The sequence below is a fragment of the Schistocerca piceifrons genome, chromosome 2, assembly GCF_021461385.2.
Source record: "Schistocerca piceifrons isolate TAMUIC-IGC-003096 chromosome 2, iqSchPice1.1, whole genome shotgun sequence".
NCBI classification, from domain to species: Eukaryota; Metazoa; Arthropoda; class Insecta; order Orthoptera; family Acrididae; genus Schistocerca; species Schistocerca piceifrons.
Window position 1 is genome coordinate 965,115,999 of NC_060139.1, and position 144,179 is coordinate 965,260,177.

Below are 144,179 nucleotides of genomic sequence, written 5' to 3' on the forward strand. Positions count from 1 at the left end.
ATCTGGCGATCTGCGTGGCCGTATCATTCTCTCGAACTGCCCAAAATGTTCTTTAAACCAATCGCCAACAACTCTGACTCGCTGACAATTCCGTCGTCGTTTGGGGTCATGGAGCTCATGAATGGCTCCAAATGGTCTACAAGTAACTGAATATCATCATTCCCAGTCACTGATCGCTGCAGTTCCACCAGAGGACCCAGTCCATTCCATGTAAACACATCCCACACCATTAGGGAGCCAATACCAGCTTGCACAGTGTCATGCTGGCAACTTGGGTTCAGGGCCTCGTGGGGTCTCCAACACACTCGATCCGTACCATCAGCTCTTACCAAGGGAAATCTGGATTCATCTGAGCAGGCCACCGTCTTTCACTAGTCACGAGACCAGAAAAGGCGCTGCAGGTGATTTCTTACTCTTAGCAAAGGCACTCGCGTAGGTCGTCTTCTGCCATGGCTCAGTAACGTCAAATTTAGCCACACTGTCCTAACAGATACATTTGCTCGTACGTTGCACATTGATTTCTGTGGTTATTTCAGGCAGTGTTGCTTGTGTGTTTTGGCAACTCTGCGCAAACGCCGCTGCTCTCGGTCGTTAAGTGACTGCCGCCGACCCCCGCGTTGCCCTCGGTGAGAGGTAACGCCTGAAATTTGATATTCTCGACACACTCTTGACACTGTGGATCTCGGAATATTGAATACCCTGGCGATTTCCAAAATGGAATTTCCCATGCGTCGTTGTTACTTCGATGTATAGATTGAACAAATGGTTCAAGTGGCTATAAGCACTATGGGACTTCACATTTGAGGTCATCAGTCCCTTAGACTTAGAACTACTTAAACCTAACTAATCTAAGGACATCACGCACATCCATGCCCGAGGCAGGATTCGAACCTGCGACCGTAGCAGCAGCGCGGTTACCGACTGAAGCGCCTAGAACTGCTCAGTCACAGTGGCCGGGATAGAGTGAACAGTACGGGTGAAAGGCATCCCTGTCTTATACCTTTCTTTATCCGAGAACTTCCTCCTCGGTAGTAAAATATGTGGTGTCACCGCCAGACATCACACTTGCTAGGTGGTAGCCTTTAAATCGGCCGCGGTCTGTTAGTATATGTCGGACCCGCGTGTCGCCACTATCAGTGATTGCAGACCGAGCGCCGCCACACGGCAGCTCTAGTCTAGAGAGACTCCCTAGCACTCGCCCCAGTTGTACAGCCGACTTTGCTAGCGATGGTTCACTGTCTATATACGCTCTCATTCGCCGAGACGACAGTGTAGCATAGCCTTGAGCTACGTCATTTGCTACGACCTAGCAAGGCGCCATATTCAGTTACTATTGGTATTGATATTGTGAATCATGTACCGTCAAGAGCGACGTTCGTCATAAATGGATTAAAGTTAAGTATCAACTAGCTACGTCCGCTTTCTGAATTCTCATTCCTTGTCATGTTCCTGACCTCACGTCAGTATAGTTCTTCCCTTCTCACGCCAGCCTGCGTGAGCTAAAACGCGTGCATTTCGGCCTCCACTCGTAACGCGGTGTTGGCTCTTCTGCTAACACAAAAAATATTATACACAACAGTCTTGAGCACATAAAAACACTTTCATTCATAACTGGTGACTGGTTTCAACCCGATATGGGCATCTTTGGACCACGTTTTAGTGACGACATGTTGAAACGATGGCACAGAGCAGAAACTTTTGAGACCACCCACTGATGTCGACTCTTTCTTGATCCTCCATCTTGCTTTTCTCGCTTGGTTCTCACACAAATTTTAAATTACCCAATTTTACCTACACCTTACATTTGTTTTCCAGGTAATTCCAACCTGTTGCAGCATATTACGTTGCCGAATGCTATATCTACATCGACAAATCCTGTGAACGTGTCTTGATTTTTCGTAAGTGTGGCTTCCATTATCAAGCGCAATGTTAGAGCTGCACCTCTGGAGCCTTTACATTTGAAACGTCCCCTTTGAAAAATTAATGAATTACTGTGCTGATAAACCTCTACGTTATTTGATTTTCGAACAGCTGAGCAAAACTGAACGTATTCATACATTACTCTCTTTACTTATTCTGATCAACACTAAACTGACACACAATATTTTTAGCGCAACGCAATCTGACTTTTAATAATCCCTACAAAAGAATGACCCGACTAAAAATAACCTATACCTTTCATGAATCACTTACCTCACAAAAGTCTTCGTTACTCGAACTACTGCAATACAGCGAGCGCCACTACTGCCAGCTAAATAAAAGATTCTGACTACTGAAGGCACTAACTCAGGGCCGGTCAAACGCTGCACAGTGTGCAGACGTGCGGAAGTGCTGCACATGTGCGACAGCGAGCGACAGCGACATCTGTTATTAGACATGCGTCCTAAATGAACGGCGACGGCTCCACTTCCCTGTTTATGTGGTACAAGCAAGAGCGTAACACACCCAGTCTCGTTTACCCCTGGTAACCGTAACCTTAACAGAGAAGTACTGAGAAATGGCAGGTACTGTGAAAAACCAAAGGACGGGAGATCTTTGTTCTCAGTCGTTTAAGAATGACTGGGAACTGCAATTCTTTTTTGTAGCCGTTGGTGAAAACTCACAGTGTTTGCTGTGACACCGAATAATAGGCGGCCAGCGTAAGTTTTCAATTGAAAGACACTACAATATATATCACAAAGACGAGTGTAGTGTACTCAACAGTGAAGAATGGCAAGCAAAATTAAATGTCCTTAAGAAAATGGATGAGACACATCAACTCGATTATCATTTCTCATGACGAGTGATAAACGTGTTTGGATTTATTCCTTTCATAATTAAAAATTATTGTTTACTAACTGTGTATTATTGCCTCATTCTGCTCCATGTTACATTATTATCAGGAAAGTTGGTCATTAAACCGATTGTTCCAATGTACACTTACATTTAGGGTTTTTTTATGTGTGAAGGGCTACGCTCAGCTGAAGTCGATAAAACATAACATTCATCTAATTGTCGGTTAGTATGCAGATTTCAGACGTAACTGATGAAAGATATAGCAATAATGATATTGAAATAACGGGTGATCATCGAGAGGTCTGCGGTTATGATTCTGTTCAGAGGTCAGTGAGACAGAAATTATGTGGGTGTAACTGAGGGCACCGAGAATTAGTTATAGGAAACCTTGCATTAGTTTAATGTTATTTCAAATCATGAATAAGTTTCGTTGGAAGTCGCTAAGTGCTCTCTTTCTTAAATAATAGATCAGAAACATTACGCGTATTTACGTGCCGTCAGTCAAGCTGCCTTAATAAAAACCCACGGTTTGTAACGTCTCCGCTCTCGCGTACGTTAACTCTTTAAAGCCTGTACTATGATAAGTTGACGGGCTTCACCTTATAGGAAAGGATTTTAATAAATATGTTGACCGCGTGTACCTAAATGGAAGCAAAACCGGACTTATACCCAGTCAGCAACAACAATGATACGTCAAGCAAGTAAAGTGCAACTACACATTAGGACGGATAATAAACAGACACTGCAGATGCTACCAATGGTTAATAATACGGTCGCCAGCCTAATTAGGCATTGAGTGAGCTTTTCCCTTGTACAAGTGGATGTACGTACAAGCATAGCCACACGTAGTAATACTGTATTATATGGTGAATTTTAGAACCAGAAAAATCTACTGAACTAAGATTTTCCCTTTCTGTACTAATTTGAACAAGCTATAAATACACAACATTACACTACAATGATTACTACGAACTGCGTTTTGCCTATTGATCCGACTGAAATCGGACATAGGTCACCCTAGAAATAGCACTTTTGACACACACACATACAATGTCAATTTTAATAATGGTAAAACACTGATAAATTTAGGTTTTATTTTGACTTTAACTTTGCTGGTCAAATCAGTGTAATCACTTCAGAATTTAAATGAATAGAAAAGAAAAGAGTGAAAGAGGGGGGGAGAGGACCATGAAACTGTTATGATCACGGTGTTGAAATCATTAACTATTGGAAACATAAATTACTCAAGATTTACAAAATATGAATTATTATTCTTATTGTCCAATTACTTCCTCATTTAACTACCATTATTTTTGTCTCAAATTAATTAAGCTTCCTTACTAAGCCAATTCCAAAATTATCTTAGTACTCCGTCAGACCTTTGCTCTTTACTTATATTTTCATTAACAATAAAGCTCCTTGAAATTCATTCTAGCATAAATAGGTCTGCAGTTAATTCTTATTAACATGAACTTTAAATCTTCATTTCGGGACACTCGGATTGCACAACATGTGGAAAGGACCCTGTCTAGGTGAGTGATTAGGATAATTCATTGATAGAACAATTCCGGTAAAAGTTAAGTTATTATTGAACTGTCAGGAACAAAATTAACACTGGTCCACACGAATACAATTCTAAAGATTCAACCTGTGCGAGTCGAAGCAGCGGTTGGCGGGCGGCGAGATGGCGAGGCGCACAGCACACATACAATCACAGCTATGGCTTTTACTGTATCGGCACTTGGCTTTTTCTTAGCGTCGCCCTCATTCTTAATCCAGTGCCATTAGAATATAGTCATGCTGTATAGTCGTCGGACACGGCACATCCGAGGCTCAATGGAACCACTTTTTCCAGGATAGCCTCCTCGATCCGGAACGTGTTCCTCCGACCGATGCCCAACTCCGACTAGTACCGCTGCTGAGCCCGTTATGCCGTGCCGCGCCCGTGTGCATTTTCCCGCGCTCGCCTGCCATCCACCTTTTTCCGCTCCCCTACAGATAGGGTATTCACCAAAGGTTTTACATTCCACATATCTTAATACATTACCTACGCATGGACCAGACGCACAATTATAATTTCAAACATGTTACAATAGATTCAACAGGGATTACACTTCAATTTTGTTGTAGTATTGCTTGAAATCTGACACAAATATTACTATTCACATCTTAAGTTGCTTACATTTTCTTTAACATAATAACACGAAAAGAAAAAGAAATGACATCAGAACATTGCTTATACTAATTTATCGAAAAATCCGAAGAAAAAAATTATTATATGTACAGTAGTTGTTGTTACAGGTTGTTAACTGTATTACTTGTCTTACTGGGTTAAACTGTTACCATAAAAGTAGACGTCTCAATGAGTAGACTGTGACAGTATTTTAAATCTTTAATACGTGAAATAACTTACCATGGTTGGCTTGCAAGCTGTGGAAAGAGCACTAGAATGCGCCGGTACAGAGTATCCCAGCAAGTGGATAAAGCGACATGTGTGCGTAGAAACATGCACTACATGAACGCTGACGGCTGCGGCGTGCACGCTGTGACCCGGAAGTTGCACATGTGCAGGAGCACCGCACGCGTGCAGAATTTCTGGCCAGCCCTGCACCAACTACTGATAGGCATAGTCAGCAAATGGAAGATTTTGATAAAGAACAAACAATGTATTTACCTTAATAATGTTCAAAAGTCATATATATAAGTATCAGTTCATGACATCCAGTATTACAAATTTACTCTTTCTGATGGACGCACGTCCAGATCGTCCGCTCTCAAAATTCTGCCATCTCTCTCCCCACATCCACCACTGCTAGCGGCTCACCTCCAACTGCGCAATGCTACGCGCTGCTCACATCCAACTGCCCAACACTACAATAGCAAATATTCCAACAATGCAAAGCAGCCACAGACTTCACACAGCACAGTCAGTGATTTTCATGTAGGGTGCTACGTGGCGTTACCAACATAAAAACCTAAACAGCCTACTTACACCTTTCCTAAAGCTAAGGCTAGGCTAACATATAAAAAAATCGTTGTTTTAGCGTCTCTCCCCCTCCACCCCGTTTCTCTCTTCTCCTCGAGGTAAATTTCTGCAGACGAGCGTGCTCTGACGTAATTAATACAAACACCAAGACGTAATAGGAAAAGTCGCCCGTTTGACGTCCACTTACTGCCGCCTATAAGCTACTTACTCTCATTTCTCCCCCGCGCCGTTGTCCTCTGGCTGACCTCTGTATGGAGTAAGCCTCTTTTTGTCCTCTTCTGGCGCCCGCTGCTACGTCTCGACGAAACAGAAAACAGCCTTGTTCGGAAGTGGGCTGAGGGGAGGGAGCTTTTAGCGCGATTGGCAGAGCAGAGAACAATGCCGGCGGCGGTGAGAAGCGGCGCTGCTTAGAAGGCTGTCTTCCGCAGCCCCGCTGAAAGGACCTTCTGTCTACCTCGCGACAGCGCTGGGCGCCTAATTTTAGGCTATCGATACCCGTCGTTGTGCCATGAATGCCCGATGTTTCAGTGAGAAGAAAGGAACTTTGAGATGAAATTGTATGACAATTCCACGAAATATTTATATTCGGTGAGCTTACACGACAACTACTGTTCAGTCTGATTGTTGTAGTATCGTATAACATTGTGACACGGAACCCCTTCAGTGCAAGGTCGCAAGAGGCCAATGATGTTTAGGGTATTCGACGTCCCTCGTACTGTCCACTGTACAACCACATTATTGGCTGGTAATGGTACATCTACTACATCTGAATCTACATTTATACTCCGCAAGCCACCCAACGGTGTGTGGCGGAGGGCACTTTACGTGCCACTGTCATTACCTCCCTTTCCTGTTCCAGTCGCGTATGGTTCGCGGGAAGAACGACTGCCGGAAAGCCTCCGTGCGCGCTCGAATCTCTCTAATTTTACATTCGTGATCTCTTCGTGAGGTATAAGTAGGGGAAAGCAATATATTCGATACCTCATCCAGAAAAGCACCCTCTCGAAACCTGGACAGCAAGCTACACCGCGATGCAGAGCGCCTCTCTTGAAGAGTCTGCCACTTGATTTTGCTAAACGTCTCCATAACACTATCATGATTACCAAATAACCCTGTGACGAAACGCGCTGCTCTTCTTTGGATATTCTCTATTTACTTTGTCAACCCGACCTGGTACGGATGCCACACTGATGAGCAATATTCAAGTATAGGTCGAAAGAGTGTTTTGTAAGCCATCTTTTTTGTTGATGGACTACATTTTCTAAGGACTCTCCCAATGAATCTCAACCTGGCACCCGCCTTACCAACAATTAATTTTATATGATCATTCCACTTCAAATCGTTCCACACGCACACTCACAGATATTTTACAGAAGTAACTGCTACCAGTGTTTGTTCCGCTATCATATTATCATACAATAAAGGATCCTTCTCTCTATGTATTCGCAATAAATTACATTTGTCTATGTTAAGGGTCAGTTGCCACCCCCTGCACCAAGTGCCTATCCGCTGGAGATCTTCCTGCATTTCGCTGCAGTCTTCTAATGCTGCAACTTCTCTGTATACAGGGGGGGGGGGGAGTCGAACGAGTGTTTTGTAAGCCACCTTCTTTGTTGATGGACTACATTTTCTAAGGACCCTCCCAATGAATCTCAACCTCAACTACAGAGGGTAGTTGAAATGCTTAATCGACGAGTACCTCAAAACGGTGTTACAGTGCTAGTGGTGTTAGTACGTATCAGAGCAATGGTAACGGCAAACAAAGGAAATATTGCATTATATCTGCCACAGTTTCCGAAGTTGACATTTCGTCAGAAAGTAACCTAAGGAATTTCGCAGAGTGAGAAAGAAGTGGCGGATAAAACATAAGCGTTTCTGCACAGTGAGTGAGTGGAATGTCTGGTGTCGTATACGCTCGACAATCCGGACGTTGTAGGTGAGCATTACAATGATGATGATACGTGCTTAACAAGTGAAAGTGATGTTGAAGCATTTGTCCAGCCATGCAGTTCATCATCCTTGACGGATAGGGAACCACAAATCCCATCTCCGATACTTTCAAATGAACCTTACTAAAGACTTAACTTCTGACCTCGCACTCAAGGGATGCCTTGTAAGATCAAACATAGTATGTATAGAGAAGACTGACACACGTGTCAACTTACGTGAATTCCTGAAACATCGATCATGTGAAACCCAACTCACACCTTTCTCCCATGACACCTTAAAAGTAATGGATCAAGCCAATCTGATGGAAGAAAAATTTCTTGTCTTACGAAAAACATTTGAAACTGTGCCACACAAATGCTTCTTGACAAAACTATGATCATTTGAGGTATCAAACGAACTCTGTGACTGGATTGAGGGCTGTCTCGTTGGACGAAGCATAGCTTTGGCTGAAGGTTCATCAACAGATTTAGGAGTACCATCAGGCGTGCCCCAGGGAAATGTAAATGGACACTTGCTGTTTCTGTGGTTTGTTAATGGCCTGGCAGAGACTCTTAAGTGTAACCTCAGATAAGTTACAAATGAAGCATTATCTGTGATGAAGTACTGACAAAATCGTCTCAAGTATACAGTCAAACCTTGATAAGATTTCAAGTTCTAAAAAGACTGGCTTTGCTTATTAAATGTACATAAATAACATAGATAAATTGTAATTAATAAGTAAAATATCCTTCAACTACAATGTCAGTCAGTTTGCACTACAATATCAATCAACCAATCAAATAACTGTGTGCAACGGTTTGTAAGTATATGAAATGGGACGTATGTCAACCAGGTGCAAGACTTTTGATAACTGGCAGGATACCGTGGAAACGTAGTCAGTCAACAAAGAGACTACTTAGTAAATACCTGTGGTCAAGTGTACAGGACAGGCACGAAATAGGACTAACAGAGTACACTGAACGTATAAAAATCAGCGCAACACGTATGACTAACAGGAGGACCTTGCGTAATTAATGAATTGGCAGACGATTGAAGATACACGCAAACTAGCGAACCCGGCACTGCTTCGCTATTGCTAAATACACGTGGGAATTGGATGTACGTCCTCATCTTCTTCTCCCATTTCTCTGCCCATCTCCCTCTCCCCCTACCTCTCCATTAACCCCTCTCCACGTTCATTACCCCGCCCCCCCTCTCCCCTCTCCGTCCATCTCCTCTTCCTCGCCATCTCTCTGACTTTGGGCCTTGTTTATTGTTACTGCCAATGAAATCTTGATTGGGAATTGAAATCGATTAAAATGAGTGGGTAAATCGGCAGGGATCATCGGTATACGGGATATCAGATACCTCTCCTGTTGCTGGATCTTTGAAGACAGTAGTTCCAACGACAATATTTCGTGTAATTTTAATCTGCAAATGGGCAGCGTCACCCTTTCGGACGATTTTGATCCAGTAGTAGAATCATAACCCAATGAGCCACAAACACAACTTTCCTGTTCTCTGTTCTGTGAGCAAGAAAGCAAAACAGTTTATCGTTGTGTAAGTAATTCTTGTATATATATCTCGGGGAAACAACGTGTCTGATGATTTAAATGCCCTGTTATCATAGTTGAAACTGACTAAGAGAAGAAAAACGAAACAGCACATTTTCCAGCATAGCATAGCACTGCATTGTCTTTCTCGCAGTCGGTTTAACAGAAAGCCTGTACATTAACGTTTAGAAAAGGTCATTAGCGTGTTTTGACAACTGTTGTTGTTTTCCGCAACCGCTCACTCCAGTCTGCTCCTCTTCTTACGTCCATGGCAGAAATTCAGCGCATCCTTCGACAGAAACGTGGCCGGTCGGCCCCTGAACGGAACTTTAAGTGAACATCTTTGCCACTTTCCCCGCACACAACTCATCTTGTTCACCAAGATTTTAAACTGTTGTCTCACGTTTGACCTTTTCCCCCCTCAGTGGAAACAAGCCAAGCTGATTGCGATCCCCAAGAGGTTCAAGGACCCTACGGTCCCCACTAACAACAGGCCCATCAGCCTCCTAAATACTATGGCGAAGGTCCTTGAATCTGTGATCCTTCACCGACTTTCCCAACCTCTTGCGGCAGCTGGGACGATGCGTCCTCATCTGCAAAAGTTTCAACACAGGCCAAGTCGACAGCTGTCGTTTTTCTGGACTTGCAAAATGCCTACGACAAGATCTGACAAGACAACGTCGTACACAAGATGCTGACACAGACCCCTATACCGGATTTTTATGTCAAGATCGTGGATGACTTCCTCCGTGGTAGGACTTTCCTAGTGGCTCAACGGGGAATGCGTTCTGGCATTCGCCAATTGTCGGCAGGCACTCCGCAAGGATCGGTGCTATCTCCCATCCTTTTTAATATCTATGTAAATGATATGCCGGTCATCCTCGAATGCCACCTTGCACAATACGCTGACGACACAGCGCTGTACACCACTGACCGCATTACTGACGCCGTCGTCGCCCGCCTCCAGCGACAGGTGGACGCCACTATCACCTGGTGCCGGACAAACAAAATAGCTCTCAATGCCGCCAAAACTACGGCAGTTTACTTCACGAAACGGCGCCCAGTCCTCCGCCGCAATATCTCGATTGCAGGTGTGCAGGTGCCCTGGTCCCCGACAACCACCTATCTCGGGGTCCAGATGGACCACAAGTTGCTCTTCCACTGTCATGCGGAGTATGTCACCAACAAGGGGCAAAAGCTAACCAGGACTTTGTACCCGCTCTTTCGCAGTAGGGAACTTAACCTGCATACCAAACTCCGCATTTACCGAACAGTCATCCTGCCTGCCCTCACGTATGGATCTGCTGCATGGGCCACGATTAGTGTCACCAGGATGCGGACGTTGCAGCGCCTGCAGAACAAGGTGCTCAGGTGGAGCCTGCACGCTCCGCCACTCACGAGAATTGTCACTCTCCACGAGGAAGAGGGTATCGTCCCCCTATAGACGACCATACGCAACAACGCGCGGCGGCTCTATGAGAAAGTGGATGCCTTGCGGGACACTGTCCATGGATTACGCCACGTTGGGACCACACTTCCACGCCGCTGGCATCGGCATCCGGTTCCCCTAACCATCCTAGAGGAATCGGATTCCGACCATGGCTAACAATAGGCCTGGCACGCCCACCATGGATGCATACTTTGGCGGGACTAGGCCCCAATTCTACGTCCAATACTTTCCCACCCTACCTTCCCACGTTAGGCTAAATTTTTCTGCCCGACTGATGGAGTACTGTCACCGTCAGAGGGTGGTACGGGACTACAAGTCCCACCGCCACACCTCCAAAGTACATTGCAGTGACGCAGTGTCACTGCCCTGTGGATAGATTTACTGCCTCACCAACACAGTTAGACCCCAAAAGACCGGTGATGCTGTATTGTAACAAAAAAAAAAAAAAAAAAAAAAAAAAAAAAAAAAAAAAAAAAAAAAAAAAGGCATGTGTTCTTATGAATGATGTTGGGTAAGACACAGTAATAGGTGAAACACGGTAAATAGTACGTTAAGTCACTACGTACCGCCTTCGAAGGGAACACGAAGCAAAGTTGTTGTAATCACAGGGAGCAGAGAAGTAGATACCTTACGCAGAAGGAACAGGAACAGTACGTGGTAAAGAATTAAGTACAGTGTATGGACGTAGATACGCTAGTTGTAGATAACACATAATGTCACAAAATACATGCCTATATATCATGAGAGTAAATGAAATTATATTTCTATGGCCACTATTTGTTGAAGCGTTTGGTATCTGATATTACAAAAGGACGCTGAGAAGTCTGGGGATGATATAGCACGAAACGAGAGATTCTTCGTGGAACTGGCGAGGAAGTGATAAATAGTTACTGAAACATTGGTTGGGAGTACAGCACGGATATAAAGCGAAGTGAGAACAACGTCTATAGTACTAGACAGCCATAGAGAGCAAATCTTGTAGGGAAGGACAGATACTGAAATACAAATAACAAATATGGAGGAACTTTTGTGTAAGTGCGACTACGAAATAACGAGATTGATATATGAGAGGAAAATCATGTGACCTCTCTGAAACCATTCAGAAGACGGTTGACACAGCCCAGCCATGCATCCATGCTGACTGGTGCTCGTTAGCGACGAAGGCTGGAATTTGCACGTCAATAATGCTACTGGACCCTGAGGGGCGACACGTGGCCTTTACAGACCAATCACGTTTCATGCACCATCGGACTGAAAGCAAATGACGTACAGAATCTGGACTGAGAGTAAATTGAAGAAAGACGAAAGTAATGAGAATTAGCATAAATGAGAATACCGAGAAACTTAACATCAGAATTGGTGACACGAACTAAATGAAGTTAAGGAATTCTGCTTCGTAGGCAGAAAGATAGCCCATGACGGATGGAGCAAGGAGAACAAAAAAAGCAGACTAGCACTGTCAAAAAGGGCATTCCTGACCAAGAGAAGTTTCCTAGTATCAAAGACGGATCTTAATTTGAGAAAGAAATTTCTGAGAATATACGTTTGGAGCACTGCGTTTTTGGTAGTTAAGCATGGACTGTGAGAAAATCGGAACTGAAGAGAATCAAAGCATTTGAGATGTGGTGCTACACAAGGATGCTGAAAATTAGGTGGACTGATAAGGTAGGGAATGAGGAGGTTCTCCGCAGAAACAGCGAGGAAAGTAGTCTGTAAAAAAACACTGTCAATAAGGAGGGACAGGATTACAGAACACGTTTTAAGACATCCGAAATAACTTCCATGGTACTAGAGTGAGCTGTAGAAGGTAAATACTGTATGGGGAGAAGGATATTGGAAAACATCAAGCAAATATTAAAAAAATTAATTTCAAGTGCTACTCTGAGAATTCAACGACAACCTTTGAGAGACCATAGGGCGCACAAGGGGACCATACACTGATGAGCCAAAACATCGCGACTGTCTGCTTAGTAATGTGTTGGATCATTTATCGATAGCAGTACAGCAGAGATTCAGCGTGGCTTGGATTCTGAAAGTCCTAGGTAAGTATATGATACGACATTCCCACACAAGGGTGATACAATTCCCGTAAATTGCGGATTGATAATTTCTGGGCTCAGAATTGGCGTGGTGTAACAAAAACGTGATTAATCCTTCCAGGAGTCACGTTTCCACTGATGTAGGTCCAGTCTCGATGGTCCATTGCCCACTACAATCTTGAGTTATTATGGTGTCGAATCAACATGAGAATTCGCATGAGTCGTTTCTGCTGAGTCCCGAGTTCAGCAATACGCGCTGAACGATGTGATCCGAAATAGTTGTGCGTGCATCAGTGTTGTTCTCTCTCCTCAGTTGCCACTCGGGGTAGTCGTACGGTCTGAGGCGACTTCTCACGGTTCGCGCGGCTCCCCCCGTCGGAGGTTCGAATCCTCTCTCGGGCATGGGTGTATGTGTTGTCCTTAGCGTAAGTTAGTTTAAGTTAGATTAAGTAGTGTGTAAGCCTAGGGACCGATGACCTCAGCAGTTTGGTCCCATAGTCCTTACCACAAATTTCGAATTTTTTTTTCTCTCCTCGGTTCTGTCACAGATCTCCGTCTTTCCTGCTTTGGAGAGCAAACAAGCCTCCGTCCACAAAGTTCTGTGACAAGGCGTGGACGTGCAACAGCCTGTCGCCTTCCCCTGGTTTTACCATCCTCCAGCCACTGCGTACGAAAAGACCACTGTCTTCACAGTCTCCGAGACGCCTGTCCGCAGGCTCCGTACCTTTACAATCTGGCCTTCGTCAAAGGGGCTTACGTCAGCGGATTTCCCTATTACCGGCCCATATCGTCGCTGGAATGATTCCCTGTTCGTTTCTCCTTCTCTTGTATACTTCCCTTACTGCATCACGGGCCTGTAACACCAATGTTCTGGATCATCGGTGTTCATTCCACGCCAGTGATTTACGTTTACATAAGGAAACAAATATTTGGCCAGAGTTTCTTGAAAGTGTTATTGAGACGTGGATGCCCCTGGTTTGCAAAAAAAAGGTCCAAATGGCTCTGAGCACTATAGGACTCAACTGCTGAGGTCATAAGTCCCCTAGAACTTAGAACTACTTAAACCTAACTAACCTAAGGACATTACACACATCCATGCCCGTGGGAGGATTCGACCCTTCGACCGGAGCGGTCGCTCGGTTCCAGACTGTAGCGCCTAGAACCGCACGGCCACTCCGGCCGGCTCCTAGTTTGCAAATAAGGCTCATGGGGTGTACGGATTTCCGTTGACATAAGCCTGTCACTAAATCATATTCAAACAATTAATAGTGCGTAGTGGATCGTGACGCTCTCTTGCAACCAAAAGCTGGCAATTCACAATGAACGCTTGAAAGCAGAACAACAAACAAGCTCACACATCGGGCACGATTGCTTCCTCCACTCGTACCTTTACCTATTACATAAAAAATAACTTCCTGAACAAAAAAATGCTCTGTTCGTGACCTATCGTATGTCTAAGTCTGTCGGCGAGATACTGAAATTCCCCGCATAGCAACAGTTCTGTGAAAGTGACAGGAAAAGGAACAAATTACGACTCGCAATAAGCAGTGAGACTGGAATGAAGCATTTGTTGAAGAGTGGTCTACGCCAATGCTTAATGGTGCATATTAGATGCTCCAAATGAACTGACGCTATGCAACTTGAGCGACCACATATCTATCGTATGTTACCTCGGTCGTTGAGACGTCTTTCCTCTTTCTTAAATACGTGAAGAGGCTGTATGGAAAGTAATCTTCAGAAGTCTTCATAGTAGAAATCGCCTTTGCACGCACCGAAGTTCTTCGGCAATCCACAAGTAAAAGTTCAGAGAATTCAAGGAAGGGGCCTAGTAGGACAGTGCACGAGAATGTCTCCCACTGTCCGTCACCCAGGAAGGAAGTTGAGATACTACAGAACGATATTACATGTCGGGCCTCCAAGATCACAAGGAAGACGATATGCGGTACTGCAAACGGAATACCGTCAAGGACTAGAAGCAATATATTTCACATGATTTCGAAATACGTTTAAGGGCTGTGGAATATCGACCGCTCAGCAGCCAGTATCGTCTGCCCAAATACTGGTGCTCCTCCACTGCTGATGTTATGTTTCAATCAATTAGTGGCCTTTGCTACTCCTCTGAGGGGTGGTACATTTAGCTGATAATACTGCCTCTCTTAAAAGGCCACTTCATCACTGAGAACAAATATTACAGAATGTGGAAACCCACAAGTAAAACCATTATCGTGGATAAAAACTCAGAAATATCCGTGCACTCATTATATAATGGTTTTGTCTTGTTGACCCTGTGATAAAACCTACCAAAACTGAAGCGTGACGCTTATTTATTGCGAGACAGTCATTCCGTCCAAATAATGCGGTTTATGGAAATTGTATGTTCTGCAGTTTGGGCTAAACTCAGCTTGGCGACGGCGTTACCTACATCGTTATTATGAGGCACTGGATGCGTGGTCGAACAAGGGGAAATACGAAAAACACGTTTCTCGTCTCCCGTTGGCTGTCTAGAACACGATCTCATGACGATGCGGTCCCTTTCTGTCGTTTCTGACTGACTAACAGAGCACACGGAGTCCAGAATAAGGTGACATGGAAGTGTGGTTAGACAGTCGGGACAAGAATGTGCATGGAGAAAGACAGACGTATTGTGGGCACGTGCTCTATATGAGAATCATATTAATTACGTTTAATTTCAATTGTGTGTGACTATTATCCGAAGTGATCGTAAATATGAGTGGTACACATTGCACAAGAATATTTATCGTGATAAAAAAGATGTGTTGACACCTGTAAAAAGCCGGACGAGTGCGATATGTACACAGATAGTTCATCTACAGGTTTCGATGGAAAAGACATCCACCTCCTTAGAGAAAACAGGACATGCACTGAATTTAAATACATACCCACAGCGTATTTGCTTAACATTTCCAACATAATTAGCGCAATTTTCAAAAACACTGTGATTAAATTCACTTTTCGCACTGACAACAATTTAAGAACGAAACTAAGTTTCGTAGTCCCCAGAATTCTCCATTACTCAGAACCAGGAATTTCCAAAGTCACATACGATAACTACAATAGGTTCTACATCGGTCACACAGGACGTAACTTCATCACACGATTCCGTGAACACGTAAGATTCGGTGAAAAAAACCAGTCAGATTTCTATCTACATCTAAAAAACGAAAACCACTCAGCACAAAATATCGAAACCTCTCCAAGTGTGTCACTTAAAATACCAAAAGGATTACAAATGAATATTTTGGAAGAACTTGAGACATATATTCACACAAAAAATATCCGAATGAAATTCTTAATGATCACACCGATTTCAAACACAAAAATTATTTGGATAACGTATTGACTTAATCGATAGAGGTTGAGAGCGAAAGAAATGGCTAAAGAAATTGTAATCTTTGACCAAAGTCTGTGCTTACGAAATGTAGGAAGAACAGTTATACCACAACAACGTTGACATAAGTTGAGAACCAAAGATAGGATACATACATTGGAGATACCTAAGGATATAATCACCTCTGACAATAGTCTGTTACTATATAAATATAAAACATCTGTGGTGTGAACTATTAAAAAATTACGGGATGTATTTAAAATATTATATCAAAATATTGTATAAAACAGCACAAAATCGACGTGAAAACGATATTTTAGATTTCTCGCGAAATATAACGAGATCAGTCACCACATGCAGTCACAGAACTTAGAAATATGAAAATTAATTACAACGTAATCGTTTGTGTAGTTCGTGATAAAGAAAAATATGACTGCACTTTCATTTATGCCTCAATAATTTACTAAATTCTTCACTTATAAAAAAATTAAGTCTAAAATTCCTATAGAACTACAGAACTTTGTAATTCGCAAACTTTTATATGTATGTACTTAAAAATGGAAATCTTCCGAAACAGCAGTAGTAATACTCATTCAATGTTTTAAGCAGTGGGACTGGAACCTTACTTACAATGTTTCGATGAGAGTTTGTGAGTACAGAAGTATGTCACGTAAATGGCCCTATCTTTTGATGCATCGATTAGAAGCTTCAATTTTTTACATCGACTTTAGTATTTGACATAAATTTCAACTTAATATGACTACCCGTTCCTGAGAAAAAGTAATCTTAACTGACGGACAAAAAGGACAACAAAGGGTACTACTGAGAGGTACGGAGCCCTAAAAATATTTAGGTTCGAATCCTGTCTCGGGCATGGATGTTTGTGATGTCCTTAGGTTAGTTAGGTTTAACTACACTCCTGGAAATTGAAATAAGAACACCGTGAATTCATTGTCCCAGGAAGGGGAAACTTTATTGACACATTCCTGGGGTCAGATACATCACATGATCACACTGACAGAACCACAGGCACATAGACACAGGCAACAGAGCATGCACAATGTCGGCACTAGTACAGTGTATAGCCACCTTTCGCAGCAATGCAGGCTGCTATTCTCCCATGGAGACGATCGTAGAGATGCTGGATGTAGTCCTGTGGAACGGCTTGCCATGCCATTTCCACCTGGCGCCTCAGTTGGACCAGCGGTCGTGCTGGACGTGCAGACCGCGTGAGACGACGCTTCATCCAGTCCCAAACATGCTCAATGGGGGACAGATCCGGAGATCTTGCTGGCCAGGGTAGTTGACTTACACCTTCTAGAGCACGTTGGGTGGCACGGGATACATGCGGACGTGCATTGTCCTGTTGGAACAGCAAGTTCCATTGCCGGTCTAGGAATGGTAGAACGATGGGTTCGATGACGGTTTGGATGTACCGTGCACTATTCAGTGTCCCCTCGACGATCACCAGTGGTGTACGGCCAGTGTAGGAGATCGCTCCCCACACCATGATGCCGGGTGTTGGCCCTGTGTGCCTCGGTCGTATGCAGTCCTGATTGTGGCGCTCACCTGCACGGCGCCAAACACGCATACGACCACCATTGGCACCAAGGCAGAAGCGACTCTCATCGCTGAAGACGACACGTCTCCATTCGTCCCTCCATTCACGCCTGTCGCGACACCACTGGAGGCGGGCTGCACGATGTTGGGGCGTGAGCGGAAGACGGCCTAACGGTGTGCGGGACCGTAGCCCAGCTTCATGGAGACGGTTGCGAATGGTCCTCGCAGATACCCCAGGAGCAACAGTGTCCCTAATTTGCTGGGAAGTGGCGGTGCGGTCCCCTACGGCACTGCGTAGGATCCTACGGACTTGGCGTGCATCCGTGCGTCGCTGCGGTCCGGTCCCAGATCGACGGGCACGTGCACCTTCCGCCGACCACTGGCGACAACATCGATGTACTGTGGAGACCTCACGCCCCACGTGTTGAGCAATTCGGCGGTACGTCCACCCGGCCTCCCGCATGCCCACTATACGCCCTCGCTCAAAGTCCGTCAACTGCACATACGGTTCACGTACACGCTGTCGCGGCATGCTACCAGTGTTAAAGACTGCGATGGAGCTCCGTATGCCACGGCAAACTGGCTGACACTGACGGCGGCGGTGCACAAATGCTGCGCAGCTAGCGCCATTCGACGGCCAACACCGCGGTTCCTGGTGTGTCCGCTGTGCCGTGCGTGTGATCATTGCTTGTACAGCCCTCTCGCAGTGTCCGGAGCAAGTATGGTGGGTCTGACACACCGGTGTCAATGTGTTCTTTTTTCCATTTCCAGGAGTGTAGTTCTAAGTTCTAGGGGACTAATGACCTCACGAGTTGAGCCCCATAGTGCTCAGAGCCATGTGTGAACCTAAAAATATTTACTCATTGACAACAGTAAAGCATCCAATTAATCATTTATAACGGCCCTCATTGGAGTCAAATTGAGTGCTATCAACGGAGCTACAACTATGCGGTATCTTCTGCAAAAGGGGACGCATCTATAGAAGACGCAGACATAACGGAAAGAACATTTAGGACGTGTACTTGAAGAGTATATGTCCACCTGCAACGACCGCGTGAAACGTCTGACTGTTACATCCAGTCAAAATTATCTCATTTATAGCAGCAGTAGCATGCAAGTTCATGTCGTAAGACCCACAAAAACTTTGATACCGGATACACAACACAGTATCCTGTCTTACATTATCACTAGCGGGACATTTTCCTAAACCCTCCACAGGCTCACTGACTTCTAACACCAGCTTACCTCTCCAGCGCAGGAACTTGAAGCGAGCGCCCATCGGTTCCGCGACTTGTATCAAATAGATCCACCTCAAACAAATTCACATGATTTTAGGATGAAGCTGCTACCATGCGTAAATTATTTGTAAATTTGTGCCAACTTTCGACAGTTTTTCGTCACCAATCAACACGTGAGTGTAATTTCAGAGTATTTCTGGTATGAGTTCATCACTGCGAGGGCGAAATATAATTCTTTGAACCTCGTATGGAAAGACTGTGTTTTTATTTTAAAAATTAAATCTTTTTTTGGTACAATCCATTTCTACGCAGTTGTTCTTTGTCCATTGATTTTCCGGTTTGTAGATTCCTCGTCTCGTGTGAAATGTTTCCTAATTATTCATTGATGGCTGACATAATCTTTTCATTGGACTCATACGTTTTCTAGGCACGAACTGCTTTATATGTGGAAAAAAGGAAGTCACAAAATCTGAATTCGGTGACGATGGTGCATGCTGGAACAGTTTACACTTCTAATTTTTTAAGCACCTTTATCAGTAAGTGTCGTATGTAGGATCTCAGTTGCTATCTTCCATTATAAGGGCTACACCATTCAGTGTTAGTGATAACGCGATATTCTGAACTCCATGTATCGCATTTCAAATGTTAGGTTCCATATTTGTGGCAGAATGAATAAATACATAATTTTACTTATTTTCAGTTTTGTATACGGCGTCACTTAAGTTACAATGGGGCACCTTTATGTAACAGCTAATTCCTTGTACCGGGTACAGCGTTACAATTAATGAACCATATGGAAACAAAAACGTAAATTAGTTACGAACTACGGCGTGTACACACTTTATTCAACAGGTAAACGTCACTGCAGATATTCGGCTTTAGGTTTTGACATGTTCGATAAGCCTGAGATCATTGGCGATAGTGTGGCACAGACGAATAGCGAAATTCTCCGTGACCCACTCAAGTGTCGCAACATCGATTCTGTCGAACTACATCTACATCTGCAAATCACATTTAAGTGCCTGGCAGAGGGTTCATCGAACCACCTTCACAATTCTCTATTATTCCAATCTCGTACAGCGCGCGGAAAGAATGAACACCTATATCTTTCCGTACGAGCTCTGATTGCCCTTATTCCATCGTGGTGATGGTTCCTTCCTAAGCAGGTCGGTGTCAACAAAATATTTCCGCATTCGGAGGAGAAAGTTGGTGATTGGAATTTCGTGAGAAGATTCCGTCCCAACGCAAAACCCCTTTCTTTTAATGATGTCCAGCCCAAATCCTGTATCATTTCTGTGACACTCTCTCCCATATTTAGCGATAATACAACACGTGCTGCCTTTCTTTGAACTTTTTCGATGTACTCTGTCAGCCCTATCTGGTAAGGATCCCACACCGCGCACCAGTATTCTAAAAGAGGACGGACAAGCAATCTCCTTAGTAGGACTGTTACATTTTCTAAGTGTCCTGCCAATAAAACGCTGTCTTTGGTTAGCCTTCCCCACAACATGATGATCTCCTGAATGACTGTTTTGAGCTCAGCAGTGGTCTTGGGGTTATTACTGTACACCTTGTCTTTAATATAGCCCCACAAAAACGAGTCAATAAATCGCATGTGTTCAGAGCCGCCGAATATGACGACCAGTCGAGGCCTATGCCAGTGGCCTCTGGGCACCACAGAGCCACAATGTGGTCCTTAAAGTGCTCCTCCAGTACATCAAACACTCTCCTGCTTCGATGGGGTCGAGCTCCATCTTGCATGAACCACAGCTTGTCGAAATCACGATCACTGTGGATAATGGGGATGAAATCATCTTCCAAGACCTTCACATACTGTTCGGTAGTCACAGTGCCATCAATATCGCACTGATTATTCCGCGACTGGACGTTGCACACCACATAGACACCCGTTAAGGATTCTTAGTCCCCGAAATACGCCAAATTTGCTTATTGACGAACCCATCCAAATGAAAGTGGGCTTCGTCGCTAAACCAAACCATATTCACATCAAACTGATTCTCATCACGGCCCGCAGCCAGCCGCGCAGTTTGAACGTCCTAAGGCAAATCGCTCAGACGTCATGATAATTTTATTTCATATAGTTCAATAATTCTCACCCTGTATACATTGTGTCAAATATTCATATAGAATTGTATTGGTCTAAACTAGAAAATGTGGTCATATAGGAGGATGACTGGGAACAAATACTTGTTGAGATAAGGCCCCGTCTGTCTTGACAGAAAACCAAAAGGTAAAAGATATGGTTTATGCACGACGCGGCATAACTTACAAACTCTTAATGCGCAGTGGATTGTGCTATATCTCCCAAGCGGAGACCCTTGGTAAGAATAATAAGACACAGGTAAACAATAACGAGAGTTTATCACCGCCACAGTAACGAAGGGAAAACTCTTCTCAATAAAGAAATAATACTTCTCAGACATTAACAGGCATTAGCCAAGAACACGCAGCGAATAATCGTACTGGCACGTGAAGACTATGCCACTGATTATTCCTAACGACGGTGGTTGAGCGTTCAGGGTTGCAGGCTGACTGGTGGGTCTCACGACATCCCTGGAAAGTCGTAGGTCTCGCTGCGGTGGCTTCCGACCGGGCTCTGACTCATGGGATGCTAAGAGCCGGCATATGAATTGGCCCAGAGCTCAGGTAGAGGGAACCGCTGACGTGTTGGCTTGCGCCGCGCTATATAGCCGGGGGCGCGGAGGAATTCGTGCCGATCCAGTTTCGCACACGTGACAGGGCGGAGGAAATAGGTCGCTGGCACAGAGGACTCTGGTGGCGCTTGTCCTGCCGTCTGTCGTCCTTATTCTGATCGACGCAGTCCGGATAGCTGACACCTTGTACATATGCAACCTTGTGATGCTTTAGTGTCTGAGGGGTTGCCGATTCCTGCAGGCGAACGGCGGGTACATGGCACATTGGTCGAGGAGATACGGTAGTATGGCTTCCCCGTTCCCTTGGTATTAATCCCTTAGATTTTGAGTATGATATCATTTAAGGACTTCGTTGTGTAGTACACTCGCCGACAATGTTCACACCTTACAGGAGCGTGTATCTAAATCTGTGTAGGCAGCCAGGTATATCCGTATCAGCTAGTGATTCATTGAGAAGAAAGTGTGGAAGATGAGTAGCTGTCAATGGTAATCATAACGAGCTATTTGAATAGTGTAAGCGAACAGATGGATATCATAGGACACAATGGTCAACAACTCACCAAGTATTACTTTTCGGGCATTATTTTTGTTGTTGTGGTCTTCAGGCTGAAGACTGGTTTCATGTAGCTGTCCATGACAGTCTATCCTGCGCAAGCCTTCACATCTCTGTATAACTACTTCAATCTACTTCATAAACTGTTTACTGTAGTTAATCTTGGCTCACACTTTTCATATTTTGCCGCCCATATTTCTCTCCATTACCATATAAACTATCAACCAATTCCTTCTTTAAGTATAGGTGTACCAATATTTATTTTCCCATAAAATTTCAGTATTTACTCATTAGTTACTCTGTCTACCCCTCTAAAATTCAATTTTGTTCTCAGCACCACTCTTCAAAGCTTCTATTCGCTTATTAGCAACTAGTTATCGTCCATCTTTCATTTAAGTACCCTGATGCACTTCAGACAAATACCTTCAGAAAATATTTCCTGGCACTTAAGATTACATTGAGGTGACAAACGTCATGAGATACCCCCTAATATCATGTCGAACCTTATTCAGCCTGACGTAGTGCATCAACTTGACGTGGCATGGATTCGACAAGTCGGAAGTCTCCTCCAGAAATTTGAGCCGTGTTACCTCTTTAGCCGTCAGCAGTTACGAAAATGTTATCGGTGACGATTTTGTGCACGAACTTACCTCTTGATTATCTCCCATGGGATTCATATTGGGCGATCTCCGTGGCCAAATTATTTATCTACTCGAATTGTTCAGAATGGTTTTCGAAGCAATCATGAACGGTTGTAACCCGGTGACAATTCCCTCGTTGTTTGGGAACATGGAGCTCATGAGAATGGCTGCAAATGGTCTCCATGTAGCCGAACATAATCATTTCCAGTCAATGATCAGTTCAGCTGGACCAGGCCATAACGGAGCCACCACCAACGTACACAGTACCTAGTTGTTAACTTAGGTCTGCGCCATATTCGAATCCTGTTATCACCTCTTACCAACTGAAATAGGGATTCATCTGTCCAGTTACTATTTTCCAGCCATATATGGTCCAACTGATGTGGGCAAAATTCCACGAGACACCTGCTGGTAGCAAAGGCACCGGCGTCGGTCGTCAGCTGCCATAGCCCGTGAAAGGCAAATTTCGCCATTTGTCCTAACGGATACGTTAATACATTGATTTCTGCGGTTATTTCACGCATTGTTGCTTGTGTGTTAGCACTTACAGCACTATGCAGACGCCGCTGCTCTCGCTCGTTAACTGTGTTGCCCATGGTGAGAGGCAATACCTGAAATTTGGTATTGTCAGCACACTATTAACAGTGTCGATCTCGGAATATTCAATTCCCTAATTCCATAATAGAATGGTCCACGAGACTAGCTTCAACTACCATTCCTCGTTCAAAGTCTGTTAATTTCCCGTGTGCGACCATGATCACGTTGGAAACTTTTTCACAAGAATCACCTGAGTACAAATGACAACTCCGACAATGAACTGCCCCTAATACCTGTGCATATCAGTATCCTGTGACTTGTCACCTCAATGTATATTCCATGTTTAAAATTTACTCTTTTCCATAATCGCATTTGTTGTTATTGCACTCTTCCTCGGCTGTCATCAGTTATTTAGCTGGATAAATAGCAAAAGTTGTTTAGTACCTATAACGTTTCTTTCCTAATCTAATGACCTCAAACGATTCCATTACGCTACATTACTACTGATTGACTTTTGTTGATATTCATCTTACACCTTCTTTTCAATACAGTGTCATCATCGTACCTCAAAATTTTAGTATCTTCTCTCTGAACTTTAATTCCCTGTCCAGTTTGTGCCTGGTGTTCAACACAGATTTCTCAATATTTACTTTTTTATTTTAACTTTTATTTATTTTTTATCTGGTTGATTTCATGCTACCCGTCAAAATTTCCTTCTTGTGCCAACCTAAGAGTAGCACTTATACCGTTCAACCTCAATCATTTGTCGCATATATTCCAATCGCGGTCTTCCACTAGTTTTTACCCCTCACAGCTCCATATAGTACCACGAAAGTTATTCACTGGTGCCTTAAGACAAGTCCTGCCGTCCTGTCCATTCCTCTTGTTAATATTTTCCAGATATTTATCTCCTTGTTGATTCTGCTTAGAACCTCCTTTTTCATCTGAGTCTACCTAATTGTCATTACTATCGTATAGCACCTCATCTCAAACGCTTCGATTCTTTTTTTCTCACCTTTCCTCATAGTCCAAGATTCACCTCCATACAACACTTTTCTCTAGACGTAGGTTTTCAGAAATTTCTTCCACTAATTAAGGTCGATGGCTGCTACCGGTAGGTTCTTTTGGCCAGGAATGTCCTCTTTGCCTGTAGTAGTTTGCTTTCTACGTCTTCCTTGCTTCGTACATCGTTGATTATTTTGTTTCCATGGTAGCAGAATTGCTTCACTTAATGTGTACTTCGTGGTCACCAATCTTGATGTTAATTTTGTCACTAATCTCATTTCCGTTACTTCTCATTACTTTTGCACTTTTTTCTGTTCGCTCTCATTCCACCTGTGTGCCCAGTAGACTGTTCATTTTGTTCAGTATGTCCTGTAATGCTTCTTCGTTTCAGCTGAAAATAGCAATGTCATCAGTGAATCTCATCGGTGATGTTCTTTCAACCTGAATTTTAGTCCCACTCTTGAACATCTCTATTATTTCCATCATTGCTTATTCTAAGTACAGGTTGAACAGTAGGAGAGAAATACTGCATTTTGCCTTACATCCTTCTTAATCCGAGCACTTCCTTGTTGGTCTTCTTTTCTTATAGTTCCTTATTCTTTTTATGCGTATTGTACATTACTCATCTTTCCTTACAGCTTATAAATATTTTTCCTGAGAGTTTCGAACATCTTCCATCATTTTACACTGTTGAACGCTTTTTCTTGGTCGACGAATCTTGCGAATGTGTCTTGATTGTTCTTGTCTTGCTTGCATTATCTAGCGCAACGCAAGATAAGCATCTCTGGTGCCTTTACCTTTCCCAAAACCAAACCATCACATAACAGGGATCCCCAACTTTCTTTTCCATTCTTCTGTGTCCTATTTTTGTCGATAGATTTGATGCATGAGCTGTTATGCAGATTGCACGATAAGTCTCTCAACTGTCCGCTCCTGCTGTCTTCGGAAACTTGTGGATGATATTTTTCCAAAAGTCTCATGTACTCTACACAACAAACCGCATAGTTGTTTCGATGACACTTTCTCCAATGATTCCAGAATTTCTGAGGGTATGATATCGATGCCTTCCGACTTATTTTCTTTCTTAAGCTCTGCTGAACTCCGACTGTATACTCCGACTCTCATTTCTTCTTCTCTCACGTTGTCAGACAATTCCTTCCCATCCTCTTTCTATGTACTCTCTCCATCTTTCCTCTCTCTCTTCTGCGTTTAGGAATGTAATTGTCAGTGCACTCTTAATGTTGACTCATTCTCTTTTAATTTCACCAAAGGTTGTTCCGATTTTTCTATGTGCTGAATCTCTCATTCTGACGACCATTTTTCCATCTGTTTGTTGACATTTTCCCTGCAAGCTTTAGCTTCCCTTCACCTACTGCTTATTTCATCCTAAGTGACTTATACTGAAATAGTCCTCTATTTTGCTGAGTATTTTTGTACTTACGTCTTTTGTCGACAAATTGAAGAATTGTTTTCTACTCAAGGTTTCTTTCCAGTTATCTTCCTTGAACCTATGTTTAATGTCCAACTTCTGTAAATGCCATTCTACAGAGGTACATTTATCTTCAGCTGAACTGCTTACTCTGTTATCCACTGTTCTAGCATCTACCGCCTAAGAGAACTACAGACGTATATTATGATTCATTAGCGTTATAATGACCCACTGCTTCCCAAGTTCATTCTCCCTGACTACTCTCTTAAACTTCAGCCTACTCTTCATCATAACTGAATTGTGATCTTAGTCTATATTTGTCCTGAGTACCCTATACCATCCAATATCAGATTTCGGAATCTCTGTTTGACCAAAATGTAAACCAGCTGGTATCTGCCCATGACTCCACGCATTTTCAAGTATACCAACTACTCTTAAATTTTTGACCACTGTTTTAGCTATTATGAGTTTAAGTTTACTGCGGAAGTCAGTAATTAGTCATTTTTCTCTGTCTTTCCTAATACCGATCGCACAGTCTCCCATAACCCTCTCTTCCATTCATTTTCCTACTACCGCTTTCCAACCCTACATGATTATTAGATTTTCATCTCACTTTAGGTACCGAATACCTGTTCAGCATCCTCATATACTTTCTCCATCTCTACGTTTTCTTCTTGTGACGTCATCCTTTATACTGTGATCTGTCTCCATCCTCCCTCAAACAATGAGTGTCCCTTTTTCTTCCACCATCTCCCGCCTCGGCCATTTGCGCCAATGTGACAGCAGACACCAATCAGGAAAAATTTTACTCCTTTACGCCAATAGCGTATCAGTGCCACATTCTACAAATTCCGACCTCGGAATGTCGTCAGTCACAGGATAATCGCAGCACATCTTCCTCTCGAGTTTGTCCTAGAAATTCCCGTCTGGCATCAGTCGGCGATGGAAGGCTCAGAGCGTAGTTCAACACCTCAGAATTTGCCCCGACCAAACCACATTCCCAGACTCGTAGTTTTCCCCCATAAATTGTGGTGTTCCAGCAAGCAGTTGAAAATGTTGCCCTAGGCTATTTCAAGTGGCGAGTCGTGCCACAGGCCGTTAACACAGACTTAGTGGAAAGGATCAGAAGATTCCGTGAGCTACTGGCGGTAGCCACTTGACATCCACAAGTCAGCACAAATATTTTAGTACGCACGACACACACGCCACATTCAGAGCAGTGTGTGTGCTGTGCATATCTCACGTATTCACAGGTTGGAACTATTAGCCCCTTTGCCGACGGCCACTGAAGTTTTATAAAATACGTTTACCCGTAATAAATCAACATAATGGAGCTTTAAGTAGATGCACCTAAAGTGTCCTGCCTATCGCCAGTCATGACAAGGGGCAGATAAATTTATTATAAATGAAAGGAGTCAAGCCAGATGGCTTGTAACCTCCCATAGCCTCCCCCTTGCAATAGACTTTTGAGTGGGAGTTGTCCTACCGAAGCACGGTAGTTAAGCAACTCCAAGCAAAATTCCTGAATAAAAAGCTACAACTTATCAAAACTGGTGGTAGTCTCTTATAAAACATTGAAATGTGCAGCATGGAACGGTATAACAGCGATGGAAGCAGAATAAAAACTCCACGTTCAACCACAGGGTACGCCCCTCCTGCACACAACTGGAATAATTATAAAATGGGCTGATGTCGTTGGTACACAGTATCTGCACCAGCAGACTTAACAAGTACAACAATACGAAAATAACGACGAATGGCTGCAAGTATAGCTACTAACTGTTCAAAGTTGCTGTTTAATACAAAGTTATCAGCTAGGATTCTGGCATTATTGTACATTCACAGTTTTGCAAATACGTGTATACTATAAAAGACCTATTCATACGACTTTACAATGCCAGATATTCTCGTTTAATTAAGTTACAATTTCTGCCTCTTTCAAATAGAAGAGCGACTGAAAAATTCTCTGATAAGCTGTAAGATTTATTGCTTACTGAAAGATGTGATACATGCAGTCACATACCACTGGAATGCAAGGTATAAAGAACGAGTTGGCCATTAGATTGGTTACACAAACATGATGAACAATGTCTTGGAAAATGAAGTCAGAGTTGAACAAAATGGGTTTGTGTTAAGTGCAGCAGTAGAATAATGTGATACAGGTTACATCATGGAGGGTTAAGTAGTGGGCACACAGATGACATTATGCAAATTATCTAGCATATAGTGATGAAATATCGCAAGTGTGACTGGGGTATTGGCTGGCGTATACATGATTTGAATTTAGTAAAGAAGACATGTTAAACTAATATTGTAAGGACATCTTAGGTTACATCAAAACGTACAGGGAACTGCACCATACTGAAGCAAATTGTTCGTTTACAGTATGGATATGAAATAGTCATATGTATCGATCATGGTCATTGGTTAGAGTTGCTTCTGGCAAGATTCTTGTTACACACATGTGCATCTTCATGTTTCATGTCCTAATGTGCTACATTTATGAACAATATACCGTAAATGATTTTAGTACTCTTTATAAAGGGAAAATTGTACAATTGTTCAGTGTGGTTTGGGAACTTATGGGCGCCCAACGGCGAAGTTATCAGCGCCCTAACAATAATAAAAAAAAACGAATGTAAATAAGAACGAAAACTGTCGTACACGCATGCACACAAAATGACCACACAATACTCCATCGCACAGGCACTTCCAGATGCACTAAAACCAATGAGGAGGCAAGATAGCTAATCAAGAAATCAAAACAGAGGGAAAACAAAACAGAGAATAGCTAAAAGAACAGCATAGGGAAATGTGACTGGCTGACTACTTACAAAAAACTTGGGTGAGCTAGCCATCCTGTTGACATATTAAAGACATCTCCCCAAAATCTTGTTAAAAACTTGGGACAATTCACAAAACTTTAAAACGCGAACCATATTAATTTGATCATTGCGTAAAAATAGACTACAGATCCGCCGGCAAATCCGCTGCAGTCCGCTGGTGAGCAAATAAAATGCAGTCCAATAAAATGTGGTGCACTGTGATCTGCACGCCAGAGCACCACACATTGGAGGGTCCTCTCGCCGGAGTAAATATCCATGCATCATAGGGCTGTGGCCGATGCGAAGAGGAGTAAGCAGGACCTCGTGCCGTCGACGTGGCTGGAATGAAGTAAGCCACGGCCGTGTTGTGGGCTTGACGACACGGAGATTGTTGTCGGTCACTTCTAGCCACTCATGTTCACAGCGACACAGGACTTTGTAACTGAACAGCGAGGTGAGAGTATGAAAGGAGATAGCACACTGAAAGACCTGACGGTCACGACGCACCTCCTTGGCTGCTCGATCAGCCTCTTCATTCCCCATAATTCCCACGTGCCCTGGTCCCCAGCAGAAAGACACCTCCTTCCCCAGTCGCTGTAGTTGGAGTCCTGGATAGTCTGGGTTACTTTATGTGCTGGAGACAAACGCTGGAGAGAGTAAAGGTCGCTCAAAGAATCTGAGCAGATGTGAAATATGACACTGGGAGAATGTCTCATCTGCTCCAGTGCCCGCAAGATTGCATATAATTCTGCGTCAAAGATGATAAATTCGGGAGGCAGTCTGACCCTGAGGACACAATCCGGGAAGACGACAGAGCAACCAACAGAGTCACCCTGCTTAGGCCCATGCGTAAAAACAGCTACATGGTCATGGTGCTCAAATAAAACGGCAGAATAGACCGCAGTAAAAACGGAAGCAGGAGTGCTATCTCTCCTCCCATACCTAGCCTCTGTGCTGAGGCGGGGGAACCGCCACTTACCATCCGGCGCCAGTTGCTCAAGGTGAGCCAAGCGTGTAAGTTTCTCGCAGCTCTAACTTCACCCGCACACCATACTGTTGTTCGTCCACATCTGGAGCGCCTTTTTTCCAACCGTCCACACGCCACAATGCCATTTGAGATCCGTGTGCAGCATGTGCTGGAGTCACTCGGTGTGGTGCCAGTGCGACCCCAGGTCCAAGTTTTAACCGTCTGCCACCCTGGTTACTGGAGCGGCCCAGAGTGATTTTAGATTTGGTGCGGTACAATTGTTCATAGTCTACTGCAGACTGAGACCTTTGTCTAGTATATTATGGAGATTGGAGGTGCCTGTTACTGTCACACGATCCCACTAAAACGCGTGGCTCACTACACTTGGGTCGGTGCGTCTTTTCACAGAGTGGTGAGATACAGGGCTGTGCGCTACTGTATGTGGCGTTGGAGTGAGGCGCATAGCCTCCATTGTTGTTGCATTAAGCGCAAAAGGTCTGGTTAAATGCAAGGCCTGCGATTTCACCGACAACTGTAGCAATTGCGCAACTACGTCCATCAGTAGTAGCAGCCGCTATGGACATCAGGATTATCCCCTGGTCGCTGTCCCCTCGGGGCGTCGAGTCTCTCCCAGGCCGGCAATGGGGTTAAATCGTTTGTATTGAGACACAGAATTGCTGAGAGAGCTCATGAGCAATGACATATGAAATGAAGCAGAGCAGGGTCCACATCTGTGTACACTATCTACGAAACCGTCATTGCAAGTAACCATTGCAGCGGGTCTCGTACAGGAAAATATGTGGATTCCCTGGAAAATCCAAAGTTGCAGGGCCACAACCTGACTGTTATGACGTTCTCCAAGGGAGAAACGCAACGGCACAGTCGTAGCGTCATACGTCAACTCCTCCTATTGAGACGCGATGCCCTTTACAGCAAGCAGTTTGCCGCGGAGGTCTGGATTAGTCGGCCACCGAAGTTATTGTCCTTTCCGTCACTTGCGTTCACGCCAGGGCGACTTCAACGTGCATCCGGGCCTCTGTCCATTGCCTGGTCCCCGCCACCGTGTAAAACCCCGATTATCGCGCCATTCAGATTGCCCTTGCCACGGTGCTGTCTGGCCAAACTTCCACGATGTTATAGCTATGCGTTCAGTAGCAGAAAATGGCATGACGGGAGCAGGATTTGTTATGAATACCAAGGTAGGTCACAGAGTGAGTTTTTGGGAACAGTCCAGTGATAGGGTTGTCGTCAGCAGAATGAATAGCAAACAAGCACCGACAACGATAGTTCAGGCATACACGTCGACGTCGCAAGCCGAAGATGAAGAGATAGAGAAATATATGAGGCTATTGAACGGGTCTTACGGGAGAATGTGGGTTTGGTACTGGGAATGAGAGACGAGAAAGGCTAATTCAGTTCTGCAATAAATTTCGGTTAGTAATAGCGAATACTCTCTTCAAGAATCACAAGAGGAGGAGGTAAGGGCCAGGAGAAGCGAGAAGATTTCAGTTACCTTACATCATGGTCAGGCAGAGATTCCGAAATCAGATACTGGATTGTAAGGCGTACCCTGTAGCAGGTACAGATTCACATCACAGTTTAGTAGTTATGAAGGGTTGGCTGAAGTTCAGGAGGTTAGCCGGGAAGAATCAAGACGTGTAGAAGTGGGATACGGAAGGCTGAAATCGTCCAGTGATTCCAGGAGGTGTGAAATGCAGTATCACGTCCTTTTTCAGAACGGATATTTTGCTCTAAAGGAATATGATTTTTATACTCAGGCCAGGTATCAAGCAAAAACAAGTTCTTTTGACTGGCTATTGGCCAAAAGCAGTGTTCATACCATAGCTGCAGCTCTCTCAAACACATTTTCCCATTCTTCCTCGCTGTGACGTAAATATTCCCTACTGCTCTTCAAGATTAAGCACACGAGAATGAATCGTAGGGGCCAGAGCATGTTCAACGCCTCGCAGCACAATAAATAACTTTTCAGTCAACTTACTACCCAGATTAACAGGCGGCAAAACTGTATGCGAATGCATTAAAGCTTGATGTTAGTTACTCTTGATACAACTCTCTTGCTACCTCTAATGTTCACGGTTCCTTTCATGCATTTCCTCTTCAAATCTCGATTGGTCGGAGATGGAAACAAATTCTTTACCGAACGATGGAACAATTTTTTTATTTCATCTACATTTATCTCATCTACATATTTTTGGGCGATTCCGCAGTTTGCTGTGCACCGACAAGTTGACACTTCGTTTGTAATTTCGTTTTCTTGCGTCTTTCAATTCTTTATCATTAGTTCTCTTGAAATCACTGTAAGGTATGTCTCACGCAGTTTGATGTACATGACGTAGTAGGTCATTATCATGCAAATCGTATAAATTGTATCGAGCATACTTGAGAGGCGCAAACAGTTTCTGTAAGAATGGCGCCTTGTCCTCCCTTCAATATCCGTAGTTTTTCTTATGGACTACACGGCCATATTGCTGCAAATTTATTCAAAATTTTTTCTTTTTTTTTTTTTTACTATGCTGTGGATTATCTTCCATGTACGTGATTATGTTTAGTACCAGTACCCGCTCCTAGGACAGCGCTTGTCCTTTTTTTTTAAAATTCTTTATTATTAAACCATTATAATTATACAAATTAACCCACTTCCTTAATTCATTAGTGGGTCCTAACAGTTATACATTTATATAAATTTTGCAGCTAGTTTAGTTTTAGTATGTGAACTACACTTATTAGTATAACAATGGGCATCTGTTATCTACATATACTGTTTATACCTAATTCCTATAACTAATTTAATTTGTGTATGTATTCTGCAGCGTCACATGTGTGCCAGTGAGGATATAAACCTACTTTGATATGCCTTGCTCTTCGAGCTAACCCCGAAGAGCATTCCCCTGGCACTGGGCAGGCCTCGATGTTAAATTCGCTGCAGTCCCTATCTTAATTTCCTATAACTAAGTCCTACAAACTAACTTATCCTACGTCATATTTGGTGTGTGTCACAATCGGTGGTTGTTCCCTACTCCCCCTAGTCCTGCACGTGGCGGATTCCCACTTAGATGTAGTCGGCCAGTCCACGCACAGGCAGCATGGGAATTTGGCTCTTGGACGCAATCGGTGGTTATTGTCATTATTTAGTGTATCTCGCCTAAATAGTCAATTAGAACTTTTCGAGATACCTCGTTTGCCAAGGTGTTTAAAGTCTGAAAAGTTTCTTCTCGTCTGAGTAGTTGGTATGTGTCTCGGTTGGGTAGTCTGTCTCGTAGTGTGTTTGCGATATCATTGAAGAGGGGACATTCGTAAACTACATGCTCGGGTGTACCCTCCATATCGCCACAGTCGCACGCTGGTGTTGCCCTCTTCCCAAATCGACATAAATAAGTCGGGTAGGGTCCATGGCCAGTGAGAAAGTGGATCAGACCTCGTGTAGGCTCAAAGTACTTCAGTCCAAGTCGTTCCCTCACATCAGGTAGAAACTGGAAGGTTCTTCGTCCAGCCTCTTCTACCTCCCAAGTCTCCTGCCAGAGCTCCTCTCCTCTTTTCCTTATCTCTCTTTTATCCCCAACCCTAATACCCATAATATCCGCAATCTCCTCATAATTTCCCTTCTTGGCCCAATACCAAGCCTCCTGTTCTCTTATCTTTATGTCCAGAGGGCAGAGCCCCATTATGACTAATAGGGCCTCCCCTGGAGATGTTCTATAGGCTCCCACAGCTCTTAATACCATGCTTCTCTGGACCCTTCTCACTGCCATGGCGGGTACAACCCTCGTGAGCCTGTGCGCCCAGACTCCCAAGCCATAGCCCACAACTGAAGTTAGGATACTGTTATGATAGAGTCTAATTAGGTGTGGAGGAAGATGGAATCTTTTATGGCCTATTGAAATGAGGTTATTTAATATCTGAAGGGCTCTCTGGGTGACAGTATCAATGTGTTTTCCGAAAGTCCACCTCTCATCAATGATAACTCCCAGGTAGCGTGTCTCATATCGTCGGAGAACTGGTGAACCATCTATTCTGACAGTCGGATTTCTAATAAGATGTCCTTTTAGTAATAGGTAGATGGATTTACTGGGCGATATCGTCATTTTAGTCGTGTGGCACCACTGTTGGAATTTGTCTAATGCTGTCTCTATTTTCGGTTCAATGTCTTCGCGGCTACGGCCACCAACCAACAGGAGGAGGTCATCCGCGTAGGCTATCACCTCTAGCACCTCATCACTTTGTTGTAATCTATCTAATAAAGGCTCCATATGGATGTCCCAGAAGAGGGCTCCTAAGACGGAACCTTGGGGACATCCTTTGGTAATCATCTTTCCAACTCTTTCGCTAGGTGATGATAACCAGACCTCCCGATCCTTGCAATAGCTCCTCAGGCAACTGTATAGCGGCCCTGGACACTCTTTCTCCCGCCAGCAGGAGAAGAGCGAAGGCCACCACAGTTTGTCGAAGGCGCCACTGATATCAACCATGATGCCAACCACGTATTTGTGCGGGGTCGAGCCACAGACCTCGGCCGCCAGGGCGATTGCATCAGATGCCGACCGCCCCGGCCCGAACCCGAACAGCCTGTCGCTCACCCCGCACAACACTCAGTGTGCTGTCAATCTGTCAGCCAACAATTTCTCCAGTATTTTGCCAAATACATCCAGCAAGCAAATCCGCCTGTAAGATTTCACTTCTGCTGGGTCCTTGTCTGGTCCTTTCTTTATAATATCTACATTTGCCATTTTCCATCTCTTTGGGAATTTTCTCTGTCTGAGGCATTCGTTGTATAGATGTGTTAGTGGCGCAGTCAGCTGAGGCGCCAGAAACTGCACCACCTCCGCCACAATGCCGTCTGGCCCAGGTGCTTTTCCTTTTTTCAATGATCTTATATGGGTTGCCACCTCCTCCTCTGAGAAGGGGTAGACAGCCGTCTCATTAACGTATACTTCTTGGACTTCATCTCTGAGTTGCTTCTGCCCAGCTGTCTCCCCATCCGCATTGTCGTCAGGCAACAGGGACCGGAGGAGGACCCTTACAGTCTCCTGCCAGGACTCCGTCATCCTGTCCCCGTACCTGACTGTTGATAGCTCCAGAGGAGAGCGGATTTTTTCCCTCACCAACTTATATGGAAGCCCCCATGGATCCGTGACTAGCTGGTTGAGCACAAAGTTTTCCCAGCTTCTCATCCTAACTTCGCGCAGTTCCTTTTGGAACTTCCGCTTTTCCTCTCTATATAGCATCTGCCACCTTTGTCGTTCCTGCCAGACGACACTGCGCTGGTAGTGCCTCCTCAGCCTGCAGACAGATTGACGCAGTTCTCCTAGTTCAGCAGACCATGGTGACGGAGAGGCCGCCATGGCCTTCGTCCTTGTAGGTACGGCTGCCTTCACCGCTCTTGTCACTGCATTCACCAGTTCCTCTGCTCTCTGGTCTACGTCCATGTCCAGGTGCATGTCACCTTCCGGTGATGGAGGAATGTCACACTCCCTCGCTAGGTGTTTCCAGTCAGCTCTTCTGTAATTTAGTTGCACCTCCCACCCCGTGGCCCAGCGGCACTCTCTTTCTCCCAAGGTTAAAGATATCAAATTGTGGTCGCTTGTGGTGGCATTCTCTGTGACTCTCCAGTTTTGAATAACGTTAGCTGTATTTGGAGTTACAAGGGTAACATTAATATTTGTGCCCTGTCCTCCTCCTGCAGCGTAGGTAGGAGGATTGCCAGGCCTGTTTGCCACCACAAGTTGTGATGCCATTATAAGTTCCTCGACTTTTTCACCGTTAGCATCTCTTGTGCCACTATACCACAGGGGGGATTTGGCATTAATGTCAGTTGTTATTACAACTTTTCTTCCCTGCAACGCCGTGGTAACTCTCGCTAGGTGGTCTATGTAGTGTTCTATGTTATCCCCATACTGAAAATACGGGTTTATGAGAGTTATGGTTCCCATGGGGGTTTGGAGCTCCACGACGTTACAGTGGCTAGTTGTGAACTGTGAGAGTGTGATGACTCTCAAGAGTTTATTTATGATTATAATTGCCGCCTTCGGGTCATCCCCTCTGCTGACTATTTGCCAGCTCGCGGCAGCAAAAGCTATTTTTCCAGCCAGGGAGTATGGCTCCTGTAGACAGAGTACATCTAGTCTCCTCTCCTCCACCTCCCTTCGGAGCTCCTGCATCACGAGTCTGCTGTTATGAGTGTTGAGCTGTCCAATAGTTATTTTTGTCATTAGGGGAAGTACGCATGTATTCGGTCATGTGGCCAGGTCTTGCTCCAGTCGAAAGCAGTTCGTCCATGTGCTATTACTGATTGTTTGTAAATGTCGTCAAGATAAAATATCTCACCTCGTCTTTCGAACACTTTCTTAAGCAGATCTCGCAAGGCTCCGAAGTCAGTGGGGAGATTCACTGATTTTAGCTGGATTCTTGTTGTAACAGCCTCCATAACCGAGAAGGTTATCTTCCTGCCGTCTTCATGTCCTACACGGACCACATGTCGTAAGGCAGTGGTCAGGGTAGCCGGCTGCTCTAGTCTGGATAGTTGCATGGTGTACTCCAAGTTGGGGTACACCCTAACCGGATCGACCGGTGGCAGTCTGACTATTGGTGAGCTTTGTACACTGGGGCCCGTGCATGAGCTTGTCACTGTATTTTCTTGGATGGGTTGTTTATTTGTATGATTGTCTTTAGGCGTTGCCACAGCCACAGGATGCCCTTGCCGTTGTTAGTGTAGTTCCGGCTTTGTTCCCCGGCTTCCAGAGGAGAGAGTTTCAGCCGTGAGGGGGAGACTGGTTTGTATGCCAATGTCCATTGTTGGAAATTCAGTCTGTATGGCTTTGTCTTTTGTTTCAATTTTAGTGGCGCCCGAAAGCGACCTCAAAAAATCCTTGAATCTGTTTGCCCTCATGGCATGCCTCCTCCTTTTGCTCGGGGACTTTCGCTATGGCATCCTGTTCGGTATGCCGGGCTCAACCATAGTCGGTTCTGGAGATTAATCTCTGCTCCAACATTCTGTACGTCGGGCAATTCCTGCCTGTGGCTCCGCAAGACTTCTTCCGTCGATTCTTGCATGGTATACAAACTGCCGCCGCCTTGCAGTCTTTTCGGCTATGACCGTTTTCCCCACACTTAGTGCACGCCGGTTCCCTGGTGCACAGCCTTAAGATGTGATCCAAGTCACCACAGTTGTGGCAACGAGGTATCACGACATAATCTCCTGTATTTATGGCGTGAAAGCCAACATATAGTCTGCCCATTGTTGTTATGTTCTTCCATATTGGCGCTGACACCTCGGCGACGTGATGAACAACATCACGACCCCGTGGCCCAGTCTTAAATTTTAGCTTAAAGCAGCTCTTAAATTCTTCTTCATTTATATCATCGAAGTTTTGTTTTCTAATTGTTTCTAGGAGTTCTTCGCTTGTCATGATTGTGGGAACGTCATATAGTATGACGAGAGAATTTCTTTTTCTCGGTGGTTCACATTTTACCACCGAGTTCAGTTTTCGGTTATTCAACAATTTGTTTTTGTCTTCCTCCGAGGCAACTTCGACTATAACAGAATTTCTACTCCTTTTTAATTCTAATTTTGTCTTTAACGGGGACTATATTTTTTTTAAATAGTTCTTGAATTTTCTTGACGCTTGTGTCCTGCCCAGGCAGTGTCCTGAGGAAGACAACTGTATCTGTTCTTTTGGTCAGTTTGTCAATAGTGTCTCTAGTCGTGCTTTGTGGGCGCTTAGTGGGCGCTTGCGCGGCCACGGCTGCCCACGTCTTTGGCGTTTGCCTCCTTAATCTATCATTCTCCTTTTCAAGCTCTTCCACTCTACCTTCAAGTTTAGCGTGGGCAATAGCCAGCTCATTCTTGATGATGGCAAGTCCAGCTTGGCTTATCTTGCCATTTTTTATTTGTTGCTCCATGAGTGACGTGATTCTAGAATATCTCTGCATAACTGTTTCATTCTCTGCCCGTCCCCGCTCGTCCTGGGGAGAGGGATCAGGCGCAGCGGAAGCCCGTTGAGGCACACACGCATCACTCGTTTCGTTTGTAGCCATGATTACAACGAGTGATAAAAAAGGTGGGAGCCCGTCTCTTGCCCCGGACCGGCTCCTCTGGCATGGGGGGGGGGGGGGGGGTGGACTTCTGCATTCTGCAGCTCGCCCACCGACCTCGCCCCTAGGTCAAGGGCACTTCCGAGCTGCCGGGTTCAACGCACCGTCGCCAGTGCAATGGTCCGCCTCGGTGACCCCGTCATCGACGATTTCACGCGACGCTCTTCGGCAGGTGCACCCCGACTCCGGAGAGGCGGATGCACCTCTCGCCCTTCGTCGCCTACTTGCCCGAGTTTCCACCTCTCGGCCAAGGACCCACTCCTACTCAGGTGGCGGGCCGGTCCCCCAGTCGTTCGCCGGTCTGGACCCATCTAACCTGGCCCAGGCGATGTCACCACCTCCTGGGTTTGGCAGAACACGCCCCGGCTACCCAGGGGCGCGGCGAAGCCCCCTTGCCGACTCGCACCGCGATCCCACGCCGACAAACGAGATCGCCGGCATGCAGAGCACGTGCTGGTGTGTGCCCTGCGAACAGAAGGGACTGGTGTTCGGTCCCTCGACACGGCTCCCCCTGTGCCACGCACCCTTCGCTTTCGCATCGGGTTGGGTCGCAGCTCTCCCTTTTGCCGCAAGGCAGAATGCCGAGCTTAATGTCTGGCACCACGGGAAGGCGGAAAGAGCCACTTGGGAAGGAGAGGCTATGAGAGACGCATCACTTCCCCTGCGAGGACTGCCGCGGCACACCCGACTGGAAGCGATACGCCCCAGTGCGAGCCGACAACGGGCGGGCCCGTGCTGAACGCACCGTCAAGCCACCGACCTCACGCTTGTCCTTTCTCTTTTTCTTTTTTTTTTTTTTTAAAGAATCTTTATTTCATCATTATCATGTTACAATGTAACCTACTACCTAAATACATTAGTAGGTCCTATATTTTACTATTTCTAAGTTCTATCTGCAGCTATTATGTTTAACACTACAGGTTTTTCTTACTACACTCCATCACCACTATGGGGGTTAATCTACCATACTCACTATTCTATGTTACTGTTAGTCTAATATTCCTAGATTTTAACGTGTTTTGTTGTGATACTACTTACTTAATTTTGCTTATTTTGTTATGATACTACTTGCTGATAGTTGTTATTATTATGACTACTCTACCTGCAGCACTACAAGTGTGCCAGAATAGATACAAACCTACTTATTGGCCGTTCCCACTGAGCTAATCCCAGTGGGAGAGCCCCTGGCACTGGGCTGGCTGGTAACGTTCTATACTATTTCTTTTATCCTAGTTTGATCTTATAACTAACCTTATGTCTAATGTCATGATCGGTGCATAGTCAAGTCCGATTTTGATGTACTACCCCCCAACCTATTCCGAAAACCGGGCGGATTCCAGCCGTGAGACGGCTGGCCAAGTCCACGTCCCGGCGGAACAGGGGGGCATACGCGACAATTCCGGTGTGTGTTTATTTATCGATTGTTACCAAGTTATTTTCTGAGGACTTTGCTCGATATTTTATTTGTTAAGTGGTTCAGGACGTTGAATGTATTTTCGTGCCCGAGCAAGTGGTACGTGTCGTTGTTCGGCAATTGTTCCCTAAGTTGTTGTGCAACATCGTCGAAGAGGGGACACTCGTACACTACATGGTCTGGAGTGCCCAGCACTGCTCCACAGTCACATGCTGGTGTTGCCCTTTTCCCGAACCGACAAAGATATGTCGGATAGGGTCCGTGCCCAGTAAGAAAGTGCAGCAATCCCCTTGTTGGTTTGATGTAGGTGAGTTCTAGCCGTTCCTTTATGTTGGGAAGCAGTTCGTGTGTTCTTCGGCCAGTTTCATCGCTGTCCCAGAGATTTTGCCATAATTCCATGCCCCTTTTTTTGATACTTTGTTTGTCCCCTACATATATCCCCATAATTTCTTCTATTTTTTCCCTTCGATTTTTCTTTATCCAATACTAGGCGGCCTGTTCCCTGATTTTTATGTCCAGTGGACATAGCCCCATCAGTACGGAAAGTGCCCCTCCTGGAGTTGTTCTGTATGCGCCCACTGAACGTAGGAGCATGTTTCGCTGCACTCTTCTTACGGCCACGGCAGGCATGACCCTCGTGAGCCTGTGTGCCCAGACCGCTGACCCGTAACCTATTATGGATGTGAGAATGCTGTTATAGTATAATTTAATAAGATCAGGTGGGAGGTGGAATCTTTTATGTCCTATTCCTATTAGGTTATGTGGTACTGTGAGAGATCTTTGTGTTGCTGTGTCTATATGCGATGCATAGTTCCACCTCTCGTCGACGATGACACCAAGATACCGGGCTTCACGGCGCCTGAGGACTGGTAGGCCATTTATTCTTACGGTAGGATTTCTTGTGAGTTGGCCTTTGAGCAGCAGGTAAGTTGACTTACTGGGTGCGATAGTCATTTTAGTTTTATGACACCATGTGGTCAATATTGTAATAGCTCTTTCTATTTTTGGTTCCAGATCTTCGCGGCTGCGGCCGCCGACCAGCAGGAGGAGGTCATCTGCGTAGGCTATGACCTCTAGCACATTTTCACTGCTCTTTAGTTCTTCCAAGAGTGGTTCCATGTTTATATCCCAAAAGAGTGGCCCCAGGACAGATCCCTGAGGACACCCCTTGGTGATTTTCTTACTGACTTTGCCGCTAGGGGCCGATAGCCAGACCTCCCTGCCTTCACAATAGCTCCTCAGACAGCCATATAGCGGCCCTGGGCATTCTTTCTCCCACAAGCATGAGAAGAGCGAAGGCCACCACAGGTTGTCAAAGGCGCCACTAATGTCCACCATGATGCCGACTATGTACTTGTGCGGGGCAGAGCCACAGACATCCACAGCCAGGGCGATTGCGTCAGACGCCGACCGCCCCGTCCGAAAACCGAACTGCCTGTCACTCATCCCGCACAGGACTCGGTGTGCAGCCAACCTGTCTGCCAGCAGCCTCTCAAGGAGCTTGCCCAACAAGTCCAGCAGACATATGGGTCTGTATGACTTGGCTTCTTTGGGGTCTTTGTCCGGGCCTTTCTTGATTATGACTACGTTCGCCTTCTTCCATATGGAGGGGAAGGTTCGAAGCCGTAAACACTCGTTGTACAGCTGAGTGAGAGGTGCCACCAGCTGGGGGGCGAGGTACTGTATCACCTCCGCAGTAATACCGTCTGGGCCAGGAGCTTTGCCTTTTTTGAGCGCTTTTATTTGGGAGTTTACCTCTTCTTCAGAGAAGGGGTAGACCGCACGGTTATTTTCATAGACCCGTTGGTTCTCTCTTCTTATTCTCTGTTGTTCTTCTGAGTCATCTTCCTCTCTGTTGTCTGGCAATAGGGCACGGAGTAGGACACCCGCAGTTTCCTGCCAGGTCTCCGTCATCCAGTCCCCACTCCTGACAGTAGATAACACCATAGGTGATTTAATTTTTTCCCTTACTATTTTGTAAGGTAGTCCCCAAGGGTCTGTAGCCAATTGGCTTTGCACATATTTCTCCCAGCTCCTCATCCTGACAGCCTTGAGTTCCTGTTGGATCTGTTCTTTGGCTTCTCTGTATATCAGCAGCCATCGCTGCTTTTCGTGCCAGACGACACACCGCTGGTAATACCTCCTCGCCCTCCGTACTACTTGGCGCATTTGCCCCAGTTCGGCTGACCATGGTGAAGGGGAGGCCGCGACGGCCCTCCTCCTGGTTGGTACAGCTGCCTTAACTGCCCTGGTTATCGCACTTGTGAGATCTCGGGCGTATTCTTCTATGTTGACATCACCCTCCAGCAATGCAGGGATGTCACACTCCCTAGCCAGCCGGTCCCAGTCGGTTTTGTTGTAATTGAGTTGCGTCTCCCACCCTATGTCCCAGTGGCACTCGCTGTCTCCAATGGTGAATGTTATGAGGTTATGATCACTTGTGGTAATCTGGTCCCAAACTGTCCAATTCGATATTTTTGTTGCAAGGTTTGGCGTTACCAGGGTAACGTCAATGTTTGTACCGTGTCCCCCCCCCCGGTGTAGGTGGGAGGGTTTCCCTGTTTATTAGCGACCATAAGTTGTAGTGACATGATGGTGTCGACAGCTTTTTCTCCTCGGTCATCTTGAGTACCACTGAACCACAGGGGGGATTTTGCATTGATGTCCGCAGTCACAAGAATTTTTTGTCCCCGCAACGCCGTGGCTATTTGCACGAGCTTATCTAAGAATTCATCTATTGGTCTTCCGCACTGGAAGTACATGTTGACCAAGTATAGTATTCCTGTGGGTGAATGAAGCTCCACGACGTTGCAGTGGTCATCCAAGAATTGTGCTAATACAGTGGCTCTCAATACTTTATTTGTGATTATGACTGCGGCTTTTGGTTCCCCTGCATTATATATTTCTTGCCAGTTGGCTGCAGTGAACGGGATCCGTCCAGCCAGAGAGTATGGCTCCTGTATGCAGACTACATCTAGACTCTTCTCCTCCACCACCTTCCGGAGTTCCTGCAGAACCAGTTTACTATTATGTGCGTTTATCTGTCCCACTCTTAACTGGCTCACGTGGGAAGTATGTATGTATATGAGACTCTGGCCATTTTTGCGCCAGTCGTGTGCTATTCTGCCGTTGGTGATGACAGATTGTTTATATAGTTCTTTGAGGTCGAACTTTTCATTGCGCCTTTCAAACACTTTCTTAACCAGGTCTCGCAGGGCTCCGAAGTCTGTGGGGAGATTCATTGTCTTGAGCTGTATTCTGTCTACAGCCTCCATCACTGGGAAGGTAATGTCTCTGCCGTATTCATGGCCGATACGCACCACATGCCTCAAGGCTGTTGTGAGGGTGGCCAGCTCTTCAAGTCTGGACAGCTGTAAAGCGTGCTCCAGGTTGGGATAAATCCTGGCAGGATCTATTCCTGGCCCTCGTTCTATAGGTGGGCATATTGGTGTAGCTATGTTTGTTGGTTCACTAGTGCTGCTTAATTTTGTTTACTTGTACTTGCTCTTCCTGACTTTTTGTATTCGGAACTTCTGTCACTGACTTTTTCCCTACCACAGGATGCCCGAGTGGTCGTGCTTGATCTTTAGGCGACCTTTGTCCCTGAATCAGAGGGGAGGGTGCTTCTTTCAGATCACAAGGATCTGTTTGAATACAGACATCTTTCATTGTGATAACAAGGTGTTGTGACCTAGTGATCTTCTGTATAAAATCTTTGAATTTGTTGGCCCTTAATGCATCCCTCAACCTCTTGCTAGGAGACTTTCTTTTGGGCTTCCTGTTCCCATTTGGGGACTCAGCCATAGTCGATTCTAGCTATGAGTCTCTGCTCAAGCATCCTGTAGGTAGGGCAATTTCTGCCGGTAGTGTTACATGGCTTTTTGCCTCTCTTTGTGCAAGGTATGCAAATTCCGGTTTTGCTGCAGTTTCTCCTTGTATGATCTTCTGACCCGCACTTGGAGCAAGCCAGCCTCCTCTCACAATGCTTATGTATATGATCTAGGTCGCCACAGTTGTGGCATCTTGGAACCACTAAGTAATCTCGCACGTTTATTGCGTGGAAGCCTATGTAAACTCTCCCCATAGTGGTGATTCTGCGCCACATCTTTCCAGAGACCTCGGCAACGTGATGTACGACGTCACGCTCCCGGGGCCCTGTTCTGAAACGTAATTTGAAGTCGTTTCTAAAACTTTCCCATTCCATATCATCGAAATTTTGATTATAAAGCGTCTCATAAATATCTGATTCTGTTAATGCCACAGGTATGTCATAGAGGATCACCAGCGGATTTCGCTTTTTAGGTGGCTCACATTTGACTGCTGTATTCAATTTGGTATTTTTTAGGATTTTATTCCTGTCACCCTCGGTTGCTACGTCAACTACTACCACGTTTTTTGTCGCCTTCACTTTATTTATTTTAATTTTATCCTTAGCAGGGTCAATTGTAGTGGTGAATATTTCCTGTACTTTTTTGACTGTTTGCCCGGGCAGGGGTCTTAAAAAGACTGCCGTGTCCGGCCTTTTGGTGACCTTAACAATTGTCTCTTTAGTGATTTGGGGTTTTGTGACTGCTTGTGCAGCCCAGGTTTTGGTTGGCTGCTGTCTTAATCTGTTGTTCTCTTTCTCGAGTTCTTCGAGTCGCCCCTCAAGCTTTGCACTTGCAATAGCCCAAGCGGCGAGCTCATTTTTGATTGCCAGGACTGCAGCCTGGCTGATTTTGCCGTTTTTCACACTCGAGTCAAGGATTTGATTAATTTTGGTATGTCTTTCGAGTGTGCTTTGCTCGTTCTGTTCCGCTTCCTCCTGTGAGGCAGGAACAGTAGCGATCGACGCCCTCGAGGTCGCACTAGAGTCACTCGTCTCTGTTTCAGCCATGTTTGTAGACGAGTGATGAAAGGATGGGAGCCCGTCTCTTGCCCCGGACCGGCTCCTCTGGCATGGGGGGGGGGGGGGGGGGGGACTTCTGCAGCTCGCCCACCAACCTCGCCCCTAGGTCAAGGGCACTCCAGAGCTGCTGGGTTCAGCGCGCCGTCGCCAGCGCACTGGTCCCCGTCGAAGGCCTCGTCGTCGACGATTTCACACGACGCTCCTCGGCAAGTGCACCCCGCACTCCGGAGAGGCGGATGCACCTCTCGCCCTTCGCCACCTACTTGCCCGAGTTTCCACCCGAAGGCCAAGGAACCACTCCTACTCAGGTGACGGGGCCGGTCCCCCAGTCGTTCGGCGGTCTGGACCCATCTAACCTGGCCCAGGTGATGTCACCACCTCCTGGGTTTGGCACAACACGCCCCGGTTACCCAGGGGCGCGGCGAAGCACACTTGCCGACTCGCGCCGCGATCCCACGCCGACAAACGAGATCGCCGGCATGCAGAGCACCTGCTGGTCTGTGCCCTTTGAACAGAAAGGGACTGGTGTTCGGTCCCTCGGACACAGCTCCCCCTGTGCCACGCACCCTTCGCTTTCGCATCGGGTTGGGTCGCAGCTCTCCCTTTTGTCGCAAGGCAGAATGCCGAGCTTAATGTCTGGCACCACGGGAAGGCGGAAAGAGCTACTTGTGAGGGAGAGGCCATGAGAGGTGCGTCACTTCCCCTTGTGAGGACTGCCGCGGCACACCCGACTAGAAGCGATACGCCCCAGTGCGAGCCTCCGTGCCTTACGGCGCGCCGGCAACGGGCGGGCCCGCGCCGAAACGCGCCGTCAAGCGACTGACCTCACGCTTGTCCTTTACTACATTTGACTGGAGACGGGATTTTTGGCTCCATGTCAGACAAGGATGATGAACTACGTGGATCGGTACCTGTTACGCGGGTCGCGTTGGCCGAGCGGTTCTAGGCGCTGCAGTCCGGAACCACGCGACTGCTACGGTCGGAGGTTCGAATTCTGCTTCGGGCATGGATGTGTGTGATGTCCTTAGGTTAGTTAGGTTTAAGTAGTTCTAAGTTCTAGGGGACTGATGACCTCAGATGTTAAGTCCCATAGTGCTCAGAGCCATCCGAACAATTTTTTGATACCTGTTTCAATAGCACTTTCACCTGTTAAGTGCGTATTATCATCGTTGTACTCCTCACGTACATTGTCCATACAGTCGAGCGCAGACGACACTACACATTCCACTGAATCATCTTGCAGAAACGCTAAAATTTCATCTGCCACATTTTCCTCACTCTGCGAAATTTCTTTTGTTCCTCTCTGACGAAATGACATATTCGACGAATGTTGCTGTAGATACAATGCAATGTTTGCTGCCCGCATCTCGTGGTCGTGCGGTAGCGTTCTCGCTTCCCACGCCCGGGTTCCCGGGTTCGATTCCCGGCGGGGTCAGGGATTTTCTCTGCATCGTGATGGCTGGGTGTTGTGCTTAGGTTCGTTAGGTTTAAGTAGTTCTAAGTTCTAGGGGACTGATGACCATAGATGTTAAGTCCCATAGTGCTCAGAGCCAGCCAATGTTTGCTTTGTTTATCGTTCCCATTGCTCTGCTTTGTATTAACACCACTAGCACTGTAGCACTGTTGTGAGTTACTCTCCGACTAAGAAGATCGAAAAAATGGCCCTGAGCACTATGGGACTTAACTTCTGAGGTCATCAGTCCCCTAGAACTTAGAGCTACTTAAACCTAACTAAACTAAGGACATCACACACATCCATGCCCAAGGCAGGATTCGAACCTGCGACCGTAGCAGTCGCACGGTTCCGGACTGCGCACCTAGAACCGCGAGACCACCGTGGCCGGCGGCTAAGCAGTTCAACTACCTTCTGTAGCCTCATCCTGTGCTCATCATAGTACACCTTCACTTCTGCTCCCTGTTGCCATTGGCAACCAGTCTTATGGTTGCCTGGTAGATAATGTGTGTGTTGTCGAATGCCATAAGCATCAGTGGCATTTTGCGACCTCGGACTCATGGGGTACATTGTTAGTAGTAACACGGGGATACTCCACGGGGGTTCATAGGACCATTTCATTTCACCATATATGTAAAAGACCTAGTGGATGGCGTCGGAAATTGTATGAGGCTTTGCGAATATAATGTTGCTGTTGACAGAGACGTTGCAACGCTAAAGAAAATCTAGTGAAATAACCTGTAGAGGATCGACGCTTAGTGCAGGAATTGACAGTTTAACCTTAACATAAACAGATGTAGCGAACAGTGCATAAACAGATAGAAATACCCTTATTTTTATTGCGTGATCACAAGACTGCAGAACTATCACTGGGTAATCCGGGGATATGGGTGCGGAGAAATGTGAAGTGGAAGTACAATATAATAGTAAGCGCAGTCAGATAATATTGCTCGTCGATCTGGAATCATTGCCAGACAGCATTGATAAAGGAAAAGAGAGGATCCAAAGAACAGCAGCGCGTTTCTTTACGTGTTCATTTAGTAAGCGCGAAAGCGTCACGGAGATGACGAGCGAGCAGCAGTGGCAGACGGTACAAGAGAGGCGTTCTACATCACGTTGTGGTTTACTTTTAACGTTCCGAGAATGTACGTTCCTAGAAGAGTCAGTCAATATGTTGCTTCCTCTTACGTATATCTCGTGAAAGGGCTATTAAGGTCAAATTAGATTCCAGCCCGCACAGAGACTTACCAACAATTTCGGCATGTCAAGCCTTGTTAAGTAGGAGGAGAAGACCACAGCCGATGGGAAAATTGAAATTTTCAACACTACTATCATCTGTAATTTCAATGTATTGGTAACCATTTCGACGATAGACTTGTCCTCATAAGGGCACGATGACCTCAGATGTTAAGTCCCATAGTGCTCAGAGCCATTTGAACCATTTGTTGGGTCATGAAATGTTCAAATGTGTGTGAAACCTTGTGGGACTACTAAGGTCATCAGTCCCTAAGCTTACACACTACTTAACCTAAATTATCCTAAGGACAAACACACACACCCATGCCCGATGGAGGACTCGAATCTCCGCCGGGACCAGCCGCACAGTCCATGACTGCAGCGCCCCAGACCGCTCGGCTAATCCCGAGCGGCGGTCTTGAAATATAAGTGGATGATGTAGGAATGACCTTACTACTAGTCAACACTTTTAGAATATGGTAACGTATGAACTCTACAATGTGAAAATCCGTATTAATCTACATTGACGCATTACATATTTTATTTCTGGGTGCAATTTTGCTTTTAATGTCATGTTGCTGCTATTTTGGTTGCTTTTATATTACTTTCAGGACCTGATAATGACGAAGTGTATCGTCAAAACCGGTTGCCAATAAACGTAATGAAATTACAGCTGACGGTAGTGTTTGAAAATTGTAATATTACCAACAACCGTTCGCCTCGCGTAACGTTCGTGAGTGGAAAAGGAAATGGCGAGGATAGGGGGGGAGTGATTGTTGTGCCCGAAGTACCCTCCACAGCACACCATAAGGTGGCTTGTGGAGTGTAGCTGTAGATGTTGAAATGGCCATAAAGATATCTAGAATTTTATCATGCATTTAGTTATTTTATGGTTTGTTACTGTCATACCTTTGGAAGTAGCTGCATCAGTGAGAGTATAAGCGGCGGCAAGACTCTTAGGTGAGTCACTTCTTGCCCATAATGAAAATAAAAAACAAAAAAGAGGAGAAGTTGAGTTTTAAATACGTGTATTTGTTCCTCGAGCTTTCCGTAGAGTTCTTTTCCTGTCTTTCCCAACCCTTCTCCCTCGTTCTTCTGCAGCTTAAAACATAGCTGTAAGTCTCCGTGCGCTGTTACATAGAGACCGCGTCACGCTACCCGAAGTTCACAAGATTTCACAATTAAAAAAGAACGCAGAGCGCCGCGAGAGAGACGCTTCGCCACTTTGGCCGCGGGCCACATTCCGCCGGAGGGCGGATAAAAAGACGCCGCCATGACCCAGTATATCCAGCCGCTGCGCGAGTACCAGCCGCGACTGCGGCGTATCGCCTCGTGTTCATCTCATTAAGTTCGCTGGCCGACTTCTCGACGCTGGCCGCTTTGTTCTCCGTGGCTCCTGACAGCCGACTCCACTACACACAATGGCGGTTCAGCCCTCAAAAACGCAGAGGGCATTTCAAACTCCCACTAATCCGGATCTTTACGATGGTTAAGTGAAAGTTGTGACACTACTCGTTTCTGCCAGACCAAACGTTACTCGGTAATTAAAAAAAAAAAAAAATCCGCCTGACAAAACGCTGAAATGAAGTGAAATGGTAGTGTGGCGTTGATGGCCAGGAGTCTCCGCCTGGGAAAGTTCGACCGCCGAGTTCCAAGTCTTTTCAGTTGATGTTGCATTGGGTGTCAATGATTACGAAACGATGATGAGGACGCCCTGTCCCCGAGCGGAGAAAATCTCCGATCCGGTTGCGAATCGAACCAGGGCCCGCTGCTGACCACAACATTCTTTTCTTTTTGTTTTTTCGTTTGGTGGAGGTTTACGTCACATGACACCCCTGAAAGTTCGTCGTTGAATATTTCACATTTTATGACCCAAGACACTGAGTTACCATCTGGATACCCACTGATCTGAGGGGGCGGACATGGACAGACGAAACGCTGTTTGGAAACTAACCCTCTTACCTCCATAGCGATATACAGCGTGTTTCCGTAAGAGCGTGCAAAAATTTATCAAGACATAGAGGATGCTCCACCGAACAATTTGAGGTAGGGAACCTGGAGTCGGAGAAGCCAGCTTAAGGAGATCTATTATAAAATCACATTACTGCCTACTTTTCTATTTACGTAAGTTACAGTTAACTGCAAATATCACCCAATGAACGTACCATTTGTACTGTATCGTACAAAATGTGCTGAAACTGACGGACATCAACGTCAATACAAGCATGACATCGGCAAACAACATTCTGACGCACCCTGACAAATATCCCTGCTGTGTTTCGAATCATATTACAGCCGTTAGAATTCTGGCAACTAATTCTTCTCGGTATCCACTGAGGTCTCATACGCAAGTGACGTTAGATATCGCCATAAGAAATAATCAAGGGGATTCGGGTCAGGTTGAGCTCGCAGGCCTCCTCTTCAAAATCGGGTGTGCGAGTAGTCCTCATGTTTCCAAGTTTCTCCTTTCCAATGAACCAGTTTCCCGCATTCGTCGTTCGAGGGAAATAAATGATGGATGATGCCGTTAGAAAAGCGTTACCTCTACAGCCTTCCAGTCGCGAGAGTATTGCAACGTACTTCCTCATACGCAATGTGCATGTCAGTGATTTCTGCGAAACTGTACCGGTGTTGCTCCATCGTATTGTACTGTACGTCTCCGTATAACACTGACTAATAAATAACTCTTTCTTTGATTAATAGCACATTCTGTCACGGGACAATCTAAAGCCGGCCTAAGTGGCCGTGCGGTTAAAGGCGCTGCAGTCTAGAACCGCAAGACCGCTACGGTCGCAGGTTCGAATCCTGCCTCGGGCATGGATGTTTGTGATGTCCTTAGGTTAGTTAGGTTTAACTAGTTCTAAGTTCTAGAGGACTAATGACCGCAGCAGTTGAGTCCCATAGTGCTCAGAGCCATTTGAACCATTTTTTTGACAATCTAAATGCGATACAACAGAGCCACCTTACAGACAAGTGAAGTAAACAAAACATGTATCATGACTTCCAAGTAACCAGGCTCGTCCTCCTTGTTTCCGTGCAGGAAATAGGGAATGTACACGTAAATAAACAGCACAGCACGTGTAAACTTGTACGCACGTTAGTTGCAAATAAGATGGAAAACAGTAATGCTAGACAAAGCGGTAGACAAGTTTACTTTCATATCTTCTTAACCTGGCTTCTACGGCGCCAGGTTCCCTACTTCAAATTGTTAAGTGGAGCATTCTCTATGTCCCGTTAATTTTTGCACTCTCTTGAGGAAACACCCTCTATAAACATTTGCAATAAACGACCTTTTCTTCAACTTCCATGTTTTCGGTCTGTACAGAAGGTCTTTCAAAAAGTGTCTGATATTCTACAGGAGATACTACATTTTATGAAATTTGATAAACATTTATCCGGAAATTAAAACGGACACGTAATTGCGGACAATATTGCGTAAATGGAAGATAGAGTAGATAAATATCAGATGGAAGACATGCAGCGAGAGGAATTTGAGAGAGCTCTAAAAGACCTGCTTCGAAATAAAGTACGTGAAGTAGATGACATTTTTTTCAGTTATTCCGATTCTAGGGAGAACATACCATGGAAGAACTATTTCATCTATTATGCGAGACATGAAACAGGAGAGGTAACCTTAGGCTTTAAGAAGGATGCAATAACTGCAGTTACAGAGAAGACACTTGCTTTAATAAGTATCATCATTATCATCCCTTTCCAAGGATCTGGTGTTGTATTTACTTTCTCTGTGTCATCCATCTATCCATTTCTTACGAGGTCTACCTATTTTTCTCTTCCCAGTCCACCGATAATTCATTATCTTTCACGGCAATCAATTTTCTGTCATCCTATCAATATGATCCTTCCATTTCATTATATTCTCTTCTGTCTTATCACTAACTGAGAAGTTAGGGCTATTATCTGTTTTTATAGAAGAACTTTCTTCGCTAGGTTTATCACACTATAAATTTCTTTAATCGTGTTTCCATTGATTTCCTGTTATTATACTGGAAGATTGCAAGCAATCTAGCTTTCCTCCTTTCTTTTATGCTAAACTTACTTCTCTTGGCACGACTGGCGATATGCAAAACACTTTAGTTGCATCTGCTTAAAGTCTCATTATGTTGATTCATAACGGGAAAATGTATTTTATAAAATTTCAGTGGTCGTTGGTTAAGGGGCTAATAGACTCAGTCTGTGAAAAAGTGAGAAATGCACAACCCGCACACTGCTCCGAATGTGGCAAGTGTTTCGTGGACACTCAAAGCTTTGTGCTAGCTTGTGCATGTCAAGTGGCCACACAAAGAAGCGCACGGAATCTACTGGTCCTTTTCACTAAATCTCGGTTAGTGATCTATGGCAAGACTCGCCTCTTGAGATGGCCGAGGACAACAGTTTCAAGTGCTTGCCACAATTTACGGCGGAAAAGTACAAATTTGGGAAGCAGGAGGCCCGCGTTCGATTCCTCGTCCGGTAAGAAATTTGAACATTCTCCATTGATTTAAATCAATGCCCACCAGCAGCTAATGTCATTAATTTCTTTTTGTGTTGACTTAGGTATCAGTCTCCCAATTGTACTGCTGTAGGATGCTCTATTAAAACATTTTATTTAATGAACTATTATAAAATAACGTACATACGATGTACATACTGTCTAAAATATCTCCACAGACTTATTTATTTGTATTAGACTTGAAAGCTTCAACTAACACCTCCTTTTCTCCAATTTTGAAAGAACAATTTTCTTTTTCCAAAAATAATTTGTCTGATGTAACACTGAATAATATGTGAATTAGCAATAGTATTTCCTCTAGGACTGAGGCTCAAGTTTCTAAAACTGTATAGTTCTTTCAGTATTACTGTGCCAATTATAAAATTATTTAAATTAAAAAGAGTCTGGCTCGAGGAAATTCTCGCGGGAAATGGGATATTATAAAGTTTGTGTTAAGCGTTTGATGTGAAAAGATACTATGCCTGACAATCTTTGATTAACTTCTTACCTGAAGGATACTATGCCGCTCGTCTGAAGCTGTTTGTCATTTGCCTCACTTGTCTACGGACCTGATGCTAATAGATGACGAAAAGGCGAAGAAAATGTGTTTCAAATATTACATAAGAAACCGACCTGAGAGGCAAGAGAAAAAATAAAATATAATTTGTCTGTGATTATATTTTTCCCACTATATTTTAGTACTACAAGAATTGTGAATATATAGACCCAAAATACAGTACCTTTGATGTATAACTTTGTTGCTTATCGATTAGATTCTATCGCTCCTCGTTGCTCACAGTTCTCTCACTTGTTCTTATGTAGCCTTTAGTTCCATGTTAGATATGATAACAAATTCATTCTGTCGCTGTTGCTGTTTCTTGACTGCTACCGTTGTTAATCCGAGAGACCCAATGACCAACACTTCTTTTATCCGATTTCAGTGCAAAATATTTCTTCGCTTAAGTAAATGTAAATCTTCAGTGCACAATATTAATCAAGTATGGAGTCAAATTTTACTTGTTCTGGTGCTTTGAATTAGGTAAGGTCCTGCTTGGTCACCCATATCACCATGATCGATGTTGATTAGGTGATGCAACAACTCAGTGCTTTCTACTCTTCCGTAAGAGGGTTCGAGTGCGATACTTCAGAGGTTAAGCATTTATGAGCCGGCCGGTGTGGCCGAGCGGTTCTACGCGCTTCAGTCTCGAACCGCGCGACCGCTACGGTCGCAGGTTCGAATCCTGCCTCGGGCACGGATGTGTTTGCTGTCCTTAGGTTAGTTAGGTTTAAGTAGTTCTAAGTTCTAGGGGACCGATGACCTCAGATGTTAAGTCCCATAGTGCTCAGAGCCATTTGAACCATAAGCACTTATGATTTTTCTTCTTTGCGTTCCAGTTTGTTAGAAGAACTGGTTCAAATAGCTCTGAGCACTATGGGACTTAACATTTGTGGTCATCAGTCCCCTAGAACTTAGAATTACTTAAACCTAAGTAATCTAAGGACATCACACACATCCATGCCCGAGGCAGGATTCGAACCTGCGACCGTAGCAGTCCCGCGGTTCCGGACTGAGCGCCTGAACCGCTAGACCACCGCGGCCGGCCTAGAAGAACTGGTAGACAGGACAGTGATACAGGTCACGAAGACATATCATCTAAAACGGGCTGTTGCTGTTGTGTAAGGAAGTTCCTTATGCTAAACGACCGGACATGTTCCTTCAGCATGAGTAGCTCTTGTGCATTACACAGTCAGGATATAACTGCACCGACTAATCGTCCGCATCAGGCATGCTAGTTTGCCACAGGTCTCACCGGACATTTATCCATTACAGATTTTTTGTGGGAGGGATAAAAAACACGCTCCAGAGACACAAAGTAAAAAGGAGAGACGATATCGGCACTCGCAGGCAGTATGTACGATGCATTGACAACTTCCTACGTAAGAGCAGGAAATTTTGTTAAGTGATAGTAACTAAATAAAGCAGAATCTTGATAAGTTTTGTGCACACTGTTAGATTTAGTGCTAAGTTATTTCTTCTTCTTCTTCTTCTTCTCCATCTTCCGACAATCCATGATTAGGCCTTGTGATCTGATCAGGCTTCATCATATCTTTCTAGGCCTCCCACACTCCTTCTTCCAACAGAGTTGTATTCCGTCGGTTGTCGAGGGATTTTCTGAGGTCTTACACGATCATGTTTTTTCCAATCTAAGGAACTTCATTTCGTATGTTTCAAGTTGTCTTAGGTCTTTTGATTTTAGCCTTCACCTTTCTGCTCCATTAGGTACTGTTGATAGTGGCATGACTATATAAAGTTGCAATTTGGTTTCCCTTTTCGTTTTACCCATTAATGTTTTTATCGCTTCACATGTATGTTGATAGGTGTTAATTTTCTTTTTTATGTCTTTTCCTTTGTTAAAATCTGTGACATCCTAGACACCGAAAATGTGACAGCTATTATAACAAAATGATAATTATCTTAGTGCTTAGCGGGCTGGCTCTGAGCACTATGGGACTCAACTGCTGTGGTCATCAGTCCCCTAGAACTTAGAACTACTTAAAGCTAACTAACCTAAGGACATCACACACATCCATGCCCGAGGCAGGATTCGAACCTGCAACCGTAGCAGTCGCACGGTTCCGGACTGCTTAGCGGGTATTTTCCTAAAAAGGGCATTGTTTTTTCTGTTATAGATAACTTCAGGTTATAATTTAGACCTATACTGTTTAAGCTAAATACCGCTAATTGCAATTTGTCTTCACTATCCTGTATAATTACCGTGTCATCGTCAAAAAGGATCGTATATAGAAATTTTCCTGTTCCAGTTCTTATGATCTCAGGTATTCTGTCCATCATCCATTCATTGAGCAGGTCGTCGATGTGACTCTTGAATAGTGCTGGTGATACTACAGCCTTGCCTTACTCCTTAGTTAATCTGTGTATCTGGTGCCAGCTCTTTGCCAGTATCTGTTCATATTTTTGTGTTTTATATAGGCCTTGGCATACCTTTATTAAGTGCCCGGGTAAACCTCTTATTCCATTACTGACCAGAGCTCTTTTTTGTGAATTCAGTCAAATTATTTTTCGTAATCGATAAACTCTAGGTGTGTTTCCTAGTTTCAAAAAATGATTCAAATGGCTCTGAGCACTATAGGACTTCTGAGGTCATCAGTGCCCTAGAACTTAGAACTACTTAAACTTAAGTAACCTAAGGACATCACACACATCCATGCCCGAGGCAGGATTCGAACCTGCGACCGTAGCAGTCACGCGGTCCCGGACTGAAGCACCTAGAACCGCTCGGCCACCGCGGCCGGCTGTTCCCTAGTTTAATTCTCGTCTTCCTTGTATAATTTAGTTCAAAGTGAAAACACAGTCAGCAAAGGATCTTCCTTTATGGAAGCTTGCTTGCTATTCTAATAAAAGTGAATCGGAAATGTTTCGAAGCCTTTCAGTTATTATTTTACGGTAGATTTTATAGTAATTATTCAGAGAAGTTGTTCCACTGTAATCAGTTGTCTCCTTTCTCCTTTCCTAAACAGTGAAACAACTTCAGCGCATCTCCATTTCTCTGGTACTTCACCTGTACGCCAACACGATTTATGGACCATTCTGAATTCTAAAAATGTTCAACGATATCTTGTCCGTTCTGAGGCAATTCTATCTAACCCGGGGCGCTTTTCTGTTTTCTGTTTTCTCGGGTGCGTCTTTTAAATTTGTAAAATATGTTATATTTGTTTCTTCCTCAGCTTTTCCTTGCACTGGCTGCTCGACCTCCGAATTATAGAGTAGCTGCTTACAACGATCTGTCCAGGCTTCTGATTGGTTGATTTATTTGGAGGGAGGGAACCAAACAGCGAGGTCATCAGTCCCATCGGATTAGGGAAAGATGGGAAAGGAAGTCGGCCGTGCCCTTTCAAAGGAACTTTCCTAGCATTCGTCTGAAGCGATTTAGGGAAATCACGGAAAACCTAAATCAGGATGGTCGAACGCGGGTTTTAACCGTCGTCCTCCAGAACCAGGCTTATGATAATTGTACTTGCAGCATTTTCTCTTTTTTTTTAGCAGTCTGGTTTGTTTTTATGCTAGTTCCTGTCTACTATGAATATCATAATTTACTTGTAAATGCATCCCATGAAGATTCATGTGGCTGTGTTACTATTTTTTGTTTTCATTTAAGATTTTATTATACTTTTCTTCAGCTTCCTCAGTCTTTTTCTACAAGAATTCACTATATGCTTAATTTTTGTTTTCTGTTGCATATTCTATTTCTATGCATGCATGAATGCCCAGAGAAAGGGTTTCTTCCAACTTTCCCGTAGCTGGATATTTGATTTAACGAGACAGTGGTCCGGACTCACGTTTCTCCCCCCATATACTCGAATGACTATCTAACACCGCCGCGCGGGATTAACCGAGCGGTCTCAGGCGCTACAGTCATGGACTGTGTGGCTGGTCCTGGCGGAGGTTTGAGTCCTCCCTCGGGCATGGGTGTGTCTGTTTGTCCTTAGGATAATTTAAATTAAGCAGTGTGTAAGCTTAGGGACTGATGACCTTAGCAATTAAGTCCCGTAAGATTTCACACGCATTTGAACATTTGAACACCTAAATGTAAGGCGATCAACAAGAGATCTGTGACTTCATGCGGACCATGTGCATTTATATATATCTTGCTTTTTTTAAATGTCTTTGTTACTTTCAGTTCATTAAGGACAACAGACTTCCTAAATTTATTCCATTGCTGTAAGTGGTATCTTCTCTATTATTACCGATCAACTGGTTGATGTGTTTTTTACCTATTCTTACGAGCGTAGGTTCCTATAAATAATGTCCCCTATCAAATATCAGTCTAATAAGGTTGATCCCTTAGTTTTCAAGGGGGTACTGCCACCGGTTATTTTGCAATTTTCTATCAGTACTGCCACTCCACTACATGCTCTTTACTCAAATACTCTACCTAGGCAGGCTGGCTTCATCACATCTGAAAAGACAAGAGAGGCCTCACAGCAGAAAACCGCCGGGCCAAAAAAGGAAGAGTTGGCCAATAGAGGCTGACCGGAATGAATACAGATGAAGTCTGACACCAGTAAGTAGAAGCAGTGACAGACTTAGCCTAGGGCCCATATGGTACATACTTCCAATAATGGAGCAACCTTCAGTGACTACTCTTTATCTGGTCTCTCACATACTGACCAGTCTAGCATGGATGACACTACCAGTAGCATATCTCCCGCCAGCATGGTTCTGTGTATCAATCAAAATGAGTGGACTAGCACACAGAGGGCACGTGAAGAAATTCTCTAGAATATGAACTAGAGGATGGCTGTTTGTGTTGTCACAGTATTCAGCCCTCTTTGCATTATTATTGTTTCCCACATCCATTTCAACATGCTAACTGAATTTTGTTCAGAAATTCACATCCCCTCCTTTCGCAACACCTCCCCACCTCTCACATCCCTCCATTACTAAATCGACTATTCTTTGATGCCTTAAGACGTGTCCTATAAACCTAACCCATCTTTTTCTCAAACTCTGCCATAGAGATCTGTTCTCGCCAATTAGATTCGCTATACATCTTGTTAGCCCACCTACATATTAAAATTTAAGCGTTCTTATGTAAAATTACATTTCAAACGTTCAGTTCCACATGCCACTTCCATATAAGGCTACACTTCCCATAATACTTTGTGAAAACACTTGCTAACACTTAAATCTACATTAGATGGTAAAATATTTTTTGTGTGAAGTATGTGTTAGTAAACGATTCTTTTCAGTGGAAGAGTCCTATTTCTGTGCGCTTATTTTGATCCTTTCTTCTTACACTAACTATGCAAACGGTCGAGTTGTGTTGCTTAATAAGAGCCAAAATCTTTGTACTCTATCACAAAATATTCAGTCATTATAATACTCTATGAGTTCCAAAAACAGTGATAATCTCTTGTGCCACCTCTACAAAGCTTTTATCAATACTCATTATGGATTCCACTGTCTGGACTGTAGTTATGTGACTGGCTTTTAATGGTAAAACCCTAGGATTATGCTTTAGTGTTATCAAATGATTTTCCGGAAAGTCTTCCCTAAAACGTTTTTGATCTAGAGGCGAGAAATTTGCTATCTGACATGCGATCAGCTTTTTTATATGTCAAACTTCGCTCAAGATATTCTGTTATGGCTAGCCTAGCATTAATCATGTCATGGATATGTGGAATGGACAGCGTCTTGAAATGAAGTTATAAGATAACCATCAACAAAACTGAATCGACTGCAGTCGATTTAAATGAGGTGACGCGGAATCAGTATATAAAACAAGGCACTAAAAGTAGTAGAATTTTCCATGTTTGGTTAGTGAAGCAACTGATGGTGATCAAAATGGGGATGATATTAAATGCAGACGATTAATAGCAAGAAATATGTTACTGAAAAGAAACGTGCTTTAATACCTAGAATAAATTTAAATATTTGGTTGTTTTCTGAAAATATTTTTCTGGTGTTGCAATACAAGACAATACAAGAGAGGCCACTTAATATACAACCTGTACAAGTGAGACTTTCCAAACAGTCGGATTGGTGTAGCTTAACTGGAGTATTTGATTCACTCAAAAACGGCTGGCCCATTTAAAGTCCGATGGACAGCAAGAGGAATTCAGCTCTCACTAACACCATAAGTAATTGACAAAGCCACAAGCATTCCCATTACAAACGGGTTGGTTCGTAGTGGAGTCACTGCTTTCTTGAAATCTAAGGAAACCAGACAAATACCTGAAGAAAGTCCTGGTGGCGCGCTCCCCGTCTGACCTCAGCCTCCACATACTACGCTAACACCAGCTCTGCGAGATAATCACCACCGACAACAAATGTCAAGCATAATGAAAGTAACCACAAGTCAGCTGCTGAGACACACTATAAGAGAGGAATTAGGTCAGGATAAATGAGTTAAGCCGGTCAGTGTATCTCCTCCAAGCTGCAGAACATGGAAGATGAAGGTTTTTGTGTATGTGGTACACTGATATGTGTCGAAGTCCTGCGAGTGCTTGTTAAAATACTACGTACTACCAGCTGAATAACGTCTTCTACTCCATCCACTGAAGCCGTGTGGGTAAATGTAATTTTTTTTCAATCTGCGTTATGACTACTAGTGTCTACCGTCTTACTGGCACTTTATACTTTATGAAGGCCGTAGTACTCCACACAGGCCTCTTAGCCAGTACCCAAGGCCACAACCGTACTGCAAAACCTAAGCAGTTGAGGCCACGGGCACTGTTGCCCGTGCAGTAACACATAACTCGCCGGTAAAACTCGATTTGTTTAGTCCATGCTGATCAAATATATTTCGGTGTTGTTTGTTAGAGTGCTGTGCGAGTTGACGTTTGTCAGACTACATAACAACTTCTACTACTAGGTTAGTTAGTAAACAAGTTCTGCATGTTTTTGAAACAATGTCCTGCTTGGTACTCCATTAGTCTCGCGCGTTTTAACTAAAATACGAATGAACACTCTTCAATATGTTGCTCTGCGGTCTGGCAGCTGTGTGCCGTACGCCGTACAAGCTGCAGGAGCAATTTTCATTACAAACCTGTACACAGCTACCGTATCAGGATACTCACCATTTACAAATACACTCCTGGAAATGGAAAAAAGAACACATTGACACCGGTGTGTCAGACCCACCATACTTGCTCCGGACACTGCGAGAGGGCTGTACAAGCAATGATCACACGCACGGCACAGCGGACACACCAGGAACCGCGGTGTTGGCCGTCGAATGGCGCTAGCTGCGCAGCATTTGTGCACCGCCGCCGTCAGTGTCAGCCAGTTTGCCGTGGCATACGGAGCTCCATCGCAGTCTTTAACACTGGTAGCATGCCGCGACAGCGTGGACGTGAACCGTATGTGCAGTTGACGGACTTCGAGCGAGGGCGTATAGTGGGCATGCGGGAGGCCGGGTGGACGTACCGCCGAATTGCTCAACACGTGGGGCGTGAGGTCTCCACAGTACATCGATGTTGTCGCCAGTGGTCGGCGGAAGGTGCACGTGCCCGTCGACCTGGGACCGGACCGCAGCGACGCACGGATGCACGCCAAGACCGTAGGATCCTACGCAGTGCCGTAGGGGACCGCACCGCCACTTCCCAGCAAATTAGGGACACTGTTGCTCCTGGGGTATCGGCGAGGACCATTCGCAACCGTCTCCATGAAGCTGGGCTACGGTCCCGCACACCGTTAGGCCGTCTTCCGCTCACGCCCCAACATCGTGCAGCCCGCCTCCAGTGGTGTCGCGACAGGCGTGAATGGAGGGACGAATGGAGACGTGTCGTCTTCAGCGATGAGAGTCGCTTCTGCCTTGGTGCCAATAACGGTCGTATGCGTGTTTGGAGCAGTGCAGCTGAGCGCCACAATCAGGACTACATACGACTGAGGCACACAGGGCCAACACCCGGCATCAAGGTGTGGGGAGCGATCTCCTACACTGGCCGTACACCACTGGTGATCGTAGAGGGGACACTGAATAGTGCACGGTACATCCAAACCGTCATCGAACCCATCGTTCTACCATTCCTAGACCGGCAAGGGAACTTGCTGTTCCAACAGGACAATGCACGTCCGCATGTATCCCGTGCCACCCAACGTGCTCTAGAAGGTGTAAGTCAACTACCCTGGCCAGCAAGATCTCCGTATCTGTCCCCCATTGAGCATGTTTGGGACTGGATGAAGCGTCGTCTCACGCGGTCTGCACGTCCAGCACGAACGCTGGTCCAACTGAGGCGCCAGGTGGAAATGGCATGGCAAGCCGTTCCACAGGACTACATCCAGCATCTCTACGATCGTCTCCATGGGAGAATAGCAGCCTGCATTGCTGCGAAAGGTGGATATACACTGTACTAGTGCCGACATTGTGCATGCTCTGTTGCCTGTGTCTATGTGCCTGTGGTTCTGTCAGTGTGATCATGTGATGTATCTGACCCCAGGAATGTGTCAATAAAGTTTCCCCTTCCTGGGACAATGAATTCACGGTGTTCTTATTTCAATTTCCAGGAGTGTATGTGCGGAATGCTTAAGGGGTACAGTAGAATTGGCCAAAAAAACATAATCACAGTTTGGAAGTTCAATTATGTAAACTAAAGTGCAGACATATGACTTGAACATTAAAATAAAAATGACAGACGATAAATAAATCTTAAAAAGTGGATTACCAACACCCCAGATGAAAAATAAGATCTCTAATTAGCTTTATTTTTGTAGCTGATAAAAACTGGATACACGTTACAGGGATTTTTTTGTTGGAATTATCCTATGTTGCCACCTTATAAAATAAACTCTAAGATAAAAAAAAGATATACTGCGAAGGCGTAATCCGAATGGGACGGAAATCGGTAGATGTGAGGCACATGCATGGACAAACAAATGATCACAATTTAAGGAAATTTGGATGATTTGTTCAAGAGAAAGAGCTTCACAAACTGAGCAAGTCAACAACGTGTTTGTCCACCTCTGGCTCTTATGTAAGTAGTTATTAGGTTGATATTGACTGGTAGAATTTTTGGATATCCTCCTGAGGGATATCGTGGCAAATTCGTCCAATTGGCGTCATAGATCATCACAACCCCAAGCTGGTTGGATGGCCATGCCCATAATGCTCCAAACATTCTCAGTTTGGGAGAGATGCGGCAACCTCACTATGCAAGGTAGAGTTTGTCAAGCACGAAGACAAACAGTAGAAACTCTCACCGTGTGTGCGGTGGCATTACCTTTCTGAAACGCAAGCGCAGGACAGTTTGCCAAGAAGGGTAACAAAAAGGGGAGTAGTGTATTATGAACGTACTGCTGTGCTGTAAGAGTGCTTTGGTTGAAAACCAAAGGAGTTCTGCTACGAAAAGAAATGGCACCCCGGACCATCACTCCTGGTTGTCGAGCCGTATGGTGGACGAGAGTCAGTTTGGTATCCCATCGCTATCCGGAGCTTCTCCAGACACAACTTTGACATGGGCTCTCATTACTGGAGTAGAATTTTCTTCAGTGATGAGTCTTGACGACTAGCAAAGACGCATCTGGAGTCTGACTGTCGCGCGCTATACGGCTCGACAACCAAGTGTGGTGGTCTAGGGTAGTAGTAGAACCCATTAGGTTTTCAATCACGGCACCCTTACGTTACAGCGATACATCTTTTATATACTACGCCCCATTTTGACGCCCTTCATGGCATACAGTCCTGGCCGGCCGGAGTGGTCGAGCGGTTAAAGGCGCTACAGTCTGGAACCGCGCGACCGCTACGGTCGCAGGTTCGAATCCTGTGTCGGGCATGGATGTGTGTGATGTCCTTAGGTTAGTTAGGTTTAAGTAGTTCTAAGTTCTAGGGGACTTATGACCACAGCAGTTGAGTCCCATAGTGCTCAGAGCCATTTGAACCATACAGTCTTGGTCTCACATTTCAGCATGGTAATGCCCGCCCCCATACGGCGATTGTTTCTACTGCTTGTCTTCGCTCTTGCCAAATCCTACCTTGACCAACAAGATTGCTGGACGTCTCCCTAGCTGATAATGTTTGGAAAATTTTTGGCAGGACCTTCCAACCAGCTCGCGATTTTGACGTTGTAAAGGTTGGTTGATTTGTGGGATTGAATGGACCAGACAACTAGGGCCATCGGTCACTTTTTCCATGAACTTGAAACCCCCACAAGGAATAAAAACAAACACTGGAGATGACAAGAGACGACACAGGACAAGTAACACACAGACAGAGACCAGACAAAAGGAATTAATATCACGCCGAGTGTGACAATGGTTGGCCGACCATAGAAACAAAAAAGGAAAAGCCAACCACCAAGAAACGCACTAATAACCCCAGTCTAAAATCGTAGGCGAAAGACCAGACTCAACACAAAAAAGGACAAACACTTTGATCAAGCTATAAAAAACCTCTACACGAATAAAACTCAAAACTGAATCTGCCATCGCAACGTCATCCGATAAAAGTGCAGGAGGCGTATCAGGCAGCGAAAACGTCTACCTGAGAGGAGTTAAAAGCGCGCAGTCCAACAAGTTGTGGACCACCGTCAAAGCTGACCTGCAGCGACATAAAGGTGGGTCCTCGCGGTGCAATAAATAGCTGTGTATTATACAGGTGTGGCCAATGCGCAGCCGGCAGAGGACAACAGAGTCCCTGCGAGAGACCCGCAAGGAGGAGTGCCATGCACCGGTAGCCTCCTTGATGGCCCGAAGTTTGTTGCGTGAAGGAAGGGTGCGCCATTCTTCACCCTAGGTGCGAAGCACCTTCTTCGGCCAAACTGACCTGAGGTCATTCTCCGAAAGGCCTATCTCCAAGGCTGGTGCACCGACAGCCTGTTTGGCCAGCGTGTCAACACGTTTATTTCCCGGGATGCTGACCCGGGGTCCACACAAAGACCACAGAGTGGCCGCAACGGGCAAGAGTATGGAGGGACTCCTGGATAGCCATCACCAGACGAGAGCGAGGGAAACACTGGTCGATAGCTCGTAAACTGCTCGGGGACTCAATACAGATAACGAAGGACTCACCTGAGCAGGAGCGGATATACTCCAGGGCGTGAGAGATGGCGACCAGCTCGGCAGTGAAAACACTGCAGCCAGCTGGCAAGAGCGGGATTAGCCGAGCGGTCCTGGGCGCGATTTACTCTGAGGCTCGTGCCGGCGGAGGTTCGAATCCTCCAAATGTTCAAATGTGTGTGAAATACTATGGGACTTAACTACTAGGGTCATCAGTCCCTAAGCTTACACACTACTTAACCTAAATTATCCTAAGGACAAACACACACACCCATGCCCGAGGGAGGACTCGACCCTCTGGCGGGATCAGCCGCACAGTCCATGACTGAAGCGCCTCTGATCGCTCGGCTAATCCCGCGCGGCTCGCGTCCTCCCTCGGGCATGGGTGTGTGTGTTTGTCCTTAGGATAATTTAGGTTAAGTAGTGAGTAAGCTTAGGGACTGATGACCTTAGCTGTTAAGTCCCATAAGATTTCACACACACACCAGATGGCAATGACTGTTGTTGATAATGATCCCCAAGAGTAAGAGCATAACCGACACGTTCTAAAGCGCCAATTGGACAGTATTTGGCACCATATTCCTGAGTAGGACATCCAACAACTCTATCAAACCATGCCAGACCGAATAATTTACTGCACAAGAGCCAAAGGCAGACCAAAGTGTTATTGATTTGCTCAGTGTGTGAAGCTCTTTCCCTTGAATAAATGATGCAATTTTTCAGAAATTCTAATCATTTGTTTGTCAGTACATGTACATCACATCTACCTACTTCTGTCCCATTCGGATAATTCCTTAGTGGCGCATCTTTTATTTTATTTATTTTTTTATCTTTTGTCTGAGAGTGTACATCTACATATACATCTACATCTACGTTTATACTCCGCAAGCCACCCAACGGTGTGTGGCGGAGGACGCTTTACGTGCCACTGTCATTACCTCCCTTTCCTGTTCCAGTCGCGTATGGTTCGCGGGAAGACCGACTGCCGGAAAGCCTCCGTGCGCGCTCGAATCTCTCTAATTTTACATTCGTGATCTCCTCGGGAGGTATAAGTAGGGGGAAGCAATATATTCGATACCTCATCCAGAAACGCACCCTCTCGAAACCTTGCGAGCAAGCTACACCGCGATGCAGAGCGCCTCTCTTGCGGAGTCCGCCACTTGAGTTTGCTATTATCTCTGTAACGCTATCACGCCTACCAGATAGCCCAGTGACGAAACGCGCCGCTCTTCTTTGGATCTTCTCTATCTCCTCTGTCAACCCGACCTGGTACGACTCCCACACTGATGAGCAATACTCAAGTATAGATCGAGCGAGTGTTTTGTAAGCCACCTCCTTTGTTGATGGACTACATTTTCTAAGGACTCTCCAAATGAATCTCAACCTGGCACCCGCCTTACCAACAATTAATTTTATATGATCATTCCACTTCAAGTCGTTCCGTATGCATACTCCCAGGTATTTTACAGAAGTAACTGTTACCAGTGTTTGTTCCGCTATCATATAATCATACAATAAAGGATCCTTCTTTCTATGTATCGGCAATACATTACATTTGTCTATGTTAAGGGTCAGTTGTCACTCCCTGCACCAAGTGCCTATCCGCTGGAGATCTTCCTGCATTTCGCTGTAATTTTCTAATGCTGCAACTTCTATGTATACTACAGCATCAACCGCGAAAAGCCGCATGGAAATTCCGACACCATCTACTAGGTCATTTATATATATTGTGAAAAACAATGGTCCCATAACACTCGCCTGTGGCACGCCAGAGGTTACTTTAACGTCTGTAGACGTCTTTCCATTGAGAACAACATGTTGTGTTCTGTTTGCTAAAAACTCTTCAATCCAGCCACACAGCTGGTCTGATATTCCCTATGGTCTTACTTTGTTTAGCAGGCGATACTTTGTTTAGCAGGCGACAGTGCGGAACTGTATCGAACGTCTTCCGGACGTCAAGGGAAATGGCATCTACCTGGGAGCGTGTATATAATATTTTCTGGGTCTCATGAACAAATAAAGCGGGTTGGGTCTCACACGATCGCTGTTTCCGGGATCCATGTTGATTCGTACAGAGTAGATTCTGGGTTCCCAGAAATGACATGATACGCGAGCAAAAAACCTGTTGGTATTCCTTCTGGTACTCCCTATGGAGAACAGGCGCGGATACATGCGGCTGTGGTATCGTTCGATTCCGGCATAGCAGTGGTGCGACGAGTTGCGGTCGGCGGAAGTAGCGCAGCTCGTTGTTGCAGCGACCGCCCTCATTAAATTTGCTCGCCGCCTGCTCCGCCAGTGGATTTGCACTCGGCACACGGTGCGCGCGGAGACTGCGTGGCCGCCCTCTTCCTCCAGGGAGATGTCACCACAAAGCTTTGCCCTCGGGCCGCGCCGCGCCTAATTAGAGTATCGACATTTCGCAGGCAGAACACACGCACGCGGGAACGCGCCAACAAAGGCCCGCTTCGAATTACAGGGCTAGAATATTGCCACACCGCTAAGCGCTCGCCGCATCAAAAGGTTTGCAATGCCATCTGTCGCCCCCTCCGTTTGCTGTACGTGAGCGAACAAAGTGTTCGCTTCAATTCGTCATTTCCTGCTCTGGTTGGATGGTTGGTCGGGTGTAGAAGGGACCAAACGACGCGGTCATCAGTCCCTCCGACCTTAGATTAACTAAAACCGATAACATGCCATATTAGGAGAGGCAACTACAACGTCCATAAAATGAGAAACTAAGGGAAGGAAGAAAAAGGGTGGAAGAAGATGTGAGGGAAAGAAAGTGATTAATGACATTGGCGGGAAGGAAGAAGCACAGGAGACAAGGGAGACGCTCAAGACATAACAGACCCCGTAACGAAAGGAGTATGAAGGCAGAGGGCCGGGGTGAACCACCAAATCCAGCTGAAGTCAATCCAATCAGGGCGAAAGGGGGAGCAAGAGGGCCTGCCATCCCCTCCACTCACCGATAAGGTGAAGGTCCCTCCCTTAAATATAGCGATAATAACCCCCCATCACGAATAAAACGTAAAACGTAAAATCCGCCGCTGAAGCATTGTCAGCCAACACCAGGGGTAGCGATTCTGGAAAGATAAAAGTCCTTTCTAGGGTGGCTAAATTGGGGCAGTCCAATAAGATGTGAGCCACAGTCGACATCGATCCACAACGGCAGATAGGGGGGTCCTCACAACGGAGGAGATAACCATGAGTCAAAAAAGTATGGCCGATGCGGAGCCGGCAGAGGACGACAGAGGCATTACGAGAGGCCCTTCAGGAAGACCGCCATGGAGTTACAGAATCCTTAATTGCCCTGAGCTAGTTCGGCGAAGAAAGAGTGCTCCATTCTGCATCCCAAAGGCCCAAAACCTGACGAAGTAATGCCGAGCGAAGGTCTATTTCCGGAATGCCTATAGCAAGAGATGGCCTGGTAGTAGCTAATGTAGCCATTCGATTGGCAAGTTTATTGCCAGGAATCCCAACATGGCCTGGGTTCCAAATGAAAACCACCGAGCATCCATGTTGAGCGAGGAGTGAAAGGGAGTCCTGGATAGCAATGACCAGCGGGTGGCGAGGGAAGCACTGGCCGATACGTGCAAACCGCTCAATGAATCACTACAAATAGTGAGGGATAGTCCTGAGAGGAGCGGATATGGTCCAGTGTGCGCAAGATGGCTAACAATTCTGCGGTAAAAGCACTACAGCCGTCTGGCAAGGAACGAAGTTCTGTGCGTCGCGCATAGGTATAGGCAGAACCAGGGTGGCCAGCAACCATGGAGCCATCAGTATAGATCACTTTTGAACCCTGAAAAGAACTGAGGAGAACTGGTGGTGAAGAGCTATCGGAGGGACAGAATCCTTTGAGATATCAAGACAGTTGCGACAGAGAGACGCACCATGGAGGGGTACGTGCGTGAGCGGAGAAGAGAGGTGGTAAAGGCAATTGCTGGAGCTCAGAAAAGAGCGACTGAATGCGGACAGCCACGGTAAGCCCACATCGTGGCCGCCGCTGCGGCAGGGGGATCTCCGTGTCTCGATAAAGGAGACCATAATTAGAGTGGTTTGGGGTGCAACGAATGCGGAGCGCATAAAATACCAGCTGTTGCTGGCGCAAGACTTGCAGTGGTGGAATCCCCGCCTCTGCGAGAAGGCTAAGTACGGGGCTATTCCAGAAGGCACCAGTCACAAGTCGGACCCCACAGTGGTGGATGGGGTCGAGTATCTGCAGTGTCGAAGGCGACGCTGAACCATAAACAGGACTCCATAGTCTAAACGAGACTGGACCAACGCTTGATACAATCGCAAGAGATCAGAGCGGTCTGCACCCCAGGTGGTATCGCACAGACACAGTTCCTGCTCTGCACCGGATTACGGAACAAAAGTAGAAAAACGGAATCAGGGTAAGGTACGAGGGGCGTTCAAAAAGTAATGCAACACATTTTTTTCTCGGCCAGTGTCGGTTAGAAAAATGCTGAATTTTGTGTGGGACATCGTGGAATATTCCAGTTTCAGCCCCCATAGTTCCATAAAGTTCCGACAGGTGGCGGCGCTATATGATGTCTTCAAAATGGCGTCTGTTACGGAGGTTTGTTCCAAGTATAAAGCTGCCACTGAGTTTCTTTTGGCCGAAAACCAGATATTCATAGGCGCTGGCAGAATGTCTACGGATACCTGGCAGTGAACAAAAGCACGATGAGTCGTTGGACAAGGCGTCGCTCATCGTCGCAACAAGGTCGCGCTCACCTGTCCGATCTCCCGCGTGCCAGTCGGCCGCACACAGGCGTGACTCCTGCAGTGTTAGAACGTGCGGACACTCTCATTCGAGGTGATCGACTTATCATAATTTAACAATTCGCCGATCAACTGGACGTCTCTATTGGCAGTGCTGACACACTTGCACACCCGTTGGGGTATTCAAAAGTGTGTGACCGTTGGGTTCCTCGCCACCCAACAGAATACCAAAAAGAGAGTCCATCTGTTTAGCTCAACGAAGGACGCTCTCTGCGTGAAGCAGTACGTGATTGATGGGAAGTTACTGATGCAGCAAGACGTTGACTCCACTGTCGACCAGTAGAGTGGTACCGTGTGGACACACAGGTCTTCGCAGTAAGGTGGCGTAAGGCCGTCGCATTGAACGGACATTATGTTGAAAAATAGGTTTTTGTAGCCAAATAGCCAAAATAGTGGGGAATAATAAGGTATACTGAAATCCTGAATAAAACCAACCGGTTTTCAGAAAAGGAAATATGTTCCACTACTGCCGGCCGCTGTGGCCGAGAGGTTCTAGGCACTCCAGTCTGGAACGATGCCACCACTACGGTCGCAGGTTCGAATTCTGCCTCGGACATGGATGTGTGTGATGTCCTTAGCTTAGTTAGGTTTAAGTAGTTCTAAGTTCTAGGGGACTGATGACCTCAGATGTTAAGTCCCATAGTGCTCAGAGCCATTTGAACCATTTGTTGCATTACTTACTGAACGCTCCATGTATACGGTCGTTACCTTTCCAACTTCAAAAATCGACAAGTTTATGAACATGCCGTTATATGAGCCCTCGAATTTGAACATGGTAAGAATTTTATTAGGTTACAATGATCACCCGTCACAATGAAGGAATCATTCACTGGTTCAGCCAAAGTGTGCAAAAGTTAATGATACTTACAAAAAATAAGAAAATAGCACTGTGGGGCTACAAGTAAATTTGGCACGTAACACATTTGGCACGTGAAGCTAATCCACACACGTATATAGAAAATTTTGGATTTGAAGATAAATGTATGTAATAATTATAAAAACAGCTTGTGAAAAGCTGTAACTGATAATCAGACGTAAAGGAAAAGGTCATCTGCGTTAGTCACGTGTTTTATTTACATAACTTTCGTTGGTTTATATCAGCATTTTCAGAGGTTGTAAAAACCACAGCCTTTTACTGCTTAGTGCAAAGCACGAAAGTCTTTTTTCTCAGAAGCAATCCAAACGACGAATAAGATACTGTCTCATCTTGCGCTGATATAATGAATCAATCACAGTCAGTTTTTTGAAAGCTCGAATCGAATATGCAGCAAAATTTTAGTGCTACTGAAACTCTGGAAAATCTTGTACTTGGTCGCAGTACTCAATCTATGCACCACCGGCTGTCAACATACTCCCCATTGCGTATATCTTATACTTCAATATGCTATTTCGCCAAACCAGAATCCCAAAACCTCAAACCAGCATCTTTCTACGAAGTTCAACAGATTGTATCAGCTACCAAGTTGACGTGCGCTTTTAGGCTTTCCCAGCGCATGATGATTTTGAAATGGTCCTGAGTATTCAGCCGAGTGGTTTCGTCCAAATGCTGAGATGCTGCGGTAAACTGCACATCCCGGCAGTCCTGATAACTAATCTTTTTTTTCCACTTTTCAGTGTCCCCTCTAACGACGTGGAGCGGGGTGTATGAGGATATGAAAAATGCCTTACTCAGCAAAATGTTGTAGAAGTACAATATATTTATTACGTATATTTTACAAAAGTGCTATTAGTAGTATTCACACATTAATAAATTGAAGGAATTCCACATTTAGTTTTGCTAAGAAGGAGGAGAACACTGATATATTCATAAAAGAAAGAACTTCAAATTTTCGTAGTAATAAAGGAAGTAATTACATTACTATAATAAATTATTATATCAAATTGACGTTTTCGCAGTTTTGGTAATCCTTTTACTTTCAATATAAAAGTTTTCTGGGTATGGTACCGTGTGATATGGTGAAAAAGTGTTACTGATGAAATCAACGATTTGGTGGCGGTTACGGAGCCCTTCTTCTGGGTGTACTGACAGAAACGTTGGTTTCACCACGACTGTTTTTAAAAATATGACGCGCTACCATACCTAGAAAACATTATGCCAGCTGACGTAATGCGGAAGCCTACGCAATTACACTCCTGGAAATTGAAATAAGAACACCGTGAATTCATTGTCCCAGGAAGGGGAAACATTATTGACACATTCCTGGGGTCAGATACATCACATGATCACACTAACAGAACCACAGGCACATAGACACAGGCAACAGAGCATGCACAATGTCGGCACTAGTACAGTGTATATCCACCTTTCGCAGCAATGCAGGCTGCTATTCTCTCATGGAGACGATCGTAGAGATGCTGGATGTAGCCCTGTGGAACGGCTTGCCATGCCATTTCCACCTGGCGCCTCAGTTGGACCAGCGTTCGTGCTGGACGTGCAGACCGCGTGAGACGACGCTTCATCCAGTCCCAAACATGCTCAATGGGGGACAGATCTGGAGATCTTGCTGGCCAGGGTAGTTGACTTACACCTTCTAGAGCACGTTGGGTGGCACGGGATACATGCGGACGTGCATTGTCCTGTTGGAACAGCAAGTTCCCTTGCCGGTCTAGGAATGGTAGAACGATGGGTTCGATGACGGTTTGGATGTACCGTGCACTATTCAGTGTCCCCTCGACGATCACCAGTGGTGTACGGCCAGTGTAGGAGATCGCTCCCCACACCATGATGCCGGGTGTTGGCCCTGTGTGCCTCGGTCGTATGCAGTCCTGATTGTGGCGCTCACCTGCACGGCGCCAAACACGCATACGACCATCATTGGCACCAAGGCAGAAGCGACTCTCATCGCTGAAGACGACACGTCTCCATTCGTCCCTCCATTCACGCCTGTCGCGACACCACTGGAGGCGGGCTGCACGATGTTGGGGCGTGAGCGGAAGACGGCCTAACGGTGTGCGGGACCGTAGCCCAGCTTCATGGAGACGGTTGCGAATGGTCCTCGCCGATACCCCAGGAGCAACAGTGTCCCTAATTTGCTGGGAAGTGGCGGTGCGGTCCCCTACGGCACTGCGAAGGATTCTACGGTCTTGGCGTGCATCCGTGCGTCGCTGCGGTCCGGTCCCAGGTCGACGGGCACGTGCACCTTCCGCCGACCACTGGCGACAACATCGATGTACTGTGGAGACCACACGCCCCACGTGTTGAGCAATTCGGCGGTACGTCCACCCGGCCTCCCGCATGCCCACTATACGCCCTCGCTCAAAGTCCGTCAACTGCACATACGGTTCACGTCCATGCTGTCGCGGCATGCTACCAGTGTTAAAGACTGCGATGGAGCTCTGTATGCCACGGCAAACTGGCTGACACTGACGGCGGCGGTGCACAAATGCTGCGCAGCTAGCGCCATTCAACGGCCAACACCGCGGTTCCTGGTGTGTCCGCTGTGCCGTGCGTGTGATCATTGCTTGTACAGCCCTCTCGCAGTGTCCGGAGCAAGTATGGTGGGTCTGACACACCGGTGTCAATGTGTTCTTTTTTCCATTTCCAGGAGTGTATATTAACAACCTTCAGATTTCCTTTTTAATCAGACATCCAAGAAAACAAAATGTTGATTAAGAAGTCATCCTCTCAAATTTCTATTCTCCAATGTAAGGGGAAGAAGTATTCTAAATTTGCGCCAACAGTTTCCCTCGACTAGTAGCGGTCTTAGTCCTCCAGGGCAGTGTTACTTTGCTTTTTCCACCAGTAGTCCTTTTGTAGGCTGCCTCAATGTTGGTGTGGGTGAGGACAGTATTGTCGACAAAGCACGTTTAAGAGTGCTGTGCGCAGTCTTTTTGGGAGAGCTTGCACTGTACGTCGATACGAGACCATGTAATTAATGATACAGATGAGGCTTCTGAAGAGATTTACATATTGATGAAGATATAGGTTTTCATTGACGATAATTCTATTGAGAACGAAGTACCGTGCGGTATTGGGAGAGAGATTTAATGGAATTATTGAAGTTTCGTTAATTTTCCAGTTTTTATCATATCAACATGCTAAACAGTAAACACACACGGCTAAGGGTCGTTAAAAAGAAGTGAAAGTGTGAAATATGTTCACAAACACCGAAAATCGGACATCCCGGTATGCACATGACGAGCAGGTACAATTCCAGCACGACATGGGTGTGATGATATCTCATGTATTGTAATTAGAAAGTGACTGGTTTATTCTTACGAAACTTGTATTCAAAAAGTTATATCGTACCTAAAAATAAAGAGAAGAACGATAAAACTGTAATACAGTAACGCATCTTGAATCACTATGTAACACAGTTATTATCTACACTGCTGGAAAAAGTTAGCACACCTGGAAAGACGATGTCGATTTTGATGCGATGTTGTCATATGCCCCCTGGGGGTAGTAAATGTACTGACAATGGTTTCACCGTTGTCGGCCAACGGACAGCGTAGTGGTAAAGCTATCAGAGGGCTATCTTCATCTATCCTTTAGTAGAGAATGTTCACAAGCAGAAAGCTTAGTGCGCTGCAAACGCGTGAAGCAGGCAGGCAACCGCACGTGGAGGATACACTCCTGCTGCCTACAGCCAACAATGAGTCTGATTTGGGTCAAAATGTGGTTTTGCGAGTGGTGGGATGACCCTTTCAGGAAATTGCCACACAGTGCTGGTGTCAGTGGTCAGGTGAATATTCTCAAACCCAAAATGAGATTTTCACTCTGCAGCGCAGTGTGCGCTGATATGAAACTTCCTGGCAGATTGAAACTGTGTGCCGGACCGAGACTCGAACTCGGGACCTTTGCCTTTCACAGGCAAGTGCTCCACCGTCTGAGCTACCCAAGCACGACTCACGCCCCGTTCTCACAGCTTTACTTCCGCCAGTACCTCTTCTCTAGAGCGCTTGCCCGCGAAAGGCAAAGGTCTCGAGTTTGAGTCTCGGTCCGGCACACAGTTTTTATCTGTCAGGAAGTTTCATTGTCAAACACGTAGAAGAGGTTCTGGACTTTCACGTAGCACAGACGCCCTCCAGGATCGTCGAACTGTAAGGGCCCCAGTGACAGGTCGTACAATTACTACAGTACAAATAAGAGGGCTTGTGAGCCTAGACGCTTCCACACATCCGTGAACCGGTTAACAGCTTCCACTGACGCCACAACTTCGACGAGCACAGCCCGACTGGTGCTGACAGAGGATCACTTGGAATTGCGCTCCGCGGTCTTCAGTTATGAAAGCAGACCCCCAACAGCACACAAGTGATGGTCGCTTGGGCTTATAACGTATACTTAGTGATCGCTGTCTGGCCCCACTCCAGGCCTCGTGGTCTGGGGTGCGATTAGCTACAACTCTGGTTCACCTTTTCTGAAGGGGACACTGACCAGGATCGGTAAGTGCAGGATGTTGTTACACCCATTCTTTTGCCATTCATGGAACATGCAGATGATGTGTTGTGCTCACCCACACACAGTCCGTGAAACTCAATGTACTCTGCAAGACGCACAGCAACTTCCCTGGACAGCACGATCCCCAGACTTATCAGCAATCGAGTACGTGCGGGATATGATGGGATTAGAAGTGATTCGTGTGACTGGTCAGCCAACAGTTCTTGCATGATTATGTGAACATGACGACCAGGCGTGGCGTAACATACCCGAGCACAGTATTCTATATGATCGACTGGATGCTAGTGAGTGCCTGCATTGCCACCTAAGGAGGCTGCACCATATATCGGTATCGGAGTTTCAGCATGGCTCGCCGGCCGCTGTGGCCGAGCGGTCCTTGGCGCTTCTGTCCGGAACCGCGCTGCTGCTACGGTCGCAGGTTCGAACCCTGCCTTGGGCATGGATGTGTTTGATGTCCTTAGGTTAGTTAGTTTTAAGTAGTTCTAAGTCTAGGGGACTAATGACCTCAGACGTAAAGTCCCATAGTGCTCAGAGCCATTTGAACCAGCATGGCTCGATACCTGGTACCTTAGGACCGCTCGTGGTACTGATCTGTAAATGTAATCATTTCATATACTCCATTTGTACTGTTGCATCAATAAATCTCGAATGAATTGTAAACATCTAAAACAATGTACAAATTTTATTCCCGCAGTGCACTTACAACAAGCATCTATTACAGGCAGTTGGAGATACTTCGTAAATAAAAGGAAGTGAACCGTGTATCCTATAAAAACAGACAGCCTTTATTTAATGACACAGACGGAACATACCTCAGAGAAGATAATGTTTTTCTAACGAAGTCTCCTCTTATGCGAACACTACAGCTTAGACAACCACTTGCACTCCATGTCCTCATGTATTTGTTGGATGTATTCCAGTCTCTGTCTTCTACTACTTTTACCCTTTACAGCTCCGTCAAGTACCCTGAGGTCTTAACACAAGTCCTATGGTCCTGTCCCCTGTGCTATCGTCTCAACGTTTTCCACATGTTTCTCCCCTCGCCGTTTTGAGGAGACCCTCATTTCTTATCATATGATGCTAACCTAATTTTCAACGTCCCTGTACAACAAAACGATTCAAACCTTTAGATTCACTTCTTTACCGGTTTTCCCTCAGTATATGATTAACTTCCATACAATGCTGTGCTCAAGACGTTCATCCTCAGAAACTTCTTCCTCAAATTGATGCCTATGTTTGATACTAGCAGACTTGTAGTAGCATCGCCCTCTTTCGCTGTCCTAATTGGCGTGTTAAGATATTTGGTTTATCGAATTTTTAAATGTTTACTGGATATCTGAATATTCTTATGTCATGTTACTTTTGTTTCACTTTTCATTTTTTAAAATAATTTGGGGTATTGAGAAGGAATTTTGAGCATTGTTCAAATGGTTCAAATGGCTCTGAGCACTATGGGACTCAACTTCTGAGGTCATTAGTCCCCTAGAACTTAGAACTAGTTAAACGTAACTAACCTAAGGACATCACACACATCCATGCCCGAGGTAGGATTCGAACCTGCGACCGTAGTGCCGGCCGCGGTGGTCTAGCGGTTCTGGCGCTGCAGTCCGGAACCACGGGACTGCTACGGTCGCAGGTTCGAATCCTGCCTCGGGCATGGGTATGTGTGATGTCCTTAGGTTAGTTAGGTTTAAGTAGTTCTAAGTTCTAGGGGACTTATGACCTAAGATGTTGAGTCCCATAGTGCTCAGAGCCATTTGAACCATTTTTTGCGACCGTAGTGGTCTCGCGGTTCCAGACTGCAGCGCCTAGAACCGCACGGCCATTTCGGCCGGCGACCATTGTTGTGCTGTATATTATTATTATGGTGTTTCACAGGCTGTCTGGAGATTTAATAATTGAATATTTTGTTGGACATTTTGTTTGCTAGTTGTATAGAAGAATGACTTGTGATTTTTTTGTGAACTTGTATGGCCTGTTGTGTTAGTTTGAGGAAATCTATCATTCATCGGTGCTCTTGTTACTCATCTCACAATGGAAAAGCCAATTACGACTAGGAGGGGTTGTGTTGAAAGTATTCAGGACAGGGAAGGGAGGTCTAGGGTGATGAAACGGTATGCGTCTAGTGATGTTCTATCTAACGCTGTTACCCAATTTGATGACTACTTAGCTTTTTCTTGAGGATCAAGAAACCGCGTCAGCTGTATTTGATCTTATTATTCTCAGGCCACGACTGGCTTCTTGGGACTGAAAACCACATCCGTAGGTGACTTGTAACTAAGTCATAAGAACTAAGTGGGTTTCAGTGCCACAATACCTGTTGTGATCTGATAGTAAAAAGGTTAAATACAGCTGAAGCGGCTTCTTAATCTCCAAGATAACTAGTTACAGATGTCATTGCCGTGCCTACAAGGTTTTCTGCTTGGCTTGTAGTAACTTAAATAGTATGTCAGTTATTCAGGCAGGGACTAATGAAATTAGTGGTGTTGATATTGAAATTCAAGAAGTTAGTGGTATTGCTACGAATGAGGGTACAGCTGATTCTGAAGCGGTGATGATCTGTGACTCTGATAGCACTTGTCATGTCTTGGCAGTAGATACTGTGATTCCTGCCACTTGTAATGTAAAGGTTCAGTAACAAAATTTACTGTGAATAAAGCCTTTTCAGTAAGTTGGTAGCATCGACTGGACACAAGACAGGCTTGCGTGGAGGAAAGCAAAGCTAATAACAGAGGACTGGTTGAGAAATTGCAGATGAGAATAGAGCTTAGTGCAAGAGAACAGAAAGAGAATACAGAAAATTCAAGGGGGAACTAGAGGTAAATTCAAAGGAACAGCAAGCTACTATTAGTGCGTCAAGAATGTAAACCCAAACTTTGGAGCAGAAATTTGAATTCGTCTGTATAAGTGAATTGATAATGTTCTAATAATGAACGTATTTATATACATGATTTAATTATGCTTTGCTTCGATAGATTCCTTTGATTAGCTGTGTTGGCTGGTTAAGTTAGTGCTGCACAACTTAATACATATATTCTGATATTCAGTGAGCTGCCTGATTGATTTTTAGCTACCTGTATATTTTTGTGTTAGTCATTTGGCAGTGGAGCTGTTTATATGATTATTATATTATTTAGTTGCATTATGCAAAGCCATGTTTCTTTTTTCTCATCGTATTTGTCTATTCCTGGGAAATACATTTATCTTGTGGATGTTGGTTGGTTTGTTAATTAGGAGGAGGGACCAAAGATGGAGGTCATCAGTCCCTGCTTATGTATTATATGTATTGAAGTTATACCTAGGAACCTTTGCTCTTTCGTTTAGGTTATAGAACCATTTATCATTTATACATATTAATCGTCTGTGTTTTGTGACTTGTGTAATGCTAGTTCTAGATTACATGATATTTAAAACATTTATTTTGTTTGTGTACACTGTGTATTGCGAGATTAGGAATATTTCTGATGCAGTTGTGTATTGCTGGTCATGGAAATTGTGACTGTGAATCTGTCATCTTGTGGACGTGCATCACTTGCAGATGCTGAAGGTTAGACTATTTTGCTTTATTCATCACTATGTGCTATTTTTAATTATATGTTGTTTTCAGTATGCTCTGTTCATGAGTAAACTTTATATTCAACAGTTTTTTAAAGGATGTGGCAGATGAAGAAGTGATAGACTCAATAAAAATAATTTGTTAGCTTTCAGATACGAAGGAAAAATGAAAAATTTGTTAATAGATAGAATATCACAAGTGGAGCTTCTACAAGTGAAGTTTTGTCATCATAATTCAAATATGTACATACATATGCTTATACTTCATTTTCAGTAATATAACGTCTGTTTCTGTGTAACCTGTTTTCTGTTTCGAACGAGGTCCATCAACAAAAGAGACGTTCACAAGAAATTAAAATAGATGGGGCATATGTAGTATTGATAGTAAAAAAGGATAGTTACGTATGGTACTTTGTAGAGTAGAACATAATAGGGGATAGACGATATTGTTTTGATAGTTCGTGTATACATGAGATGGGTTTGCAAGGATCATATTGGTTTGTGACCATTAATACTGTGGATCTACAAAATACCCCATTTTCTTACAGGATTTGTTTAATGTGATGGTGACTGATGTTTGTGCATTTGCACAGTATAATTATGAGCCTTTAATGAGTAAGTTAGTCTGAGCAGCCATAGCAAGTGCATTACTTCTGTTACATTCTTGCTTAGGCTGCACAAACCTGAGAAGGTGTGTTTGTGCGGTAGTGATCGCAGAATAAGCAAATTATCATATGTCGTTCTTCCGAAAATAGAAAAATTTGTCATGTTTTGCGCCACAGCAAGGGTAGACGAGCTGGACCAAGAGAAGCTGACTCAGCTAAGGGACTGTCGGTGGTACTTCACACTGAATTTTCTAATCGACAAAACAAAACAGAAAATGTTAGTACTACTATCCCACCTCTGGAATCTAGTGCAGAGGCACAGGACGGACAGCTACTGACATCTCGAATTTGGCGTCGAGTCTATTCACTCAGACGCTACGATCGAGCTGCCGGTAGTTTGGTAGATTTTGGGTGACTAAACAGTGTGACAACTGTCCATATTATCAAGCATCCATGAAGAAGATAGTCCAGCGAAGCAGCGACATAAAGCGACCAAGGCATTCCCATGGGTATCACTTTGGATCCGCGATGAAAAAGTCCAGGAAGGACAGCTGTGAGGTAGATCTGAGACCCTAAGGCCCCAGATTGTCCTTTCCACTCAGTATATATTGTAATTCTTCTTCACTTTCACTCAGGACTGCAGTGTCATCAGCGAATCGTATCATTGATACCATTTCGCCTTGAATCTTAATTCCACACCTGAATTTTTCTTTTATTTCCGGCATTGTTTCTTCGATGTACAGATTGAACTGTAGGAGGGAAAGACTACATCCATGTCTTATCCCCTTTTTAATCAGAGCGCTTCGTTGTTGGTCGTCTACTCTTATTATTCCCTCTTAGCTCTTGTACATATTCTTTATTACGCGTGTCTCCCTGTTGCTGACCACAATTTTTCTTAGAATTTCGAACATATTGCAACATTTTGCATTGTCGAACGCTTTTTCCAGATGGAAAAATCATATGAACGTGTCTCGATTTTTCTTTAGTCTTACTTCCATTATCAACCGCAACATCAGAATTGCCTCTCAGTTGTCTTTACCTTTCCTAAAACCGATGTGATCGTCATTTAGCTCAGCCTCAATTTTATTTTCCATTCTTCTGTGTTCATCGATACTGATTAGCAACGACCAGTACAGGAATTACTGAAAGGAATGATGATGAAGTATTAGAAGTGTCATTCAACAAGCATGTTTCATCACCATTTCGCAATTGAGTGGAGAATATCGGTAATGTATCCAGAATGAGATTTTCACTCTCCAGTGGAGTGTGCGCTGATATGAAACTTCCTGGAATATTAAAACTGTGTGCCGGACTGAGACTCGAACTCGCGACCTTTGCCTTTCATGGGCCTGTTCTCTACCGTCTGAGCTACCCAAGTACGACTCACGTCCCGTCCTCACAGCATTGGCATAAGCACCCATAAATAGTACATGCAAGTGCCAGTGCGGTGGGCTTGTCTGGTCTTGCAAAATGAAGTGTTCAGAAAGTTCTCGCCAGATGGAAAGGAACTACATCTCCTACATATCCACCTGTGGGTTTTCTGTAATAATCATATCCACAAAACTCTCGGAGAACGTCGCAAACCACATGTAGCTTTCGAGAGTCTTTCTCTAGTGCTCGAAGGAGGTAGATGACAGTGTTCCCCATATTAATTCGCTATAGCGATCCGCTTTCCAATTTAAACGGAACGTAGCCTCCTTACGTAGAAACATGAACGGAATTTGGTATCTTTGTTCTGGACATTCAGAGTGAGCTCGCAGAACTCTGCTCATTGCTGTTTGTCGCTATCGTGAAAGATTTGTAGCAACTGAATCCTGTATGTCTGAAACACAAACGTAACCGGAAAACACGCCAGACAGACACATGAGGAATGGCTAAGTGTTGGTTGCCACGACGCGTAGACTTCTATGGACTACGTACAGAATTCCGCTGAATGAGCTCTACGTCCTGAACGAGCACTTGCGGGACCTGTGGATGTCACGAGCAACCAGTGCCTTGAAACTCCTGGTGCCATCTTCGAGTGCTCTGAGCAGGAAGTAAGATCAGAGTTTAAAGTGCCGTCAACAACAGGTCCTTTGTGACGGATTGAGCTGTAAGAGATTTCGCTGCTGTAGTTTCGGTGTAAATTTCGCTGCACGGTTGTAACTGGATTGTGTCTGTTGAAACGGAGAACGCAAGAACAATGTATAACTAGGAAAATGCTATTTCTTCATTTTTTCACGAGGGTAATTTACAGGTACCGTGAAACAAAACTGCAAGCATTACTGTCACTGAATTTTGCATCAAATTCATTTGTATCATGAGTTAACTAATGTCACTTATGTTATATTTCTTTGAAAATCACAAATGTTACTCAGAATTTACAATACCAGAAGTTACCACAGAAGAAGTTCTTCTACAAACAATTTACGTGATGAGCTATAATGTTGTAGCCATCAAATATGTGTCGTGCCACATATAAACGAACATTTCTCTTTTATTGAATTTTTTTATAGGTGAATATAAATCAAGACAGGAATGTGCTTGTTTAAGTGTATGTGTGTACCCTTCTGTTGTCCGTCCCCGGTAGCTGAGTGGTCAGAGCGACAGAATGTCAATCCTAAGGACCCGGGTTCGATTCCTGGCTGGGTCGGAGATTTTCTCTGCTCAGGGACTGGGTGTTGTATTGCCCTAATCATTATTTCATCCCCATCGACGCGCAAGTCGCCCAAGTGGCGTCAAATCGAAAGACTTGCACCCGGCGAACGGTCTACTCAACGGGAGGCCCTAGTCACACGACCCTTCTGTTGGTAACTTCACGAAATTAGTTATGAATATGTAACATCTTCTTATTGGAGGCTGAAAACAAATGCAGACACGAACTATTTGCAATTTTAAACTACGGGCCATTAAAATTGCTACACCAAGAAGAAATGCACATGATAAACGGGAATTCATTAGACAAATACATTATACTAGAACTGACATGTGATTACATTTTCATGTAAATTGGGTGCATAGATCCTGAGAAATCAGTACCCAGAACAACCACCTCTGGCCGTAATAACGGCGTTGATACGCCTGGGCATTGAGTCAAACAGAGCTTGGATGGCGTGTACAGGTACAGCTGCCCATGCAGATTCAACACGCGACCACAGTTCATCAAGAGTAGTGACTGCGTATTGTGGCGAGCCAGTTGCTCGGCCACCATTGACCAGACGTTTTCAGTTGGTGAGAGATCTGGAGAATGTGCTGGCCAGGGCATGAGTCGAACATTTTCTGTATCCAGAAAGGCCCGTACAGGACCTGCAACATGCGGTCGTGCATTATCCTGCAGAAATGTAGGGTTTCGAAGGGATCGAATGAAAGGTAGAGCCACGGGTCGTAACTCATCTGAAATGTAACGTCCACTGTTCAAAGTGCCGTCAATGTCAACAAGAGGTGACCGAGACGTGTAAGCAATGGCACCCCATACCATCATACCAGGTGATACGCCAGTATGGCGATCACGAATACATGCTTCCAATGCGCGTTCGCCGCGATGTCACCAAACACGGATGCGACCATCATGGTGCTGGAAACAGAACTTGGATTCATCCGAAAAAAATGACGTTTTGCCATTCGTGCACCCAGGTTCATCGTTGAGTACACCATCGCAGGCGCTCCTGTCTGTGATGCAGCGTCAAGGGTAACGGCAGCCATGGTCTCCGAGCTGACGTATCACCTGGCATGATGGTATGGGGTGCCATTGCTTACACGTCTCCGAGCTGATAGTTCATGCTGCTGCAAACGTCGTCGAACTGTACGCGCAGATGGTTGTTGTCTTGCAAACGTCCCCATCTGTTGACTCAGGGATCGAGACGTGGCTGCACGATCCGTTACAGCCATGCGGATAAGATGCCTGTTATCTCGACTGCTAATAATACGGGGCCGTTGGAATCCAGCACGGCGTTTCGTATTACCCTCCTGAACCCACTGATTCCATATTCTGCTAACAGTCATTGGATCTCGCCCAAGGGGAGCAGCAATGTCGCGATACGATAAACTGCAATCGCAATAGGCTACAATCAGACCTTTATCAAAGTCGGAAACGTGAATGTTCGCATTTCTCCTCCTTACACGAGGCATCACAACAATGTTTCACCAGGCAACGTCGGTCAACTGCTGTTTGTGTGTGAGAAATCGGTTGGAAACTTTGCTCATGTGAGCACGTTGTAGGTGTGAATGCTCTGAAAAGTTAATCATTTGCATATCACAGCATCTTCTTCCCGGCGGTTAAATTTCGCGTCTGTAGCACGTCATCTTCGTGGTGTAGCAATTTTTATGGCCAGTAGTGTAATAAATTATCTACCAGCATATAATTATACGATTTATATCACTTTGAATCGTTCTCAATTTCTTTATAAAAATTCTATTTCCAAGCGGGCTGCCTTTCTCGTACTTCTCTTTCATTTCTTCGTACCGCCATGTGTCTGAGGGTTTCCTATCGGCATTTAGTAACATTTGGGATTGCAGAGCGACCTGGAATTCCAAAACCTCTCAAAAGTGATGCAAAAACTCGTAACAGGAAAACGTGGTACCAACGCCATAAAAACTCGACTGTGGAGCAGTGGAAGAATGTCATTTGGTCGGATGAGTCTTGTTTCATACTCTTTCCATCTTCTGGCCGAGTTTACGTCCGAAGAGTGAAACATGGTGGGATTTCGGAGATGATTTAGGGAACGTATCGTGGTGTTCCATGGGCCCCATGGCTCTCCTGCAAGGTCGCATTACGGCCAAGAGTTATGTGACAATTTTGGCTGATCAGGTCCCTCATATCGTACAATGTTTGTTGACCATTTCCTATGCTGAGTTCAAGATAACAGGGCCCCTGTTCACACAGGTAACATCGTCCATGACTGTTTTGGTGAACACGAAGCTGAATTAGCGCATTTCCCTGTCCACCACAATCACCAGAGATCAATACACTTGAATCTTTGTGATCTACTTTAGGGAGATGTGAACATGATGGCTACCCACCTTCACCATCGTTACCTGATCTTGTCACTAGTTTCTGGAAGAATGGTGAAAGATTCTCTTTAAAACCGAACAAGTCCATGTTTAACCATCCCGGGACCAGTGGAAGCTTATTTGAGTAGCAATGGTTTTCCTGTAACGTATTAGGCACGATACCTGTAATATGTTGTGTTTCTGGTGTTTCCGTATTTTTGTCCACCCCTGTATTTATGTCTGCCGTGCCCACCTAAAATGCCTGAAATTTGAGTTAAAAACTGTGTGAGATGCTCTGTTCAGCGATTTATGTCTGTTTTACGTACAACGTGCAGTCGTCTTCTGAAACTCTGGAGGTACTTAGAAATAACCGTGTATTTTATCGACGCATCTGTTTACTATCAGCTCAGTGTCTTAAAAAGGAGCTTTCACCACAGCAAAACAAGTTGATTTATCAACATTTTTTCGTAGTTACGTTTGTAATAAACTAGCTGATTATACCGTGAAAATGTCTTCAGTGTCTTCCAGTTACATATTATCCAAAGATTCGATGTTCACTCTTCTTTGGTTTGAAACGCTGTTCATTAAGTGTGAGGATATCAGTTGGAATTTAGCATCTTGTTGTCTCTCATTTCATCAGAGATGGACTACAAGTATGACCTGAACAAGAATAGTGTAGAATATCGGTCATGGTCAATACGTGGGTTTCTGGTTATCCACATGTCTGAGAGTAGGAAAAAGTGTGCGTAAATTACCTAGACTGTTACAGCAGTAGCAGTGCAGCTTTTTAAAGATTGAGTAATGTATGCGGCACGGTCTGTTAATCTAACCACTAATGCTGATCATATGAGGCGAGTTAGGTAGTGCAGTAGTTAAGGACAGGAAGGATTGCATTTCGTCGGGCCTCATGTTAGAAGCTAATTTCATACTGATTTATTTAGTTGAGAACTGTGTTTGAAGTTAATAATTAAAAGGCAATAGCTCCTGATTGAGGCATTCGCAGCTATTTCCATCAATAAAGGGATTATTACGGTTCGTTGCAAGGAATGATTTTATGTGAAGATTAATGTTCCGTTTCGGACTGTAGCTAATTATGTTCAGTTGCCCTTTCGAAAATACATAATATTTTTCCATAACTAAAGCTGAAATAAGAAAACAATAATAAGTCCATTAGGAAGGCCTCTGTTTCAGCTCCTTTCAAGAAATTATGACATTTAATGATTAACTTGGCATCATTTGGTTCAGCAAGCTGTTTGCCACTTGCTTAACATACAGTCAAACTTGGGAGAACTATTTTGTAAGGAACATACTTTATTAGTTTAATTTCCTTAGTACGGTATCTCCTATCAGCATCTTTTGTTGCCCTTTACCCATATCCTAATCATGGTTTGCTATCTATGTATGAATCTGTGGATAATTTCAAGTGCATTTCCTACCACAGAATCAGAATAAACTTCTTGGCCTTGATGTAGAGGTGTGGGAAGACCCCTGAATTTAATTTATAAAACTGGCTTGTGGCGTGAGTGGGCCAGAGGCAAAGTTGGTCCAGTTATTTTTAAAAGGGGCACCTCGTGGTTGGTCTATATCTACATCTACATCACATTTTGCAAATCACATTTAAGTGTCTGGCTGAGGGTTCATCGAACCACCTTCACAGTTCTCTATTATTCCAATGTCGTATTGCTCGCGGAAAGAACGAACGCCTATATCTTTCCATACGACCTCTGATTTCCATTATTTTATCATGGTGATCGTTTCTCCCTACGTAGCTCGGCGTCAACGAAATATTATCGCATTCAGAGGAGAAAGTTGGTGGTTCGAATTTCGTGAGAAGATGGCTTCACAACGAAAAATGCCTTTGTTTTAATGATGTCCATTCCAAATCCTGTTTCATTTCAGTGACACTCTCTCCCCTATTTCGCGATAATACAAAACGTGCTTCCCTTCTTTGAACTTTTTCGATGTACTCCGTCACTCCAAACTGGAAAGGATCCCACACTGTGCAGCAGTAATCTAAGAGAGGACGGAAAAGCGTTGTGTAGGCAATCTCCTGAGTAGGAGTCACTGCTACGTCTCCTTGGCCAAAAAAGGCTTCTACTGGGTTTCCCTATGACGTAGGTTCTTGTCTGTCTCACTCGCATAGTACAGCGCTTAGGCCTCAATATACAATAGTCGCCTGTAGGGTTCCCCATCTCGTGGCGAATCTGCGCCCTTTGTGGCACACGGTCTTGGACGGCAGGGTCCGTTTCACAATTCCTGTAGGCTGATCCTTTCGGCCATATATTTAAATGAGAGCTCATTGCTCGTTAACTTACAACTGTTTGTGAGTAGACTGTTTTCCTCGAGGTAATTCATAATGTTCGAACGCAATATATGTTCCAGAATCCTGCTGCATATCGATGTTAATGATAGGGGCCTATAATTTAGTGGGTTACTCCTACTACATTTCTCGAATATTGGTGTGACCTGTGCAACTTTCCCGTCTTTGGGTACGGATCTTTCGTAGAGCGAATGGTAGTATATGATTGTTAAATATAGAGCTATTGCACCAGCATGCTCTGAAAGGAGCCAGAAGACTTGCTCTTATTAAGTGGTTTAAATTGCTTCACTACTCCGAGGATATCTACTTCTACGTTACTCACGTTGTCTGCTGTTCTTGATTCGAATTCTGGAATATTTACTTCGTCTTCTTTTGTGAAGACATTTCGTAAGGCTGTGTTTGGTAGCTCTGTTTTAGCAGCACTTTCTTCGATAGTATCTCCAGTGCTGTCGCGCGGAGAAGGTATTGATTGTGTCTTGCGGCTAGCAAACTTTACATACGACCAAAATCTCTTTGGATTTTCTGCCAGGTTTCGAGACAAAGTTTCGTCGTGGAAACTATTATAAGCATATCGAATTGAGGTCCGCGTTAGATTTCGAGCTTTTATAAATGATCGCCAATCTTGGAGACTTTGCGTCTGTTTAAATTTGGCGTGTTTTTTTCGTTGTTTCTGCAACAGTGTTATGACCCGTTTTGTGTGTCAAGGAGGATCAGCTCTGTTGTTCGTTTATTTGTTTGGTGTAAATCTCTCAATTGCTGCCGATACTATTTCTTTGAATTGAAGCCACATCTGGTCTACACTTATAGTGTTAATTTGGAAGGAGTGGATATTGTCTCTGAGGAAGGCGTCAAGTGAATTTTTATCTGCTGTCTTGAATAGGTACATTTTTCGTTTATTTTTGGAAGATTTGGGGTTTACAATATTCAATATCGCTACGAAAACCCTGTGTTCACTAATCCTTGTATCCGTTTTGATGTTCGTTATTAACTTAGGATTATTTGTGTGTTTTCACCACAGTTTACTATTCGAGTGGGCTCATGAACTAACTGCTCGAAATAATTTTCAAAGAAAGCGTTTAGCACAATTTAGGATGATGTTTTATGCGTACCACCAGAATTAAACATGTATTTTCGCCAACATATCGCGGGTAAATTAAAGTCAACACCAACTACAATCGTATGAGTAGGGTACGTGTTTGAAATCAAACTAAAGTTTTCATTGATCCTGAATTAGGAGGTCGGTAAAAGGATCCAATTATTATTTTATTCCGGTTGCCAACAATGACCTGTGCCCATACTAACTCATAGGAAGTATCTAATTGAGTTTCGTGACAAGATAAACTACTTCCATCAGCAACAAACACGCCACCGCCAACGATGTTTAGCCTATCCTATCGAAGCACCCACCGTTAGGTTCATCGCAAAATTTTCGGCTGAGTTTATCTCCGGCTTTAGCCAGCTTACAACGCCAATAACGATTCGAGCATCAGTGATTTCTATTAGCACTTGGAGCTCTGGTACTTTCCCAACGCAGCTACAACAGTTTACAACTGTTATACCGATGGTTCTCGTGTCTATGTTCTTCCTGTGTTCGACCTGCACCCTTTGTGACAGAAGCCCTTTTTGTGTTTTCCCGAGACCCTCTAACCTAAACACCGCCCAGGCAGACCTACGCGCAGGCAGACCTACGCGCAGGCTGTGGAAATTTCCGTTGACCTCTTGTTCAAATTTTGTACAGTTAACGGGTGGGAGGCTTGAGCACTGGGCACTGGCGCTTTTAGTATCCATCCGATTGGTCAAAGCTCCTGGCACCTCCGTGTCCTAGGTTGACGACTGGCTGCCCTCCACAACCACTCAGGGATGTTACATCAGACCTCAGTGTCTGGGATGTTATAGAAAGTTCCTGAGTTAGTTAGTCTCATGGTATGGTGCTCCTTTCGATTGCACTGAGAATAAAAAATTTTGTTTGTTATATTGGTTTACTGATGACCTCAGATGTTAAGTCCCATAGTGCTCAGAGCCATTTGTTATATTGGTTAGTTGATTCTTTCCGCAATTTACTTCAACCCTTTAGTAATTCAATTCAGTTCTTAAGGAATTTATGTAGCTAAGTTTTGCTTTTGTCTGTTTTATCGATTTCAACTTAGTTTCTGCAAGGACAACTTGATTTCATTACCCAACACTATTCTTTTCATTATGCTCTGCAGAGTTTCTTGAGTAGACTTAGTAGTCACAAACCGGTTTTGGCAGCAACAGCTTGCATTTCGTAGAAATTATTCGGATTTTTTGTGATATGGTGAATATATCTTCAAGTGACTAACTTACCCACCTGTAGCAAATGTTTGAGTTTTAGTGCGTTCACAAGAATACCTTTGTCCGGTCCAATTTGACGACACGATTCTTTGCTGAGATAACTATGTCGAGCGAGTCTCTTAAAGACCCGCCTCCCAGAAAGCGACCATATTATAAAAGATGAATATCCTTTGTTAAAAGAACAAATGATAAACGTCTTTCTTCATGGAATATAATTTGTTAGTCTTTTCCCTTACGTGCGTTTCACCATTCTCCCCCACTTCCTGTGATTTTTAACAATCGCAGTCCCGCACGAGAAATGTCTTTTTAAACGATTACTGAAATTCATTCGCCAATCAGTCGCGCGCAAGTAGTTAAGATTTTGTTGCGCATTGCAGAAACGTCTCTAGCTCAAATTCCATAAAATTCTCTGAGTGACTTAAGATGATACTGTTCTCAGTGGAACTTGCAAACAGAGTTCAATGTCTACTCGTGATAAGAAGTACAGTGACTCCATTAAGTCCATGGTATATATCAAGAGGGGTATGCGGGTATTTTAATAAAATCAGAATCAGACAGTAATTAATGCCTTAAGTAACTTCTATAGAAAGAACACCGGACATATTTTGTATTTTATTAATTAAAACCTCTCAGAGTTTCTTTTCGAAGATTTCTGCTTATTGCTACTCTGGGAAAAATGGAACATTGACAGGAGGACTATGATAGGAGTGCTTAGTATTTGTTGTTACCATGTGATCATCAGTCTTTCGTTGGCATCAAGTGATTGCGCATCACAATCAGCTGACAGCATCTCTGGGTCAAGAGAGTGGCTGTGATTGTCTCAGGGCAGTAGTTGAAGGTTGAAGTACCTTACATCCGGTTTAAAAGCCTAACAACCATTTGTCACTCAGAAAGGCTAGCATCGATCTCTTCCCCCCCCCCCCCCTCCTCCTCCAACCCCCGATCAAGCATTCTGCATCATTTTCTATACCCATGTCTATGCGCTTAGTAGGCGACCTCAGAACTTTCGTACCGTCATCTGAATCAGTTACCCACTTTCGTAACCGTTCTTTCCCCAAGGTGAAAGTCGCACACTAGAAAATAAAATTCCTGCTACACAGTACTCCACACCTATCTTTGTATTCATTTAGATATCTCTGGTACCTGCAGACCCAGTGTCCTGTTGATTCCGCAAATTTCTGGATCATCTTTAGCCAGCCAAAACACAGGATGGGTGCGCATTTATCTCATCCTGTCAGACAATTATGATTTCATATACCCTTATAGCGACACCATCCATCCATCTAGACTCAGGCAGCTACAGCCCCTTGTGTCTTGGATTGGATGGGCACCCCGTTTGATCATTACATTACAGGATGGGTTCAAAATCCGGATTTTTTTCTGTGTTTTCCCCAAAATTTATTGTGAGTGTGCAAAGAAGATTTGTTAGAAAAATGCATCGTCTGTTTGTTTCCTCAGTTTTCTTCAGTCCATGCTTGCATTCCATCTCAAATGACATGGTCCTCGACAGGACGTTGAATTTTGATCTTCCTTCCTTTCTGATCACATCAACAATATGTTTTCATTCGGATGACCGCTGGTAAAGTCTTCACTGGTTAATCATTTTAAGGAGCCACTCGCTGAGATAAGCTAATAAATCTTTTCATCTATCATTTTGTTCAGTATTGTTCTCGTTCTGGTAACTGAACGTTGTATCCTGTCCCATTATCACATAAAGAAATAATAACTTCTGATTTGGGTCAGCTATGAAACATGTACTTAGTTGTTCAACAATCATTTCTCCACTTCGCAGTTGGACATGAAATCTTGTTAAATGTAATTGGCTGAGGGCACTGTTAGTTACTTCTGTTATGGTTGTATACTGCTTGTAGAAGGTAAAATTTTTTCCTGACGTACGTTGCTGTGCAGAAAGTGAAGATGTGCCTCATACTTAATGTTCATAGTTGAGTATTCCTTACATTGTCAGGACAGTTATGAAATCTTTCAGCGAGTAGCGGATGTAGTGAGACTACTCGTATTAAACTTCTACACCGACTGATGCAGGATACACCATTTTTTGTGACGAAATTTGTCCATAAATTGCCATCAGAAGTTATGGAAAGCTGCGACTCTTATTAGGAAGCAAGGAAGACGAAATATAGCATTTGTAATCAACGCTAGTTTGCGTTAAATCACAATACTTAAGAAAGATTCGAACTGAGGGAATTAAATTTTGTGTGTCCATCGCATAACAAAATCCTCTTATTTTCCTACAGATATACGTTATTAATATCTTTAGGACAGATCAGTCAACAAATAAAGAGGAAAACGATTCAGTCATTTCCTTTACTTTTTCTTCGTCATTCCAGATCTACATCTAAATTATTATTCTGCATCTCACATAAAGTGGCCGGCACTGGTTCATCGAACCACCTGCAGGCTATTTATCTACCGTTCCACTCTCGAACAGCGTGTGGTAAAAATACTCAAATCTTTTCGTGCAAGCTCTGGTTTCTTTTATTTTATCATGATAACTATTTCTTCCTATGTAGGCGAGTGCCAACAAAACTCTTTAGCATTTGGAGGAGAAAGTTGGTGATTGAAATTTCGTGAGAAGATCCTATTCCTGTGTTTCTACTCTACGAAAAACTAAGTTTTCAGTACATGATTTTATACAGAAAATTTTCCACTTCTGGTATCAATAATTTCACTCATTCTGCTACCGATAAGTTTCCAAATGAGTCCGAAACTTCCTAAGCCATTCAACCTGTATTTAGGCGAAACATTGGTTACGTACTCAACCAATTACATTCAGGACGCTTCTAATTCTACCCCTCATCAGATTATAGTCATCTCCTGTACTGCAAATAACGTAAGTTGATAATGTATATATTAGAGTAGGAAATCCTCATCATTTAAACTCATACCTTATTAGTAATCCTGAGATCACTAAATTAGTCATAGTTTCAGCACTATAAAGTACAGTACAGTAACAGAGCACAATTTTATTCGTTATGCAAAATGGGCATTTGCTAGAAAAATTCTTCTCGTTCATTTAAGTGTGCATTCAGAACTTTATCACAAATTTAAAAGTATCGAACAGTGTTATGAAAACAGTTTCTTTGCACAAAACGTTTCTGAAAATCTCGGAAAAGGCAAGGAGGTAAATAATTTTTGTTCATTGTAAATCAAGCCTCACTCTAATTCACATTATGATTTATTAATCTTTTTTTACATAAGTAGAAGAGCTATTGGGGTAGATCTACATTATGCAAAGAAATAATTTGACTATATATACTGTGGTAATTCAGAACAACACAGGCACATTTACTGAAAGAATTAAGTGAGTAATTCCTGTAAAATTTGACATATTTTGTTTAAAAACAGCAAAAACTTTGTCATTGTTTGCTTACTATATATTTTTTCAGTAATTTCTGTGCAACCACACACAAGCAGGAATCATAGTTGAGATATTTGTCTGTTGATTATTAATTACAGTAACATCTGAATATACTCATTGTCTTGGGAATCAGAATTAATTTAAAAATGGCAAACAAAATTATATTACATTCTCTTCCTTACCCTTCCAATAAATGCATATACACAGGTAGTGAACTCGTAATTTCATATTAGTTAACTACTAATTACAAAATCATCTAAGTATTTTAATTTTTCCAAGATCCTTAATCTAAATAAGTGTTTTGAGAGTCATAGTGAAACAAAGAGAAGTAATTCGCAAATATATCAATGAAATAATTGTCTACACAGTTGAAAATAAATAACAAATCTTTCAGTCCATAGATTATTTAGATGCATCGTTACATGTATTAATTAAATGATTATAGTGTGTCTAAGACAATAATCTTCTTTTACTTTACATTCATTCATCTTGACATAAATGGTGGTGCTGCCACTTTTCAGCTATACTGTACTATCATTCAAAATAAATTTTTACTTTTCTTCATACAACTCCATTTCACTTAATCCATAATTATTAGCCTTTCATTTTAAAAAAATTCACATTCATGCACTTTTTTAGATATCTCTTCTTTACTAAATTTCCACTTTTGTACTGGAGAAATCAGGTACTGGTTTTAGTAACACTTTAAAAGTTGGAACATTTAAAAAAAGCATAAGAGTCATATTACTGTAAATGAGGTAAGTGTTTTACAGGATGTTATACTCCGAATTAATAAAATTTTGAGACATGATATTTGCATTTTGTTGCAAGACTCAAACATCTGACACCAGACTCAATTTCTTAAAATTCATTTGGAACAGTTACATAATATCCTTCTAGACATGATCTAGTATACATGTCATGTTTCCATATGAAGTTATTTGGTTGAAAATAGCCTTTTACAAACATTATGGTAATACTCCACCGAATTTCTGGGTCAGATATCACATATGTTGCAACATTTTTATCAATGTATATCTTACATCAAGAACAATTAGCTGTTGAAACATTCACAAACACAAGTGCAGAAGATGTAAGATCGTATTGAGAATTTTAATGTCAGTAAGTATACACAGGTAGAAAATAATAGTTATGTCTACAGGTGCCACATATCAGCAACATCTTTTCAACACCTGTATTGAATAAAACTCTCCTATATAAGTTTTCAGTAGGATGGGCCATCTCTTCTAATCATAAGAAAACTTCCAGCTTTCATCACACTACTCTCACTGCATATGCCACTAGACAAAGCTGCTCCTATGACAATAATTTCATTTGTTGTTAGCTATAATTCACATTAAATGCATGAAAATGTAGGAATTCTAGAAGATACATTTTTCTCTTTGAGAGAAGTAATTAATATTACAATCCTGAAAGATCAATTGCTCAAACCTATCTTGAGATTTAAGTGTTAAACTGATTAATAAAATAGTAGTGCACATTTTATATCATTATTAAAAATTTGACAGGTATTCAGAATGTATCAAATGTGATTTGAAAACTATGAAAGAATTAGTAATATTGTAATCTTTTAAGATCAGTTAATCAAAAATATCTTGATAATAAATTGTTTAACTGATTGGTAACACATTAACACATTTTATAGCATTATTGAAAATTTGACAGAGATATTGTGAATGTATCAAATGTGATATGAAAACTATGAAATTTCAAGTACACCTATCTTGAACTTTCCTGGCAGATTAAATCTCTGTGCTAGACTGAATCTCTAACTTCTTTGCCTTTTGCAAACAAGTGCTCTATCAACTGAGCCACTCCAAACACAACTCATGAGCCTTCCTCACAGCTTTACGACTGGTCTATTTTTGACCAACTGTTATTCAGTTAATCTGTGTAAAATGTTATCTGCCATGTTGCATAATGATAGCTGCTTCAGTGCATATGTCATTTTGTCAGCTATTCAGAAATGAGATGAAAAGGAAACAGATGTGCTTTTAACATGCCTCAGGATATACTCTTGAAATTAGCTTGAAAAAAGAAAAAGATCTGTTGCATTCATATTCAGCAGCTCATACTACTGTATGTACATTGAATGATAGTTAGCTGTCATTTATTGTAAGAATAATAACGTCACAAACACATAGGAAACATTGAACAACAGAATGTTTGTTTCTCTCCTTAACTATGTAAATATGTAATCTGCATGGTAGGCATCTTCGTTGTTTTTCCAAGAAGAAAAGGTGTATTTGGAGACAATTTTAAACTGATAATAATAATAATGTGATGCAGCTGTTGCAACGAGGAAGTCATCTCTCTCTACGGGAACTGAAAGTACAACATAGAATATATTTTAGATATCAGGTCTACAGATTTCTTATTCATCAGACATCATAAACAGAAAGTAAGTTGACACTGTTTGTTAAAAAATAAGCAATACAATTCAGTGAAACAGAACAGGTAAGCTAGTAAAAATTATTCACAATATTTTATTATGTTGCTTCTCTTTTACCAACACATCAAATGAGGTTATTTAAAAAAATTTTAATTCACTAAAATCGTCTAGTATACAAAATGTCAACTAGAGAGTGTATAATCTTGAAACGGCTATTTCATGGATTTTCCGATACTGAAAAGGTGAAAACTGTAAAAAACTGAGCACTAGTCTAAAATTTGTGATTTACACCAGATTTTTGTGATTGACAGTCATTAATTTTTGATAAAAAAAAACATGGTCCATATTAATTCTGAATGCGCTCATAACTCCTTGCAGAAATACAAAATCAGTGAATGCACGTAAATGAAAATTCGAGAGGATCGAAACATCCTACTACACCAATAACACCAATACGTATATATATCTTCGGTGTGATCACGTTTTGTTATTCATGGCTGCACCTATTTTGCGCTTAATTGGGTTAGCAGTCATCGTAGAAATCTTATGTCATCATTGTTATTTCTGAAATTATCGTAGAGAATATTAGGTGTATTGTAGTGACAATATTGTGTTGACAGTGATACAGTTCGATGGTAGAATCGATAGACACATGTATGCAGATACTCCACAGTCCTGGGTGAGCTTCATCACGTGAGGATAACGACAGTGGAGAACACGGATGCCCAGGACGAAATGGCGCTTGTGCCTGGGCAAAACGGTCGCTGTTGCCAAGTGGTCTGTACCTTCTTCCTTAGGAGCACGCGGCCAGCGGAGCGTTCCCATCGTCAGGAGGAACAGGCGTACCAACCCCAGACGTCGAAGCCTGTCACAGAGCCACGCAGGCGATGACACAGACGACCATGGCGAGCAGCAGCGGCGCCCTAGCCGGCCTCAGCGCCGCCTGCTCGTTGCAGCCGTCCGACTCGCAGATGCCGCAGTAGTGGAGCACCACCTCGTTGGTGGCGATCAGCTTGTACGCGTCGCACGGATGAGTCTTGCCTAGTGCTGGGCCGGCACACCCTCGCACCGTCACGCGCTGGCCCATTACTGTCCAGAACACAAGATAAGCACACATACACTTACACGCGCACTCACGATATTGTTATAGGAGGATGACACCCACACCCCCACCCACCCCCAAATAAAGAGAAAACAAAAAGAAAAAACGACCGAATAGTATGTTGTGGGGGAAGGTTGACCGATACACTACTGACCATTGAAATTGATGCACCACGAAGACGACGTGCTTCAGACGTGACATTTAACCGACAGGAAGAAGGTGCTGTGATATGCAAAAGATTAGCTTTTCAGAGCATTCACACAAGGTTGACGCCGGTGGCAGCAACCACAACGTGCTGACATGAGTAAAGTTTCACGCACAGCAGTTGACCGGCGTTGCTGGTGAAACGTTGTTGTGATGCCTCGCGTAAGGAGCAGAAATGCGTATCATCACGTTTCCGACTTTGATAAAGGTCGGATTGTAGCCTATCGCACTTGCGGTTTATCGTATCGCGACACTGCTGCTCGCGTTGGTCGAGATCCAATGACTGTTAGCAGAATATGGGATCGGCGGGTTCAGGAGGCTAATACGGAACGCCGTGCTGGATCCCAACGGCCTGGTATCGCTAGCAGTCGAGATGACAGGTATCTTATCCGCATGACTGTAACGGATCGTGCAACCACGTCTCGATCCCTGAGACAACGTTTGCAAGACGTTTGCAGGAACAGTTCGACGACGTTTGGAGCAGCATAGACTATCAGCTCGGAGACCAAGGCTGCGGTTACCTTTGACGCTGCATCACAGACAGGAGCGGCTGCGATGGTGTACTCGACTACGAACCTGGGTGCACGAACGGCAAAACGTCATTTTTTCGGATGAATCCAGGTTCTGTATACAGCATCATGATGGTCGCATCCGTGTTTGGCGACATCGCGGTGAACGCACATTGGAGGCGTGTATTTGTCATCGCCATACTGGCGTATCACCCGGCGTGATGGCATAGGGTGCCATTGGTTACACGTCTCGGTCACCTCTTGTTCGCATTGACGGCACTTTCAACAGTGGACGTTACATTGCATATGTGTTACGACCCTGCGAAACCCTACATTTCAGCAGGAAAATGCACGACCGCATGTTGCAGGTTCTGTACGGGCCTTTCTGGATACGGAAAATGTTCGACTGCTGCCCTGGCCAGCACATTCTGCAGATCTCTCACCAATTGAAAACGTCCGGTCAATGGTGGCCGAGCAACTGGCTCGTCACAATACGCCAGTCACTACTCTTGATGAACTGTGGTATCGTGTTGCAGCTGCATGGGGAGCTGTACCTGTAACACGCCATCCAAGCTCTGTTTGACTCAATGCCCAAGGCCGTTATTACGGCCAGAGGTGGTTGTTCTGGGTACTGATTTCTCAGGATCTATGCAGACAAATTGCGTGAAAATGTAATCACATGTCAGTTCTAGTATAATATATTCGTCCAATGAATACCCGTTTATCATCTGCATTTCTTCTTGGTGTAGCATTTTTAATGGCCAGTAGTGTATTTTTTTCAGGAAGCAACCCGTATCCTGAAACATACAGCTTGGGCGCTGGAGAACGTCGAATTCTGAGGACTAACAGTGCGGCGGTTTGTTTCGATTTGTTTTAGTGTCTAAATATGGAAGGTATTAGACCTTTAGCCACCTTAATACCGCAGAAGGATCATCTGATACTAATGACATTTCTGTGCATGCACTACATGCACTACATTCCTCCCTACAGCTCTTGTGCCTATCCTACTGTGGTTCCTATGTGACAGCAGTGCGACATGTAGTTTTCCACACAGATATACGCCGCATCATTCTACTTTCGCTGCCATCGAGAAACGCCTCAGAGAAGCCAGAAAGCTGCACAGAGGTATTTTCTGCCACAGATGAGTACATCGTAAACGTAAATTAGTAGCACTTTGTGTTTGGTACTTGCAAACGGTATCCCCAGACTACGGATAACTGCCAGAACGTGATGCGGGTCGTCCACATTCAGCTCGAACACTAAATTTGGAGGAGGATGTGCAGATAATGTTGGGAGAGGACCCACCCACCAGCACTGGGCGGGTACACAGGGGTTGCACACTGGTTAATGTGCTGAGTGTTGTGTTGTCCATGAACACTGCCTCCGATACCATCTGCAGAAAGTCCAGGCATTATAGGAGGAAGACTATCCACAACGATACAGTCTGTGCAGTGGTATTCACAACGATACACACTCCAGTCACAATTCTCGAGCTACACTATGTGATCAAAAGTACCTGGACACTTGGCTGAAAATGACTTATAAGTTCGCGGCTCCCTCCGTCGGTAATGCTGGAACTCAGTTTGGTGTTGGCCCACCATTAGCCTTGATGACAGATTCCACTCTCGCACCCATACGTTCAGTCAGATGCTGGAAGGGTTCTTAGGGAATGGCAGAGCATTCTTCACGGAGTGCTGCTCTGAGGACAGGTATCGATGTCGGTCGGTGAGACCTGGTACGAAGTCGGCGTTCCAAAACATCCCAAAGGTGTTGTATAGGATTCAGGTCAGGACTGTGGAGGCCAGTCCATTGTAGGGGTGTTATTGTAGTGTAACCGCTCCACCACAGGCCGTGTATTATAAACAGGTGCTCGATCGTGTTGAAAGATGCAGTCGCCATCCCCGAAATGCTCTTCAACAGTGGGAAGCAAGAAGGTGTTTGAAGCATCAATGTAGTCTTCTAGTGTCATAGTGCCACGCAAAACAACAAAGTGTGCAAGCCCCCCTCCATGAAAAACAGGACCACACCATAACTCCACAGCCTCCGAAGTTTACTGCTGGCACTACACATGCTGGCAGATGACGTTCACTGGGCATTCGCCATGAAGTCGGCAATCGAAAATATCCCAAAGGTCTTCTGTAGGAATCTGGTCAGGCCTCTGTGCAGGCCAGTCCATTACAAGGATTCTATTGTCGTGTAACCACTCCGAGCAAGTCGTTCATTATGAACGGGTGCTAGATCGTGTTGAAAGATGCAATCGCCATCCCCGAATTGCTCTTCAACAGTGGAAAGCAAGGAGGTTCTTAAAACATCGAGGTAGGCCTGTGCTGTTGATAGTGCCACGAAAAACAGCAAGGGGTTCAAGCCCCCTCCAAAGAAAATATGACCACACTATAACACCACCGCCTCCGAATTTTACTGTAGGTACTACACACGCTGGCAGATGACGTTCACCGGGCATTCACCATACCCACACCCTGCCATCGGATCGCCAAATTTTTTACCGTGGTTTGTCACTCCACATAACGTTTTTCCACTGTTCAATCGTTCAATGTTTACGCTCCTTACACCAAGTGAGGTGTCGTTTGACATTTATCGGCGTGATGTGTGGCTTATGAGCAGCTGCTAGACCGTAAAATCCAAGTTTTCTCACCTCCCGCCTAACAGTTTAAGTACTTGCAGTGGATCCTGATGCAGTTTGGAATTCCAGTGTGGTGGTCTCAATATATGTGTGCCTATTACACATTACGACCCTCTTCAGCTGTCATCGGTGTGTGTCAGTCAACAGACGACGTCGGCCTGTATGCTTTTGTGCAGTATGTGTCCCTTCACGTTTCCACTTCAGTGTCATATCAGAAACAGTGGACCTAGTGATGTTTAGGAGTGCGGTAATCTCGTACACAGACGTATGATACAAGTGACACCCAACCTCCTGACCACTTTCGAAGTATGTGAGTTCCCTGGAGCGCCCCATTCTGCTCTCTCACGATATCTAATAACTACTGACGTCGCTGATAAGCACTACCTGGCAGTAGGTGGCAGCACAATGGATCTAATATGAAAAACGTATGTTTTTGGGGGTATCCAGATACTTTTGATCATATAGTGTAGGTGCTAGAGAAGGAATAGTAAATCTGCACAACATGCATGTTTGGGCAGTCGTGCGCAGATGATTCGAAATCACCAACACAGGCTCAATATTAACATATGGTCCAGGGTAATTGGTGACCATATCATTGGTCCATATCTACTGCCAAATAAACTGCACCAATCTAGTTCAAATTTGTGAGAGATGTTTTGCCTACCATACTGGATGCAGTGTCACCAAATGTTCCAATGAACAAGTGGCTGCAGCACAATGGAACTCCATCACACTTTGATGCCAATGTGTGGAATCACTCAATCGGTGGATGGGTAGATGGCTAGTATGGTCGTTAGATCTGACACCTCTCGACTATTTTCTGTGGGGTCGTGTGAAGAGTATGGTGTATGCCACTCCTGTAACGTCATCTGAGGACGTTATTGCTCAAGGCGATGAAGCGACTGAAATACTTCAAAGACAACCGCATGTATTGGCTCATGTGGGTGAGGTTCTGCATTGCATATGTAGGCTCTGTATTGACGTAGGGGGTTTGCAGTTGAAAGCCCGTTTGTAATGTAGACAGCATGATGTGCCAATCATGTTGGGTTTATTGATGAAATGTGAAACACGTAACGATCTCAGACTTCGACGCTCTCCAGGTTCCAAACTGTGTATTTCTGGATATGGGTTCCTTTTTGAAAACCTATCAGTGCCATATGAAAGCCAAACGACACTATCTAGCCTGGGCCAAAATCTTGAGTATCATCTGCGGAAACAATAATTATCTAGTGCTAAGCGTTTTATTAAGTTCTCAAAGCAGCAGTTTTTTCTTAGAGAACCTTATGTACACTTTCAAAGAATGGACGGAGTTTGTCAGCAGGAAAATTACTTGAGCATGAAGACATTTAGTATGTACTGATAACTTTCACTTTTTACAGTAACACGTTTAAGGCAGATTTGTTGTTTTGCTCAACAGTCCTACGGTTGCTTTGATACAGCTCTTATTCCTGTAGCTTGCCATCAATCTGTCTTCATTTCAGCACAACTGTTGCATCTACCATCGCGTAATAATGATTAAACGTATATGTAAAATTGAATATTTGACTCTGATTTAAAGACTGGAACAGGACCACACTATGTGTATGTTGAAATACACCATACAACACATGTAGCGTTTCAACAGAAAAAAATTGAGTGAGATGGCGCTGTGATTAAGAAACTGCACCAATATTGAAGAGGGCATTAGCTTCAATTCCCAGGTGGTCAACAGGATTTAGTTTCTTGTTAAACTGCTCCATGTTAATTTCAGACCTGTTCCTTTGGAAAGTAATTCCTCCATGCTACTTTGAAATGACATCTTTCTCGACGGTTGTCAAATTAAATCTCCCATCCTCTTTCTTATTTATTATATTTTGTTTTATTTTATTTTAAGTTACAAACTTCGATCGGTAAGTACGGGACCCTTATATTATCACTTTGTAGTCCTTCCGGCTGCGGAGTCGCCTTTTTTCCAGAAAAGGATAAAGCTGCCAACTTGAAAACTTGAAATTTATGTCAAATGCGTTGTAAGCTTCTAAATCAGTGAAATCAAAACGTACGGCCATCTATGTCACGCATTTTGATACTCGCAAACTCCTTCATCAAAAGCGGTAAGGTACTTCCCGTTAACGTAGAACAATGAAATTTGGCAAGTAGCGAGGTTTCACAGTATAAATAAAGGAAAAATTCCGAAAATTGTTAAATTGTAATTATATCATATGAAAAGTATTTTTTGTCATTTCTCGGTCCGTCGGTCTGTGTGTTAAGCCTCCATTTTCTCATTGCTATCTCGTTGTGGGTCATCGCCATTTCCTCATCTCTTTTGCTTCTATTTTTTTTAATTTCCCTGTTACACTTTTTAACCATAGCTTAACATGCTCCGCATAAAAGTCTTAATGAATTGTTTTCTTGATTCTATACTAAAGTAGTTGCAAACTTGTTTGATCATTTCAATTTTTGTTTTAATATCCATTACACTTCTATTAGTATCTCTTATTTCACTTCACGGACCAAGAAATAGTAATATCACATTTTTTACTTGCATTAATTATGTATTTTGCATCTTGAAGTTGACCCTGACTTATCTGTTTGATTTACCTACACTACCTGCGAAAGAAAGAGAGGGACTCAGAAGATGTCGTCCGTTGTTTAACTTCATACACATACATCATAGGCAAGTACGTAAAAGATTAGAGCTGCAGTTATGTGTGACTGGTAGAACGGCCCTCAGAATACATTAGTGCTGTCGGTGTTTGCTATCGTTACCGGACCTTGTAGGATACATAAAGCTGTCAGATGTCCAGTAATGATGTCAGATGTTAAGGAAATGGAGATGCTGTGTACTCGTATGAGACAGCGTTATCAGTATGATGGAGTTTCAAAGGGGTCTTATTGTGGATCGAACCTTGAGACACCGAGATTTGTGAGACAACTGGAAGTGACAGTGCCCCGATGTCGGACTGAATGTGAATGTGAGAGCAGGGCTACTCGTCGTAAAGGATGTGGTCCACCACGCCCGACGGGGATGGCCGTATGTAATCCTTCACATCTGTGCCGGCCACGCGAGAACAAGTAATGAGCTCCCTGCAACGTTCTGTGTCATCCCACAACAGCAGAGAGTAACAGCAGCCGGACTAGGACATTATCTTATTTTCGGGCGAGTCCACAGCGTATAATACGTCAAATAAGACATTATATAATGAATAATATCAGGTAATTTGCAATAGTTTGGTTAGTAATGTTTCTTCTGCACTACAAGCTTCTTTTGTCTCTAATAATATTTTCAAGTAAACCTACAGTGTTACCTTTGCTGAGTATACTTACATTTACGAAACTTTTACGTAAAGGCCTTCGCCGGCCGCAGTAGCCGAGCAGTTCTAGGTGCTTGAGCCCGAACCGCGCTGCTGCTACGGTCGCAGGTTCGAATACTGCCTCGGGCATGGATGTGTATGATGTCCTTAGGTTAGTTAGGCTTAAGTAGTTCTAAGTCTAGCGGACTGATGACCTCAGATTTAAGTCTCATAGTGTTTAGAGCCGTTTGAAGCATTTGTAAACGTCTGTTTGCATACACTAAGTGGTCAAAAGTATCCGGACACCCCCGAAATCATACTTTTTCATATTAGATCCATTGTGCTGCCAACCACTGCCAGGCACTCCACATCAGCCACCTCAGTGGTCATTAGACATCGTGAGAGAATAGAATGGGGCGCCCCGCGGAATTCACGGACCTCAAACGTGGTCAGGTGATTGGGTGTCACTAGTGTCATACGTCTGTACGCGAGATTTCTACATTCCTAAACATACCTAGGTCCAATGTTTCCGATGTGATAGTTAAGTAGAAACGTGAAGGGACACGTACAGGACAAAAGCGCACAAGCCGACCTCGTCTGTTGACTGACAGACACCGTCGACAGTTGAAGAGGGTCGTAATGTGTAATAGGCAGACATCTATCCACACCATCACACAGGAATTCCAGACTGCATCAGAATCGACTGCAAGTACAGTGTCAGTTTGGCGGAATGTGTGAAAACTTGGAATTCATGGTCGAGCGGCTGCTCATAAGGCACAGATCACGCCAGGAAATGCCAAACGACACTTCGCTTGGTGTAAGGAGCGTAAACATTGGACGATTGAACAGTGGAAAAGCGTTGTGTGGAGTGACGAATCACTGGGAACAATGATGCGATCCGATGGCAGGGTATGGCGAATGCCCGGCGAACGTCATCTGCCAGCTTGTGTAGTGCCAACAGTAAAATTCGGAGGCGGTGGTGTTCTGATGTGGTCGTGTTTTACATGGAGAGTGGTGGAACCCCTTGTTGTTTTATGTGGCACTATCACAGCACAGGCCTGAATTGATGTTTCAAACACCTTCCTGCTTCCCACTGTTGAAGAGCAATTCAGGGATGGCGATTGCTTCTTTCAGCACGATCGAGCACCTTTGGATAATGCACGGCCTGTGGTGGAGTGGTTACACTTTAATAAAATTCTTGTAATGGACTGGCCTGCACATAGTCCTGACCTGAATCCTGTAGAATACCTCTGGTATATTTTGGAACGCCGACTTCGTGCCAGGCCTCACCGACCGACATCGATACCTCTCCTCAATGCAGCACTACGTGAAGAATGGTCTGCCATTCCCCAATCCAGCACCTGATTAAACGTATGCCCGCGAAAGTGGATGCTGTCATCAAGGCTATGGGTGGGCCAACACCATACTGAATTCCAGCATTACCGATGGAGGGCGCCGCGAGCTTGTAAGTCATTTTCAGCCACGTGTCCAGGCACTTTTGATAACATAGTGTATGTACTTACATCTCATTCTCAATAGACAGATTTTATTTCCGTCCAAGGGGACGAAATTTTAGCATCGAAGAACCCGAAAGAAATTGCGAGTGCAATCAATTAAGCTTTTACCTGCATCTCAGAAACCAAAACTGCAAAGCAGAACATATCGAAATTGCATTACAATTTATACACAGAATGCCAAACAGGCATGCCATGAACATCTTGGAAGAACTCGAAATACGGACGCACACAAAAAAATCATCCAAACATTATGCTTAGTGAACAAGTCGATCTCAAACATTATCTGGAAATTTTATTGATATTTTGGAAACAAGAACGGATAAAGAATGAAGTAAACAAAAAACAAAAGATAATGGTACATATGAATCATAACAACATTATAATATCAGTGAAATACAAATAACATAGTGACTAGAAAAGATTACACTGTGAACATAAAGCATCATAGAGAATAAAGTCAGTCCATTTGTCAAAAGTATTTCACGAAAATATTGACTAGAAATAGAACTTACGTGATGATAACAATCTAGCAACAGGTAAACCGTCGAATATGTAGTTACTGACGCAAGACGGGCATCTATTCCAACTAGGTTTAAATGTATTTGTAAACTGGACTCTATGCACAGTTTTTGTAAATCTAAGTAGATTCGTCAAGTGTAACAGCTACAGGTTTACTTGAGAATAGCACTATAGTTGAAACAAGCTTATAGTAAAGAAAAAAACATTACCAAATAATCTACTGCAGCTTACCTGGAATTATTCGTTACAGTGAACTAAAACAACTTGCGTAGGCTGTTGTTAAGACCACAACACAAACGGCTGCGTTTGGAATGGTGCAATGACAAGGGAGCATGGACTGCTGAAGAACAGCGTCGCTTTGCGTTCAGCGGTGAACCGCGGTTGCACAGACTCCAGATGACCTTCACCGACGAATAAGACTGTGACCTATGAGAAGGTGACATTCTTCCTACGTTTTGCAAAGGCACAACAGTGTTACTCCCTGTTTCAGGATGTGGGGAATTATCAGTTGCAAGTTATATCTGGTACTGATTGAGAGAAAGCTGACGGGACAACGGTAGGTCACGGACGTCCTCAATCGCTACCACTAAAGCAACAGAATCGTTGTGCAATTTTTCAACAAGACAACGCTTGCCGTACATAGTACGTGTCTATGTGAACTGCCTACGTGGTGTTGAGGTATTCTCATGGTCAGCAAAATCCCTAGATCTCTCCCCGACAGAACAAGTGTGGCATCAACTCTGACGTCAACTTCGTCCCAGTGACAATATCCATGAGAGCATTTGAGGGACATTTTGCCTCAGGAAAGAATACAACGGCTTTATGGGATGCTTGTCAATCGAATCAGTGCGCGCATTCAGGCCAGAATGCATCATACTGAAGTCTGGGCTCACGTTGTCAATTTTTTCGTAAGTTTGACTTCATTTTAAAATCACTGTAATAACATAACAAACTGTCTCATGTCTTGAAGTTTCATTTCGTTTATTAATCTCCCCCTAGGTGCTTCAGTTTTATTGTCAGACAGTGTATTAGACAATGTGATGTGCACGACTGCACGGGGAACTATTGAAACAACGCTCACAGTGGAGTGGACAGTATGGAGTAGTGTGGTGGATGGAACACAGGAAAATAAATAAGTAAAAATAAAATACATCTTTAAAAATGGGTAAAAATAAAATACATATTTAAAAATGGAGTAACAAGAAAAAATTGTATTCTCATTTTGTGGTACTATTAAAAATTGCATACCGTACTTTACGCAGTATAAATCGTTACGTACTATAAGACGCACTTTAACTTTTAAGCTGTCTTTTTTAAACTGACGTTTTTACCACTTTTATTATTATATTGCATAGCCAGACAACAAGTAGTTCTTAGTTTATAAAACCGAACTGACCTTCAAAGCCGGCCGCGGTGGTCTAGCGGTTCTAGGCGCTCAGTCCGGAGCCGCGCGACTGCTACGGTCGCAGGTTCGAATCCTGCCTCGGGCATGGATGTGTGTGATGTCCTTAGGTTAGTTAGGTTTAAGTAGTTCTAAGTTCTAGGGGACTGATGACCGCAGATGTTAAGTCCCATAGTGCTCAGAGCCATTTTTTGACCTTTAAATCCCTGAAAATCGTCACCTGATCTTCTTCTTCCTCTTCGTCGTCATTGTTGTCCTCTTCATATATAAAATGGTCTTCAGTGCCATCGAGAGCGTTCCTTATGCCGCAGTTGTTGAAAGATTGAACGATAATGTCTTCTCTCACTCTAGACCACGACTATTCTACCCTTTGACACACTTGTTTGATTGTAGATCTTTCTAAAGCTCCCTTCTGCAGGAGTTCATACTGGGTTTCATCCATCGTCCATTTGTTCCATTCCTCTCTCATATACACTTTCAATGGTTTATTTATCGAGACATCAAGAGGTTGAAATTGTGAAGTAAGTCGTCCCACATTCTATTAATCCACAATTTCAAACCAGCCTTCTCCTTCCAACCCTCGTCATGTACATGAACAACATCTCCCACTGTTTTTCGCTTGAAAATGATCATTGGGTTAAGTTTAGTACCATCAGCACAACATGAAATTACAACAACGTAGTGTATTTTTTCATGTCCACACGTTTTTATATTTTCAGAGTTTCGTCCATATTAGCTATTTGGCTTAGTTCCACAATGGTTCTTTCGATGTTGAATAATAATGAGACGGAAAAATAATATTTCCTCTTCATATTCTTCTGGCATTTAATGAGATATTTTGGTTTTGGTTCAGATGCTAAGTCCACGAAGCTTCATAAATCTGTAGCACCAACCAACTCAACACTTAAAGCTTGTTAAGTTCTACGGTAGTGCTAGGTTACGAGCGTATATTTTATTAATTCCAATGCCATTTTGACGGTATCCTAGAATTCATTCCGATACATCATCTTCTAGTTTTGGCCATTTTGCATTCAGTCCTATATCTGCACATTTGGCCTTACTCATTTTTTTCAGTTTTTCTTTACTAGCCCGCAAATCTCGAATGTTTTTCTTTTTTTTTTTTTTTGTGCTGGTGTAGGGCCAAAATGCCACTCAGCTGCTCTGTTTCCATGTTCTTTGTATATGTTATTACTTTCAATTCATAGTCTACGTCATATGAATACCTTTTTTTTCATTACGAAACCAGCGACTAACAGAAATATTGTACTGTTATTGATAACACGAATCACTTTCAGTTCAAGTTCAGAGGTATCATAGGCGGCCATGACGAATCGTAGGCTAGATAGTGTTCTGGGTCTATGATAGCTGGGCGGTAGGTAGACTGCTGCTGCCAGTTGAATCAACAGTGCTAGATAGTGACAGGTTTCCCGCAGCATCGAATATATGGTCATTTTTAAAACTGGAGTGAATTTTAAATCAAACGCTGGACATTTTTGTATTAATTTGGAGTAAAAGACGCATTTAAATTTTGGGGGCAATTTTCCAAGAAAACAGTGCGTCTTACAATCCGTGAGATACGTATTTTGTACATGGCCTGCTGTAATTGCTCTATTAACCGTTATAGTGCAATTACAACAGGTCATACACAAAATATATGCAATTATTTAATAGTACCACAGAAACGAGAATACAATCCAAATACTTTGTCATGTAATATAGGAAATTATAAGGAATTACTCCTAATCCCGGAATCGAACTGTCCATCTCGATTATTCTAACGCAGACCTCAAGACACTGCATTCTTTTTTAAATCCCCAGTACCTCCCCCTCAGTCCTGCCTTTTCTTCCGCTTCCCTTGTTGCATGCCTCTCCAGGTTACTAGGTTCATCGCTACTTGTTAAATCAAAAATTTTTCTTCTTAATAGGACTGTGTCTTCCTTATTTTGTATTAGCCTGTAAAGAGAATGCAGGGCATGCAGCTTTACTGTATGTTTAAAAGAAACCATATGGCAGTTATAAGAGTCGAAGGGCACGAAAGGGAAGCAGTGGTTGGCAAGGGAGAGAGAGAGGGTTGTAGCCTGTTATTCAATCTGTATATTGAGCAAGAAGTAAAGGAAACGAAAGAAAAATTCGGAGTAGAATTTAAAATCCACTGAGAAGAAATAAAAACTATGAGGTTAGCCGATGACATTGTAATCCTATCAGAAACAGCAAAGCACCTGGAAGAACAGTTGAACGGTATGGACAGTGTCTTGAAAGGAGGATATAAGATGAACATCAACGAAAGCAAAACGATGGCAATGGAAAGTAGTCGAATTAAGTCGGGTGATGCTGAGGAATTATATTAGAAAATAAGATACTTAAAGTAGTAAAGGTGTTTTGCTACTTGCGGAGCAAAATAACTGATGATGGCCGAAGTAGAGAGGATGTAAAATGCGGACTGGCTATGGCAAGGAAAGCGTTCCTGAAGAAGAGAAATTTGTTAACATCGAGTATAGATTTAAGTGTCAGAAAGGCATTTCTGAAAGTATTTGTATAGAGTGTAGCCATGTATGGAAGTGAAACATGGACGATAAATAGTTTGGACAAGAAGAGAATAGAAGCTTTCGTAATGTGGTGCTACAGAAGAATGCTAAAGATTAGATGGGCAGATCACATAACTAATGAGAAGGTACTGAATAGAATTGGGGAGAAGAGAAATCTGTGGCAAAACTTGACTAGAAGAAGGGATCGGTTGGTAGGACATATTCTGAGACATCAAGCGATCACCAATTTAGTACTGGAGGGCAGCGTGGAGTGTAAAAAAAGTAGAGGGAGACGAAGAGATGAATACACTAAGCAAATTCAGAAGGGTGTAGATTGCAATAGGTTTTGGGAGATGAAAAAGCTTGCACAGGATAGAGTGGCATGGAGAGCTGCATCAAACTGGTCTCTGGACTGAAGACCACAACACAGAATAAAGAAATAAAACAATGGTTCTTCAACGAAATATTTTTGCCTGATACAATAAATTAAAAATTCTTACACTTATAATATTGATCGCAATTAGAAGTAAAAGTAAAATTTAAAAAATATTCTTTCCGTTCTAGTTCATGTTGTTAAACACATCTAACTACTTTCAAAACAACAGTACTCTCATTGAATAAACTTCCTTTATTTTAAAATTAAATATTTATCGATTTTTGTCGGCAAGTTGTTTTATAAAGGAAGTTGTAGCACTGTTTTTCGTAGTATATTCCGGTCTGCTGAATTCTGTGCTCTTCCACGAAGTAAAATACGAAAGCTGTTCGTTTCTTAACGTTCGATTGGTAGTGGAATGGATATTACAGTGAAAATCTGATGAAGCTTTGCATAGATGGGTTCGGCAGTGTCTCCAGTATGCTCGTCAAAAGCGTCACGTCGCTCTTTACAGTTCTGGGCACATAGTGGACGTGTAAAGACGCCAAGAAAATAGTACTAAAATGTAAACTTTCACGGCCGGAAATATCATGTCCATTATAATTATCCAGGCTGTTATGCCGTGGTCTGTTGATGAAAACTGTGGTGATTCCCAACGTTTCGTCTCCGACTGCGGGAGACATCTTCAAGGGGGTCCGTAGCTTGATGGAAGGTCCAACACACAAACTGGCTCGCTACTGACTGCCGCTAAATGCCGTGTCCGCGCGCCCCCGCGCCGCGGCGTGACGTCACGTGTTTTGAAAACGTCAGTGCAATTGGCCGCTGTCCGTCGCCGTCGATCGCCGTTGCCATCACCCAGTAGTGGACGAGTGGTGCACATCTTCTTTAACACCGGTATCCATATACCGTTTAATTTGACGCCCTCCTCCTTTCGGTTGAAATTATTTGGGTGTTTAGCGATTTCGATTGCCTCCCTGTTTAGCCTTTCGTAGTATCCGCTCGTGGCCGCTAGTACTTGCGTCTCCTCGAAACGAATATTGTGGTTCCCTGGCTGGAAAGCATGCTCCGCAACAGCTGATCGTTCCGTTTCTCCTCTTCCACAATTTCCCTTGTGCTCTTCCAACCGTTTAGAAACAGTTCTTTTGGTGGTACCCACATAAACATCACCACAGCTGCATGGGATCCTATACACTCCAGATTTTTCCAATGGTTTGCGAACGTCCTTGGCAGGCCTAAGGTGTTCCTGTATCTTCCTGGTGGGCTTGTAAATTACGGTAATCAAGATCCTCCCTATTCTTTCCGTTAAATTTTTAACAAGCGGCAGGAAACCTTAGATTTTGCAGTAGCCTGTACGTCAGTATGATTTCTGCGTGGCTGCCTCAACGCACGTTTTATTTCGGCGGACGAATATCCGTTCTTCGTTAGTGCATTGTGGAGATGTTCCATCTCAGCGTCGAGCAACTCAGGTTCACAAATATTTCTAGCTCTGTCCGCTAACGTCTTGATAACACCCCGCTTCTGTTGTGGGTGGTGGTTCGAATCCCGGTGCAAATAACGGTCCGTGTGCGAGGGTTTGCGGTACACTGAGTGGCCCAAACTACCATTTTCGTTTCTAAACACAAGCACATCGAGGAAATGTAGTTTGCCGTCTACCTCCTCCTCCATTGTAAACTGAATTCTTGAGTTTATACTGTTCAGATGTTCGTGGAACCGGCTTAGTTCCTCCCTACCATGTCTCCACAACACAAACGTGTCATCCACGTATCGGAACCATACATTTGGTTCCTTTCTGGCAGTACCTAAGGCATGTTCTTCGAATTTCTCCATAAAGAAGTTTGCAATTACGGGACTTAGGGGGATTCCCATAGCCACGCCATCCGTTTGCTCATAAAACTGTTCATTCCACTTGAAGTATGTGGTCGTCAAACAACACTTAAACAGCTCTAAAATATCGGCAGGAAAAATTCGATCCAGCTGTTCCAATACATCATTAAGTGGAACCATGGTAAACAGCGATACCACATCGAAGTTGACCAATATGTCCTCCGGTTGGACCACTATGCCATTCAATTTGCTGATGAAATGTGTCGAATTCTTTATATACGAGTCCGAACGGCCCACATGTGATTTTAACAGCGATGTTTGTGTGGGTACCACCAAAAGAACTGTTTCTAAACGTTTGGAAGAGCACAAGGGAAATTGTGGAAGAGGAGAATCGGAACGATCAGCTGTTGCGGAGCATGCTTTCCAGCCAGGGAACCACAATATTCGTTTCGAGGAGACGCAAGTACTAGCGGCCACGAGCGGATACTACGAAAGGCTATACAGGGAGGCAATCGAAATCGCTAAACACCCAAATAATTTCAACGGAAAGGAGGAGGGCGTCAAATTAAACGGTATATGGATGCCGGTGTAAATTCAGATGTGTACCACTCGTCCACTACTGGGTGATGGCAACGGCGATCGACGGCGACGGACAGCGGCCAATTGCACTGACGTTTGCAAAACACGTGACGTCACGCCGCGGCGCGGGGGCGCGCGGACACGGAATTTAGCGGCAGTCAGTAGCGAGCCAGTGGGTGTGTTGGACCTTCCATCAAGCTATGGACCCCCTTGAAGATGTCTCCCGCAGTCGGAGACGAAACGTTGGGAATCACCTCAGAATTCATCAACCGACCACGGCATAACAGCCCGGATAATTATAATGGACATGATATTTCCGGCCGTGAAAGTTTACATTTTAGTATCAGGCGCCTCTACGGGGAGGAGATGTCAAGAGAAGTGCGACGCCTGGAAGGACTCCAGAAGAAGAGAGTGCAGCTTTTGTGTTCCCTCACATTCGGGTCTCGTTGCAGAGCCGTCGGCGCTATACCCAAGATTCTGAAGATAAAGCGACTGTTCTACTCGGGAAAGGCACAACGCATTTTTAAACGGACTGAGGAGGCCTTACTACGAGAGCGCATTCAGCAGACCCGACGGGTCTTGGCAAGCACAAACTGTAAGTTAATGTCTCTCCATATTACGATCAGTAATAAACTGTGCAGCGGTGACTGGGATAAAATTGATAGACTACTGCATGATACCATGGGGAAGCGTATGTTGACGACGTCTAGTAGACAGAAGAAGAAGTTTGATAATTTGCTACCTAATCAGACTGTTCGGCATTTAGACGTTTCCCGGACCGTTATCAATTTGTCCAAACGTTCGTTATCTGACGATGAGACATCTGTGCTTGCCAAGGGAGGAAAGTTTGCTGTTAGTCCGCGTTTTGTGCCCTCGGAAGAAATTATAGCCAATGTAGAAGCAGGAATTCGCAGTGTAGATTCTGTAACAGCTGAAGAAATCCGTATAGAAACAGTGACAATATTAGCCAATGCAAAACCGCCGAAAAGTAATATAACTGTGGGTGAGAGAAGTGCTTTAAAATTCCTGAATGACGACGATAGTATTTTGGTTCTCCCAGCTGACAAAGTAAGCGCAACGGTGGTTATAGATGTGGCCGACTATCAGAGAAAAATTACGGATCTACAGGATCCGCAAGCATATAGGAAGCTGAATAAGGACCCCACTAACAACGTTCTCAGAACTGTGTCGCGGTTAATAAAAAAGTCCTCCATTGAAGAGAGTGTACAGAAAGGTCTCTGCAGTTCGGTTGCGCTACCACCGAGGCTTTATGGATTGCCCAAAATTCATAAAGAAAATGTTCCGTTAAGACCGATAGTAAGTGCCATTGGTTCGCCCACCTACTCGTTAGCCAAGTTTTTGACTACGCTGTTAAAACCACATGTGGGCCGTTCGGACTCTTATATAAAGAATTCGACACATTTCATCAGCAGATTGAATGGCATAGTGGTCCAGCCGGAGGACATATTGGTCAGCTTCGATGTGGTATCGCTGTTTACCATGGTTCCACTTAATGATGTACTGGAACAGCTGGATCGAATTTTTCCTGCCGATATTTTAGAGCTGTTTAAGTGTTGTTTGACGACCACATACTTCAAGTGGAATGAACAGTTTTATGAGCAAACGGATGGCGTGGCTATGGGAATCCCCCTAAGTCCCGTAATTGCAAACTTCTTTATGGAGAAATTCGAAGAACATGCCTTAGGTACTGCCAGCAAGGAACCAAATGTATGGTTCCGATAGGTGGATGACACGTTTGTGTTGTGGAGTCATGGTAGGGAGGAACTAAGCCGGTTCCATGAACATCTGAACAGTATAAACTCAAGAATTCAGTTTACAATGGAGGAGGAGGTAGACGGCAAACTACATTTCCTCGATGTGCTTGTGTTTAGAAACGAAAATGGTAGTTTGGGCCACTCAGTGTACCGCAAACCCTCGCACACGGACCGTTATTTGCACCGGGATTCGAACCACCACCCACAACAGAAGCGGGGTGTTATCAAGACGTTAGCGGACAGAGCTAGAAATATTTGTGAACCTGAGTTGCTCGACGCTGAGATGGAACATCTCCACAATGCACTAACGAAGAACGGATATTCGTCCGCCGAAATAAAACGTGCGTTGAGGCAGCCACGCAGAAATCATACTGACGTACAGGCTACTGCAAAATCTAAGGTTTCCTGCCGTTTGTTAAAAATTTAACGGAAAGAATAGGGAGGATCTTGACGAAGCGGAATATTACCGTAATTTACAACCCCACCAGGAAGATACAGGAATACCTTAGGCTTGCCAAGGACGCTCGCAAACCATTGGAAAAATCTGGAGTGTATAGGATCCCATGCAGCTGTGGTAGTGTTTGTGTGGGTACCACCAAAAGAACTGTTTCCAAACGTTTGGAAGAGCAAAAGGGAAATTGTAGAAGAGGAGAAACGGAACGATCAGCTGTTGCGGAGCATACTTTCCAGCCAGGGAACCACAATATTCGTTTCGAGGAGACGCAAGTACTAGCGGCCACGAGCGGATACTACGAAAGGCTCTACAGGGAGGCAATCGAAATCGCTAAACACCCAAATAATTTCAACCGAAAGGAGGAGGGCGTCAAATTAAACGGTATATGGATGCCGGTGTAAATTCAGATGTGTACCACTCGTCCACTACTGGGTGATGGCAACGGCGATCGACGGCGACGGACAGCGGCCAATTGCACTGACGTTTTCAAAACACGTGACGTCACGCCGCGGCGCGGAGGCGCGCGGTCGCGGAATTTAGCGGCAGTCAGTAGCGAGCCAGTGGGTGTGTTGGACCTTCCATCAAGCTACGGACCCCCTTGAAGATGTCTTCCGCAGTCGGAGACGAAACGTTGGGAATCACCACAGAATTCATCAACCGACCACGGCATAACAGCCCGGATAATTATAATGGACATAATGGACAAGAAAATAGTGTCTCTCCCCATTTATGAGTGCCTGCTGAGACGTTTTGCCTGATTTCATACAGCTGGCATAGTGTAAATGTCATGGATTTTCTTCTTTGTAGCAAATGTCGGCCGCACAGTGCATGTGCGATGAGCGCGTCACTGCAGCCTTTTCGATGGGAAGTGTTTGATCGCCCACCACACAGCCCGAACTTGGCTGCTTCTGAGTTTCATCTCTGCTCACACGTAGTCTGGCTATGAAGACAACATAGTGGCACAGGTAACGAGCTGCATATCAGCGTAAATTGGCGGGAAGCACAGGCGACTGCCTTGTATGGCGAGGCTATTGGAAAGTTGGTACAACGCTAAGACAAATGTTTAAGTCGGACCGGAGGATATATAGAGCTGTAATGTGTGACTAACTATTATAAATAAAACATTTTTTTATTTTCATTGTGGTTTCCATTTCGCGACCGATTGGACCTTAACAAACGAACACCCCTCGTATGTACTCAAGGAGTGTCGAGGATTTTGTTCCAAATTTAGCAGTTGTTTTTCGTCCTCCGGATACTTTCCGATTCGGTTTTGTAATCTGCTACAGTTGTGACTTTCTCATTGGTTCTGTTGATAATTGTCAACATTTTCCTGGTTCCATGTCTCCGTTCCCAACAAATAAAAAGGTACAGGAAGGAGTCGAATAATTAACACTTCGTCTGTCGAGGTGAAGTTCTTTTATACTGTATAGCCTTTCTCTTGGAGGCATACACTAACTGGGCAGCACAGCTAGAGGATATTGGATGAAGACACTTATATGCTACTACAATACTGCCAAACTGCCTTTGCATTAAGTCAATTTTGTAATGGTTCAAATGGCTCTGAGCACTATGGGACTTAACATCTGAGGTCATCAGTCCCCTAGACTTAGAACTACTTAAACCTAACTAAGGTCATCACACACATCCATGCCCGAGGCAGGATTCGAACCTGCGACCGTAGCGGTCGCGTGGTTCCAGACTGCAGCGCCTAGAACCGATCTTCCACAGAGGCCGGCTCGTCAATTTTCTACCGAAAATACGAATAGTGTGCAAATGATAAAACCTAAAAATTTTTTCTCAGAAACGGAAACGTGCGGTTTGTTTCAGAATAACCTCGCACTCTTTGTGAACGCGTGACAGAGATCTCATCACTGTATGGCACACGGAACTCTAGCAACAGCGGCGTGACTAAAGAATGTTTTTGATACTTAAAATGACGGCGTTTTCGTTACAAGAACAGCATGTAATCATTTGTTTTCTCCATTAGTGTGGTGTAACACGACTGAAATTCTTCGTCAGGTGAGTAAGAAATGTGGTGCTGGTGTTATGGATGTGCTCAAAGTGTGTTCGTGGGTATGAGGGCGTGACAGTTCAAAGAAGGCAGAACGTCATGAGACAAGAAACCGTGACAGTCTCAGCCTTGCACTAGCCGGTCTGATGATACGATCGGGCGAGCGAAGGAACTGGTTTTGGAGCATAACCGAATGGTTTCCAGAGCTGGAATTTCCATGGGATCTGTGCACACAATCCTGCATGCAAACTTGAAAATGTGAGAAGTGTCCTGCAGGTGAGTGCCACGAATGGTAAGGGACAATCACAAGGCTGAGCATGTGGCATGTTGTCGGGCACTATTGACGCATGATGACAGCATGAACGGCACTTCCTTTTCACTTATTGTGCCAATTGATGAGACCAGTTGCCATTTCCCAATGAAAAAACTAATCACCACTCATATCAGTGGAAATTCACACAAAAATGAGAGCGGCTATGTCGTGGGACAGCGATAGAGTAATCCTTAACCGCCGGCCGCAGTGGCCGAGCGGTTCTAGGCGCTACAGTCTGGAACCGCGCGACCGCTACAGTCGCAGGTTCGAATCCTGCCTCTGGCATGGATGTGTGTGATGTCCTTAGGTTAGTTAGGTTTAAGTAGCTTAAGTTCTAGGGGACTGATGACCACAGCTGTTAAGTCCCATAATGCTCAGAGCCATTTGAACCATTTTGAAACCTTAACCATTGCATTCCAGAGGGAATCCTATCAAGATGTTTTGAAGAACAAGCTCCTTGTAGCAATGTTTGAAAAAGTTTGGGAAAAGGATATAAATCTGCTATTTCACCAAGACAACGCACAAGGGCATCAGGCAGATACAACGCTTCATGATAACAACTTCGATTTCTCATGCTCCGTATTCAGATGACCTGGCTCCTAGACATTTTTAGCTGCTTCCAACAGTGGAATACACTGTCAGGTGTCGCAGATTCACTATCCGAGCCTCTACTGCAACAATGATTTTCCAGTGGTCAAAGTAGACTCCTAAAAAAGTGTCTGCAGTGACCATGGAACTATGGCGTTGATGTTGCGAAATACTTGTAGTGCTGCTGGGAGATTAAGTCGAGAAGTGAGAAAAGTGAGACAGTTTTTGTGTGTTTCGGTTCTGAGAAAAATATCTAAGGCGTATATGCAGAATCGAGAGACGAATGACAATTTGTGCCAAGTCCATAATTTGAACCAGGTGTCGCATTTACTATTCAGATGAGGTAACCACTACGCCACCAGTGCACAGTGACTTTGTACAACTTCGGGGACTATCCTAGCACGCCTTCCTCCTCTATCCGATTTCCGAATCACAACTCACTCCTCTTAGTATTCCCTCTAAAGTCGAACAGCATTACAGATGTCTCGAAGTATATTGGAAAAGCTCCTCAGGAATCCTGCCTTAGAGTAAGGCAGAGAGCTTTAATCCAATGACACTATATTTTCATTTGACTGTAAGACCTATGCCAAGGTTTTAGGATCTCACGTTTCGAGCGAAGCTGAGGACGTACTCCAATACAGTTGGAGAGCCTCCGCAATGCTGTTCGAGTTTACGATGGATATCAAGTGGACTGACCTGTCATTGGGAGTTTGGATTGAGGATGAAGACGTGCCAGGGTAGGCCGTGCAGTTCGTTAGGATGGCATAGTGATTAGCACATCTGCCTAGTGATAGCGACATTTGGGTTCAAAATCTGGCCTTGGTACAAATCGATATTCTTCACTTCAGTCTGCATACATACATTATAAATGTTTGAGACTTGAAAAGATCTCTGGAGCCATACAGTTCCATTCAATATCAGAAATGTAACTTGAATGCACGTCGTATGTAGAACATAAAGATTTTTAGGCATTTTTTTAGTGTTAGTATGGTATCAGTTTAATAAGTCACAGCTGCAAAATACTAACGCGAATTCTTTACAGACGAATGGAAAAACTGGTAGAAGCTGACCTCGGGCAAGATCAGTTTGGATTCCGTAGAAATGTTGGAACACGTGAGGCAATACTGACCCTAGGACTTAACTTAGAAGCTAGATTAAGGAAAGGCAAACCTACGTTTCTAGCATTTGTAGACTTAGAGAAAGCTTTTGACAACGTTAACTGGAATACTCTCTATCAAATTCTGAAGGTGGCAGGGGTAAAATACAGGGAGCGAAAGTCTGTTTACAATTTGTACAGTAACCAGATGGCAGTTATAAGAGTCGAGGGACATGAAAGGGAAGCAGTGGTTGGGAAAGGAGTGAGACAGGTTTGTAGCCTATCCCCGATGCTATTCAATCTGTATATTGAGCAAGCAGTAAAGGAAACGAAAGAAAAATTCGGAGTAGAAATTAAAATCCATGGAGAAGAAATAAAAAACTTTGAGGTTCACCGATGTCATTGTAATTCTGTCAGAGATAGCAGAGGACTTGGAAGAGTAGTTGAACGGAATGAACAGTGTCTTGAAAGGAGGGTATAAGATGAACATCAACAAAAGCGAAACTAGGATAATGGAATGTAGTCGAATTAACTCGGGTGATGCTGAGGGAATTAGATTAGGAAATGAGACACTTAAAGTACCAAAGGAGTTTTGCTATTTGGGTGGCAAAATAACTGAAGATGGTCGAAGTATAGAGGATATAAAATATAGACTGGCAATGCCAAGGAAAGCGTTTCTGAAGAAGAAAAATTTGTTAGCGTCGAGTATAGATAGAAATGTCAGGAAGTCGTTTCTGAAAGAATTTGTATGGAGTGTAGCCAGGTATGGAAGCGAAACATGGACGATAAAAAGTTTGGACAAGAAGAGAATAGAAGCTTTCGAAATGGGGTGCTACAGAAGAATGTTGAAGATAAGATGGCTAGATCACATAACTAATGAGGAGGTATTGAACAGAACTGGGGAGAAGAGGAGTTTGTGGCACAACTTGACAAGAAGAAGGGACCGGTCGGTAGGACATGTTCTGAGGCATCAAGGGATCACAAATTTAGCATTGGAGGGCAGCGTGGAGTGTAAAAATCGTAGAGGAAGACCAGGAGATGAATACACTAAGCAGATCCAGAAGGATGAAGGCTGCAGTAGGTACTGGGAGATGAAGAAGCTTACACAGGATAGAGTAGCATGGAGAGTTGCATCAAACCAGTCTCTGGACTGAAGACCAGAACAACAACAACAACATGCTAGAAATTCGGCAGTGACGTCGGGTGCACGAATTTTGGTCCACCTTGTGTACATACGACGTGTTTCCCTAGTTGCTACCCACCCGGGTGTTCGAATGTTACCTGCCAGCAGTGGATTAAAGTTAGAGCGTACCTGTGAGGAGCAACTTTATGCAGGAGGGCGGCGGCCCCTCGTCGGGTTCGTCGGCATCGCCGTCAGCCGGCGGCGGTGGAGGCGGCGGGGGCGGGAGGCCCGAGGGCGGCGGCAGCTCTGGCGCCTGGCCCAGCCTGGTGAGCTGCGTGAGCACGGTGTGCAGCGCGGCGCGGGCGCCCGCCTCCTCGCGCGGCGGCTGGGGGCAGCCCGCGGGCCCCCGCCACGCCCCCCACGACCAGTTACCACCCGAGAAGGGGTCCGCACAGCCAGACTCCTGCTGCGAGCTGCACTCGTAGCACTCCAGGCCCCACGCACCTAGGCAACACAGCACGACGGGCATACGTGTCTATAGGAGCCCACAAAAAGAGCACACATCAGTCAACCAAGATACTATTGCACATGGAAATGAGGAAGCTTCGGTGGGAATATCTTTATCACAATATCTGAAGAGGAGACGCTGAACTACACTACTGGCCATTAAAATTGCTACACCAAGAAGAAATGCCGATGATAAACGGGTATTCATTGGACAAATATATTATACTATAACTACCATGTCATTACATTTTCACGCATTTTGGCTGCATAGATCCTGAGAAATCAGTACCCAGAAAAACCACCTCTGGCCGTAATAACGGCCTTGATACGCCTGGGCATTGAGTCAAACAGAGCTTGGATGGCGTGTACAGGTACTGCTGACCATGCAGCTTCAACACGATACCACAGTCCATCAAGAGTAGTGACTGGCGTATTGTGACGAGCCAGTTGCTCGGCCACCATTGACCAGGCGTTTTTAATTGGTGAGGGATCCGGAGAATGTTCTGGCCAGGGCAGCAGTCGAATATTTTCTGTATCTAGAAAGGCCCGTACAGGACCTGCAACATGCGGTCGTGCATTATTCTGATGAAATGTAGGGTTTCGCAGAAATCGAATGAAGGGTAGAGCCACGGGTCGTAACACATCTGAAATGTAACGTCCACTGTCCAAAGTGCCGTCAATGCGAACAAGAGGTGACCAGGACGTGACCAATGGCACCCCATACCATCACGCCGGGTGATACGCCAGTATGGCGATGACGAATACATGCTTCCAATGTGCGTTCACCGTGATGTCGCCTAACACGGATGCGACCATCATGATGCTGTAAACAGAAGCTGGATTCATCCGAAAAAATGACGTTTTGCCATTCGTGCACCCAGGTTCGTCGTTGAGTACACCATCGCAGGCGCTTTTGTCTGTGATGCAGCGTCAAGGGTAACCGCAGCCATGGTCTCCGAGCTGATAGTTCACGATTCTGCAAATGTCGTCGAACTGTTCGTGCAGATGGTTGTTGTCTTGCAAACGTCCCCTTCTGTTGACTCAGGGATCGAGACGTGGCTGTACGATCCGTTACAGGCATGCGGAAAAGATGCCTGTCATCTCGACTGCTATTGATACGAGGCCGTTGGGACCCAGCACGAAGTTCCGTATTACCCTCCTGAACCCGCCGATTCCATATTCTGCTAACAGGCATTGGATCTCGACCAACGACAGCAGAAATGTCGCGATACGATAAACCGCAATCTCGATAGGCTACAATCCGACCTTTATCAAAGTCGGAAACGTGATGGTACGCATTTCTCCTCCTTACACGAGGCATCACATCAACGTTTCACCAGGCAACGCCGGTTAACTGCTGTTTGTGTTTTTTGCTTGTGCAGTCAGTGTCCCACTGTAAATTGCCCGAGAAACCGGAAGGTGTGAACCTTCCACAACCTGACTGCGGATGTATAAAGCGCTTCATAACCTATGCAGCGTTTTTTTTCTATTAGTTATCCTCATGTCTGTTACTTATAAATAAACAGTATTTGTAGAAACATTGGAACTGTCAGTGTTTAATTCAAATTTTAGTCGAAAATTGTTGATTTGTAGCGTGAGACAGAGGGATATAGTAGCAAAAGCAAATGAATACAGATTTATCATTCAGCGGAAGATAACGCAATTTCCTCAACAAAAAATATAAAATTAAAAAAGAACACAATCCAAAAATAGACATTGCTTCAATACTTAGTCGAGCTCAGATAAAACACGTTTCTGTCATTCATAAACAATTTCGCATCAGTCAATAGCAACAGGACACTCTTGGCTTTCATAATGATGAAGAAAGTTCTACCGAGTACAAAAAAAAAAGAACCAATAGTCATAGAGATTTTATGTTTGTGCATATAAACTCTACTTGCTTCAAAATTAATTGCTTTGGTTTCATAAAAACGCAATAGCTACGCAATCAGCTAATTTTTATTACCTATAAAGAGAAATTTATATTCTGGAAGGATATGAAATACCCAACGGAGTAATACTGAATGATGTGCGGCTATAATAACGCTCAAAACAAACAACGACATAAAATAAAAATAAAGAGAAGTCGACTCCCTCTTCCTCTCTTACACATGCATTACATTTCTTTCCATACCTATGCTACCAATACTAACGATAATCCTACCATTTACTACGTAATTCATGTACTGTACCAAAACTACCAAATTATAGTTTTGGTAGAGCGCAGTTCTACACCGAAGTAAATTCCAAAACAAGCAACCTCGTCTTACAAGAGAATGGCGCCTATCCGTCATCACCGACTTCGTGCAAACTTATGACATATGCAGGGCATGGCCAAAAATAGAAGTAACTACAGTGTTAGCTTTAGATGGCCAAGTATTTGGGAAAAATAGCAATTTTTGACGCGTGTCTAGCGGTATACTTGTGTCATTGCATTTTCCAGTCAGCGGTTGGAGCAGCGGAATGGGTACAGAGCTGTAATCTAATGTCCCTGGGGTAGAGTTCTTATACGGAAACTAATTTTTATTTTCAATTTTTACTTTACTTAGGTTGCAAATAAAGCGAAATATTGTTCAATATATCGCATTTATTAGTATTTTCATAAAAGGCATAAAAAGAAAGCCAAAGGAAAGTTCAAGATTGCAAATAAACTTGCATGAAGGGATTATACACTGAAGAGCCAAAGAAACTGGTACACTTACCTAATATCATGTAGGGCTCCCGCGAGCACGCAGAAGTGCCGCAACAAGACGTGCCATGGACTCGACTAATGTCTGAAGTAGTGCTGTAGGTAACTGACACCACGAATCCTGCAGGGCTGTCCATAGATCCGTAAGAGTACGAGGGGGTGGAGATCTCTTCTGAACAGCACGTTCCAAGAGTTCCAAGATATGCTCAATAATGTTCATGTTTGGTGACTAACGTGTTTAAACTCAGAAGAGTGTTCCTGGAGCCACTCTCTAGCAATTCTGGACATACAAGGTGTCGCATTGTGCTGCTGGAATTGCCCAAGTCCGTCGGAATGCACAATGGACATGAATCGATGCTGTTGATCAGACAGGATGCTCACTTACGTGTCACTTGTCAGAGTCGTATCTAGACATATCAGGGATCCCATATCGCTTCAACTGCATACGCCCCACACCATTACAGAGCCTCCACAAGCTTGAACAGTCCCCTGATGACATGCAGGGTCCATGGATTCGTGAGGCTGTTTCCATACCTGTACCTCCTCGATACCATTTGAAACGAGACTCGTCCGACAGGCAACACTTTTCCAGTCGTCAACAGCCCAATGTCGGTGTTGACGGGCCCAGGAGAGGCATAACGTTTTGTGTTGTGCAGTCATCAAGGGTACACGAGTGGGCCTTCGGCTCCGAAAGCCCATATCGATGATGTTTCATTGAATGGTTCGCATGCTGACACTTGTTGATGGCCCGGGATTGAAATCTGCAGCAATTTGCCGAATGGTTGCACTTCTGTCACGCTGAACGATTCTCTTCAGCCGTTTTTGGTCCTGTTCTTGCAAGATCTTTTTCCGGCTGCAGCGAGTTGATGTTTTACCGGACTCCTGATATGCACAGTACACTCGTGAAATGCTCGTACGCGAAAATCACCACTTCATTGTTAACTCGGATATGCTGTGTCCCATCGCTCGTGCGCCGACTATAACACCATGTTCAAACTCACATAAATATTGATAACTTGACATTGTAGCAACAGTAACCGATCTTACAAACGCGTCAAAGACTTGATGTCTTATATAGGCGTTTCCGACAGCAGCGCCGTATTTGGCTTCTTCACATATCCCTGTGTTTGAATATGCTTGCCTACACCAGTTTCTTTGACTCTTCAGTGTATCACGTACACGACAAACTCGTGTACGAAATTAGATGCTTTTTTTATTTAGCAGTTGATGATATACACGTGCTGGGGTGATATTCATCGAAAAAACATGGGAAGCAGTAATTTTCTCGGCATCTTGCACACGTTGTAAAACACTGCGTAGTTATCACTGCATGTTGTTTGCAAGTTTCTGTAGAAAAGCAAAGTTCTCTCTCAGTGCCCAATTCGGTAATAAACCACATACAATGTAAAATTTCCACAAATATTGCTGATTATAGCTGGTGATGTATAAGGGAATGTATTTTGATGCAGCCTTCTCCAAGGTCAAAGTGAAGCTTAGACAGTTTGAAGCCCTGGATGTTTTAATCACAATCCCTTCTTGAAATGTTATTTGCAGAGTCCTCGTCGACGCTATAAGTACAATCATTTTGTACTAGTAGAACTGTGGCAGGCGCTCAGTGGCAGGTGCTGAATGTTTTTACTAGACATAGTTACAAGCTACCATTTATTTACAATCATAATAACCACATTGCATTTGGTAGAAAGAGCAATTACACAACCACAAATCACGAGCACATTTAATCGCCATTTGCATTTGGGCACTTTAGTTAATAAGTTAAACAAGTTTGTGACCTTGGGTGTCACCAAGAACTTTTACAACTCAGTGCCTCACGCCTTTAGCAAAAAAACTCTTTAACACACATGTTACAAATATATATTTTAAAAAAAACTGTATCAAATTACGTCAAAGAAATATTTCACGTCTCACTGTCTCTCAGCTATACCAAGGTACAAAACACTTTCAAATAACCAAACGGATCTGCTGCCACCACGCAGAAACATCACATTTTCTTACGTCACTTAGACTATATCCGCGTAATGAGCAAAAGGGAAGGCAAGCTTATTATTAATTAAAAATGGGGGTGGACGAGGAAACGTCTTGTCATTGCAAAGAAACGTCACACTTACGGAATAAACAATTCCTGTAACGGATATAATTAAACAAGACACGAATCAATAGCTGACGAGAACTACTGCAACTCCACGTAATACTAAACGCAAACATAACCAAAAGACACCACTGACAAGGGCAACAAGGCATTACACAATAAAACTTGAAGCTATGTCACTTTTACAACGATGAACCAAAAAATCTTGCGGGCAGCGTGACTTACACTGCTGCGGCAGCATGCATCAGCAAAGAGGAAAACAGATAGCCTCTCCCAGAAAACACACCGGATGCAGCACAACAAACCGAACATGACGTCATTCTCATGGTCACTGGCATGGTGGCTATTTGTCCACAAGAAATCACAGCGGCAAAGCATGTTAACATGTTCCCGTCCCCTCCGCAACCATCCGAAAGTGACAAGCATAGCATGAACCGGCCCACCGTATTTACTACACGGCACCAAGAAGATGGCAGGCACACGGCCTGCACTCGTGGCCTGCAATCCCGCAGCATCCATTCAGGCATTGTACTCCATACACGTCAGCGAAAAATGACACGCACACTGCATGCATTCAGTGTCGGTATCCGTGCACCATCATTTCGGACGCCGCACTGTATGCAAAGCGGCGCGAAAATAACAGGCACACGCCCTACCCTCTTTGCTAGAGGCTCGGCACTCACACGTGGCTCAGTGGACGGATATCAGCGGCTTTATATGTGAGCTGGCTGGCCAGCAACGCATCCCAGCTGAGCATCCACAGGCAGACTGCGACGGCGCCCCCCCTCAGATTTAATGGCAAAATGGCCCAGTCGAAAGCCCGTCAAAAGCATAAGACAGACCAAGCTTGAACACAGGAAGAAAGTGTACTAAACTGTGAAAAAAAGAAGCAAAATAGTACAGGGCTGTTACAAATGATTGAAGCGATTTCGTAAATTCACTGTAGCTCCATTCATTGACATATGGTCACGACACACTACACATACGTAGAAAAACTCATAAAGTTTTGTTCGGCTGAAGCCGCACTTCAGGTTTCTGCCGCCAGAGCGCTCGAGAGCGCAGTGAGACAAAATGGCGACAGGAGCCGAGAAAGCGTATGTCGTGCTTGAAATGCACTCACATCAGTCAGTCATAACAGTGCAACGACACTTCAGGACGAAGTTCAACAAAGATCCACCAACTTCTAACTCCATTCGGCGATGGTATGCGCAGTTTAAAGTTTCTGGATGCCTCTGTAAGGGGAAATCAACGGGTCGGCCTGCAGTGAGCGAAGAAAACGAATAAAGCAAGCAGGGAGCTAAATATACCACAGCCGACGGTTTGGAAAATCTTACGGAAAAGGCTAAAGCAGAAGCCTTACCGTTTACAATTGCTACAAGCCCTGACACCCGATGACAAAGTCAAACGCTTTGAATTTACGGCGCGGTTGCAACAGCTCATGGAAGAGGATGTGTTCAGTGCGAAACTTGTTTTCAGTGATGAAGCAACATTTTTTCTTAATGCTGAAGTGAACAGACACAATGTGCGAATCTGGGCGGTAGAGAATCCTCACGCATTTGTGCAGCAAATTCGCAATTCACCAAAAGTTAACGTGTTTTGTGCAATCTCACGGTTTAAAGTTTACGGCCGCTTTTTCTTCTGTGAAAAAAACGTTACAGGACACGTGTATCTGGACATGCTGGAAAATTGGTTCATGCCACAACTGGAGACCGACAGCGCCGACTTCATCTTTCAACAGGATGGTGCTCCACCGCACTTCCATCGTGATGTTCGGCATTTCTTAAACAGGAGATTGGAAAACCGATGGATCGGTCGTGGTGGAGATCATGATGAGCAATCCATGTCATGGCCTCCACGCTCTCCCGACTTAACCCCATGCGATTTCTTCCTGTGGGGTTATGTGAAAGATTCAGTGTTTAAACCTCCTCTACCAAGAAACGTGCCAGAACTGCGAGCTCGCGTCAACGATGCTTTCGAACTCATTGATGGGGACATGCTGCGCCGAATGTGGAAGGAACTTGATTATCGGCTTGATGTCTGCCGAATCACTAAAGGGGCACATATCGAACATTTGTGAATGCCTAAAAAATCTTTTTGAGTTTTTGTATGTGTGTGCAAAGCATTGTGAAAATATCTCAAATAATAAAGTTATTGTAGAGCTGTGAAATCGCTTCAATCATTTGTAATAACCCTGTAAGAGTGAACGGTCCAAGATGAAGATGTGTAACATCGATGGAGTTTAAATGGCAGGTGCGTCGTGGTTGTGTGGTCGCGGTTTTGGACTACAATACGCGAGATCCATGTTCAAATCCGCCTATGACTCCTTTTTTTTTCTTTAACAAAATTATGTATTTCCATCAATATGTTCAGTGACAGAGTTGTTCTTATCAAAATCGACAGAAAACCAACACCAACAACGATAGTTCAGGTATACATGCCGACGACACAAGCTGAAGATGAAGAGATAGAGAAAGTGTATGAGGATATTCAAAGGGTAGTACAGTATGTAAAAGGGGATGAAAATCTAATAGTAATGAGGGACTGGAATGCAGCTGTAGCGGAAAGAGTAGAAGAAAAGATTATGGGCTTGGGACAAGGAATAAGGGAGGAGAAAGACTAACTGAGTTCTGTAACAAGTTTCAACTAGTAACAGCGAATACTCTGTTCAAGAATCACAGATGGAGGAGGTGTACTTGGAAAAGACTGGGTGATACGGGAGAATTTCAGTTACATTACATCATGATCAGACAGAGATTCCGAAATCAGTTACTGGATTGTAAGGTGTACCCAAGAGCAGATATAGACTCAGATCAGAATATAGTCGTGATGAAAAGTAGGCGGAAGATTAAGACATTATTCAGGAAGAATCAATATACAAAGAAGTGGGATACAGAAGTACTAAGGAAAGACGAGATACAGTTGAAGTTCTCTAACGCTATAGATACAGCAGTAAGGAATAGCTCAGTAGGTAGTACAGCTGAAGAGGAACGGAAATCTCTAAAAAAAAATCCACCGCAGAAATTGCGAAGGAAAACATAGGTACAAAGAAGGAACTGCAAAGAAGCCATGGGTAACAGAAGAAATGCTTCAATTGATCAATGAAAGGAGGAAGTACAAAAATGTTCAGGGGAGCTCACAAATACAGAAATACAAGTCGCTGACGAATGAAATAAATAGGAAGTGCAGGGCAGCTAAGACGAAATGGCTGCAAGAAAGATGTGAAGACTTCGATAAAGAAATGGTGGTCAGAAGGACAGACTCAGCATACAGGAAAGTCAAAACATCCTTCGGTGACGTTAGAAGCAAGGGTGATAACATTAAGAGTGCAACGGGAATCCCACTGTTAAATGCAGAGGAGAGAGCGGATAGGTGGAAAGAATACATTGAAATCCTTTATGCGGGGGAAGATTTGTCTGATGTGATAGAATAAGAAGCAGGAGTCAATTTAGAAATGACAGGTGATCCAGCCAGTATTAGAATGATAATTTAAAAGGGATTTGTAGGGCTTAAGATCAAATAAGACAGAACGGATAGATAAAATTCCATCAGAACTTCTAAAATTGTTGGGGGAAGTGGCTAAAAAACGACTATTCACGGTGGTGTGTTGAATGTATGAGTCTGGCAGCATACCATCTGACTTACGGGAAAGCATATTATACAGAAGAATAGAAAAGAAAATTGAGGATCCGCTAGAGGACTATCAGTTTGGCTCTAGGAAAGGTAAAGGCACGAGAGAGGCAATTCTGACGTTGCGGTTAATAATGGAAGCAAGACTAAAGAATACTCAAGACACGTTCATAGGATTTGTAGACATGGAAAAAGCGTTCGAAAATACAGGATTCGTCGCCTGGAAAAAGCGTTCGACAATGTAAAATGGTGCAAGATGTTCGAAATTCTGAGAAAAGCAGGGGTAAGCCATAGGGAGAGACGTGTCATATACAATATGTCCAACAGCCCAGAAGGAATAATAAGAGTGGACGACCAAGAACTAAGTGCCCGTATTAAAAAGGGTGTAAGACAAAGATGTAGCCTTTCGCCCCTACTGTACAATCTGTACATCGAGGAAGCAATGATGGAAATAAAAGAAAGGTTCAGGAGTGGGATTAAAATTCAAGGTGAACGGATATAAATGATACGATTCGCTGATGAAATTGTTATCTTGAGTGAAAGTGAAGAAGAATTACATGACCTGTTGAACGGAATGCAAAGTCTAATGATTGCAGAGTATGGTCCGAGAGTATATCGAAGAAAGACGAAGGTAATGAGAAGCAGTAGAAATGAGAACAGCGAGAAACTTAACTTCAGGATTGATGGCCACGAAGTAGATGAAGTTAAGGTATTGTGCTAGCTAGGCAGTAAAATAACCATTAACGGACGGAGCAAGGAGGATATCAAAAGCAGACTAACAGTGACAAAAAGGGTATTCCTGGCAAAGAGAAATCTACCAATATCAAATATCGGCCTTAATTTGAGGTAGAAATTTCTGAGAATGTACGTCTGGAGTACAGCACTGTATGGCAGTGAAACATGGGCGGCTGGAAAACCGAACCAGAAGAGAATCGAAGCATTTGAGATGTGGTGCTACAGACGAATGTTGAAAACTAGGTGGACAGATAAGGTAACGAATGAGGAGGTTCTGTGCAGAATTGGTGAGGAAAGAAATACGTGGAGAATACTCATAAGGAGAAGGGACAGGATGACAGGGCATATGTTAAGACACGAGAGAATGACTTCCATGGTACTAGAGGGATCTGTAGAGAGCAAAAACTATAGAGGAAGACAGAGACTGGAATACAGCCAGCAAATAATTGAGGACGTAGGTTGCAAGTGCTACTCTGAGTTGAAGAGGTTAACACAAGAGAGGAATTCGCTGCGGGCCGCATCAAACGAGTCAGAAGACCGATGACCAAAAAAAAAGGTACATTACGTGGGGAACTAAAATGTCGAGCAACCCAAGCAAATCTTTCGCAACTCTCAAAAATTCTCGATAGAATCGACATTGACTCACTGACATGAAGGCAATTTTTTTGAATGGTTCACGTGGCTCACTTACTAGTTTTGGAGAATGGTAATTGAGTAACCACTGTTTTGCCGGTTCGAATCTGCAACATATTCCAACCAAAATGTCATTTTTCATTACAAATATTTTAATTGACTATCGATATTTATAAAATATTTAATGTTTTTTAAACAGTCATCACTAAGAAGTTGTATAAAATATCGATAGTTAAGAATTTATATTTTCAATGTGTTCAGTAAATCATTATACAAGAAGATGAAAATAATGATTAGATATTTGTTAATTAGCTCATTTTTGGTGGAATTAATATTTCAGTGATGTAGTGATAGGAAATGAACGAAAATGAGACAAAAAAAAACTACATAGCGAGATTCGAATTAAGGTTCCATTAATTAACCCATTACCATTCTGCATCACTACTGCGTGAGCCAAGCGGCCGATCGAGAAATTATCCTTAACTCAGGTGACTTAAATGATCTCCAAACTCTTCGAAAACAGTTCTCTCGAAAAATTTTCTAAGTTGCATACAAGTGTAGGGGAAGAGTGTTATTTGAGTTGTGAGCTTCGATACCAAACACATAAAAAGTTACTAAACTCAAATCGCCAGATGATCACCTTGTAAGCACACGTCAATCGCTGCCTTCTAGCTGCAACCGGCTCCTGGCCCACTTTCCTCGGAGTACTGTCTGGAAGCATCGAATAATAAAGTGGGCTGCTGTTGAGTTAGCATTCTTGACTCCGTTCTCACCGTGAACAGCACTGGAGAACCATCTCACAGCCACAACGAGCCAGCAAACTGTGCCCTCGTTCATAAAGAGAAGTCGATATTCTTCCAAAACAAGCCACAAAATCCGTCACTTTTATATCGACTTCTGAACTGCTCCATCTGGCCACAGAATATGGTTTTCACAATCGGCAAGAGGACAGGAACATTTTTCAAGCAGGGGAAGATATTTTTCTCCTGTCTAGCCTGTTATTCCACGCAGCGGCTCATATCAATTACCCGCCGCATGATTCATTCACGGGAGTTTCCAGATGAACCTTCACCACACTAGAACTAATCCAACTCTGTTCCGTTACAGCTCTCACTGCACTTATGTTACAGAACGTGATATTACTCATATCCTCTTTGCACTTGCGTAATGGGAGAGGAACAGGCAATATTGTTTCCAAGAAAAGTATCATCAGAAAGTAGAGTGTGTGACGATAGACACCACTCTGGTCTGGACACTGGAACAGCACTGAGAGTTATGTTAACAGTAATTTTACGTTAATATGTGTGTTAAATATACAGTTATTTCGGCTTAGGCATCGAACATTTATATCGTTATTGTTACTATCCCTTTTCGTTTTGTTTCTTAAATTAGTGGTGCTAGAACAATTATCTGTTTCAAACTTCTGTGTCACTTTTTATACAGCATGTGAACTGGTTTAGTTAAACAAGTATATATTTATATTACTGCCTCAAAAGCGGCCCGTCCCACTCTGGTGGCAGTCTCAGGTAGCACCTCATGAAAACCAAGAGACATGTTGTCGAAATACTGTGCTTAGACGACACTGATATCCGGCAGAATACCCGACACCTCAATATGTCAGCATTGTTAATTGTTAATATTATTATACTGCTCCTCTGTCTTTTCCTTTAAGCTAACCAAACCTTTTGCTCAGTATTGTACATACTGGTCAATCTACAACACACTTAAAAACCCCTTGTTAAACTTCTATCTACATGCTCTCAAACTCCGTAATCAATTTATGTATTACGCTGTATGTCAGATTTTTACAGTTTACCTGGCTATATAGTCGTTAGACGCCAAAGGCCCCAAATAACAAAATGTACCGATGTACAGAGTTGTTGCTGTGGTCAGTCCAAAGACTTGTTTCATGCAACTATCTGCGTTAGTTCGTTACCTGCAAGCATCCTCTACTTCGGCTTCTTTATTGCATCTCTACAGTTTTCTCTTCCATCACTTTCCTCTATTGCCAAATTAACTTGTCCTTGGTGCCTCAAGAATACCCTACTAATCTATTCCATCTCTTAGTCAAGTGTTACCACAAATTTCTTTTCTCCTCGATTCGGTTCGGTGCGTAATCATTACTCTGTTATTTTCCTTCTTATGTTGCTGTGGCCTTCTGTCCAAAGTCTGGTTTCTTGCAGCTCTCCACACTGATGTATTCCGAGCAAGTCTCTTTGTCTCTCAAAAACTACTGCAAACTACATCCATTTGAACCTTCTTATTGTATCAGAGGCCTGGTCCACGTCTACAATTTTTGACCCCCCGCCTCCCCACACTTTCCTTCATTGCCAAACTGACGAGTGTTGGACGCCTCTCAGCATGAGTCCCATCGACCAATTCGTTCTTTTACCATAGTTTGGTTGTGCCACAAATTTCTTTTCCTCCAGTTCTATTCAACACCTGTTTATTAGTTACTCGATCTACTCATCTTCAGAATTCTTCTGTAGCGCCACATTTCTAGCTTCCAGTCTCTTCTTGTCTGGACTGTTAATCGTCTACAATTCGCTTCCAAGCAAATATCTTCAGAAAAGACTACTCAACATATAAATTTCTATTCGGCGTCAATGAACTTATCTTTCTCAGAAATACTATTATTGCTGTAGCCAGTCAGAATTTTGTTTCCACTCTACTTTTGCTATCACTAGGTATTTTGCTGCCCAAATAGCTAAACTCATCGACTTCTTTTACTATCCCATTTCATAATTTGTTTTCCTCAGAATTGTTTAATTTAATTCGACAGCTTTTATTGCATAAGTGGGGTACCTGTTTCAAACGAGACTAAAGTCTTCTTTGAACTTTCCAGAAACTGTATCATCTATGGATCTGCTTATGTTACTATCCATTTTACTGTGTCTTTCCAAAACACTATCCATCCCGTTTGACTATTCTTCCAAGTCCATTCCCGTCTCTATCAGAATTAAAATGTCATCAGCAAAAACTCAAAGATTTATTTCCTCTCCCTGAACTTTATATCCCTTTTCGAAATTCCCTTTCCTACTTTCCATCGCAGCTTGCTAAATGTACACAGTGGATAATGCCAGATTACCACTCTGCCTCACTCGTTCCTCGAGTACTGCTTCACTTTCATGTTCTTTGATGTTTAAGTTTCCACCCTCTTCAGCTCCCTCTAGTGCCATGTAAGTTATTCCCTGATGTCTTAACATATGTCCTACCATCCTGTGCCTTTTTTCCTTACCGATTCCGCGCAGAACCTCCTCATTCGTTACCTTATCAGTCCATCTAATTTTCAACATTCGTCTGTAGCTGTTGTGTGATGTCCTTAGGTTAGTTAGGTTTAGGTAGTTCTAAGTTCTAGGGGACTGATGACGATAGGTGTTAAGTCCCCTAGTGCTCAGAGCCATCTGAACCATCGTCTGTAGCAACATATCGCAAATTTTTCGATTCTCTTCTGTTCCGGCTTTCCCACAGTCCATGCTTCAATACAGTACAGTGCTGTGCCCCAGACGTATATTTTCAGAAATTCCTTCCTCAAATTAAGGCCTACATTTTATAGTAGTTGACTTGTCTTGCCAAGGATGTCCTTTCTGCCATTTCGGCTCTGCTTTTGATATCCTCCTTGCTCTGTCCGTCATTAGCTACTTTGTTGCCCACAGAGAAGAATTCATTAACTTCATCTGCTTGGTGACCATCAGTCCTGCGGTTAAGTTTCTCGCTGTTCTCATTTCTGCTGCTTTCATCTTTCTTCGATTTTTTTCCCTCAATAGGCTATCCATTCCATTCAACATCTCATGTAATTTTTCTTCACTTTCAGTCAGGATAGCAGTGTCATCAGCGAATCGAATCATTGATACCCTTTCACCTTGAATTTTAATTCCACTCCTGAAGTTTCCTTTTATTTCTATCATAGCTCCTCCGATGTATAGATTGAACAGAAGGAGCAAAAGACTACATCCTTGTCTTCCACCCTTTTTAATCCAAGCATTTCGTTCTTGGTCTTCCACTCTTATTATTGCCTCTTGCCTCTTGTACATGTTGTATATTACGCGTCTCTCCATGTAGCTTACCCCTATTTTCCTCAGAATTTCGAACATCTTGCACCGTTTGACATCGTCGAACGCTTTTTCCAGGTCGACAAATCCTATGATTTTTCTTTAGTGTTGTTTCCATTAGCAACCGCAACGTCAGAACTGCCTCTCTGGTGCCTTTGCCTTTCCTAAAGTCAAACGGCTCGTCATCAAACACATCTTCAGTTATATTTTCCATTCTTCTGTGTATTATTCTTCTCACCAACTTGGACACATGAGCTGTAAATCACTAAAACAACTAAATTGCCAATTATTTTACCCAAAATGACACCGATCTTGGATGCCTATGAACTTATATCTGTGTACTGACCTGTTTTGTGTACCATGGGGCGGCGTTGCGCTCGGGAGGGGGGGGGGGGGGGGAGGGGTTTTCAGTTCTGTCCCTTATCAATTTATTTCGTCTAAATCATATAAATCTCTCACGTGCTGTCAATATTATTGCTCTGCATCGAAGCCCCATCGGGTTCGGGCTTACACGGTTAGTTTGGAAGGAGTGGACGCTGTGTCTTCGGAGGGTTTCAAAACAGTTTTTATCTGCTTTTATTAAATAGGTACATTTTGCGTTTATTTTGTGGCTTTGGATGCTACGGTATTCATTCTTGCTACAACGTCTTTGTGGTCACTAATCCCTGTGTCCATCGTAATGCTCCCTATTTGCTCGGGATTATTTGTTAAGAAGTCAGATGGTTCAAATGGCTCTGAGCGCTATGGGACTTAACTTCTGAGGTCATCGGTCCCCTAGAACTTAGAACTACTTAAACCTAACTAACATAAGGACATCACACACATCCATGCCCGAGGCAGGATTCGAACCTGCGACCGTAGCGGTCGCGCGACTCCAGACTGTAGCGCCTAGAACCGCTCGGCCACCCCGGCCGGCTGTTTAGAGGTCAAGTTTGTTTTCGCAACCATTTACACCTCGAGTGGGCTCCTGGACTAGTTGTTGGAAATAATTTTCTAAGAAGCATTCAGTACGATTTCTTACGTCGTTTCATGCCTACCGCCGACTTTAAACATGCATTTACAGCAGCACATCGAGAGAAGGTCGAAGTCACCACCAGCTTTTATTGCATAAGTGGGGTACCTGTTTCAAACGGGACTAAAGTCTTCTTTTAACTTTCCGGACACTGTATCATCTATGGACGTTAGTAAAACTAACCGACTGCTAATTTACTACTGTTATTACGTATGACCCTACGCATACTAACTCCTCACAGGAACCATCCCCTTCAGTTTCGCTGCAAGAGAAGAATACAGCAACAAACAAGCTATCACCATTGTATTTAATGTATCCGCTCTGAAGACCGTCAGGTACTTAGTAAAAATTTTCGGCTTAACTTGTCTTCACCTTTAGCCAGCTTTCACTGGCTATAAATACGAGGGGCGTTCTGTAAGTAACGTAAAATACCTTTTTTTTTCTGAAAGCAGGTTGGCTTTATTCAGGGTTCCACACTTTTTTGGCTACTAAACTCGGTTTTTCAACATAATCTCTTTTCAGTGCGACGGCTTCACGCCACCTCATTGTGAGAGCCTTTGTGCTCGCATGGCATCAACTCTACAAGTCCATGTTGGAGCCAACGTCTTACTGCATCAATAACCTCACCATCATCCATGTACTGCCTCCCGCGGAGTGCTCCTCCATTGGGCCAAACACATGCAATTCGAAAGGTGCGAGATCCTGGCTGTAGGCTGGGTGAGGAAGAACAGTCGAATGATGTTTTGTAAGCTCCTCTCGGGTGCGCAGACTTATGTGAGGGCTTATGTTGTTATGTAGAAGGAGAAGTATGCTTGCATTTTTATAGCATCGAGTACGCTGAGGTCATTTCTTCGATTTCCTGAGGGTAGCATAATATAGTTGAGAGTTGATAGTTACACCATGAGGGAGGATATCAGATATCATCTTCAGAGTCCCAGAAGCCCGTCTCTATAACATTACCGCCTTATGGTGTGGCTTTGACTTATTCTTAGCAGGAGCGTTATTGTGGCAGAACTCTATGGATTGTCGTTTTATTTCTGATTCGAAGTGATGAAGTGATGAGCCCATGTTTCATCGCCTGTGATGATGCTCGGAAAAATAGCAGCATGCAAGCAGTTCCGCACAGATGGTCCTTCGTTGCTCTCTCTGGCGTCTTGTTAGGCTATGAGTACCCAAACCGGTTTACGAGTGAGACAGCACTGCCAACAGAGATGTCCAGCTGAGCAGTGATTGTGACCCGGCGATCACCTCGAATGAGAGTGTCCGCACGTTCCAACATTGCTGGAGACATAGCTGTGTGCGGCCGGCCAGCACGCTGTAGATCGGACAGGATTGCGCGACCTTGTTGCGATGATGACAGATGTCTCGCCCAGGGACACGCCAGGCTTTTGTTCACTGTCAGAATTCCGTAGTCATTCTGCAAGCGCCTATGAATATCTGCGATGCTCTGGTTTTCTGCGAAAAGAAACTCAATGACAGCTCTCTACTTGGAACACACCTCCCTTACAGACGCCATTTTGAAGGCTTCGTACAGTGCCGCCACCTAACGGAACTTCATAAAAGTATAGGGGATGAAGCTGGAGTATTCCGCGATGACCCACAACAAATTCCGTACTGTTAAGCAGAAACAGGGCGAGAAAAAAATATCTGCAATTACTTATTGAACGTCCCTCATATTTTGGCTTCAGTGCTTTCTGTTAGCCCCTGGAGCTCTGATTCCTTCCCAACACAACTTCGGCAGTTTGCTGCTATAATATCTATCGTTTCTATGTCAACCTTTGTCAAGCTCCAAACCTTCGCCCTTCCTAATAACTACGTCCGTCTGATCGCATCCTTTCTTTTCCAACGTCCTTCCTATGTCACCATCCATAACACGGATTCCTACACCTTTTACCCCTCAGCTGGTGTGCCCCAAGGTTCCGTCCTCTCCCCTCTTCTCTACCTTCTAAATACAGCGGACATGCCGCCTCCTTCACCAACCGTCCACCTCCTCCAGTACTCCAATGACACCCCCCTTCATTGCCCTCGCCCCCACCCTGCAACGCTCCCAGCACCTTCTCCAATCCCATCTTGACCGGTTCACCACTTGGTGTAACCAGTGGCTGCTCAAGGTCAATCCTTCAAAGACCCAGGTGATCATTGTAGGCAAAACTACCACTTTCTTCCGTCTCCTCGATTTCTATCTCACCATCTACGGCCATCCTATCAACCTCACCCTCACCCTCAAGTACCTTGGCGTCACCCTCGACCGTCGCCTCTCCTGGACCCCCCATCTCTGGATGATACAAGCCAAGGCACACTCCCAACTCCATCTCCTCAAGCTCCTTTCTGGCCACACATGGGGCTTTGGCCCCTATGCCATCCCACCTGGATCTCCACCCTTCCTTTCTACAAATCCCTTCAAATCCTGGAACGCCATGCCCTCCGACTCGCATATCGCAACTGCCTCCCCTCCCCCACGTGGATTCTGTATGACTTAATTCCGTTCCCACACCTCCTCCTCTTCCTCGAATGGATACGGATCCTTTACACCACCCACACACTTGATCCCCCTCACCCACTTGTCTCTCCCATCTTTCCCACACCCGCCTGCTGCTGTGACTGTACTCCCACATCTCACCTGCTCTCCATCTCTCCACACTCCATACTCTTGCCCAAGGTGGCTTCCGCAATTCCCCCTCCCTGATGATGCCCTCAACCCCTCCATCTACCCCTCCTACCAACTTTGATCCTCCCCTTCCTCCCCCTGTATTTTCCCCCCCAGGGCACCCTCTTCCCCCTCTCTCCCTCCTCTCTTTCTTCCTCCCTCCCTCCCCTCCCCCTGCACTTCCACTACCCCCCCTACCTTCTCCCCTCCCACTCCTTTCTCCTCTTCCAGTGGCATCAACACCCTCCCCCTCTTCCTCCTACCCACACCTCTTCCCTTTGGCAAGTCCCCAGCTTTGTGCTTGAACAGTGAACCTTCCTGCGCCGGAGATCATCGCCAGTGCTTGTGTGTGTCTTCATGTTAGTGCTCAAGTGTCTCTCCGTTTGTGCTCCACCATTCACGTGTGTACTTTCTGTCTCCTCCATTAGCGTACAGTGATGAACGTTTTTTATTCGGACAGTGCACATGTGAATGTCTACATGTATTTTAATATGTCTGTCTACCGTTTTTATCCACTGTGTTTGTTTTGTTTTTCTGCGTATCTTTATATACTGTCTGTGTTATCTGTGGCCGAAGAGCGGCATAGATAGGCCGCTGCCGGCCTACCTTTCATGTAAAGGTGTCGAAATGACAATAAAGAAAAAAAATATGTCAACCTTTGTCACGTATGTGCCACGCACCCTTCGAGACCGAAACCACTTCCTTTCGGGGGGCCCTCTAACTTAAATGCCACCACAGGCTCTTCACACAGCTGCAACTACGCTTATAGCCGAAACTGGGATGTAGTGGATACTCGCCTGGTAAGTAGGAACCTATACCCCAACACCCTATGGCGCAAGTCGAGGAATATGGAGCCTACATAGTCACAGGATCGTTTGAGCCTCCGATTCAGACCCTTCACTTGGCTCTGAACCAAAGATCGTCATGACGACGATGCTACAGATGGTGAGCTCTGCCTTCATATTGCAAGCGTACTGGCAGTCTTTACCAATTCAGATAGCCGCCAGAAACCAGAGAGAATCTCTTCCGATCCAAAGGGCACACATCATTAGTACCGACATGACGTACAACGTGGCGAACTGAAGCTCTAAGAATCTCCGAAAAGCGTCTTGCATACATAAAACTGTGTATAGTTGTATTTCTTCTCGTAATTTACTATGCAGCCAAAGAACTCAGTCACTATTAACATGCATAATCTGTCTTCATTAGTAATTCGATCTACCCAGCATTCTTCCACGCAATGCATCTGAAAAACGTCTTGCGTGTGCTGTTTATCATCTACATTCCACTTCCCTATAGGATTACAGTTCAAACAAATAGTTTCGGTAAACTTTTCTTCTCACAGAAATTTATATTTGCTGTTAATATTTTCCTCTATTTCAGAAAAGCTTTTCTTCCCGTTATCAGTCAGAACGTTATATGCTTCTTACTTTTGACACCGTAAGTTATTTTGTTATCTAAATAGCAAAACTAGTTTATCACATTTGTGGCTATTTTTTTATTCTCTCTGCATAACATGACTTACCTGAACTAAATTTTATTACCCATGCTTTAGTTTCATTGATGTTCATGTCACAATCTCTTTTCAAGAGAATATTTTTCTCTAAATTGTTTTCCAGGTTTCTCTGCATTATGTAGTGATTCATTCCATGATTCTGTAGCTTTTCCTAGCTTAGTATCATCAAATTTGACGAACCATCTTAAGTAAAGTATAGTAGCTCTTCAATTTAATGTAATCAAATCATGGAACGAGTCTATACACACCCCTTCAATTATCCACACGTAACTTCCTCACGATCTGTACCCATCCCACAAAATCGACACCTAACGAGTAAATACTACAATGAAATTTGACAAATCCTTAAAAATCGGACATCATGTTGTAAGGGATAAATGCTAGGGAAAAAATGAAGAAGCTGCTGCTGTGATTCAGAATCTGGAAAACTCTTTTATTGATAATGATAACATGAACTTTGAGTTTTTAGATGAAGTCGCTTTTAGGTGCTCGGAATAATTTTATACTGGGATTTTTGCACGTCCTTACCACTTACACAAATTTGCTTTCAGATCAGGTTAAATGCAGTTTTCCACATTTCTCGTGTTTGTGGATCTTTGTACCTGACGCATAAAATCTTTTCTGTAGTGAATTGCTACTTCCGTATTGCGTAGAAGCTCCCTATTATGGCATAAACTGTTATACGAATAATTATATTTTGTGAAGGTTGACCCCCAGAATTATTTTTGTAGAGAACACAAAACAGGGAGGAGGAATTAATGATCTTCATACGGATAAAACGGATTAGTTTATGTAGGAAACGTGAATGTACTGTCTTACTGCACTCATGCCGTCGAAGCACTCAGGTACCGTGATGGTAAATACGAAACAAAATGGCTGCGGACAAGCCGTCAGTTTATACCGAATGTTTCCTGTTGTTCTTGCAATGTTGTTGAATGTACGAGCAATAACTTTGTACCGCAGAGTAGTTATGAAACTGTGGACGAAACTATGCTGCAGTTCGAATCTCGCGTCCCCACGTTAAATGAACGCTAGTTAAGACATGACATAACAGGGTTCGCAAAATGGCTGCGACCCGCATTAAACGTTCACCGGCACAAGTGCGAGATGTGGAAAAGGGGTTTTATTTTCTCTTATCAGTTTCTACCAATAAACTCCAGTTCTATAAAGAATCAAATTGCCATGTATAAATCATCTTCAAACGTTTGATTACTTAACAAATAAATGAATATGTCATACATTTAAGCATGTAAGCGAGAAGAAGTTTCGTAAAGGTCTGAAATTGTGCTTAAAGTTCGGCGGAAGTCGCTAATTGCTCTCATTCTCAAATAATGAAGAATAGAATCAAGGCATTTGCGCACCGACAGTTAACTTGCCTCAAGAAAAATACACAGTTCTCAACTGTAGTTCAAATGATTCAAATGGCTCTGAGCACTATGGGACTTAACATCTGAGGTCATCAGTCCCCTAGAACTGCATAAACCTAACTGACCTAAGGACATCACACACATCCATGCCCAAGGCAGGATTCGAACCTGCTACCGTAGCAGTCACGCGGTTCCAGACTGAAGCGCCTAGAACCGCTCGGCCACTCCGGCCGGTTCACAACTGTAGTACTTGTCTTATTGTGTAAACTACTAACATAAGATCATAACGTTTAATAAACAGGTTATGACAGCATTTAAAGTTTTCAAATTCCATCAACAGTTATGCGATATACGAAAACTTAATTTTTGTTGTCCACACACTGCAAGTGGTACCGGGTCCCCAGTTATGGGATGGCGTTTTAGTAATACAGATTGACGGAAGAGAGGCAAAATTCATTAACGGGGGGCACGATTGTTGTTGGAGCAAGGTGGAGAACATTTGTTCATCTAACAGGAGAAGATGGAGCATATGGAAAGGCACCAACCGACCTCTTTCCACATCTTTGCCCTCTCGAAGCTTGTACTTCACCGGGACCTTACCGTCAGTATTTCTCCGTAAAGAGTCAACGTTGACTTTGTAGATTTTGGGATATCGAGACAATGGTACAGGATGGGAAGCCTTGGAAAACAACATTAAATAATTCGCAAGACAGCCACTGAACAAAGAGAAAAAGAGGTACCACTGAATGGCGCTACCAATGAATGGTGACGATAGCACACGTTAATACGTTACAGCTAGGCAATATGCTGTTTGTTGACCGCTGCCTAAGAAGTAAGACTCCGGTATTGGTGCACTGTTTGGCAGCGGTGCAGCTGAAAGCAGAGAATCCCTGCCAGTTAGTGACGGCCATGTTCATTAATAAACGAAAAACGCTAGTTTGCGTTTGTTTTATAGTATTAATTTATTGTGTTAACCGGTTTTCGGGTTACGAGGCCCTCATCAGACATTTACTGACTACTGTCGCCAAAGAAGTTACAATGTTTGTATACGACATTTGAAAAGAAGTTACACATCTAGATTGGAGCACAAACGCACAGTAAATAACATCTTTGACAGTCTGGTGGTAATGCAATATAAAAAGTAAAATGGTGAACAATAAGTAAATATACAGGGAGTAAACAGGAAAACTTTAAAATAAATCTGGAAAACCATGCCTACATAACACTTTAAATTAGTAAACTAAACCAATCAAATAAAACGATGACTTGTAAGCAGGGTGTGACAGTTAATACAGACGATACGAGATATATCCTTAGCGGTTAAATACACCAAGGAGTGTTCTTCCCTAACATACAACCAACAATGCGACGAGTCTCGTGACTTTTTTGAGCAATTTTTGACATTTTAGCAAAAGAATTACGTCATTATTTTTAATGGAACTATACACCTTGTCTGTGGGAAGAATTAGTAGAAGAATTAAACGACATAGCATGCGTAGAACTTGATCTAATAATGATGAGAAATCAGAGTGGCGCGATCAGAAAGGTCAAACGTCCACCCTACTCTATCAAATGAAGGTAAATCCGTAAGTGAGGTGCGGCTCGTGATGTAACTCATACGCCTGCAACTCATCAGTCACTGCTCTGTTACTGTACCGGCCAGACAACGCTCTGTAAGTTGCTCGGACATTCAAAATGTATACGACAGTCAGAAAAATGAATAAGGTTTTTATTTATGATGCTGTTGCAAGTACTCACGATCTGTCTCACCAAATATTATACAATGTCAAAAAACTGGAACTGTGAAGAACAAAAATGTGAAAGAGAAAGAACAGCATCTGAGTAGAGAAATGCAACTAACATTTTAGCAGCGATAATACACAATCCAGGTATTGCTATGCGGCAACTTGAATATGCGAGTGGAATCTGTCTGAACAGTATTCTATTTACACAACTTTCTAATGCTTATTTTCATCTCGCACTATCAATAGCTTCAAGGCAATGACTTTCAAAATAGGCTACAAATCTCCGAATGATGTCTGCAAAAGCTGCAACGTGATGCTGTATTTATACGAAGGATTTTGTTTACGGAGGCAGCATCGTTTCCAAACCATGTGCAAATGTGCAAATCAGTATTCGCGTTTTCCACTACTGATCAGGTGAAACTCCGCACTGCCTGGGATAAATAGACAGGCGACGACCTTAGTCAACATATGGTGTGGGATTTTCACTAAGCGCAACGTTGGTCCTTGTTTTTGTGATGGGACACTAAGTAGCCACGAGTATCTACAAATCCTGCTACACTTATTGCCATACGTTTCACTAAACAACGCAATCCATGGGACGCCAATATGACAGATGTCCTGTCCATGCCATAGATACAACTACTGACCACTTTAATAGAAGATTTATAGATCCTGAGATAGGCCGTTCGGCAAAGACAAGATGGCCTATACGTTCTCCAGGCTCGACATTTCTGCACTTTTATCGGCAGTCTACAAGGAAGCACCGACTACTCTGGAAATCTTGAAGTGATTACAACACGGACCTGCGAATTCAAAGTGCAGTGCTATCTTTTGCGGAACCATCTGATAACATATATCAGTGTTCAATGTTAATATTTTGAGCTCTTTATGTGACAGTCACAATAACAAAAACACCACTCGTACTTAATTTACATATTTGCTTGTGTCTGGTACAGCAGAGGAAATATTTGTGGGGCCTGTTCTCCTGACAGCGGGATTGTTTTACGGCACTGATAACGTGTGTCCGTTCAATTTCAATACACAACCTGCAGCATAGTCGTGGATTAAAACAGTGATCCAGGAAGCGCAGAATAGATTTCTTTTATTTCCGGTTTCGGTTAGCAATGATTATCTTCAGATCCGTTTTACAACGTGTTTTAATACAAACAGATCTGAAGATGGTCATTGCTGACCGAAAGTAGTAGTCTCGGGAACAAAAGATTACTGATCATTGAGGTAGTAAAACAAATTTATTCTAAGTTCCACACAGGTGACGGTACTGAAGCCATCTTCGAAGGGTCTTCCAATATTCTAGGGAAACGTTTATTGTTTCCTTGGAAAAAAAATAGTAACATAGCAGGTGTCATAATTCGACAACTACAAAGGTTACAAATTACGTCGCTATATCAGGAAATTTATAACAATGCCCACTGTAACTTAGGGAAATCCACGTCTCGATATGTTTAACACTTACGAACTTATGCCCCTTCTGCATGATTTCCGAGGTAGAACACTTTTCATCCACGTTAGTTTCTGGGCTAGTGGTGTCTTCCCCACATCTGTGACGTTTTGTTCTAGCCCCACCTACCTCGTTGCTTTCATCTTCTTTGCTCGGGATGTCTTTCTGTCATTAAACAAGCCCTCTGAGAAGGCATTTGTCCATGATGTATTGTGAGTGAAGTGGTTGTAGAGAGAAGCGTCGGATAACTGCGCTTGTACAAGCGCTCATTAAAATGCCACCGTCTACACCAATGACAGATATGCGGATATGGTATATATTTACGGATTTTCCGATAGCTATGTTTCTGCTATGAAAGAACATCGTCGGAAACTTCCGAGAGGTTGAATAGCTGAGCGTACTGTGTTTACCAGAGTTTTAAGTATTTTTCTTGAAAAATCGTGTTATTCCAAGTTCTATTTTTATTGTGAACGTTTAGTTCAACGATCTGAATGGGAACAGCAATATATTATTGAAATGGTGCAGCGTTGTCCTACTACCAACACCCGCCGACTTTCTGCACGTATCAAAGTCCCACGAACACGTGCACGGCGAACATTACATACGGAAAACCTGTACCCATTTCACATGCAGCATGTCCACAATATTCATATTGGACGACAGTGCCACACTACTTGAGTTTTCTCTCTGGCTGAGTGGCAATCGTCATTTGCTCCCATTAATACTATTCACTAATGAAGCCACATTTACACGGAATGAAATCAACAACGGACTTAGTAATCATTGATGTCCGCAGGAAAATCCACACGCTACAGTAAAAACCATTTTTCGAGATCGTCTTTCGCTCAATGATTACAGGTCAGTTATTTCAGAAGAGCAAATGACAGGACATAATTACTTGTACGAGGGCTATTCAGAAAGTAGGGAACGTTTCCGTATGACGCCGCTAGGCGCACGCCGATCGCGTATATTTTGGTATGTGCGTGCTCGGCAGCTCAGTTGGCACCCATCCGTGACAGCGGAAACGTCTCTGCGCGTCTGGTTTTTTCGAGATTCGAATTTGAAATGTGCACTGCAATCGAAAACCCCGCCAGTTGTGAGGTGCGGTCCGTGGTACGGTTTTTGTTGGTAAAAAACCTAAAACGTACAGAAAATTATCGTGAACTGTGCGAAGTGTACGGAAGCAACGTAATGAGTGAATGTTCCGTCAGGAAATGGTGCATTCGGTTTAAAAATGGCCGAACACATGTTCATGATGACGACAAGAGTTGACGCCCAATCATTGTGACTGACGATCTTGTCGCTGAAGTTGATGAAATTATTCGTAAAAACCGTCGGTTCACAATAACGGAGCTTTCGCTTTCTTTCCCACAAGTTTCACGGACTTTGTTGTTGGAAATTGTCACTCAAAAGCTAGGCTGCCACAAATTTTGTGCACTATGGGTGCCCAAAATGCTTACAGAGCACGAAAAGAACAGCGAATGGGGGAAACGTTGACATTTCTGGAGGCCTATCACAAACATGGTGATTCATTATTGGATCGAATCGTAACCGGTGACGAGACTTGGGTGCAACACGTCAATTGCGAGACAAAATTACAGTCCATGGAGTGGGAGCACACGAGGTCCCCCCAAAAACCAAGAAAAGGTTTGCAAACCTTGTGAGCAAAGAAGCTGATGGCGACAGTGTTTTGGGATGGACAAGGTGTGCTTCTTATTGATTTTCTCGAACGTGGAGCAACCATAAATTCTGCCCAGTACTGTCAAACTTTGTACAGCCTTAGAAGAGCAGTTCGAAACAAACGTCGAGGAAAACTGACGTCCAATATTTTGTTTTTGCACGACAATGCCCGACCTCACATGGCAAACCTCACTAAAGAACTCCTTAATTCATTCAAATGGGAAATTTTCCCTCGTCCGCCCTACAGCCCCGATCTTTCACCAAGCGATTGTTTCCCAAGACGAAGAACTGGCTTGTAACGCAGCGCTTTCATGACAACGCGGAACTCCAGGTGGCGTGACTCACTGGCTTACAAAATGCTTACAGAGCACGAAAAGAACAGCGAATGGGGGAAACGTTGACATTTCTGGAGGCCTATCACAAACATGGTGATTCATTATTGGATCGAATCGTAACCGGTGACGAGACTTGGGTGCAACACGTCAATTGCGAGACAAAATTACAGTCCATGGAATTTTACGACGAAGGTCTTTCAAAGCTTGTCCACTGCTATGATAAGTACCTCAATGTGTTTGATGACTATGTGGAACAGTTGTATGTCGGTCGCTCTTTCAGATGTATATAAGAAAATGTATTTCTTGTACTTAGTTTTTTTTTAATTCCAAAACGTTCCCTACTTTCTGAATTGCCCTCGTATTTTTTTGGAAGATTCGTTGATTGTACACCTTGATCACTTTCCTTTTCTAACACGACGGAGCACTTCATTTTACCAGATGAATGAGGGAACATGTTAACCACACTTTACCTAATCCCTGGATTGGTCGTGGCAGAATAATTTACTGGACGCTAATATCGCCAGACCTTACGCCACTACATTTTTGCTTATGGTGCTGGATCAAATTTGAAACGTACAAACGAAAAGTGTGTGCGCGACATGAACTGCTTGGTCGCACAGTGGATGCTGCTGTTCTCATAAGGAAGGGTGCAGAGGTCCTCAGACACTCAACACAAAATGTTCTCCCAAAAATGCCAAAATGTGTTCAAGTTGACTGTGGGATATTCAAATATTTATTGTGAAATGTACAATAGCTGTAATGTGACTTGTACGATAATGCTTAGGGGTGAACGTGCTAAAAATACTTAGTTTACAATTGATACCAGGAGAAACACACGTTGTAACCAGAACGAGATTTTTCACTCTGCAGCCGAGGCTGGGTGTTACTTGTTGTGGTGTTTTATGTTTTATGCTGGGCTGGAATATTATTTGGAAGAGATTTTGATTTGTACTGTTGGTTTTCAAGTGATGTACTGTTAACTAAAATCATCGTTTGCGTAATATGTTTTAATGCTGTTTAATTGCGACTTCTTGAGTCTGTAAAGAATCGCCGTATGATCGCAGGTTCGTTCGTCACGTCTCCAGCGACTCTCTACGTGCACTCTACAGACGCGAAATTTAACCGACAGGAAGAAGATGCTGTTATATGCAAATGATTAGATTTTCAGAGCTTTCACACAAGATTGGCGCCGGTGGCGACACCAACAAAGTGCTGACATGAGGAAAGTTTCCAACCAATTTCTCATTCACAAACAGCAGTTGACCGGCGTTGCCTGGTGAAACGTTGTTGCGATGCCTCGTGTAAGGAGGAGGAATGCGTACCATCACGTTTCCGACTTTGATAAAGGTCGGATTGTAGCCTATCGCGATTGCGGTTTATCGTATCTCGACATTGCTGCTCGCGTTGGTCGAGATCCAATGACTGTTAGCAGAATATGGAATCGGTGGGTTCAGGAGGGCAATACGGAACGCCATGCTGGATCCCAACCGCCTCGTATCAGTAGCAGTGGAGGTAACAGGCATCTTATCCGCATCTCCAGATCTCTCACCAATTGAAAACGGTGGCCGAGCAACTGGCTTGTCACAATACGCCAGTCACTGCTCTTGATGAACTGTGGTATCGTGTTGAAGCTGCATGGGCAGCTGTACCTGTACACGCCATCCAAGCTCTGTTTGACTCAATGCACAGGCGTATCAAGGCCGTTATTACGGTCAGAGGTGGTTGTTCTGGGTACTGATTTCTCATGATCTATGCAACCAAATTGCGTGAAAATGTAATCACATGTCAGTTCTATTATAAAATATTTGTCCAATGAATACCCGTTTATCATCTGCACTTCTTCTTGGTGTAGCAATTTTAATGGCCGGTAGTGTATTTATGAGACTG